The sequence below is a fragment of the Cercospora kikuchii genome, assembly GCF_019650295.1.
Source record: "Cercospora kikuchii DNA, contig_00003, whole genome shotgun sequence".
Classification (NCBI taxonomy): Eukaryota; Fungi; Ascomycota; class Dothideomycetes; order Mycosphaerellales; family Mycosphaerellaceae; genus Cercospora; species Cercospora kikuchii.
The window spans coordinates 4,408,107-4,540,583 of record NW_025408584.1 but is presented as its reverse complement, the minus strand read 5'-3'; the positions used below and the strand labels follow the sequence as shown (position 1 = coordinate 4,540,583).

At 51.5% G+C, this 132,477-nt stretch overlaps 48 protein-coding genes across 53 annotated transcripts; 21 read left to right on the top strand and 27 right to left on the bottom strand.

The window, feature by feature from the left end:
• Window positions 1-95: 95 nt before the first annotated feature.
• CKM354_000614800 (uncharacterized protein) lies at window positions 96-559 on the top strand (the record flags this gene model as incomplete). The annotated part of the gene is made up of 2 exons (XM_044801452.1): window positions 96-342; window positions 474-559. 2 exons carry the CDS (start codon window positions 96-98, stop codon window positions 557-559), a joined length of 333 nt encoding a protein of 110 aa, XP_044657387.1.
• An 806-nt stretch (window positions 560-1,365) lies between these two features.
• On the top strand, window positions 1,366-1,893 carry CKM354_000614700 (uncharacterized protein; the record flags this gene model as incomplete). Its single annotated transcript, XM_044801451.1, has 1 exon — window positions 1,366-1,893. One exon carries the CDS (start codon window positions 1,366-1,368, stop codon window positions 1,891-1,893), a length of 528 nt encoding a protein of 175 aa, XP_044657386.1.
• A 2,706-nt stretch (window positions 1,894-4,599) lies between these two features.
• CKM354_000614600 (uncharacterized protein) lies at window positions 4,600-5,996 on the top strand (the record flags this gene model as incomplete). The annotated part of the gene is made up of 3 exons (XM_044801450.1): window positions 4,600-4,675; window positions 4,925-5,858; window positions 5,924-5,996. 3 exons carry the CDS (start codon window positions 4,600-4,602, stop codon window positions 5,994-5,996), a joined length of 1,083 nt encoding a protein of 360 aa, XP_044657385.1.
• Window positions 5,997-6,961: 965 nt separating this feature from the next.
• Window positions 6,962-7,459, top strand: CKM354_000614500 (uncharacterized protein; the record flags this gene model as incomplete). The annotated part of the gene is made up of 1 exon (XM_044801449.1): window positions 6,962-7,459. The coding sequence occupies one exon, from the start codon at window positions 6,962-6,964 to the stop codon at window positions 7,457-7,459; it is 498 nt and encodes a 165-aa protein (XP_044657384.1).
• Window positions 7,460-8,945: 1,486 nt separating this feature from the next.
• CKM354_000614400 (uncharacterized protein) lies at window positions 8,946-11,543 on the bottom strand (the record flags this gene model as incomplete). The annotated part of the gene is made up of 1 exon (XM_044801448.1): window positions 8,946-11,543. One exon carries the CDS (start codon window positions 11,541-11,543, stop codon window positions 8,946-8,948), a length of 2,598 nt encoding a protein of 865 aa, XP_044657383.1.
• A 362-nt stretch (window positions 11,544-11,905) lies between these two features.
• Window positions 11,906-15,931, top strand: CKM354_000614300 (uncharacterized protein; the record flags this gene model as incomplete). Its single annotated transcript, XM_044801447.1, has 1 exon — window positions 11,906-15,931. The coding sequence occupies one exon, from the start codon at window positions 11,906-11,908 to the stop codon at window positions 15,929-15,931; it is 4,026 nt and encodes a 1,341-aa protein (XP_044657382.1).
• A 168-nt stretch (window positions 15,932-16,099) lies between these two features.
• CKM354_000614200 (uncharacterized protein) lies at window positions 16,100-16,714 on the bottom strand (the record flags this gene model as incomplete). Its single annotated transcript, XM_044801446.1, has 1 exon — window positions 16,100-16,714. The coding sequence occupies one exon, from the start codon at window positions 16,712-16,714 to the stop codon at window positions 16,100-16,102; it is 615 nt and encodes a 204-aa protein (XP_044657381.1).
• A 1,686-nt stretch (window positions 16,715-18,400) lies between these two features.
• On the top strand, window positions 18,401-19,777 carry CKM354_000614100 (uncharacterized protein; the record flags this gene model as incomplete). The annotated part of the gene is made up of 1 exon (XM_044801445.1): window positions 18,401-19,777. The coding sequence occupies one exon, from the start codon at window positions 18,401-18,403 to the stop codon at window positions 19,775-19,777; it is 1,377 nt and encodes a 458-aa protein (XP_044657380.1).
• Window positions 19,778-19,829: 52 nt separating this feature from the next.
• CKM354_000614000 (uncharacterized protein) lies at window positions 19,830-22,709 on the bottom strand (the record flags this gene model as incomplete). Its single annotated transcript, XM_044801444.1, has 1 exon — window positions 19,830-22,709. One exon carries the CDS (start codon window positions 22,707-22,709, stop codon window positions 19,830-19,832), a length of 2,880 nt encoding a protein of 959 aa, XP_044657379.1.
• A 984-nt stretch (window positions 22,710-23,693) lies between these two features.
• Window positions 23,694-25,424, top strand: CKM354_000613900 (uncharacterized protein; the record flags this gene model as incomplete). The annotated part of the gene is made up of 1 exon (XM_044801443.1): window positions 23,694-25,424. The coding sequence occupies one exon, from the start codon at window positions 23,694-23,696 to the stop codon at window positions 25,422-25,424; it is 1,731 nt and encodes a 576-aa protein (XP_044657378.1).
• Window positions 25,425-26,495: 1,071 nt separating this feature from the next.
• CKM354_000613800 (uncharacterized protein) lies at window positions 26,496-28,858 on the bottom strand (the record flags this gene model as incomplete). The annotated part of the gene is made up of 7 exons (XM_044801442.1): window positions 26,496-27,440; window positions 27,629-27,961; window positions 28,017-28,079; window positions 28,134-28,196; window positions 28,369-28,431; window positions 28,485-28,547; window positions 28,601-28,858. 7 exons carry the CDS (start codon window positions 28,856-28,858, stop codon window positions 26,496-26,498), a joined length of 1,788 nt encoding a protein of 595 aa, XP_044657377.1.
• A 1,697-nt stretch (window positions 28,859-30,555) lies between these two features.
• CKM354_000613700 (uncharacterized protein) lies at window positions 30,556-33,942 on the top strand (the record flags this gene model as incomplete). The annotated part of the gene is made up of 2 exons (XM_044801441.1): window positions 30,556-30,924; window positions 30,982-33,942. The coding sequence occupies 2 exons, from the start codon at window positions 30,556-30,558 to the stop codon at window positions 33,940-33,942; spliced, it is 3,330 nt and encodes a 1,109-aa protein (XP_044657376.1).
• Window positions 33,943-35,924: 1,982 nt separating this feature from the next.
• On the bottom strand, window positions 35,925-36,311 carry CKM354_000613600 (uncharacterized protein; the record flags this gene model as incomplete). Its single annotated transcript, XM_044801440.1, has 1 exon — window positions 35,925-36,311. One exon carries the CDS (start codon window positions 36,309-36,311, stop codon window positions 35,925-35,927), a length of 387 nt encoding a protein of 128 aa, XP_044657375.1.
• A 1,811-nt stretch (window positions 36,312-38,122) lies between these two features.
• On the bottom strand, window positions 38,123-39,978 carry CKM354_000613500 (uncharacterized protein; the record flags this gene model as incomplete). The annotated part of the gene is made up of 4 exons (XM_044801439.1): window positions 38,123-38,545; window positions 38,655-39,455; window positions 39,503-39,625; window positions 39,757-39,978. The coding sequence occupies 4 exons, from the start codon at window positions 39,976-39,978 to the stop codon at window positions 38,123-38,125; spliced, it is 1,569 nt and encodes a 522-aa protein (XP_044657374.1).
• Window positions 39,979-41,284: 1,306 nt separating this feature from the next.
• Window positions 41,285-42,862, bottom strand: CKM354_000613400 (uncharacterized protein; the record flags this gene model as incomplete). Its single annotated transcript, XM_044801438.1, has 1 exon — window positions 41,285-42,862. One exon carries the CDS (start codon window positions 42,860-42,862, stop codon window positions 41,285-41,287), a length of 1,578 nt encoding a protein of 525 aa, XP_044657373.1.
• Window positions 42,863-45,214: 2,352 nt separating this feature from the next.
• CKM354_000613300 (uncharacterized protein) lies at window positions 45,215-48,298 on the top strand (the record flags this gene model as incomplete). The annotated part of the gene is made up of 1 exon (XM_044801437.1): window positions 45,215-48,298. The coding sequence occupies one exon, from the start codon at window positions 45,215-45,217 to the stop codon at window positions 48,296-48,298; it is 3,084 nt and encodes a 1,027-aa protein (XP_044657372.1).
• Window positions 48,299-49,610: 1,312 nt separating this feature from the next.
• On the top strand, window positions 49,611-50,696 carry CKM354_000613200 (uncharacterized protein; the record flags this gene model as incomplete). The annotated part of the gene is made up of 1 exon (XM_044801436.1): window positions 49,611-50,696. The coding sequence occupies one exon, from the start codon at window positions 49,611-49,613 to the stop codon at window positions 50,694-50,696; it is 1,086 nt and encodes a 361-aa protein (XP_044657371.1).
• A 2,084-nt stretch (window positions 50,697-52,780) lies between these two features.
• On the top strand, window positions 52,781-55,180 carry CKM354_000613100 (uncharacterized protein; the record flags this gene model as incomplete). Of its 2 annotated transcripts, none has more annotated exons than XM_044801434.1 (5): window positions 52,781-52,920; window positions 52,977-53,199; window positions 53,248-53,463; window positions 53,522-53,651; window positions 53,706-55,180. In XM_044801434.1, 5 exons carry the CDS (start codon window positions 52,781-52,783, stop codon window positions 55,178-55,180), a joined length of 2,184 nt encoding a protein of 727 aa, XP_044657369.1. The 2 variants fall into 2 exon arrangements, with proteins under 2 accessions (XP_044657369.1, XP_044657370.1); XM_044801435.1 differs by having other exon boundaries at window positions 53,516-53,651.
• A 1,044-nt stretch (window positions 55,181-56,224) lies between these two features.
• Window positions 56,225-57,909, bottom strand: CKM354_000613000 (uncharacterized protein; the record flags this gene model as incomplete). Its single annotated transcript, XM_044801433.1, has 3 exons — window positions 56,225-57,313; window positions 57,723-57,824; window positions 57,892-57,909. 3 exons carry the CDS (start codon window positions 57,907-57,909, stop codon window positions 56,225-56,227), a joined length of 1,209 nt encoding a protein of 402 aa, XP_044657368.1.
• A 2,390-nt stretch (window positions 57,910-60,299) lies between these two features.
• CKM354_000612900 (uncharacterized protein) lies at window positions 60,300-61,241 on the top strand (the record flags this gene model as incomplete). Its single annotated transcript, XM_044801432.1, has 1 exon — window positions 60,300-61,241. The coding sequence occupies one exon, from the start codon at window positions 60,300-60,302 to the stop codon at window positions 61,239-61,241; it is 942 nt and encodes a 313-aa protein (XP_044657367.1).
• A 2,074-nt stretch (window positions 61,242-63,315) lies between these two features.
• CKM354_000612800 (uncharacterized protein) lies at window positions 63,316-64,623 on the top strand (the record flags this gene model as incomplete). Its single annotated transcript, XM_044801431.1, has 5 exons — window positions 63,316-63,535; window positions 63,586-63,821; window positions 63,879-63,968; window positions 64,021-64,111; window positions 64,160-64,623. The coding sequence occupies 5 exons, from the start codon at window positions 63,316-63,318 to the stop codon at window positions 64,621-64,623; spliced, it is 1,101 nt and encodes a 366-aa protein (XP_044657366.1).
• A 673-nt stretch (window positions 64,624-65,296) lies between these two features.
• CKM354_000612700 (uncharacterized protein) lies at window positions 65,297-67,168 on the bottom strand (the record flags this gene model as incomplete). The annotated part of the gene is made up of 1 exon (XM_044801430.1): window positions 65,297-67,168. One exon carries the CDS (start codon window positions 67,166-67,168, stop codon window positions 65,297-65,299), a length of 1,872 nt encoding a protein of 623 aa, XP_044657365.1.
• A 296-nt stretch (window positions 67,169-67,464) lies between these two features.
• CKM354_000612600 (uncharacterized protein) lies at window positions 67,465-69,115 on the bottom strand (the record flags this gene model as incomplete). Its single annotated transcript, XM_044801429.1, has 2 exons — window positions 67,465-68,093; window positions 68,143-69,115. 2 exons carry the CDS (start codon window positions 69,113-69,115, stop codon window positions 67,465-67,467), a joined length of 1,602 nt encoding a protein of 533 aa, XP_044657364.1.
• Window positions 69,116-69,712: 597 nt separating this feature from the next.
• Window positions 69,713-70,606, bottom strand: CKM354_000612500 (uncharacterized protein; the record flags this gene model as incomplete). The annotated part of the gene is made up of 1 exon (XM_044801428.1): window positions 69,713-70,606. The coding sequence occupies one exon, from the start codon at window positions 70,604-70,606 to the stop codon at window positions 69,713-69,715; it is 894 nt and encodes a 297-aa protein (XP_044657363.1).
• A 581-nt stretch (window positions 70,607-71,187) lies between these two features.
• CKM354_000612400 (uncharacterized protein) lies at window positions 71,188-72,272 on the bottom strand (the record flags this gene model as incomplete). The annotated part of the gene is made up of 2 exons (XM_044801427.1): window positions 71,188-72,095; window positions 72,152-72,272. The coding sequence occupies 2 exons, from the start codon at window positions 72,270-72,272 to the stop codon at window positions 71,188-71,190; spliced, it is 1,029 nt and encodes a 342-aa protein (XP_044657362.1).
• A 3,347-nt stretch (window positions 72,273-75,619) lies between these two features.
• CKM354_000612300 (uncharacterized protein) lies at window positions 75,620-76,705 on the bottom strand (the record flags this gene model as incomplete). Its single annotated transcript, XM_044801426.1, has 2 exons — window positions 75,620-76,515; window positions 76,576-76,705. The coding sequence occupies 2 exons, from the start codon at window positions 76,703-76,705 to the stop codon at window positions 75,620-75,622; spliced, it is 1,026 nt and encodes a 341-aa protein (XP_044657361.1).
• A 273-nt stretch (window positions 76,706-76,978) lies between these two features.
• Window positions 76,979-79,478, bottom strand: CKM354_000612200 (uncharacterized protein; the record flags this gene model as incomplete). Of its 2 annotated transcripts, XM_044801424.1 has the most annotated exons (6): window positions 76,979-77,153; window positions 77,675-77,975; window positions 78,035-78,236; window positions 78,298-78,727; window positions 78,792-78,922; window positions 78,990-79,478. In XM_044801424.1, the coding sequence occupies 6 exons, from the start codon at window positions 79,476-79,478 to the stop codon at window positions 76,979-76,981; spliced, it is 1,728 nt and encodes a 575-aa protein (XP_044657359.1). The 2 variants fall into 2 exon arrangements, with proteins under 2 accessions (XP_044657359.1, XP_044657360.1); XM_044801425.1 differs by lacking the exon at window positions 76,979-77,153 and having other exon boundaries at window positions 77,665-77,981.
• Window positions 79,479-80,354: 876 nt separating this feature from the next.
• Window positions 80,355-81,364, top strand: CKM354_000612100 (uncharacterized protein; the record flags this gene model as incomplete). Its single annotated transcript, XM_044801423.1, has 3 exons — window positions 80,355-80,522; window positions 80,573-80,957; window positions 81,009-81,364. 3 exons carry the CDS (start codon window positions 80,355-80,357, stop codon window positions 81,362-81,364), a joined length of 909 nt encoding a protein of 302 aa, XP_044657358.1.
• A 59-nt stretch (window positions 81,365-81,423) lies between these two features.
• Window positions 81,424-82,707, bottom strand: CKM354_000612000 (uncharacterized protein; the record flags this gene model as incomplete). The annotated part of the gene is made up of 4 exons (XM_044801422.1): window positions 81,424-81,460; window positions 81,523-81,587; window positions 81,645-82,473; window positions 82,526-82,707. The coding sequence occupies 4 exons, from the start codon at window positions 82,705-82,707 to the stop codon at window positions 81,424-81,426; spliced, it is 1,113 nt and encodes a 370-aa protein (XP_044657357.1).
• A 541-nt stretch (window positions 82,708-83,248) lies between these two features.
• On the top strand, window positions 83,249-85,035 carry CKM354_000611900 (uncharacterized protein; the record flags this gene model as incomplete). Its single annotated transcript, XM_044801421.1, has 3 exons — window positions 83,249-83,338; window positions 83,398-84,335; window positions 84,402-85,035. The coding sequence occupies 3 exons, from the start codon at window positions 83,249-83,251 to the stop codon at window positions 85,033-85,035; spliced, it is 1,662 nt and encodes a 553-aa protein (XP_044657356.1).
• A 578-nt stretch (window positions 85,036-85,613) lies between these two features.
• Window positions 85,614-86,645, bottom strand: CKM354_000611800 (uncharacterized protein; the record flags this gene model as incomplete). The annotated part of the gene is made up of 1 exon (XM_044801420.1): window positions 85,614-86,645. The coding sequence occupies one exon, from the start codon at window positions 86,643-86,645 to the stop codon at window positions 85,614-85,616; it is 1,032 nt and encodes a 343-aa protein (XP_044657355.1).
• Window positions 86,646-86,945: 300 nt separating this feature from the next.
• CKM354_000611700 (uncharacterized protein) lies at window positions 86,946-88,135 on the bottom strand (the record flags this gene model as incomplete). Its single annotated transcript, XM_044801419.1, has 2 exons — window positions 86,946-87,894; window positions 87,948-88,135. 2 exons carry the CDS (start codon window positions 88,133-88,135, stop codon window positions 86,946-86,948), a joined length of 1,137 nt encoding a protein of 378 aa, XP_044657354.1.
• Window positions 88,136-90,597: 2,462 nt separating this feature from the next.
• Window positions 90,598-91,739, bottom strand: CKM354_000611600 (uncharacterized protein; the record flags this gene model as incomplete). The annotated part of the gene is made up of 3 exons (XM_044801418.1): window positions 90,598-91,281; window positions 91,347-91,413; window positions 91,468-91,739. 3 exons carry the CDS (start codon window positions 91,737-91,739, stop codon window positions 90,598-90,600), a joined length of 1,023 nt encoding a protein of 340 aa, XP_044657353.1.
• A 704-nt stretch (window positions 91,740-92,443) lies between these two features.
• Window positions 92,444-93,990, top strand: CKM354_000611500 (uncharacterized protein; the record flags this gene model as incomplete). The annotated part of the gene is made up of 6 exons (XM_044801417.1): window positions 92,444-92,829; window positions 92,888-93,384; window positions 93,448-93,491; window positions 93,547-93,651; window positions 93,716-93,835; window positions 93,886-93,990. The coding sequence occupies 6 exons, from the start codon at window positions 92,444-92,446 to the stop codon at window positions 93,988-93,990; spliced, it is 1,257 nt and encodes a 418-aa protein (XP_044657352.1).
• Window positions 93,991-94,195: 205 nt separating this feature from the next.
• On the bottom strand, window positions 94,196-95,217 carry CKM354_000611400 (uncharacterized protein; the record flags this gene model as incomplete). Its single annotated transcript, XM_044801416.1, has 3 exons — window positions 94,196-94,221; window positions 94,272-94,942; window positions 94,997-95,217. The coding sequence occupies 3 exons, from the start codon at window positions 95,215-95,217 to the stop codon at window positions 94,196-94,198; spliced, it is 918 nt and encodes a 305-aa protein (XP_044657351.1).
• Window positions 95,218-95,431: 214 nt separating this feature from the next.
• CKM354_000611300 (uncharacterized protein) lies at window positions 95,432-96,735 on the bottom strand (the record flags this gene model as incomplete). Of its 2 annotated transcripts, none has more annotated exons than XM_044801414.1 (3): window positions 95,432-95,958; window positions 96,031-96,296; window positions 96,644-96,735. In XM_044801414.1, the coding sequence occupies 3 exons, from the start codon at window positions 96,733-96,735 to the stop codon at window positions 95,432-95,434; spliced, it is 885 nt and encodes a 294-aa protein (XP_044657349.1). The 2 variants fall into 2 exon arrangements, with proteins under 2 accessions (XP_044657349.1, XP_044657350.1); XM_044801415.1 differs by lacking the exon at window positions 96,644-96,735 and adding an exon at window positions 96,380-96,436 and having other exon boundaries at window positions 96,031-96,283.
• Window positions 96,736-96,785: 50 nt separating this feature from the next.
• Window positions 96,786-97,991, bottom strand: CKM354_000611200 (uncharacterized protein; the record flags this gene model as incomplete). Its single annotated transcript, XM_044801413.1, has 3 exons — window positions 96,786-96,893; window positions 96,945-97,814; window positions 97,866-97,991. 3 exons carry the CDS (start codon window positions 97,989-97,991, stop codon window positions 96,786-96,788), a joined length of 1,104 nt encoding a protein of 367 aa, XP_044657348.1.
• Window positions 97,992-98,211: 220 nt separating this feature from the next.
• Window positions 98,212-99,786, top strand: CKM354_000611100 (uncharacterized protein; the record flags this gene model as incomplete). Its single annotated transcript, XM_044801412.1, has 4 exons — window positions 98,212-99,204; window positions 99,259-99,469; window positions 99,568-99,644; window positions 99,712-99,786. 4 exons carry the CDS (start codon window positions 98,212-98,214, stop codon window positions 99,784-99,786), a joined length of 1,356 nt encoding a protein of 451 aa, XP_044657347.1.
• A 79-nt stretch (window positions 99,787-99,865) lies between these two features.
• On the bottom strand, window positions 99,866-100,917 carry CKM354_000611000 (uncharacterized protein; the record flags this gene model as incomplete). Its single annotated transcript, XM_044801411.1, has 5 exons — window positions 99,866-100,062; window positions 100,126-100,201; window positions 100,258-100,373; window positions 100,420-100,584; window positions 100,635-100,917. 5 exons carry the CDS (start codon window positions 100,915-100,917, stop codon window positions 99,866-99,868), a joined length of 837 nt encoding a protein of 278 aa, XP_044657346.1.
• A 633-nt stretch (window positions 100,918-101,550) lies between these two features.
• On the bottom strand, window positions 101,551-102,974 carry CKM354_000610900 (uncharacterized protein; the record flags this gene model as incomplete). Its single annotated transcript, XM_044801410.1, has 3 exons — window positions 101,551-101,591; window positions 101,647-101,663; window positions 101,722-102,974. 3 exons carry the CDS (start codon window positions 102,972-102,974, stop codon window positions 101,551-101,553), a joined length of 1,311 nt encoding a protein of 436 aa, XP_044657345.1.
• A 687-nt stretch (window positions 102,975-103,661) lies between these two features.
• On the top strand, window positions 103,662-104,123 carry CKM354_000610800 (uncharacterized protein; the record flags this gene model as incomplete). The annotated part of the gene is made up of 1 exon (XM_044801409.1): window positions 103,662-104,123. One exon carries the CDS (start codon window positions 103,662-103,664, stop codon window positions 104,121-104,123), a length of 462 nt encoding a protein of 153 aa, XP_044657344.1.
• Window positions 104,124-106,312: 2,189 nt separating this feature from the next.
• Window positions 106,313-107,348, bottom strand: CKM354_000610700 (uncharacterized protein; the record flags this gene model as incomplete). Its single annotated transcript, XM_044801408.1, has 3 exons — window positions 106,313-106,906; window positions 106,972-107,039; window positions 107,099-107,348. The coding sequence occupies 3 exons, from the start codon at window positions 107,346-107,348 to the stop codon at window positions 106,313-106,315; spliced, it is 912 nt and encodes a 303-aa protein (XP_044657343.1).
• A 314-nt stretch (window positions 107,349-107,662) lies between these two features.
• On the bottom strand, window positions 107,663-111,109 carry CKM354_000610600 (uncharacterized protein; the record flags this gene model as incomplete). 3 transcript variants are annotated; one of them, XM_044801405.1, is made up of 9 exons in its annotated part: window positions 107,663-107,759; window positions 107,815-107,901; window positions 107,963-108,311; window positions 108,357-108,620; window positions 108,694-108,806; window positions 108,862-108,995; window positions 109,042-109,132; window positions 109,718-110,904; window positions 110,957-111,109. In XM_044801405.1, 9 exons carry the CDS (start codon window positions 111,107-111,109, stop codon window positions 107,663-107,665), a joined length of 2,475 nt encoding a protein of 824 aa, XP_044657340.1. The 3 variants fall into 3 exon arrangements, with proteins under 3 accessions (XP_044657340.1, XP_044657342.1, XP_044657341.1); XM_044801407.1 differs by lacking the exons at window positions 109,718-110,904; window positions 110,957-111,109 and having other exon boundaries at window positions 109,042-109,218; XM_044801406.1 differs by lacking the exons at window positions 107,663-107,759; window positions 107,815-107,901; window positions 107,963-108,311; ... (2 more) ...; window positions 108,862-108,995; window positions 109,042-109,132 and having other exon boundaries at window positions 109,714-110,904.
• Window positions 111,110-111,789: 680 nt separating this feature from the next.
• Window positions 111,790-113,347, top strand: CKM354_000610500 (uncharacterized protein; the record flags this gene model as incomplete). Its single annotated transcript, XM_044801404.1, has 4 exons — window positions 111,790-112,108; window positions 112,178-112,521; window positions 112,586-112,839; window positions 112,900-113,347. The coding sequence occupies 4 exons, from the start codon at window positions 111,790-111,792 to the stop codon at window positions 113,345-113,347; spliced, it is 1,365 nt and encodes a 454-aa protein (XP_044657339.1).
• A 293-nt stretch (window positions 113,348-113,640) lies between these two features.
• Window positions 113,641-117,697, bottom strand: CKM354_000610400 (uncharacterized protein; the record flags this gene model as incomplete). Its single annotated transcript, XM_044801403.1, has 2 exons — window positions 113,641-115,395; window positions 115,451-117,697. 2 exons carry the CDS (start codon window positions 117,695-117,697, stop codon window positions 113,641-113,643), a joined length of 4,002 nt encoding a protein of 1,333 aa, XP_044657338.1.
• Window positions 117,698-118,738: 1,041 nt separating this feature from the next.
• On the top strand, window positions 118,739-121,092 carry CKM354_000610300 (uncharacterized protein; the record flags this gene model as incomplete). Its single annotated transcript, XM_044801402.1, has 6 exons — window positions 118,739-118,816; window positions 118,865-118,889; window positions 118,947-119,838; window positions 119,895-120,130; window positions 120,198-120,954; window positions 121,014-121,092. The coding sequence occupies 6 exons, from the start codon at window positions 118,739-118,741 to the stop codon at window positions 121,090-121,092; spliced, it is 2,067 nt and encodes a 688-aa protein (XP_044657337.1).
• Window positions 121,093-127,796: 6,704 nt separating this feature from the next.
• Window positions 127,797-129,081, bottom strand: CKM354_000610200 (uncharacterized protein; the record flags this gene model as incomplete). Its single annotated transcript, XM_044801401.1, has 4 exons — window positions 127,797-128,459; window positions 128,506-128,672; window positions 128,734-128,929; window positions 129,061-129,081. 4 exons carry the CDS (start codon window positions 129,079-129,081, stop codon window positions 127,797-127,799), a joined length of 1,047 nt encoding a protein of 348 aa, XP_044657336.1.
• Window positions 129,082-129,426: 345 nt separating this feature from the next.
• CKM354_000610100 (uncharacterized protein) lies at window positions 129,427-131,034 on the top strand (the record flags this gene model as incomplete). Its single annotated transcript, XM_044801400.1, has 1 exon — window positions 129,427-131,034. The coding sequence occupies one exon, from the start codon at window positions 129,427-129,429 to the stop codon at window positions 131,032-131,034; it is 1,608 nt and encodes a 535-aa protein (XP_044657335.1).
• Window positions 131,035-132,477: the final 1,443 nt, after the last annotated feature.

The following is a 132,477-nucleotide window of genomic DNA, read 5'->3' as shown; positions in this document are numbered from 1 at the left end:
TCGACATCAGTTGCTACATCGCTGGCTGTCCACCATCCAATTCACCATTTCCCACTGCGTGATCCATCGCTTTCATTGTCCGCAAATCGATCAAGATGCCTCCATCGGGAGATTCTCCTCCTGCTCCAGCCCTGTCTCAACAGGAGAACCCCACTGGTCAGATCAACATGAGCTACTTCGAGACAGGGAAGACAGACGAGGAGACACTCTGCGGCGATTACAGAGATGTTGTCAACGATGCACCCTTCCAGCTGGCGGCCAAAATGAGCCTCGACGACATTGTCCAAGCCCTTAACGAGCTCCACCTCTCGCATCGCTTTGGCACAGTTATCCAGAGATCAGGTATGGAACTCGTTTCACGAGGTCACTCGTCAATGTATCGAACAAACGAGGAATGACGAAGATTGCGCTGCGTGATGTTCTGATGGCGATCCAGGAGGCCAATGGTCTTAAGCCCTGCTAGGACTGGAAAGCCATCAAGGGCGAGGAACGGAAGATGGGGGCGGCGCAGGCTTTGCTCGAGTTCAGCAGTGGGGTGGTCAAGTTTGAGGATGGCTGAGACTGTGGGCGAGCTTTCGGAACTCTCACGGTCAACGATGGTTGTTGCGTGGAGCGCTACGCTTGCAAGTCAGCATCTCATCAATAATGTTCAATCCAAGCCGGTGGTCCTAGAGCTGGAGCACTCATCGGCCAGACAGGTGATTGGGAAACGGGCCGTCGATGCTGTGGATGGTGAACTACCCAGAGGAGCATTCAGATGCTTGGGCAATTTGCGAGAACAATGCCGATCGAGCTGCCATTGCGGTAAGAGAACCCGCGACAGCTTCTGACGGAGCATCATATGGCACTGCTCCTGGCTGCTGAATTAGCATTTCTTCACATGTAGCAATAGTGGCGATCCTATACCTTGCCATTGACCCTGTTAGGCTGTAAGCTCGTTGATGGCTCTGTCACGGCTTCTGGCTGTGCAGGACCATGCTAGAACCCTTCTTATGCACCATTACAATCCGTGTGCGTACACATTCACCTACCTCTAGGACCCACATTTTCAATTCTGTAGCACCGCAGCGTTCAAGCGCCTGCGTCCCGCGCTGAAAAGGCCTTCATACTTCCCAACACTTTGCTCCATACACAAACTTCAACCAACAAGCACTTGCTCAAACACACAACAGCTTCGACCATCTCTTCGCTCTTCTACTTCGAACACCACCTCGCCCTTCCCCTTCGCTCTTTCACTTCTCAACCTCAACACTGGAAGCAACGGCAACTTGTGCAGCGTCACCAAGCACAACAACGCCCGCCTTTCAATCGAAATAAAGGCTCAATCAGATTCCTATACACAGCAACGATCCCTCTTATGATAAAATGGCAACCACAGTGACACCAAGTGCTTTAGCCCAGCCAGCTGCAGGCAATGTCAACGTGATCGTGGTTTCCAGCACTCAACACACCGTGCCGATCGACGGAACGTTCGAGTCCGGCATGCTCGATGGCGAAATTCTCTGCGGAGACGTCCAGGAGATCGTCCACGGTCGGCTCATGCAGCTCATGGCCAAGTACGACACGAAGGTCATTCTCCAGATGCTAGTAGAGCTTCACAAGGCCGGTGCAAACGACGACTTCGAGGTCCTCGCGACGAAAGGACTCGATGCTCGAGTCACGAAGGCTTTTAAGTGGGCAGCTAAGGAGTACGGCTATGGCGAATCTCAAGAGGAGGTTCACAAATTCCGTGAGCAGGTGTTTAACCCTGCCGCCCTCGCCAATGGTCGCGCCGCATCGCGCAACCACGCTGTAGAGAAGGCACAGGATGTTGAGATCGCCAACGCTGCAGATCTTCTGCTCGGACTGGTGGAGAGTGCTGGTATTGACGAGAACGAGGGCGCTGAGCAGTGAAGAGACTCGAGTCTGTTCCAGGCTGTGCTCCTGGTCCAAATGAGTGTTAGTACATACTCTCATGCATACCTTGCAACACATACTAGCCTGTTATCAGTAAATCATAGCCAATCTAAGACACTGCTCTGGTTCTCATCGCTCATGGAAGGGTTCCAATAGACTCTTTCAAGGTCAGTCGAGCCATACATCTTTTCGAAATGATGGACTGACTTTTGAGCCTTGCAGCGTTTCCTAACCATCGTTCCGTACATACTCTTCCTTTTCCGCCTCGCCTAGGGCGTCAAGCATACAAGACCATTCGCTGAAAGACGTCGATGATTGGCGGAGGCAGTTGAGAAATAGAGTCTCGCTGGGCCGAGGGCGGAGTACGCTTCGTTGTTTCTGTTTTGACATGGCATTAGCAAGGCGTTCGGTGGATATACCCCTCTTGCGCATGGAAGTTATCGGCTTTTCGCAAATGAAAGCTACTTACGTTGCGCTTCACTTCGTTCCACCTCGTTCCCGTCGGGCCATGTGCCCTGTTTCATCTCTACTGACCACGTAGGAATGCGTTGATCGTTCCGCAATGCTATGGAAGCTTGTGGCATGAAGATGGGGAGGCCTTCTAAACGGTGCATGGGCCTTTTGTCAGAGATCCTGGGAGACAGGAGTCGCTTACTAAGGATACTGCCTCCACAAATCAGAGCTCACAGGCAAATATCTGCGGCTTGGAAGGCTTTCGAAAACTGTCTGCATGGCAGAGGCAACATTTGCCCGCTATTTGTGCGCCTGTGAAGCCTTGCTGCCAGGGCCTTCTCGTAGCAGTGCTCTGACTTGCCGATCTGTATTCAGGTGATCCTCTCTGGTGCCGGTCACACGTGCCATTATCTATGTGTACCTCGGAACCTGAGCTCTCCATATTCACTCCACAACTTGGCCGTAGACTTTGAGTCCAAGCTGAGAGCAGCACATGGTAAGCCACATGCAACGACATCGGGTTGTCTGCTTTATTCACCACAAACGTCTTCGTCTTTTGGCCCCGTCTCCTTCTCAGACTGGCATGCGTCGCGTTTGTTGCGTGGCTAGGTAGTGTGTTTGGCAATTTCGCTGTTTGGCGTTCCGGAGGTACGACGCCTTGCCAAGAGAGCAACATCTAAATGGAAGTTGCAGTGGGTACGAATATACCTAATCCGGAAGCGGAAGCAACTTTCTTGAAAGGGCCTGAGAAGGAGGCAGTCTTGACCTGCACCCGCATCTCAAATGCCCTGTGTCAGCTCTCTTCCGCTTTGAAACCCACCTTCTAACTTGCCGGCTCTGCTCTTTCTTTTCTCGCTCTTCACACCCTACCACTATCCATCTTCAACCAATTGACTCCGACTCGATACCCGCTCGAGTGTCCTACAGTACTGAGCCCTAAGTCTGCATCCTTGGCACGTCCACATCTGACACGCGCTTCTCCACGCCTTGTTTAGACTACCACATAATGCAAACACGTCATGTCCTCGCTCTGATCAATCCTAACCGCAAGCTAAGCTATAAACTAGCGTTGGAGGCCAAATGTGTGCTAGTTAGCCCGCGTTCTGCACGGGAATTAATAATTAGCACGTGTCAAGCCGCGGAGGTGCCAAGGATACAGACTTAGGGCAGGTTGCTGTATACGAAGCCACCTAGGGGATATGAGTCTCTGCTCAGCCACCATCTGCACGATCAGCATCCATGATGGAACTCATTTTGACACCGCCCTTTCTTTGTCGAACGATACCTCGATCCGGCGCAATGCAACCCGCAATCGGACGGCATCTTCTTGGCACAACCGTCGATCACGACAGTCTCTTTAGCGTCCTGCTTTGAATCTTGGTGCGGCCGAGGCCTCACTCCACGCCGGCGGCAGCCTCGTGGTTTTGGCAGAAAGCCACATGGCACACGACCCCTGGATGAGCTACAGTATACAAAGTCAAGACGATTTCTTAGCAAACCACTATGATAATGCCAATGCCGCTTGACGGCAGTCGACTGAGCAAGATTAGGTTGAGTTCCGTGCAGAAAACCAAGATCCAAAATTGACGGCTTGCTTTGATCAACACTTAGCTTGCCGACATGTACCAAATCATCATAGATCGCTCAAACCGTACCGAAAATGCGCCGCGTCGATGTGTACTAGGCCCTTCTTGATCAGAGAGCATGCCAGAAAGAGTCTATGACATCTTGCAAGCTACTAATACGGTACTTCTTTCCGTCTTGCTGTCTCTGTTAGATCAACGCTAACAATCGATCGCCCGGGAGAAGGAACGAAGCCGCGATTTCGATCGCAACATGTGCTGAGTGCTGCTTCAGTCCAGGCCCGAAGAGAGCAGCACAACCAGCAACAATACAATACTGAACGTAACCAGTTTAGCCAAGAAGGCGTCTTGTACTTCCACATGGTGGCACTCTCTTCTAAGGCTTTGAAATATTTCTAATGAAGTTCGTGTTTTGACTTTCACATGGCGGCACTCTCTTCCGAGACTTGAGATATAGTTCTAATGGAGTTCCTATTTTGCGCTTTCAGGCTTTGTTAGTCAACACTCTACGAGTCAGATCTTAGTGATACAGTGAGACGGACCGAATGGCGTTGAGGATTTGGAAGGACTGCTACATATATAATAGGCAAGTGTAATCAGCGTTGTTGATCGGACATTCGCTTCATCCAGACAGTACTCATTGAAACACCGACACCATCCAGTCGTCATGAAATTCTCGTTGATCTTGCTCGGTGTCACGGCCGTTGCCAGTGCCGCTGTCCAGGAGTTTCCTCTCGAGGGACGTAACTCCTGCAGCGCACACAGATACCGCAAGTGCTGTGGAACCAACCCATGGAAGCGCACCCTTGAGGCTCGGACTTCTTGCAGGTACTGTAACTGCCTACCACCTCCACAGCCTCAACCATAGCCACAGCCTCACCCACCGGCCACGACCACACCTGTGCATCCTCCAACGACGACTACCAAGGCACCTGAACATCCAAACACTTCCACCACCCCCAAGGTTGCCCCTCCACAGGAGACTGGGCCAGGAAGTTGCAAGGAAACGATCGGAGGATCGAGTGGCCCGTACACGGATGCAGATGGTGTCAAGTACACTGTCAACTGTGGCAAGGACATTCTTGGCGGAGACTTTGCCGCTGAGCCTGTGCCCAGCTTCGTCGACTGTTTCGACCTCTGCAGCAGTGCGTATGATGCAGAATGCGTCGGCTTCTCTTACCTCAATGGTGTTTGCTACTTGAAGTCGTCGCAGAAGGGCCCACTAGTTGACTCTCCGGCCGATGTCGCCCAGAAGGTCAACCCACCAAACCCGAAGCCCACCACAACTACATCTCGCGCCGCTGCTACCACCACCCCAACTGCCATTCCAACTGGTGCCTGCCGGGCTCTTCCCTCTAGCTTTGACGCATACACTGTCGAGTGTGCAGCCGACTACCCAGGTGGTGACCTGTCCAACTCTCCCAGCCCAGACTTCGCCGGCTGCGCAGCTCAATGTGATAAGCTGCCTGGCTGCCTCGGCTTCTCCTTCAACGGCGGGAACGGCCACGGAGTCTGTTTCTTCAAAGACAACAAGACCAGAGCTCAGCCGAACCCACACGTTGACTCGGCATTCCGTCCTTCTCCTAATGTACCAGGTAACCCCAAGACCACCACCACAATAGCACGAACTACCACGCCCGTAACAACAACAGCGAAGGCTACTACCACTGAACATAAATCCAGCACCACCACCAAGGCTGCTGAGCCAACTCCACCTTCCTACGACTTCCAGCTCTACGACGACTACAAGTGCAGGCGCTCCACCGGCACCCTCCGCGTTACCCGCGCTCGCGCAGGTGAATGCATTAGGTTGGACGCCCTGTCTAAGTCGGACTCTTTCCGCTACAGGGCTTCCAGTTTCCTTGAGTCCAACGGTTGCATGTTGGTCGCATATAACACTCGCCACTGCACTGGCAACTCCATGGTGTAAGTTGCATATTATTTTTTCCGTATCCACGATGTATTTGATTGCTGACCAGTCTTTGGTGTAGCTTGAACGCAGCGGACATGTCGCAGACGTGTATTCCAAAGTACGACTCTGTGCGCTTGGAGTGCTTCTGGTGATCGACGCAGCCCGCACGGAGGAAGTGAATGAGGGGCGATGGTCCACGACTAGCCCCTCTGCCGCGCCTATATGGACACTTGGGGATTGAGATTGGAAGATTCTTTACGTCATTCGTTGTATCTGTTCATCGTATTGAAACTATTGCGCATCAATCTGTCTATTTGTGAGGTTGCTCGCAGATGCAATAGATAGTAGGGTCAGACTGGCGAGAGAGGATGTAGGTTGAGCGTGGTCCCAGGTCCCTGGTTGACTTTTACGCTAGCTTGGTAGTTTGCCTTGGCATTGACCGTATCGGTATTCGTTTCTTCCCACCTCCTTCTCTCCTGCTCCAAATTCCACCATTCACTACGACATATAGTGTCTGCATTGTCTTCGAGAAAATAACGGACGGCATCTATGTATACAGGATAGCTATCGCATAATGATTCACAGCTCGCTTCAGCTCGTGGGCAACTCGTCAAGCGCCGGCAGTCGACACTCCGTATCGCGGGCCAAGCCTTCAAGACGAACCTTCCCTCTGATCCTTCTCGATGGCTGTCCCACTGCTCTATTCGAATCAAACAAGGATGGATTCTACAGGATGGACAACCGTGTGCAATTCGAAGCCTAAGCTCTCTATATTCACTCTGATAGTTGGGCGTAAGGTTTGTATTCAAGCAGAGATTAGCACATGGCAAGCCATATGCAATAGAGACTTCTCATTCACCACAACTATCTGATTGTCTGCTTTATTCACTGCAAACATGTTTGTCTGCTGACGTGCACCGGTAGCTCAAATATCCTCTCTGTCAGCCTCTTCGTCAGACCTTCCACTTTCCAACACACCTGCTAACTCACCGACGTCGCTCGCTCTTCAATCGCCCTTGAACCCTACACTACACACCTTCGAGCAATTTGCACCTACCTGGAACCCGCTCGAGCCTCCTATACAACCAAAATCTCACTATACACGCATTTCATCGACATGGCCGCCAACCCAACAAAGATGGCACTGTTCCCACCCACCACCGACGCCGGCAACAACGGCATCATGCAGAACATCGTTTGGCAAGGCCGTAACGTGCCAGCTTACGGTACCATTGATCAAGCCACGGGACAATTCTTGGTCCACCACATCCCAGCAGACACCGACTTCGAGCTGTGCGAGCCAGACGAGGTTATCATCGGCACGGTGGACTCGATCAAGAACGACAGACTGCTCCAATTGCTGTCAAAGGATCCAGACACGCAGTTCGGCATGGTGGCGAAGATCGCCGCCGCACATGGCAATGGAGTGCTATCACAAGCTAGGCTTGCGGCTCGTGTAGGACAAGCATTCACATGGATGAAGGATCAGCTTGGTCTGCCGGATGTGGCGCACGTCAGGGTGATGTTCAACATCGCGTGTAGGAAGGACGGCCGCAACCCCGCGGGTGGATCAGCTACTCGTGTCACATGGGTGAACGAGGGTCTGAATGATTGACAGCGTGCTGGAGACATTCGGTGGAACGGCCAGGAGAGTCAATTCGGCGTGCTCAGGTAAGAGAGTTCTGTATGAAGCAGAATCGTCTCCGACTTATCGCGAGATGCAGTGGTCACTAGCAGCGAATGTGGTCAGCTTCTCGTTCAAAGCTGCGCACAGAGTCATGGGAACGTTGGGAGAGATGCGGAGCGTGAGGAAGCTCAGCGACGAGATCAAGCAGGCTCTCTCTGCGGACATATATTAAAGCGAGGCGCTGTCATATCGTAACCTTGCACAGAGCGAGCATTCGAGCGGCTCGAAATACATACCTTGCAAAAGCAGATTTTGGTCCTCTCTATTTTCTTCCCAAGTGCAAAAGCCTTCATATGTGGATCCCATGTCTGCGGCCGCTCAGATCCAGTGTTCGAGTCATCGCCGCTCAGAAGCGCATCTATCAGCCTGGCACTGATGCTTGCTGACGATACTGTATCCAGCCGTGCCTATGCGATGCCCATTTGATGCGTGTGGAACAGCAGTAGACAGCGTCAAAAGAAGCGCGCATCCTGGTGTCGCTGAATTGTGCAGCAGAAACATATAATCTGCTATGTTAAGGAGTCTTGACTTGTCGCGGTAGACATTGCAGTATGCGAGCGGCGATGTTGAGAGTAGAGGTGAAGTCGGACGTGAAGTCGCGATGCTGGCTGCGAGCTTCCTTCCTTGGCAGCTCCAAGCCGCGCACGAGTCATGTTCAGTCGGACATCATGTCCATGCAATTTTTTCGGCGCAACTCAAACTGCCATAAGAGTATCTGTTCTGTACGATTCTAAACAAATTGCGCAAGTTTTGATGAGAAGTTCACGCGACAGTGGTATAAACATATTCTTCTGTGCTGCTATGAGCGATCTCTCGATTCATTACAATCCAGCACCCTGAACACTCACCATTCCTTCCGGCATCCCTAGCACTGTAGCTGAACAGATTGATATACAGCAAGGAAAGCTGATCAACTTCCACGTATTGAACGCGTTGGTGAATCATTCTTGTGTTACTGTCTCCTCTAACCTTCTCCTTTATCTCCTCACCGCTTACTCGGCTATTATTCACCTACTGCATTCACCCATCAAACAGTTATAATGAAGCGACACTCTTGCCTTCCATCAACAAGCCGCCGTAGTGCAGTGGTCAGCACGTTACATTGTGGTCAGCCCAATTCTGCAAACTGTGAAAACCCATGTTCGAATCAGTAAGTTGGCTTCCATCTAATCAATTATAGGGAAATGCAGAACTAATTCGATTAAAGTGGCGGCGGCATAGACCCGAGTTCAAATGTTTTTTGCTTGCCGATTGACATTTGTTTTGCACTTGCATGGACACTTTGGAGCAATCAAAAATCGTTGGAGGAAGCGTCGAGCCGGCCCTTTTTAACAGAGCCGGACTTTTTTTTTGGACTTGATATTACGTTTCTCGGCTGTACATCTACGCTGTGCAGATCAACAAATGCTACACATCACTCACTACTCACTGAACTGTCTTGCTGAGCTTTGACTTCGGCCGAACGGGCAGCTGCCTGAAGTTCCCGCTGCAATAGCCACGGAATCTCCCACTTTCGTAGAGCAGTGCAGTCGCCCGGTCTCATGGGGACCCTGATCCCGCGCAAGAGGATCTCCTCGAACATCGCTCGCTCAACATCCTTTGCTAGAGCTTTGTCGGGATGGCCAAGGCCTGCTTCTTGCCATCGTACATCCTTCTGCCAAGCTCTTTCGAGGACTACCGTGAGCGGCAACAGCGGCTTGCACTGTCCGGCTTCTTGCAAATCCTTTTTCATCAAGCTCTTCATCTCTCGTCGCCTCTTGAGGGAATCCGCCGTGTTTTTCTCGAGCCGGGGTTGTAAGCTCAAGTCGGCAAGACTCCTTTCATCGTCACTCAGTGGCCGTGTGGGCGAGGTGTCGTACGGCACGTAGGAGCCAGGGACTAAATCTCGTGCAACGCCCACGACGAACTTGCCAGCCCAAGCCTTGAATAACCTGGACCGATTGACATCCTCTGCCTCGGTCGGCGAATAACTTAGCAGGCTCGTAAGAAGTCTGTGACGTAGATCTTGCGACGCTTGTGCCGCTACGCATGCGTATCGCCATATCACTCTCAGCATGTTGTAGTACTTCCTGTGCCAGGCTATCATAAAAAGTGATTGATAGGTGATTTCATTTGGGGCAAGGGCTCCAGGTCTGCCGACGTGAAACATCTTCAACGTAGCTATGGCCGAACCCGCGTCAGTATTGACCAGTGCCGGACTCAGGAAGGTATTGAGGGACGCTGTGTTCGGCGGCTCAGTTCCTCTCTTTCGGAACTGTTCCATCAGCGTGGCCGCTTCATTTGTCTTGCCGAGCGATAGCAGAACGTGAAGCATCCCATTAAGGGCGTCGACTGTTAGCCAGTTGTAGTCAGGGCGTCCAAATTCGCGTGCAACCTTCTCATCGTACATTTCTAGGAAGCCATCTACTGCTCCCATATCACGTAGGTACGCTGTGAGCTCTTTGCGTATCCGGCTTCTGATGATAGTAAGCAGTGCAACATTGTCGTCGAGAAGGCCTCTCTTTCGCATAAGCGAAATGACGGTATCTGCCTCATGAGGTACATGCTCGAAAACCAGAGAGTGAAACCGAGCCCAAACCATGGGACCAGGTATGCGATGGCGGCGCATTGTCCTCAGCACGAGCTCAAAGTTGAACCAATCTCCATTGAGTGAAGCCGCAGAAAGCAGCGCATCAAAACTGCGTTGGCCAAGAATGCGACCTGCCTCGTTCAGTGCCTTTGATATCCGGCGAATTGCATCAAGTCTCTCGTGCTTTGCTAAGTACCGCAAAGCATGACTCGTAGACAGGTCTCCAGAGAGCCGTGAGGTGGCCGGATTGGTGAACAGCGATATGAGTTCCTTGACAACCACAGGGATGTCCAGACGAACTGAACCATCACTGTCCAGGTCGTACAGAACCTTGTGCTCGGTTGAAGTCAGATCGGTAACATAGGCAGTGAAGTCGGGTACCGTCTCCAGATTTGGTCGAGTACGGGGTAAATGTCGTGGTTGAAGGTCCCTCTTCTCGCGGGCCGTAGACCACACTGAACGAATCAGCCCATTATCAGCATGGGTGGCATTGGCTGCACCGTCAGGCTCGTGCTCGTCAGTGCCGGACCGGTAATCACGCCCAAGGTCGCCTGCGTTTCCAGTTTCGATCTGTCGATGGAGTTCGTCCCTCTTCAGCCGAGATCTTTTCTCGGCAGTATCGATAAATGAAACTTCAATGTATCTGGGAAGGAAGTTGAGAGCGGACGAGTTCTGAGACACGTTTCCCTGCAAAACCAGACCAGTGAACGCATCCGATCGACCCTCAACAGCATAGCTCGAGCGCATCTGTAGATGACATCCGGTGCGTTGCATGATCTCCAGAATCGCCATCTCTTTGTTGGGGCGAAAGACAGCGGCCACACCTGCTGGCAAGGTCACAACCTCACTGACGCGCTTGTAGTGACCTTCTCTCGTCGGCGTGGCCTGGTCCAACATATGCAGCATGCGTTTCCAAGCATCAGGACTTTGCTGTTTGTGTCGCGAAACCCGCTTGGCTGCCTTGTCGATGTCCCCATAATGCCTGTACAGCTGTTGCTTGAAATAATTGGCAGAGTAGTCCGCGCCATCTCTCAAACGAGGTTCTATCGTGCCGGTATCCACTACGGGGAATGGCATATACGCGTCGATAGCGGTTGTCGACGCAACGATCGAAGGGTCCTTGTGACGAGATTCAGATGTCCATGCCGTTTGAGATCCTCTCAGAGCATCTTCCACAGCAGCGGCGGCCTCTCCATCCTGCTGCTCTTCTGCTACCGCCGCATAGCTACGCACTGCCGCGCCGACGGCATTTTGAGAGATTTGATTGCGTCCCGAGCGACATGTGCTGCTGACAATGGCTGTTCCCGCAGCCCTACAGCTGGTGTAGCCGTGAGGGAATTGGGTCGGATGTTGGCATGGTCGTTGTGTCGAGTTCTCGGCGCGTCCGATGGACTTGATGATGTCGCGAAGAGGCCTCTTCAGAGTGCCACGATTGCATTGCATCTACCCGCCAAATATCATCGTCTGCGATGTACTTGGTCGGGATGGGAGATGTCGCTGCTTCGGGAGTGCTGCTCGCTGTCTCCGCAAAGAAAGTTCGGCCACGAGCCGAAACCCGCGCGATCCTTGCATCATCCGCGCCAAGCCGCCGATCTCTAAAGCGCGTCGCGTCTCCAATCTCGCGTTTGCTTTCCACCTCAGCACTTTCAACCATTGCACCTTCACCTCACCCGCACTCCACGACGCATTGCTTTGCTATACCTCACGCGACTGGACCATGAATTTATTGTATACATAGCATTCTGGATCAGGTTCTTTGACAGACAAGGATCGCCGACACGAGACATCAGATCCTACGAGCAATCATGTCAGGCTCTCCGAGAGGACTAGAAGACGCGCTGGTAGCGAAGCGGCCAGCTATCTCGAGCAAAATGTTCCAAGACGACGGCTCTCCCACTCCATCTCCAGTCCGAAGCTCAGATTTCGATGTCTTTTCACGAAACGCGTCGAGCCAAGAACACGGCAAGTCGGCGTCAAACAGCCCAGAGACACGCGATCAGCCACAAGTAGCAGACCCAGAAGTAAATGAAGATTCAGACGACGAACCTCGAAGACCAATGGGTAGATCTGCGAGACGTATGCTTGGAGGCGACCAGAGTCCATACCGGAGTCCAGAGCCACGTCGCGTAAAAGCACCTGAGCACAAGCAACCCTCGAATGACCCACAGTCCGATGACGAGCTTTACACTGTCACTCCTCAGCTGGACTCGCGATTCCGCAGCCAAGCGCCATTTGTTCCTGCAAGCGCGGCTCGGTCCACCTTGTTTGTGAGCCCTGCAAGGACGACACAGAATGACAGCGATGATGACCTCCCCTCCCCACCGACCACGATGAAATCGAAATTAGCAGCGCTGGTCGCTGAGAAGCGCGCCGAGAGGCTGGAGAAGGAAGCAGAGGCGGCAAGCAAGCACGCGTCATCTGATCTTCCGGACGAGATTGTGGAGGGCGCAGAAGAACCGGTGAATCCTGAGATTGAACGTATACTATCCGATGCTGCGAAACCAACTCGTAAAGCGAGCAAAAGAGCCTTGCTGGAGATGGAGCGCGAGACCCAGCGCATTGCTCGTCAGCAGGCGCTTGCTCATCAGATGAAGACGAAGAAGAAGTTCACTACCAGCGACCTTTTCGCCAAATTCAACTTCCGACAACCGACTGAGGCACAAGCAAATCAAGCTGGCGACAGTTCTGCGTCTTCAGCACCCAACAGTGACGCTATTGACGCACCATCAAGAGAACCACCGAGCACCCCACCTTCAAGCCCGCCCACACCACTGGATCGCCAGAGAGCGCTTGTGGAACAGGGTGCATTGAGCAAATTGAAACCAGTCAGGGAGGACAGCCTGAAAAGTCTCGCAGATCTCGACGACGATGAGGATCTACCTGATATCGGCACTGTCATGAGCTCCGCGCGTAATTCCAAGCCTGTGGAGTTTGAAGCTACAGTTGTCCAGACGCCGAGCTTCGGGACTGAGCCAAAGAGAGGCCTCAAACTGGCAAGGTTGGGCAAAAAAGCCATGGCGCCGCCTTCAGATGACAGCAGTGATGACGATCTCGAGATTGTGCAGAATATGCCCAAGCATCTGAGCGTCTTTGACCGAGCCAAAGGAACCATGCAGAAGCACAATACAGATTCCAAAGCAATCCATCGACTAAAGCATCTAGCACATCTTGGTGGGGATGACAGCAACACAGGCCGACGCAAGCACGGCAAAGCCCGACCAGGGATGAATCCTGCCGCACTTGAAGCCCAATTGCGTCTTCGTGCTAAAGAACAAGCCAGAGCACAGCAGCAAGAACGGATTGCAGAGTTGAAAGCGAAAGGCATTGAGGTCCAGACGACAGAGGAGCGCGAGCGGGAGCAAGAGGCGTTCGAGAACCTGCTCGAGAAGGCCAGGATTGATGCCGTTGAGCTTCGCAAAGCTGAGAAGGCAGCTGCAAAGGAAGACAACGGTGGAGCCGACATCAGCGCGGATGAGAGCGAAGACGAAGACTATGTTGATGTCTCTGGCAGCGAAGACGAGGCGCCCTCTGCCGAGAAAGATGGCAACGACATGGTGGATGACGCTGCAGAGGAAGACGACGAGGATGAAGAGGAAGAGGATGGTGAGGATGGAGCGTCCGAAGAGGAGCGCATGGATGAAGAGACTGCCGGCAGCGCAATGGCTGGGGCAAAGACTGTCAACGAAGACCTACCCGACCGAGCCAGCGATGAAGACCAGCTGAATCAATCGCGGACGCCCACGAGTGGCAGAAAACCTCGAAAATCCCGAGTCGTACTGGACGACGAGGACATGAGCGATCTTGAGACTTCGAAGCCTCCGCCGACCATCGCACAGACACCAACTCAGACACAGGACAGCGATCCCTTCGCAGCCTTCAATTTCGATGCGGGACATCAAGCGAGTTCGTTAATGAGTCCCACACAGATGTTCAACGCAACCATGCAGACACCAACACAAGACATCCAGCAAGACTCAATGGATGCACTAAATCATCTGGTACCCCCAAGCTCATCAACGAGGCCACCTCCAACATTCGCTGTCCAGCCTCAGTTCACTCAAGGCGACGGTAGCCAACCTGATAGGGTGCCCAGCAGTCAACTACCTGAAAGTCAACAGGTTAACCTCGCGTGGGAAACTCAAGCTCCTCAGACTCCTATTCAATACAGCCGCCAAGCGGGATCTGTAGTCACGAGTGAAACCCCGGGCTGGGTGCCATCACAGGATCCTGGTTTGCCTGCCACCTGGCAGGCTCCTGCTCTTGCACGGGAGGGCACTTTGCAATCACTACCTGACCAGGAGACTCAGTCAACGGTGGAGCTGCGCGTGAGCGAGTCGCCTGCCCCAGCCCCGAACCGAAATCGACTTGTCCGCGGCCAACGTCATGCTGTGCAGGATAGCGAGGATGAAGATGATCGGGTGGAAACATCCGAAAAGGCCACTAAGAAGGACGCCTTCAAGGAAATGGCTCGCAAGCGCAAGGAGGCCTTGAGCGCCGAAGAGCTGGCAGAAGCTGAACGCGAAGCCAAGCAGATGATGGACGAGCAGGCCGAGGAATCTGAGGACGAGTACGCTGGTCTAGGAGGTGATGACTTCGTCGCTCCGGAGACCGAGGAAGATCGTGAGATGATCGATTCGAGCTTGATAGATGTCGATGAGCGCCAGCTCGCTGCACACTTTGCCGAAAAGCAACGACTCGCGGATGAAGCAGAGCATCAACGATTGTACAAAGACCTGATGACTGGAGCACTACGCAGGAAGCAAGCCAACATGTTCGATCTCGACGAGGACGAGGACGATCTTGCGACAAGACGGCGACAAATGAAGCAACGCGAGGAAGCCAGGAAGCGCAAATTGCTTTTGCAAGATGAGAGCATCGCAAGTCTAGCGGAGGGTAAACACAGCGCAGGCAAGGACGCTTTCTTGAAGGCCATTGCCGATGACGACGAACGTGACGATGATGTCCTGGACCTGTCTGATGTCGAGGATGATTCTCAGGTACCCGCCTCTTTATCGGACAGTCAAGCTTCTCAACAGCCAGACGCCTCGCAAGCGCCTCTGCAAGAGGTCAGCGGCAACAAGCGTCGCATGGAAGATGCGCCTTCAGAACGACCTCCTGCTAAGCAGCGTCGCACTCAGGCTTCTGCATTCAGAGCGCCGGCGTCGCTTGTAGAGATCCAAGATTCTGTTAGCTTTCTGCTCGAAGAGCCCAATGTGCCCCTTGCAGGGCCAACAGCTGTCGACTTGAGCTCTGATTCTGAGCAAGAGATGGAAGGTGCAGACAATGCTGCCGGGTCTGAGGAGGACGAGGGCGCTGATGATGTGCAAGAAGAGCTGGCTCGCCAGAACGATGGCGGATACGCTCCAGATCGCGTTGCCATGCCACCTCCTCGTCTTCCAGCTTCGCAGCGTCGAACAGCGGCGAAGCCTTCTGTCGTGAACCGTCTGAGCCTCAAACGTGCTAGCAGCACGTCGGAGAACTCTGCGGCAGGTTCGCGTACAGCTTGGGGTTCCGGCTCGCAAGGAGGTGGCTTTAGGGCTCCTTCTCTACTGCGCAGAGCTACTACGAATGGTGCTGCTCAAGGAGCGAACGATCGCGGAGTGAGCACGAGCATTGGTCTTTCCCGTCAAGATAGCGGAGGTAGTGCAACTGGAGTCAAGATGGGAGGCTCGAAGAAGAGCTCGCTGGCGTATCAGGCGAGGAATGCTGAGAGGAAGGCCATTGTCGAGCAAAGCGCTAGACGAAGAGCAGAGAACACTGCTAAGATTGCCCAATTGCGGAGGAACGCTAGCAGCGGCTTCGGAAAGGGACTTGGTGGCAAGTTTGAGTGAAGTGCGCCATCAGACAACGGATGTACACATGTCATTCTTGTGGGCTGCAAGTTTTCCATAGCAGATTTGTAATGGCAACGGTCTAGCTCTCATGGTCAAAGCTGAGGATTTCTATCGCAACGCACAACATCCCTCCAACTGGTGATCCACCCAAGAGTACTGCATTGCTCACGCCGTCAACTGATCCCACTTCATCGCCAAATAAACTTGCGCCTCCACATCCTGCCCATCAACCACAGCCTTCTTATCCTCCAACTTCTTCACCCGTCCCCTCTCAAACCCAGCATAGTACAACGCATCCTCCAAATTATTAATCCTCCCTTTAGACTGATACTTCATCTTATCATCCAAACTAACCTGAAACTCACCTTCTCCCTCACCAGCAGAAACCTGCTTCGTCTCCTGCTTCAGCGCGATAATCACCGCATACCCTTTCGGCTGCAAAGCATAAATCGTATGCTTGATGCCTCCGAAAATATACTTTGGATCTTCGCCACTGACGCCAAAGACGGCGTGGGTATAGTGGTCCATGGCTAATTTATCGGCTGCGAGGACTGTGGCGTTGGGGATATGGGAGACTTGAGATTGGTCGGGTTGTTCTTGAGAGGCGACTGTGAGAGTTGGACCGAAGGGTGTTCGGACGGGTTCGGTGAGTTCATAGAGGGCTTGGGCTATGCTGGAGTCGGAGACGAGGACTTTGGAACCGCCGTGGATGTTGAGCCGAGAGCCGAATTCGTCTATGACTTGTTGGAGGATTGCGAGGATTTGTTTTGAGGTTGACATTGTTGCTGATTCTTTCTTGTTTGAGGATTTTTATTGGTCTTAGGTCTTGGGAGCTCGGTTTGGGCGGATATTGAATGACTTGTGTTGTTGTTGATGATGTGGAGTGCAAGTAGAATGCGAGCTGATGTCAGTACGCAGCTCGGTCCGCTCGACCGACACCGTGGATTTGCCAGCTGAGCTTCCTTTCTCGGACACCTGGCCGAGGAGCTGTTGCGAACAGCAAAGCTCCATGGACTGGGTCATTATGGAGCTATCGGACCTTCCAAAGCTGCAGTGGTAGTCATCAAAGCTATGCGAGACGCTTTGGAGTCGTGAAATCTTACATGTTGTCGGATTCATGAGATCTCATACAAATCGTACAACTTCAACCGACACTTCTGTTCACTGCATCGCCTTCATCAATACCATTGACCGCCACCCATTCCAAAACCAGCATTTATATTCACGATACTCGTCCTACGCAGTGTAAGCTTAAGCTAGCAATTATGCCGTTGGCATTGATTTTCCCGTACATCACGCTTGATGATCCAGTGTCTACTCTTGCCTGATTGGCTTCAGTGTCACGAATATGCTTCGTATGTCTCCGGAGCTGCAAGTATGCGATGACGACTGCAAGGAGGGCGAGAAAGATTCCGATGACTCCGAAAGTGATTGCTAGCATTGTTTGCTGGCGATTGTCGTTATCTTGTATGGCTTTCAAGATTTGAGTTTCGATTGGCGGCCCAATCGACGACTTTAATGGCATCGAGACATTTTGAGTGAGTGTCTGGTTGAGGCCCAATGAGCATAGCATGGTGTTGACGAACGGAAGACGACTCTTGTGAAGGTTGCATTCTCCGGTGAAGGGTAGTGTAGATATATGATGGCTCGAGGGCGACCTTGGCCATCTTGGAAAGGGGTTGTATATGGAGGTGTTCAAGCATCTTCATTGTGTTCCTATGTGGAGGTGCTGCGCTCGCGGCCAGATGAGTCTGGGGGCGAAGGGCCTCTACTTCAATCCTTCCGACACGAAAGTGGAAACCATATGGAGGTGTCGAAGAGCGGCTAACTCATCAGGCAGGAAAAGGTGCTCGCCTAGTTCTGTGCCAGTGTGAAGGCAAGGCGACGCATTTCGAGCACCTCCAACTGATTTCCTCATGCAGCGTGATTGTTAAGGACCGGAAGGCATCTTCCTCTTGCATGGATCTGCAGATGACGAAAACGTGGCTGATCCTGCAGACTTGATGCAGCAGGAAATTGGGAGTGCACCTCCTCCGCTAGCTAGTGTGGCGTGAGCTCGATCCAGCAGGAAGTTGGAGGTGCAGCTGTTCCAGTTTCGTTATCTTCCATTTCGTTGTCAGTCCTGCTTCAAGTCTGCATGTAACAAAATATCGCCTGTCGAAGCATTCTGTGGTCTGCCGATCTAACATCACTGCATTCACAATGGGAAGAACGACTTGCGTAGTATGTGGTGCCACTTTCAGCCGTGCAATGAGTTTGCGACGACACGCCTTACTACACGCTACGCCAAAGGAGCGGATCAAGCACCAATGCCATGCCTGTGGAAGAACATTTGCTAGAGCAGATGGACTTGCACGACATATCAACATACACACTGGAAATGATCTGGAGCATTGCGAGGACTGTGGTCGTGGCTTTGGTCGAGGATATCTTAACGCCCACAGTCGAGCTTGCCGGGGGCGCTTCATGCGCCGTCAAGACGGGCGGGAAGGCATACGACGGCCAGCACAAAACGCCAACAGTGTTCAGCTTCTAGACTGGCGCATCGAGCGTAGGCGAGGGGAAGAGTTGCTTCCTCAGACAAAGACACCTGGTCTGATGAAGCCTGTACAATTTGTCCATGAGACTGCTGGAAGCCTCAAGGCTGTGTGCAGCAAAGCGGAGCGCATTGTCCGTAAGAATGATTTGAAAGCTCTAGAAGAGCTCTTGGGCTGCCTGGTGCTTCGATATGCTACAGTCGAAACTTTCCAGCAGCTGTACGACTTCGAAATTGCGAAACGGACGGATCATCAAGGACCAATCTCCCTGCTGGACATCGCGGCAGAGTCTGGAGCGCTGGAAGTGCTTCGATACTTATCATCGCCTTGGCAGAAGCTCGAGGACATACCGTATGGGCAAGCACTACTGCATCGAGCTGTGAGATCGGGCCATCACGAAGTTATGACCTTTCTGGCGCGAGTCAAGAGTGCCGACTTGAACTGTCGTATATGGGAATTCGAGAACCAAAGTCCGTTGGCCGTGGCGGTCGACTCGGGCAATATCGACACAGTCAAGCATCTAATTGATCTTGGCTGCGACTTGCAGGCACCATGTACGACATCGTGCGACCCGATTATCTGTATTGCACTAGAGCATCGATATAATGAAATTGCTAGATTGCTCATCGACCAAGGGGCACCGGTGAAAGTCGCCAGCCGCTTCGGCGTCACCCCGCTTCACCATGCTGCAAGATCTGGTGAATTAGAGATCATCGACAATTTGATACGATTAGGTGCAGTGATAGATGCTGGGACCACTGGCATGAAGAATTATGGTGGGACGCCTCTCTGTTGGGCGACTGAAGCCGGACAAGTAGACGCTATGCGTCTGCTGCTGATTTCGGGTGCGAAGGTTGAAGGCTTGTCAGGTCGCAACAAGGACACACCATTGTTGTGCGCATGCTTTGCATCATTAGAATTCGGGCTATCAGCACTGCAAGTTCTCATCGCATGGACCGTCGATCTGAATCGCCTGCACCAAGATGGTCGTCGAGCCTGTACAGCATTAAGCATCTGCTGCCGCAGGTCGTGGGCCTCACTGGAAGTGGTGCGCCGTCTAGTCGAAGCTGGAGCGGACCTTAATCACGGAGATCGGGCGCCCTTACTCGATGCCTGGCAGTGTGCAAGCGTGGAGATATTTGAGTTTCTTCTGATATCTGGAGCTAATTACACAAAGCTTGATCTCCACGAAGTGAAGCCGCTGCGGGAGGAAGGCCTTGAGAAATGGCCGGCCGAATTGGCAGACGAGATTCCCTTCCGTGACCAGAAAATGGCCATACTTGATGCTTGGAAGCCAGAAAGATGATCTCGTGTCCGCGGCTGAACTTTTGATTGATATCTTGCGTCAAAGACAATGCTCAAAACCACTCTCCTCCAGACATCCCAAACCCAGCATTCATATTCGCATTATTCGTCCCATTCGTCGCATCAAAGCTCATGCCGTTCCAGTCCATTCCTGCACCATCAATACCACTGACGCCCGAATCAACGTCCATTCCCACCTGTCGTACAAGCTGATCCCAATTCTCCCAGTCCAGATTCCCAGAAGTGTCCATGATCGAGAAATCGTTACCAATTGAATCGATTGAATCCATGCGCTGAGAGGCATCGTTCAGCAGTGGGTCCTGTTGCTGCTGCTGCAAGTTCATCGTGGTCGTGGCTGGAGAAGTAGACTGGAAGCCTTGCGCAAGCTCGCCAAAGGTTGCACCGGAGACTGGAGTGAAGTATGCTTCCGCGAGAGCTGCTTGTCGAGCAAGTTCCTGCTGGGGTACAGGTGCTACCAAAGGTGCTGCTTTTGACGCTGGCAGATTGCCAATAATATTTGTGTTCAAATCTGGTTGCCACGTCTGATCGAGCATGTCTGTAGTGACGTTCGCTGTGTTTTGCAATTCGTCTGGTCCAGCTTCGCCGATTTTGGGCGAGCGTAACAGTTCGTGCTTATCAAGTGGTGTCTGGCCGAACGAAGGACCTTGATGAAAGCGTTGCAATTGAGCTGCACTGAGTGGTGCTCTGGTCACCGTTGAGCGGTTTGGATTACCGAACATGGGGTTCGCGTTCGGGCTGTAATGTCTCGCCGGCGCTCCGTCTCGGTGCTTGAGGAGAAGCTCTTCTCGAAGGCCTTTAGCGCGAGCTTCCTTTGCTTTCTTGTACAGCTTTTTCAGTGGCCGCCATAGGTGGTTAGTATTGGTCTCCTCCAAACCCCACCGGCCGGTAATAGTTTCGTCGATGGCTTTCCACGCTCTCTCCACCATGTCGCCAGTTGTCCTGTGGCAAAGTTCTGAGAGCGCAAATGCTAGTGCGTGCCATTGAATGTAAGTTCGGAACAGCCACCCCCATTTCTTAGTCCTTTCCTCAACTTCGAGCAAGTAGCTGTACTCGATGTTCTCCAAACTGGTTATGAAAAGCTTCTCCTTGATCTCTGGTGGAAGTGAAGCGCCTCCACTTTGCCGTTGGAAAGGGTGATAGACTATGAGCCACATCTTACTCATCATCAGCCTGGCTACAGTCGCTGTGACCCAGAACAGTGGCACGCTCATATCGCAATGCTTTAGATATCGTTCTTCAAGGCGCTGGTGGCATTCTGTGATCCAACGTTCTTTGTCTTGCAGCGTGACTGATTGGTAGAACTCGTTACAGGCTTTAGGTGGGCCTGGAGGCACGTAGTTCAGTCGTCGGAATGTGTTGGCGACCTCAAATCGTAGCAAACAGAAAGACATGATTGTACAGCCCTTTCTCTCGGGCGGAAAGTCTTCCATATCCGGTGTCATGTCCTCGTCGTTGATGTTGAGGGGCATTTTTGTATCAAATGACTGCTCAACGATAGTTGGGTCACAGCCATGATCCTCGCTGGCCCTCGTATCAAGAATACATACTTGCCACCAAAGGCGTCGACGCATCTCGATTTCGAAAGGTGACAGTCCGAAATGTGAGCCGTCGCGATGTATGCCGATTGTCTGAGCTATTCTGACCACGAGCCCAGTAAGAGTCCAGATGACGCGCGCATCGCTGTTTCGTCGCAAACAAATAAGGAAAATAACGAAGGCTTGGAGCACGACGATCTCCTCGGTCGTCAAGAAGTTCGCCCTTGCAAGAGCGTGCTGGAGACCAAACCGATACCGGGCCAGTAACACTGCCTTCTCCTCTCCAAGCATCTTTACACAATCCTCCGCTACAAGGCTCGTGGTTGCGCCATAGTAGATAGCGAAGAGCAAGCACTCGAAACCCCTCGACAGATTGGAAAGGTGTGCAGCGGAGCTGAGTATTGTCCCTTCGAGAGTCGGAACGTGACAAATCTTGCACAATGGATCGACACGGTCTTTGAAGATGTCCCAGTAGTCTCTGATCTGGCCTGGAAGGGGATGTAATGAGAGCATATCCACATTCTGCGAAGTGAAGCCAAACACGAATGCCTGAGAATTGCTTGGTGGCAGTTGAATCGAACCTGATCCGGGCGAGACTGTCAAATTGTCCTCATCATCATCGCTGGACTGATTCAGAATGCCCTTCAAGTCTTCAACTTCATTGCTCAGATTTGCCCAAAAGGAGTTGTTGATATATCTCGATTTCCCCTCGTTCACGACCAAGCGTCCGAATCTAGTCTCGAAGCGGCCTTTTTGCTGGTCCTCCACCCATCTGGTCTTGTTGCGGAACTCCTCTTCCGAGTCTTTCAAGGCCGTGGCAGCCGTACCTCCATTCAAGCTATGTTCAGGTCCTTCGCGCCCGGCCGGACGCTCTGTCTGCTTCTCCTCATCTTTGCTTTTTGCTTCATCTCCTGGCACCTCCGCGCCTAGTCCCTTTACCACGTTCTCTAGCTGGCGCAATCGCTCCAGCAGCTCTTTGTCTCTCCCTTCACCTAGCTTTCGCGGCTTCCGAGGCGCTCTGCCAGGCGCTGGGAACACGCATTCGATATGCGCTCGACTGCAGTGGTTGCACGGCCAGACCTTGTTGCACTTGACCTTTCGCTTCCGACATGTCACGCACGACCTGGGATTCAGCGCCCTGCCATGCGCGTCGACAGTAGGCTTCGTGCTCGGTGCCGGAGTTCCGCCCTGCTCGTTCGCCCCCGGCGGCGCATGTGTATTCGATGTCGACCCTGGGGTGTCCGACGATTGTCCTACGGCGGGCGAAGATCCGGCACGGGCAAAGGACGCTGCGCGATTCGACGATGACTGATCATCGTTCGCGACTCCCTCTGCATCGTGAGGAGAGGCTTCTGAGAAGGGCGATTGCTCTGCCATGTCTGGTGTGTCGAGGTCATGGCCTGTTGGTCGATGCGATCCGAGCACGGACTCGCCGTTAAACTGACATTCAAACTTGATTGGAAATTCGATTAAGTCCTCGGGGATACATCGTGCAAACACCAACTTGTGCTGCAGCCACGGCACGACCTTGTCGACCACCTAGCCTCATCTCCATCTTACACGCAGTGGCTCGTTTTGGAAGGTGATGGTCTTGACGCTACGTAGGACCGAGTCTTGGCGCGCCTGACGCAGCAGCTGGACACAACACAGCGTGTATCGCACCCACGCCCGCGTCCTAACGGAAAAATCGTCGGCAAGACAGACTCCAACCAGTCAATCGTCCACCTTCTGCTTGCGCAGACTGCGTACAATGGCATCGTGGCACAGCTATTGAAACATTCCCAACGGTTGCACGCAATCACACTTACCAATACAAGCCATCCCCAGATTATCACAACGAAGTGTAGTCATGGCTCACCGATCACAAATCAAGGTCTATCTTGAGCAGCTACGCCGCCCGTTCAAGGCAGAATCTTTCTGACTGCCAAGGAATAATTTCGGATCATAGTACGTATCGAGCACTTACTACTTAGTGCTCAAGATCTCTCACCTATACTGCTACCAGCTCAGAGTAGTGGCATACGCGCCTTGCAGCAGTAAGCGCTACAAGACGACGAATACGCCGGCTACGATGGGAGAATCGTTTATCACATCGACGTACAATGGAAGAATCGGATATCTCATTGACGTCCATTGGGAGAATCGGTTATGCCGCGACATATAAAATAGAACCTACGTCAAGATGTGGCGGCGCGGCCAAAATCGTGCAACTTGACGTGAACCATGGCGACCCTCCGGTCCACTCTCATGTTGCTACTATTCTGTCACACTTGGCATGCATTTTGTTTGCGGCTTAATGTCAACCCCGTTGAGATTCAAGAGACGTTCCCAAAATTGTCAGTGAAGGCTTTCAATCTCTACATGACCGATGCGGCTGGGGCAGAAACGGCACTTTCGACTACCGCAACCGAGGAAACGCAATTCGACAGTACTACGATATACAAGTGTCAGGACGACAAGTATGCAGTGGTCTATCAAGTCGCTACACCTGGTCAGAACCGCAGTGTCACACTGGTCGAATCAAGCCCGGCAGATCAGATTCAACCCAGGCTGATTGAGTTCGAATACGAAAAGCCAGGAGACAACATCACTATCAAACGCCCTCGGCTTTATGATCTCGTTGCAAAGAAACAGATCGATATCGGCAATGACTTCATCTTGGATACTAACGCAATGATTGAGGATGCACAATGGGGATTTCGAAATCAAACATACCGTTACATGATCGCCGAGAGGGGCTACAAATCCCTAAGGATGGTGGAACTCGACACAAATGGCAACACTCGAGTATTGGTAGAAGAGCACATCGAGAAGGGCATCGATTTCTTGCACAAGATTCGATGGGACTATATGAACGAGACCGACCAGATGTGGTGGCTAAGTGACAGGAATGGATGGAACTCATTATACTTGGTCAACACTACTCGCAACGAAGGAAGAATTGCCCCACGTCAAGACTCGATCAGACAAGTGACCAAAGACGGATTCGACGTAGCTGATGTAATCTATGTCGATGAGAAGGCGCAGGTCTTGTACTTCCAGGCTTACGGCATGGTGGATGAGCAAAGTCCTTACCATGTGCACTTGGCCCGCATCAACTACGACGGTACAGGATTCAAGGTTCTGACAGCGGATGGCGACGGTGTTCATCACAACACAGTGCATGATGATGGTACGATCGAAGACATGTGGTCCCGTGTCGACCTGCCTATGCAAGGTATTCTCCGAGATTTGGAAGGCAACCGCATTGCACCATTGACCGTGGACACTCAACTCTGGGACAACGTCACCCTAGCAGAGCGGTTCTCCACTCCAGGCCGTGATGGTAAAATTGAGATCTATGGAATCATAGTGCGACCCAGGACATTCGATCCTAGCAAACGCTATCGTGTGCTTGAACACGTTTACGCCTCACCACAATATGCCGACACGCCGAAAGAACTAGACAATGAGACGCAAAAGTATCTGGCGTCACGCTTCCAGAAGGTCGCCGATGATAACGACGTCGTCGTCGTTCAAGCCGATGGAATGGGCTCCGCCTGGCGAGGCAGAGCCTTCCGAGACGTCGCTTGGAAGAATCTCCAAGACGCCGGCTTCCCAGACCGCATCGCCTGGATCAAAGCCGCTGCCAAATCTCGACCCTGGATGGACCTCACCGGCGGCGTCGGAATCTTCGGAGCCTCCGCCGGAGGCCAAAACGCTATGAGCGCTCTCATCTGGCACAGCGATTTCTACACCGCTGCCATAGCCGACGCAGGCTGCCACGACAATCGAATCGACAAATTATGGTGGAATGAGCTAAACATGGGCTCGCCGGTGGATGATGCATTGTATGATTCTGCATCCAACGTTGTGCATGCGGATAAATTGAATGGGACTTTGTTGTTGCTTGTGGGGGAGTTGGATCAGAATGTGGATCCTTCGAGTACCTTGCAGGTGGTTAATGCTTTGAATAAGGCGGGGAAGGATTTTGATTTTATGATTGTGCCCGGGGCGGGACATGGGGTTGCGTTTAAGGAGGAGTATCCGCAGGTGCAGAATAAGATTAGGAGATTTTGGAAGAATTGGAGGGATGGGAGGGGGCTAGGATAGTTTCAGCTTCGTAGATTGATGTTCTACAGCGACATGACTTTCAGACCAGGCGCTACCTTCGACAACTTTCGTGGCCTTTGTCATTATAATTTCTCCCTTTATGCCTTTCTATGGCATCTCTCGAACATTGCTGAACGCCATGCGCCGCCTTGCTCGCCTACGAGTGACGGCGAAGATCACAGATCCATAGCGTACTGTGCATAATCTGGATGAGCGAGCCACGTCAGGTCTGGACTTATTTTGCCCTTGTGCCAATGGGCATCAAGTCAGCTTTCCCGCAGATTAATTCTGTCAATTGTAGCAAGAACCTACCAGAGTACCATTGAGGCACGCTTCAAATTTTGGCGTTTCATATTTGAGCTCGTTTACATGGCAATACTCTTCAGAAGCTAGTTGTCTTTCGCAGCATTCCAAATCTTTCGGGCAAGAGGCGCTCTACCACCGCTGGCCAGCAGCTCAACTTGCAAAATCTCGGCTTTACAAGTAGTCATCAACTTACAAGCATTCGAGCCATGCAGTCTTGAAACTCTGGAAAGCCATATTCATAGCCATTCCTTCTTTTTCACAGAATTCTCTTGCATCCTCGTGTCGTCGTGTGCCGCCGATTCCTTCGGGCAAAATCCCACCTAGGTACGCATAGTTCTTTTAGGCCGGTAACATCACGTCGACTGTCTGGATCCAGTCACTCACCAGCTGCTCAGTGAGACAGTTCGAGAACTTCAGACTGCCGACTGCACTGCCCTTTCCAATGCAGTGGACCCTAATATCTGGAAAGTGGCCTACGCGACGACTTCCCTCCGCGCAGATGCCATCCTTGCAAATTCATGAGCTGCTTGATAGATGCAAAGGGGCGCTATAGGCCAAGTCTGCTTACAAAACACTTCACAACACAGCCTTGAATTTACGATCGCCCAAGGTGCGATTCGCGCCGACGCAGTATAATGCGGCGTCGTTGTACTTTCACATTCGGTTTCTAGAACAGATGGAGGAGGTTGGAGTTAGCCTCGCGATGCCAAACAAACAAAATGATTGCATTTCCCAAGTATCCGCGCTGCAGCAGGCTACATCTTGCTACAAGACTTGCAGAGAAAGATTGTCAAAAGACACCGCAACGTTCGCAGTGCCAGCTGGACGACCACAAATCAAAACAGCAAGGAACTGATAAGTCGCCGTCGCAGATATCGTTCCCTTCAGATTCACAACCTGAGTCTTGCTTCCCGTGAATTGGTTATCGAACCAGTACACACCTGCTTGCGGCGCTCTCAATTCGAAACTGCAATCCTTCTGGACATAATTTCCAGTCACCGTGATGGCAACGTTGGCAGTAAGAGTGAAGCTCTGTCCTCGAGTGAACGCGATGTCTTGTCCCAAGCCTCCACTTCGCACAGTACCAGAGCCTCCGACATTGTTGATTTGGACGAAGCCAGCTTCGTTTTGAGCGCCGAGTGCATTTGCCTGGTCCGCTGCGATCTTTGTCCAGTAATCGAGGCTGTTGCCGTTGAAATTGCCGTTGCGAATGAGTTGTGTGGGACAAGCTCTGACTGAATTGGTGACGGTCGTTGTTTCATAGACGGTGGCGCGTGGCGTCACGGTACTTGTGAATGTAAAGACTGTAGTGCGGACAGTAGTCGTGGTAAGTGGTGTAGATGTGGTGGTCTGCGTTGTGGTCATGGTTGGAGTCACGACCTCAATCGGCGTGTTTGTTGTATACGGCGTTGAGTAGACAGTAGGTGAAAATGTCTCCGTAGGTGTTGTGGTTTCCGTGAACGTCTCCTGGACAATGGGGAAGATAGTGAACAGTGGTGTCACAAACTCGCTTACAGTCTCAAGACTCGTGGGCGTATATGTGAAGAGCGGCGTGACTGTCGTACTTGGAACCTCTGTCACGGTCGGGGTATAGTGTTCCACTGGAGTTGTCGTCGTTGATGGCTGCACGTCGGTAGTGGGTGTCGTGGTCATGAGTGGCGTAAATGTGCTTGTTGGTGTGGTGGTCGTTTGAGCGAACGTATTCACCGTCTAGAGCAGATCAGTCAATATGTGTCGAGCACTACTGGCGTGGTATGCTTACCGAAGAAATAGTGGAGGTGACCTGTGCCGACGAAAGGAGTCAGCATGCACTATGAAATTCATGCCCACGAGCCTCTGCGGCCAAGCGAACCACAAGTGCAAGGGAGGGCAAGAGTTGAGCAAATTAATCTACTTACCGTTCTCGTGGTTGTCAAAGTCCTTGTTGGAGTTGTCACCCCGCTCTGGCTGCTGCAGGCGCTGGATAGAGCTGGTCCAGCAAGGCTGGTCAAGGGACCGAGAACGCCATTGAGGAGACCACCAAGAAGCTGCGGCGCTGGTGATGCGTCGCGCTTTTGTGGAGCGTCACAGTATGTTGATGTCACAACAGGTCTCTGAGTGATGGTTGTGGTCGAAGTAGAGGACAACGTAGTGGTTGTTCGGGCACTAATGGTCTGTGTGGTCGTCAATGTTGAAGTTGGCGCTGTTTGAGTGAGTCTTGGAGCAGAAACGGTGACTGTATCTGCAGTGCTCTTGGGAGAGTTTGTCAGCGGGGATCTATTCAACACTCAAATGCAGCTCGCATACCGTCACTGTTTCTGCAATAACTTCCACTGTAGGGAGCGTGCTTGTCACCGTTTCTGCTGTGACCTACAATAGCTGATCAGCCTGGCTCGGAAATGGGAAGGAAGCAAATCAACGAACCGTCTCGGTCGCAGCTGTAAGTGTTGTTGTCTCTACAATCACGGTGACAGGCTCAGCGGTTGCCTGTTTCGACAAGTCAGCAGGCGAGTGTCACTTTCAATGGAGTGGATAGCATGCCGTCAGCGTTTCGGCGTAGATTGTCGCTGTTGCTACGATGGAAGTGACTGGATCGAGGGTTATCTGTGCCGAGCGTGAATATAGAGTACCAACTGCAGCACAATACATTGTACCTTACTGTGAGAGTCTCCGCGCTTATGGTCTGGACATCTGCAGTGAAGGTAACAGGACGATCCGTAACCTGATCTCATCCGTAAGCACGCGCTGATGTCTATGTGCGCCCATTCGACTTACAGTAGCTGTCGCCGCCGTGTATGTGGTCGTCTCGAGAGTATGAGTTGAAGTTGGCGCGGTGACCTGTCAATGTGATCAGATGTGCAACGCAAGTCTCGAACCCAAATTCGGCGTACCGTGGAGGTTGGAGCGGTGGAAGTCAGAACCGCTGCAGTTGCCGTGCTCGTTGCCGTCGTGCTGGTAGCATAGGCAGTTGTCGACCGTGAAACAGTTGAGGTGGAAGTGACAGTCTTGGTAGTGATGCTCAGAAACGAAGAGCAAAATGCAGTTGGGTTAGCTATGCCAGGAATTTGCGGTACAGGAAGTGCAACAGGCGAAGCAGAAGATAGAGTGATGCCGAGAGCAAGCAGCAGAGCACGCGAGTAGGACTGCATGTTGTTGGCCTTGCGTGTCAAGTCCGTCAGAACTCAGATGTGCGGGAACTTTTTATTATATCGACGCATCTCTTCACGACTTCGTCCTCACTGTCCGCCATGTCACGCCCCGCCATGAGCACGGCTCAGTAGCTCGTTGTGGCTTATGAGGCTTCACTGCGCAAAGCGTCGCAGGCGAATAGCAAGAGACACTGATGCCGCCACGAAGGCAGAAACGTGACCTGTTATGCTCTAGAAGCGTGGTGGAAGCAAGCGTGGCCTGACTGCCAAGTAGAATGAGCTTGACTAATCCACGTGGCCGAGTAGAAGTATGTTGAGCTTGCTTGGGCTTGTTCTTCTTGGGCAAGTGCATCTTTACAAGACGGATCTCAACGAATCATGAACGGACCTGTTCTTGAGGGCGCCGCCTTTAGGGCTGATAGCTTTGCTCCGACGCAGCCACATGCATGATGAACATCGGGGCAACACGGAGTGGCCGGCGGAGCTTTCTTGCGACGTGGCTGAAGCTTGAGATGTAGAAAGGCCTTCGGGCGGTCTATAGAGCAGACGAAAGCGCATACTTCTATGAGGGAGTCCGCTTGACGGCGGCAAGCTACTGCCAACGCCTTGGGTCCGTGGAGAAATCAGAGTGTGGTTGTAGCGCAGACTTCGCGCTCTCGAAGGGCGACTAAGGCTGGCGCGATCAGGGTCAGAGAGCTCAGATCATGATGGGTTAGCTTTTCAAGCAACTTTGACTTCTTGGGGCTGAGGACAACGGAGGATATTGGACGTGGCTTGCAGCACGTCGGACGCGAATGTGAAGTTAGAGCGGCAGCGGCAGCGTTCTGACAGTGATTCCTGAGGCATCAGGAAACGGCCCGACTTCTACGCTGGTGACACGAACAGAACGCTGTTTCCACATCACTTCTACCTACCAGACTGACCTTCGTGTTCATTCTATTCCACTTTGGTATCGTCGACGGCTCCTTGAGATCGCATGCTAGTGGCAGTCATTGTGAGCTGCATCGACGCCTCAAGAAGAGAGCCATCAAGGACTGCGATGTCGCAGTCGACCTTGTGCAAATCAATGTGAAATGGCCTGAGAACAAGATGCACCTCTCAATGATACGCGATAACAGCATGTGAGCATGCTGCTAGTTTGAGAATCCTCTATTGACGCTCAGTGTAGGTAGGAATAAATGCCATGTCGACCGAGACAGCAGGTTTTTCTTCTCATCCGGAACTGCTATAACTGCTGCAAGCCGACTGATATCAGCTGCAATGCTGTGTCACAGCACGATACTCGAGCTTTTATCGAGATGCAATGGAGGGAGCACTTCATGCCACGATACTGTGTCGACACGCCAAGGGATCGTCGCAATGATTCAGTCTGATCATCATGGAGGATTCTTGGCACGTCTAAACAACAGCTCGCATTCGCGCCAATGTGGACGCTGGCTTGACCGTGGCTGTGCCAAGCCAGCCCCTCTTCATGGCAGCACGATCCTTCGAAAGCACGAATGATTGAGGCTTAGCACGAAGTGTTCGGTCTGCTGCGCCTGCTTTCATTATTCTCACATTCTGTAGCTGTTCCGCGCACTCTTTGCGCTGGTGAACGAAGCGCCGCACGCAGCTCTTGTGGGGGCAGCATAGACGACAGAATCTGAGGGGAAGAAGTCTCTTCTGGGCACGAAAAAACCTTGCTGAATGATCTAACAATGGCAATCAGCTTTTCACCAAGTGTTGCAGGAGCCTGGAGGGCATGTGTGAATGTTTTCGACATCGTTGGCCATTCAAAAAGGAACGGACCTGAATTTGAGCTTTGTCGACCGAAGCTTGAAATTGAAAGACTTCGCCTTCTGGCTTGGGGAGATGCTGTTGGCTTCAGAGAATTCGAAGCCGGATTAGGGCAATGGGATCCTCGTCTGCAAGAGGAGCAGATCAAAAAGGTCGTCCTTCAGGCGCTGGGTGGTATTCAGCAGACCTTCAATGATACCAAAAAGCTGCGAAGCCGCTATGGGTTGGTCCAGGTATCCCCGAATGGTGATCCAGCTCCATCTTCCGGCATGAAAGGCTGGCTTAGCAAAGTAAGGAGATATGCACTTGTGTTGGAAAGGCTTCTGCAGTCACTAACGAGGATCTAGGCTGGCGCCAAAGTAGGAAGAGATCGCCAGCAGGCCGCGACTCCTGGCAATATGACAGTCTGGGCTGTCAATGACAAGACCAAATTCCAACACATGGTGCAGGAGATCCGTCAATTTAACGATGTTCTGGTACGCCTGTTTCCAAACTTGAATTTCAAAGATGCTACCAAGAAAGAAATTGGGCGGGAATCGAACGTTCAGTTGCTGTCCCTGCTTGCTCGAGCATCTGCAGAGGGCGATCCCGATATTTCCGACATTATATATGAACGTCTCGTCGGATTAGGCGTAACGCAAGCCCCAGAACCGAGCCCATCTCAAAGTGGCGGCGAAGCATTAACGGTGGTTGCAGGACCAACAAGCAAACGCAATAGTGGTTTGTCAGGCATTTTCGGGCATCGCAAAACGGAGAGCAGCATTCGACTTCCAGGGAAGAAACCGGCTCTTCCAATGACCATCGAAGCCGCTGCCGCCTCCAAAGATCCGGATGCAGCGCTTGACGCTCTTGAAAAACGTCTTGACGTGATCAAAGTGTTCGAGGATGACCTTGGTACAGGAGCACTCGTGGTCTCGCTCATCGGTCCAGCGGCGTGGAGTGCCAAAACGACCGCTCACGTGAGTTGGCAAGGCAATGAGCAAGCGAGGGGCTCGTCGTTTGAAAGTCGGCAGAAAGGCTTCACAAAGTCTCAGCACGCTGCTCTCGATGCGTACCACAAAAAGAAATTTATCAAGAAGCTGAAGAAGAGCGAATACGACAACGATGGAGAAGAAGATGGCGTTTTCTTTGATCCGGAAACGAGCCCGAAGTACGAGAACGTCAACACAGGTACAGTGACGCTAGAAGGCTTTGCGCTGGAGGTGTGGGACTACGAGGAGGTCTACGGCATCAAGCGCGAAAACACCTTTCTCGTGTCCACGGCCACGATGGCAATCCCCGCAGAACGACTGCTCCGCCGCTTGGAAGAGTTACGCACTGAGACTCATCGCTTGGGACAGAATGTTCAAGAGGACTATTATGACCTTCACGACTTCCTCAAGAGCACCACGACATGGCTTGATCCTGCTCGACAATTCGATCCTGCAAACGAGCTTAGCGAGTTGTACGCAAGTCTCAACCGGGACGACATCTTCAGCAATTTCGTCCATCAATCTGCCGTATTCATAGCTTGTGTGGATCAACAGGAGGTCTGGAATTTTCTTCTGCAGATGATACTCGGTGTCGAATTGGCCAGAAGGATGCAGCAGTACCCCAACTCCTGGGTATCTGGTCTCACCGCACGTGTTCTGGCGACGCTCATTGTTAGTGACCAATGGATCAAGAACGTGCGGGTTGTGCTCAAGCCTGCCCCGGTGCCCGAAGAATTCAAAAAGATACCCAATTCCGCCGAGGACGCAGCCAAGGCCGACGCGTACAACCGCGAAGGTGAAACAATCATGCAACAAGGAAAAGATCAAGAAGCCGTGGACTTGTTTACAAAAGCGATCGAGATTGGAGGTAGCAATCTAGTCTACATTCTCAACCGTTCCGGCGCTTATCTCAAATTATCAAAGCACGCAGAGGCATTGTACGATGCGTTCATTGCGAAGGAAATGGACCCAAAGAGTGCAAAAGCATGGGGCTGCATGGGAGCTGCGCTACTTTTGTTGAATCATCTGGATCCAGCACTTGAGGCCTACACGACAGCTGTACAGCTTGCCGATCAAGAATATGAGGCTGTGATGAAATCAAACCTGGAATATGTGAAGCTGAGAATACAGGACTGGAATGCTGATTTCGACAACACCAGAGAACAGAAGCTCAAACACGAGATGGCCGTTAAGATGAGAGACCACAAATGGAATGTATTGGGACAGACTATGAAGTTCTACTCCCAAGTTCATGAGAGCCAAGTGGATGGTCTTCTCCACTTTGCCGAAAGGATGCGCTGGCCTTACACCAACGAAGCACGTGTGAATGCGGAGGAGGCTTACAGCAAGATGCACAATGGCGGCCATGTGAACGGATACGTTGCGGACTGGCTATACGGACTTACGCTACCTGGGAAGCACTTTGCATTCAAAATCATGGCTACATTGATTCAGTGTTCACCCTCGGTGGCAAAAACGCTGGGTGTTGCAAAGTATCTCGACAGCAACGTCGTGCTGGAGAAGCAGAGCTACTGGCGAGCACGAAGTGCTGTCGGTCGAGTCCTCGGCGCAATGCCTGGTGTCAAATCACTAGGTGGCTGGATAGGTCCTCTGCCTGCAGTGGAAATCAGCCCATCTAGGAGTGAACCATTCAAGCCGTTGCTCGTAAGACTAAAGGCACGACAGATACCTCCCAAAAAACCTGTCCAAGCCGGCGACAACACCATCTACATCGGTGGCCGTCATGATCGCTACAAATATACCAAACCAGACGTGAAAGAAGACATTGATGCGTATATCGCAGACATGACCTCGAATGAAGCATACACTGCTCCACAGCCACCACACAAGTCACAGAGCAACGTCAACGCAACCGGTATTACGTTGAAACGTTTGACAGCAGAGTCCGGGGAGACCACTACCACAGAAAACACCGAAGTCGAAGCGGAATACCGAGCAAGCGTCACATTCTCAATCGACCAGCAACAAGATCCAGTTATCTACACGCTTTACACAAACCCAATCTTCGTAACTTTGCCAATCTGCTACAATGGACCACACAAGGTCCACCGACGCGAGTTGAAGCAGTTTCAGCTCGTGTCATGGGACGCTGAGAAGTTGAGCGATCACATATCAGAAGATGACGACGATGAAGGAGAAGATGCAAAATGTATGATGATCAATGCGACTGGCAAAGGTGCAGAAGTGCTTGCTCGGGCTTGGTGCAGTGAACGAAGCAAGCATGCTATTGTGGTGCGGGAGGGCGGACCGTGTCTTGTCTGTGCTATCAGAACTGCGCAGTCGCTGGAGATTAAGGTGATAATATGGGTGGGTTGAGAGGAAGTAGTGAGTCGCAAGATCGCCCCGCTTGTCTAAAGTACATTTCGAAGAGTCGTCAAATATAGGGTTGTCAGCCCCCTTTGGTCGTAATTTCTCACTCTCCCTAGGGCTCGCGAAACGGGCTGGCAACCTTGAGACCAACGCCAATCAGTATGGGTCCGCACAGACGTAAGTATACGCTGGCTCCTAGGGCTATTTAGTCTGATTGACAATCGCGAGCACCAAGGCAAATTTCGGCTCCGAAGTCGAGCCCTCGAGGACTGAGGCTACATCCGCGCTGATACCCAAAAAGCAGGCATGAACCACTCGAAATTGTCTTGTCTAGGGTACTCCGCTGATGAGTAGTTGATGGTTGCTGAGCAGCGGGTGCCAGCGCGAGTCTTCACGTGGAATGAGCGTGAAATCGTCCATCGGTCCGTCAAAGACTTGCGTTGTGAGGCCATGCGGAGTGAGACAATTTGGTTCCGAAGAGGACGAGGACTTCCAGTAGACATGTAGGACCGTGCTGCTAGACATAAGGGTAACAAGCCAAGCAACATGTTGAGCGCTTTTGTAGCATATACACTCACTCTTCTCTGCAAAATTTTAAAAACTTGCTTCTGACACACACACGCGACACTGAATTATCCCGTCTACGAGATCAACTGTCTTACAGACCACGAGCAAGCTTCTGTCCAACATGAAGACTACCATCACGATTGTTCTGATGCTCCTCTCGAGCCTGTCCGCCATCGCAACACCTACAACCCTCGACGAAAAGGCAAAGCGCCTATACAGCTTGTTCCACGACAATTTCGGTGCTACTGCATAGGCGGCTACAGAGAATGCGGCGCGAGCTGCGACCGTCCACCAAATTGTGCATAGGCAGAAACCCCGTCCTCAAGGACTACGTAAGTTGGCAGACGGCCTTGCACTAGCTCTCACACTAATCCAGGACAGAGAAGTCATTGCAATCTTGCTATCATTGTGTCCGTCGTGCTCTTTGGGGACTACACTCGCACGGTAGGGCAGGACTGTATAACTTCAACTGGATTCACGAGAGTTGGCGGTCGTTCTTCTGTCAATTTTGCGCAAGTATGAGCCGGAGTTGTAAATGGCAGAACGAAGTGTCGGACATTCCTGCGCTTGAGAGTCTCCCTGATAACAAGAATAGACTCCATCGCCCCCTCAAAAGTATTTGAGATTCTGCTTCTGACACTTGCGACTACATGGAAAAGATCGCAAGAGTATACCTGCGCATTTGCGTTCAGAATTCGTGTAGAGAAAAGGCAACGACCATGCGCCACCAACGACCCCACCGCTTCAAACATATATTCGTCAAGTAAATTCTTCGAGGGCCTCTCATCACAGCGAGGCAACGATCTCAGCACCTTTCTCGTTTCTCGCAGCCGCAGACTTGAAGAGCCAATACTGTCCTCGCTGTGACTCAGCTAGTTCCACTGCTTTTGACACATGCCGTCTCGACCAGGGCCTGAGATCCATCTTTCGAATCAATCTGCCAGAATTTTCATATCCCTCTTCGATCCAATCAAGTTCAATGCAATGCAATGGGATCGCGAATCACCTGAGTGAGCCCAATGATCATCATCCGAGTCCAAATCACTCTAAGGGTCGGCAGGTGTGCCCAGGACTCTGTGATAGTAGTCGGCGTCCGAAGAGTCCTCGGGGTCCTCGCATTTTTTTGGAATCCTCGGCCACTAACTGCTTCAGGATGTCACGACCCTCAGCACGCTGCTCAGCAACGTCGATTTTCAAGCCATGTAAGACCAAAAACTTCCACTCAGTCTTGTAATGCCTCTTTATCCAAGCCTTTTCTTTTGGAGTGAGATCAGGCAGGCTGGAGTTTTCGGCGCGAGCCACTTCGCACATTCTTCCTCGCTCCTCGGCATCTTCAATGGGCACAGCCTCTTCTTCAAACTGGTCTCTGTGGCGGTCATTCCAAACCAGTCGGAGACGTGGTTGTATTGCATGATGCAATATCATAGCCTTAGTGCCAGTTCCCTTATCGCAAAGCCAAGATTTTCTTGCTTCGAGGTGCCTTTCTCTCTGTTCTGGCTTTTGGAAATTGGCTCTCCGAGGACATTGTAAATCGTATTCGGTATATACAGGACATTCCGAAGGATGACTTTCTTTTGTGCCTCAGGCCCCATACGGTTCTCCTGGACTACGACATCTAGCTCGACATCCCCAACACCGCGAACCTCGTATGTGAACGGTTTGTCCCCAGAACAGAGGTAGCCGGTGTTATCGATGCGCGACTCAATCTTCGTAAGTGTTGTGAACCCTTTCCGGTGGTTCGCGATGTGCACGTTCGAGCCGCGACACCAAACCCAGTCAGTATAAGATTCTGAACCAGGTGGAGCCATAGTTCTTTCCCTCGTGGCGAGGACTTGATGGGATGTTCCGAGACTTTACTTTGTCTTGATGGTGCTGGTAGCGTTGAACAGGAGGTTGGCAGATGAAGGAAAACTGGGGAAAAGCACTCAAGATGTCATATGTGGGCTCATACCATAAATGGGAGGTCCGCTACTATGACGACCCTGAATGACGAGCCGAACGAGAATGGCTTGGCATAATAAATGTTTCCGACAGATCCTGGCATCGCAGTGCACGCTCAGCCAATCGTGAGGCTTCTCGTCGAACTAGTCTGAGAACTAGCATGGCAAGAACGAACAATGAATCCTCGATCAAGTCCCATGAACCCGAAATCACTTTCACGTGCCTTTGATGAGCGCTCCTCTCAGCGGCGTCTCTGCTCCCCCTATGGATCGATAATGGAAGCCTAATAAAATTCCCATAAGCTCGTTCGGGCCTGGTCATGCAGAGACATCCAATGCAGAGTCATCATTATCCAGTACTCTTGAGACTCGACGCAAAAAGACTGTTGACGAACGAAGTAGCAAAAGATGGCCCTTTCTCAACCTTCTTCCAAATCTTCGGCAAAGGTCCATCGTGCCCATAGATCGGATCTGTTCGAAACGCATCAGCACAACACCTACTGCAATCCCCACGGCGAGTGACAATATACCATAATCCGGCACAGCTATCCTCTTCGCAGCCTCTTTCTTCATCTGCGTTTCTTCTTTGTCCGCCTTACAGAAATTGTTGTCCCAGCGCGGAGCGCCCTGTACCGTCGATCGTCAGTGAACAAAATTTCATAACCGAGCAGAAATTTTGAACAATACCTCGGGATAAAACCCAGCATACTCATAATCCTGACTACTCTCCACATTCCGATGCGCAACACCCGCAGCATGAACAGCAACATCTCCAGCTTCCATATCAAACGTGATACCTTTGCTTTCATCATCGAAGGGTCCAATGCCGTAGACACTACAATGAAGCAAAAGCAAAATTGTCAGTATGAAACTTCCGCGACCTGCATCCCAAAGAACGGGGAATATAATCACTATCGTCCAGCGTCAGCCGAATCGCCAGTCAATCACCATCTTCAGAGCGCAAACGACTCACCCATCTCGTCCACCCCCTCACCGCAGCATAAGCCTCATGCGTATTCGAATGAAAATGCGCAGTAGGATAATGCTTAAACACTCCTCCTTTCTTCCAATGATTCTTTTCCAAAGCATTTTCTACAGCTTCAATACTCAGATCATCAGGTAAGACATTCCGATAAACTAGAACAGGAAACTTCGAGTTCGGACAATGCGGTGTGGGATGTGTCCAGTAGAGTTCTGGTTCGGGGAAAGCAGGCATTTCCGTGGGAGGCGATGATGAGGTATTCGGGGCTCAGGGTCGATGATAGGAATCGTGGAGGGGATGCTATGGTATGATAGAGATAGAGATGTTCTGTATGCGCAAGACATGACGTTGGTCATCATGTGGCGGAGCTCGTCTATTGCAGCTTCCCCGCCTGGAGAGGGTAGTTCATGCTCGGCACGTGCCGAGAGGTACTTTCTGCTCTCGTGTATTGAAGGAAGAGGCTGTGAAAGAGCCGTTAAAGGCCTGGCTGTGATAATGCGTTGGTCGCTTATATAGCCGAGACGTCTTATCGGACCCGAATGTCTGCGCAAGGTCAGCGACGTGTCATGAGCTTGTTACCATGTTCCTTTGCTAGCATTTGTGACTAGAAATGGTAGCAAGGACAACGTGGGACATGTTCCGTAGCTCATATCATACCATCTATGCCTCACAATACATCTAATCAGTCAGCTCATCATCAATGCCACCCTTTCTTCTCATCACCACCACCCAGTAGCGGATCCTCAACTTGCGCTGGAGGTGCATACGTCGGCCTAGGCGCCGTCACAGGTCCAGCGCCCTGCGCAATAGCATCCTCATAGCTCGGCGGAGGCGCATCGTCATAATTAGGCGCAGCACTGCTACTCCCAGCATTCGGTTGCGCCGGCCAAGGTGCAGAGCCATAATGTTCAATCGGCGTCGGAGGGATCTGATTCGAGCCGAAATCGGAATCCATTCGTCCTTCATTCTGCATTTTCTGATGCGGTCCATTAGCAGTCGATGTCCTTCGAGGCGGAAGACCAGCTTTCGCGTCTTCCATTCGCGCGATGACCTCAGCCGGCGGTGCTATGCCGGAGAATATCTGGCAGTCCATGCGAAGTGGGAGGATGATCTGTTGTGGCTATAGAAAGATAAAGTGTTAGCAAAATCACGAAAACAACGAAGTAGTGATAGAAAGGGAAGATCTCTTCACGCAGTCTCACCACTCTTCGCCATTGGCCAATGCGTACCTTGGCGTCTCGATCGCCATAGCTGAGACCTATCCGGATGTCGAGTTGATATGTGCGTTCGATGTTGCAGGTCTCAAAGTTGGGTGCAACGGTATTGGGTAATACGTGCGAAGGCCCCCTCCATAATCGGTCATCCACGACCGTTTCTGTGTCGACTGGATCAGAAGGTCGGCCGAGCAGCACATTCATATTGCTCGTAGAGCAAATGATCCAGCTGTTGGTTTCTGTCCGGAAGACATCTTGTGCACGGATTTTCGTATGCCCAATCAGCGATATTTGTAATGAGTTCATGAAGACTTCATCGCCAAATTCGCTCAACTTCTTGAAAATCAGCCGGAGTGGTAAATCCTGATTACAAGTAATAATCGGAGGTTCCGGTAATCGTGCGTCGATGCTAACGAAAGGCGAGCCACTTCCGACGACTGGTGAGCTCGGCGTGCTACCAGACTTCTTCCCAAACATTCCCTTCATCTTGTCTCCAACTGATGGACTTGAAGGTGCCTCGAACCCATCGAAGCGGTGCTTTTGCCGTGCGAAGCATTCAGCTCCGGTGATGGGAGGCCGAGGATTCTCGATTGGAAAGAAGTTAAAAGGTGCTTGAGTTCTAGCGTTCTCCTTGAGGAAGCCATGTCGACCAACTGTGCATTTGACATAGTATCTGATTTCCGCCTCGCCAGGGAATCCACTTAGTGTCGGCGGTAATGTCTTCTTGACGTGTCGAGGTGCAGGTCTTGCAAACTCCATGCCGACTATGACTGCTTGTTGCGGCCCGTTCGCTAGGCAATCATTATTGAAAGGCAGCTGTTCTGATCAGTGCAAGTCACACACTCCTCATCGTTCCTTCATACCTTGAAAGAGAAGGGATAAACATGCTCTCCCGGCGGAAGCGCATATGCCGTCTTCCCACTCGAAGTAACTCGTCCTTGCATGATCTTCGTGTCGGGAAATACCATCTGCACCTTATACAATAGCTGCACGCACCTCAAATCAGTAATAGTCACCAGAAGCCAACCTCTCTCCTCCATTCCCGTTCATCTCACTCGTCCTTTCCCCCTCCACCTCCCCTTCACCTGCCCCAAACCCTCGCCCACGAAAAACTCACCTTATGATACTCCAACACAGCCTTCGGCCTCTCCCCATTCGCCCCAAAAGGCGTCATCAACCTCGTCCGACTCTCCCCCTCCAACTTAACCACAATAGAATTAACCTGTTCAGCCCTCAGATTCCTCACAATCACACTCCCGGAAATCTGGTCCAAGTTCGTATACGTCACATTTCCGCTCGCGGAAGCTTGTTGTTGGTCCAAGACGATTCTAACGTGCATGCTGGAGCTCGAGTGATTGATGCCGCCAAGACCGGTGCTTTCGGCCCAGGATTTGGCGAAGCCGCCCGGTGGGAGGGGGTCTTTGTGGTTGTAGAAGGACATGAGGGTGGTGGGGTGGGGATGGGTAGGTGTGGGGGCTGGGGACTGGGGTGAGGTGAGGGGTTAGTGGAGATGGTTCTTGATGTGATGTTTTGCGCTTGACGTGTTATGTTTTGGTGTCTGAAGTTCGGTCGGGAACTTTCGAGATGGGCGATGGGGCTTGTTGCGTTGGCAGGGTTGGCTGGCTGGCTGGCTGGCTGGCAGGCAGCTTGGCTCTTGCCCAGCTTTTCTTTGCTTCGCCGAAAGAGTGCGTAGACAGTTCGTTCCTTCCTCGAATCCTGATGTTTCTGCGCCTCCACACGAATGCGACAGACTGTCGCGAACAGCAAGAGTGAGCGTCGCTGAAGTCAAGGTTTGCGCGAATAATACTGATGCCTATAGACAAATTGTCGTCAGCTTGCATTGACACATCCTCGGTATCGGATCATTAGAGGCTGACTAAGATGAGAATGAGGCTGTGCAGTCGCTCGTTCGGAAGCGCGCGGACAACCAAACACCTCCATCTTCACTATCGCTTTGGGTCCAAAACTAGGGCTCTCTATGCATGAGTGCTGCGGGTACCTGGAACTAAGACGCTGATCCAGTGTTTCGAGAACGACTGCACCTCCTTCCTGCGTTCTGCTCAGACTTTGGCTTTCTTCACGACGGCGTGCTCTTCCGTGATAGAACCTATCGTGGCTCCAGCTGGCCACGCTGCAAGAGGTGCACTAAGTCTGAAGTGCTTGGAGTATTGTGGTCGAATCAAAGTGGAAGTTACGTTGTGGCGTGACTGTGAGAATGGAAGTAGTTGTCTCCAGTTGGGCCCAAGAAGCAAGCACAGCAGGCAGTGTCTCGGTCTCCTCCTCCTCGTGCAACATCACGACCACAACCAGTTTGCTCATTGCCGGAAGAGAAACTTGGAAGCAGGACAGTATGGGAGCGAAAGAGAGATCGAAAGACGAAAGTTCTTCTTGCCGCTCAAAATTATGTATTACACCGTTCTCTATTGAACTTTTTGTTATCACGAATCTCTCGCAGCAATGTCGCTAAACTCCTCGCTATGTAAAATGTCAGATCTATAGGGTATCTTGCCAAGCAGCCTTTTCCCAATCTCTCTTCCCGAAACTCGTTTCTCGCAGGTACAAAAAAAAAAACAATGATGCCGAAAGCGCTAATCGAATAAAGCAAAATCATATAGTCGTAAATCCGAGAAAGGCTCAATGTTGGCCTAATAAGCAGGAACAGTCTGCCCACCGGTCGCAGGCGCAAAGAAAGAATAACTCGGCGGCAATTCATGTCGTGGCGTGACAGGCGGGCTCGATCGTCGGATATCACTGTGTCCAACAAATGCTTCGTCTGGAATTTGCATCGTTCGAGAATCGAAGAAGCCATCGACGAGTTCCTCCTCACTGCAGGGTTCCATGCCTTCGACTACGGAACCTCGTCGAGGACTCCAGTCGCCATCGCCTTCAGTGCAGGAGATTTGGATGGGGAGCTTGAGGTCCATGGTTCCCACGAGGCCCTTGTTTTGCAGGTGAAGTTCCAGTTTGAGTTGGTACATTCGGCTGATGAGGCAGGAGTGGAAGCTAGGGACGAAAGCTTTATTTGTTGGGAGAGAGATGGGGACGTCGAGGTGAGTGACGAAGAAGCGGGCGCCTTTGTAGTCTTTGCTTGGGGCTGGGATGGAAGAGCCGGTGGAGAAGCCAGAATCGCGGTGAGAGTCCTTTTCTGACTCGTAGGTGGTCCATTTATCGGAAGTCATGCTTGCCATGCATCGTGATGAAAGGCTGATTTGTTCGCTGTGCATGCCTTGTGATGGGTCTTGGAGGGCCTTCTTCTTGTCTGGGAAGCCGGAGCGGGCGGTGCTGGCAAAGAAGGTGCAGACTTTCAGTTTGGCGCCCATGTCGCCGAGGAGAGGTGGGAGAGCGTGCTTGTCGGCTGGGTCGAAGCGGAGGCTAACTCTGGCGCTCGACATTGCTGGTGTGCTGGAGTTGCTTCGGGCGCGCATAAGGATTGCTGGAGGCTGAATGGCTTCCATGACGAGTGTGCCGGCCTTGGCTTGCAGGACACCCTTCCTGATGACTCTCTCCCTGCGGATGCAGTACTCTTTGTCGTCGATGTCAATGGCAAGTGGAGGCTGCTCCTCAGTTGCTGGAATGACGCGCACCCGCCTTGCCTTGTTGGCAATGTTGCTGCGAATTACCTCGTCATCTTCTCCTTTCTTGACTCTGCAGATCCTCACGTGGACTCCGTAGCGAGTGCTGGCCATCTCTGGCACGAAGTCGTCAAGAGCCTTCTCGTCCATGCCAGCCTCGCGATCGTGATCGCCAAAAGTCGGAGGAAGCTGAAGATGAGCCTCGCGAACGCACATGGACTTGCATTTGTGCCCGCAGACCTTTGGAAGGAGATGTTCAGGAATGACGAAGAGGAAAGGGAAGGTGTACAGGACGCCAGCCTTCAAGGTCTGCCCTGCTGGGTATGCATCTTGCACCGACCTGTCCTGCAGCTTAAGAAATTGGTGGAATGCCTCTGAACGACCAGACACTGCGGCTGCGGCTGTCATGCGCTCGACGAAGGTCTTCGAGGTGCCGATAAACTCGATATCAATCTCATCGAAGTTGACGTCCGTTGGTGCGAGAATCGAGACGGTACCCTCTATGCGGTCCAAAGTAGTATATGTCGCTCGTGGGTTGTTGATCTTGATATCAATGTTGACCTTTTGGCCAAAGCCCGAAAGCTTTCGCAATGTCTCCATGTTTGCTGCATCGTCGTTGACGGTGTGGCGAATGGTAGACATATCTACCATTCTAGAGGTTGCCGGTCCGGTGTCGCCTGACCAATGACTCCCAAGCTCAATGTTACAAAGCACGCGGTGGCCGCGGTGACTATCACTCGTATCGACCAATGAGCGTCTCGGCTTCGTGGAAAAGTGCGGGGCCTGGTGTTGTTTTTGGTGGTGCGAAGGGCGTAAGGCGTGAGATGATCGCCTGTCTCGCTGCAAAGTCGTCTTGGACTGCTTCTTTGGTGGGAATGATCTTCTCTTGTGATCTGGTAGCGACGGTGACGTGCTGGACGCTGAGATGAGATGCTGATAAATGATGAACGCCTGAGGGAATGCAATGCGAGGACTGGATGAAACGGTACACAGAATGAGATGGGAATACTCTTATACTTACGCAGGGCATTGACCGTAAGTTGGTGAGAAAATTTTGAGGCAAGAACGTGTCATGTCTGTTCGTCGCCATTCTCTGCGCAAGGACTCAACATAAGATGGACTTTGATACCGAATTTGGTCTGGGGAGGGTGAAGAGAGGCCCCACAAGTTCCTCTTGCGATCGTGGCGTGATTGGATGGCTGGCGCCTCGCACGCCAACGCCGACGCCACAGCAAAACGACCAAGATCCTGGGGATACCACCTTTGCAGCTGCTGTGTCAGCAGCTTTCTTATCACAGGCTACGCATGATCAACACGCTAGGTTCTCTGCTCAGCTGAGCTTGTATCAAGCTCGCATGAAGTTTTGCGGCGCTCGAGCTGCCATCCTGGGCCTGCTTTGGTGAGCTTTTCTGCACTCTCTGCTCGCTGTCAGCAGGCCCTTCACAAGCCCTTTTCCACACGGGCACTGGAATGGCTCTGCCAGGCTGGCAGCGTGCGAACGGTCTTGCGTGTTCGCACGTCAGGCGCGAAACCGGATGCGGCAATGCAGTCCATGGAGGACGGCAGTTTTGTCACGGAATCCACACGCAACGCTGAAGTCAGAGATCCAGAGCGGCCTGGGTCGGCGTGCCAAGACAGGGGAGCCAGCGGTGATGGGCAGAAATTTCCAGCACGTGGACCTGCAAATAGCCCGCGCAGGGCCACACTCCGGTACCTTTCATGTGCTAACGATGATGCGAGATTTCGCCCGTCGAACGTGTCTCTTCAGCCTCATTCCCGCCGTATCCTGCTGCCTCTTTGAGACACTGCACAGCGAACGTGTTCCCTCGGGAGGCCGAAAAGGGACTTGCATTAAGGTTGACGACCACGCCGAGGCCGGCCATCACGCAAGCCGTCTCGCCATCGGGGAGCTGCGTGGTCGGAATGCGACGCCGTGGTGAGGCCATGATGAGTCTTCGACGCTCCGCTACCACGACGGATGCAGTATAATCGTCCTGCCGCGCGTGCTCGGATCGCGATGTTGTCGTCGGCATTTCCACCGGGTAAGGGAACATCAGAAGCAGGAGCAGTCGTGCAGGTGGTTGACTCCTGCAGCGAAGGACACGAAAAGATACAGCGACATGCAGACAGCACAGCGCAGGTCCGAGATACATATATTGGAGGTGTATCTCTGTTATCTCTCACCCATCACACTGGTCTCGACATGGTTCCCTTATCGTGTATGCGCCATGTGGACCGCGATAGCTGACCGCAGCGACTCAATTGCTCCGAAGGTGATTGCTCCATGCACCGCTCTCAACATCACGCTTGCCCTACACATCTCCTCAATGTCTCCCACTCGCGTCTGGAGGCAATATGCGGTGATACTCACGTTATTCCGTGCACAGCAGAACCACAAGGCGATCGAGACTCGTGAGACGGGAGTCGACGGGTCTTGCTGCTCACCGACCCAGAATAGGCTACTCCAGCTCCAGCTCGAACTGATCAATGAACCAAAACATCCACGAACGAACAGCCTTCAGCATTGTATCGTGCGAAATATGGGCGAGGGAGGGAGGCATGCAGGATCACAGTGGATTGGAGCCTCAGGCACCCGTCCTGCCTGCTCCAGGCACTCATCCGCTTCTGAGTCACGCTACACGACAATGCAGGTCGCCGTCACAGCTTGAGAAACCAGCAATCAAGAAAGACCTCCTTGCATACCAATTCGGATGCCGGCGCACCTGAAAGGGAGTCACCGCACGTGGAGGTAGGTCAAGCGTGCCACCATTGGGCGCTGCTGAGGGGGCGGCGGCGCCACGATGCACAAGGCAGCTGCCGAGCATGCAGGCAACTACTGCTCCAGCAAACATAAATGCTTTCTTTGTTCTCTCTCTCATTTTCGTAAAGAGACCCGATTGACACCACAGCGCACCATCAGCTGATCCAGAACACCTCGGGGTTCCATCGACACGCGCAAATCTGGCACGCACAAAGCAGTCCGCAAGGAGGCCGCGCCTGAACATGTCAGGATTTCGAGTTGGCGACCACATTTGTGGTTTCTATTTCGTTACGAATTACCGTCGAACATACCTGTCACCTAACAGTCTAGAATCCCATACCATCGTCAGCCCGGTCTCATTCTCGACACAACTCCGACAGACGTACAAAACGACAGAAGCAGTTCCACAGCTACGATACACATTCCCACTCTACGACGGAGTCACGGTCTCTGGATACACAATCACTTACGCCGACAAGGTCTTGACCGGCATTGTCAAGCAGAAGGACGATGCCAAGAAGACCTATCAGGACGCAGTTGATCGCGGCGAGACTGCCGGCCTACTCGAGTCACTACCCGCAGGCGTCTTTGGAGTCACACTGGGAAACGTTCCAGCGCAAACCGAGCTTCTGGTCGACATCACATATTGTGGAGAGCTGAAGCATGACGCGGCTATCGATGGACTACGATATACACTACCAACCTCGATAGCGCCAAGATATGGCAACTATCCAGGAACAGTGCTTTCTTCAAACGTCACCGCCACGAGCATGAAAATCATTGTAGACATTGACATGGGTGAAAAGTCTGCTATCCGCAAAGTGCAATCGCCTGGCCATCCCATTTCTGTGACCATGGGCGAGACTTCGCTCACCAACAGCGAGGGCGGCACAAAACCATACTCACCAGCGCAGGCGTCGGCAACGCTGACCCAGGAATCGACCGAGCTCGGCGCCGATTTCATACTCCAGATCGTCATTGATGACTTGAGTCGGCCTCAGGCAATCTTGGAGACGCATCCCTCAATCCCCAACCAAAGGGCCATCATGGCAACAATGGTACCCAAGTTCGTTCTCGATCCATCGTACCCCGAAATCGTCTTCATCGCAGACCAGTCCGGAAGTATGAGCGGGTCGAAGAATGCCTCTTTGGTCAAGGCGCTGAAGGTGTTTCTGAAGTCTCTACCGATCGGCGTGCGCTTCAACATTTGTGCGTTTGGAAACAGATTCCAGTTCCTGTGGGAGACGTCGCAGGCGTACAACGAAGACAATGTCAATCGCGCCATGGACTTTGTTACTGGCTTCGGTGCTCAATATGGAGGCACTGAATTGCTGGAGCCGATCAAAGCTGCCTTCAAGAGGCGCCTGAAAGACATGCCTTTCGAGATGCTTGTGCTCACGGACGGGCAGATCTGGGGCGAGGAGCAAGTCTTTGAGTACATCAACCAAGAGATTGAGAGTGGAGCCGACGCTCGCATCTTCACTCTTGGCATTGGCGAAGATGTTTCGCATACTCTGGTCGAGGGGCTAGCTCGTGCAGGAAATGGCTTTGCGCAGTTCGTTACTCAAAATGAGGATACCGATCAGAAAGTCATGCGCATGTTGAAAGGCGCACTCTACGCTCACACAAAGGACTACAAGCTGGAGGTCAACTATGAGCAAGAAGATGATGACGACTTTGAGATCATCGAAAAGGTACAAGACTGCCTGAAGATCACAGTTACAGAGCCAAAAGCGACCGAGCCACCGAAAGCCAAGTCCTTCTTCGATACATCTGTGGATGTGGATGAGGACCCAGCGCCAAAGGGTCGCTATGCCCACCTCCCTTCCGTCGACACACCGAAGTTGTTGCAGACTCCATCGAAAATCCCACCGCTGTTCCTCTTCAATCGCAGCACTGCTTACATCCTTCTGGACGACAAATCGGCACACAAAGATGTCAAGTCTGTCACTCTACGTGCGACTTCACCTAGCGGACCACTCGAGCTCGAAATACCAATCTCCGGGAAGACGCAAGGTGTCAGCATCCACCAAATGGCGGCTCGCAAAGCTATTCAAGAATTAGAGGAAGGACGAGGCTGGCTACATGCCGCTAAGCTCAAAGACGTTGAGCGGAGCTTAGTGAAAGAGCAATACGCCAGCCGGTTTGACGAAATCGTGGAACGAGAAGCCGTCCGTCTCGGTGAGACATTCCAAGTTGCGAGCAATTGGACATCTTTCGTGGCAGTCCAGACAGATACTTCTGAGGAACAGAACAATGACGGACCAGAACGCCATCCACCATCGCTCAAGCCAATGCGGAAACAATTGGCGTCCATGACTGCGAGGAGATCTGCTCCTTCGCCAGCGCCATCTGGCTCCTGGGGCGGCGGCAGCGCACTCCTGCAACAGCAAGGCATGCAGATGCAAATGTCTCAGCAGCAATCCGCTCCTGCGACTCGCAGCCGCACGCAAGCTTCAACGGGAGGATTCTTTGCTTCTGCATTTGGAGGTGGTGGTGGTAGCAGCAGAGGAGGACTGTTCGGCAACGCGCGTGCCTCTCAAGCTCCTCGAGGAGGACTGTTCGGTAGCACGAGCGCCTCTCGAGCTTCTTCAGGAGGACCGTTCGGCACGAATGCATCTCAGGCGCCCTCGGGAGGACTGTTCGGAAGGAGCGCATCGCAAGCTCCCCCAGGAGGACTCTTTGGCAATGCACCACTTCCGCCCCCGCCACCGATGGCTCCTGCTCCGGCATACACTGCTTCTGGCTCTTCCGCACCTGCAGCAGCTTTCTCTGCCGATGCGGGAGGAGACGAAGAAGAAGCAGAAGAATCCGAAGGAGATATGGGTTTCGCCTTGATGGACGAAGACGATAAAGTCCAAGCCTACAAGTCTGTTCCTCCTGCAAGCGACGAATCCGTTACTACTTCGAAGAAGAAGAAGTATTCTCTGAAACCTCGTGAACGTAAATCAGTTTTGGGCAACATCGCGGATAAGGTACTGAAGCGGGACCAAAAGCGTGCAAAGACCAGCGGAAGTGGGTCTGTGTTGCACGATCTCATTGATGAACAAACCTTCTCCGGGTCGTGGAAAAACAGCGATGAGTTGCTCGATCTCATTGGTATTGAAAATGGAGATAAAGCCTTGCAGGCTTTCGGTACAGTCGATCGAGATGTGGCAATGACGGCGCTGGTCGTGGCGTACTTTGAGACTGTGTTGAAGGATAAGAAGGATGTCTGGGAGATGATTGTGCAGAAAGCGAGGGCTTGGTTGGCGGGCAGTCTTGCCGGGAAGGAGAGCGCGGACGAGTTGGTCGAGAAGGCGAAAGCGTATTTGCCGACGCAGTAATGGCATCGAGGCTTGAGAGTGGGTTTGGAGATGGGTGGACATTCGAGCAGAGCTCAATCGGAGCTGCTCTGGAGCTGTAATAACATCAGAAATCGGAGTGATGGCCAGGGCTTCGAATCTGGAGCAAGCAATGAAGTTCAAGATTATCGAACGAACTTCCAGCCACAGGTCGTTTTTTGCGAGCAGCAGAATCGCAGTCTCAAAACACAACATCATACCAGCATCGTTCCATTAATGTCACCTGTGCAACAAATCGAATAGCACAATGTGCTGGCTCGAAACTTCCTACCAGATTTTCCCAGCTTCCTCCTTTCCAGTACCTCTATACCTACCATCGTCACTCATTTTCCCCTCCTAAATTCCTCACTCCTCGCCATCTGCCACATCAACGAAAATGGCACTTTCGCACACAGCGTTCAGTAAACACATGCGACGCAGCAGCAACGAATTTGTCCACTTCACGTCCTTCTCACCGAGACTGCTCGTTTCTGGAGCTTCTCGTTCTTTGCCGAAACTAAGGGCAATCTTCACAACCTGTCAGTATCTCCAAAACTCCAAATAGCCTCCTGAAGCGCAAGTATTACTAAACATTTCCGTTTTTCATGATCAGTAAACAAACATCATCAACATAGACGTATATATACCCCCAACTCTCCGTCCCACCACCCCGGCGAATTCATTCTCCGCAATTTCTTCTTGGCAAAGATCTCATGCCCGCTATAGGCTCTCGAACTTGCATACAATGTCGCAGTATACTACCACAAGACAAGAGGTGATTTCTTGGCTTCGCTTGCTTCACTGCTTCGGCGTTTGTGAGAGATAAGCGATGCAGGAAATATTCTTGGCAGGCTCGTCAGACTCACTTCGATGTATCATTTTCACGCATTCATGAGCAAGCACTTTGGATGAGAGCAGGTAAGCAGATGAGCAGTGAGTCGAATGAGGTTCATTAGGATACAATATATCGAGAGAAGCATCGTTTCCATACCGTTGCTGCTCTCGCTCATGAATCACTGATCTGGGTCTCGGCGTGGTTGATCAATGCCCGGAGACTTGGCATTGACTTGCGTGCTTGACGTTGGTACGAAGGACCGACCGAGACAGCACGGATGGGGCATAATGCTGTTTTCCGAAGCCGAGTAGGACGCATGGTTATGATCCGAGTTGTCAGCGCGAAAGGTGCATATGTGCATATAAGCCCAACATGTTCCCCGGCCTGTTCTCCAACAATCAATCCACTTGACTTCTTCTTTTTCTCATCAATAGCTGCTGGCAGCGCAACACAACTCAAGCATACACCAGTCGATCCAGCATGAAGTACATCGCAGAAACAGCAGCCCTGGTGGCCGCACTCTCTGCCACAGGTGCCCAGGCAGCGCCATCACAAAATAACAAGCTGTTCAACAACCCAAGCTTCGGCATCTTGCCTTATACTGGCAATCCAGCATATTACGCAGACCCCAAAGATTTCGTAGGCAGGACTGGGCCTGCGAAGAGAGATGCATCGCCAGCATTCTGGGCTGAACCCCAAGTCGGGACAGCCGCAGATCGAGCCTGGTTCCGTGAGCAGTATCACCCGAAGTCCAGCGGCAACTCGAAGCGTGAAGCATTCATCGACAACATGCCAAAAGTCATCCCCGATACGCGCCCCATCGACGTTCGGTTGAGGGAATACAACAAGCTGTACCCCAATCTCTACCCCAGTGAGAAGAAGCGAGAAGCCTTCGTCGACAACATGCCAAAAGTCGTCCCACATCCCGGCGGAATCGAAGCTGCGATAGCCGAAGCCCGCAGACTCTATCCTGAGATCTACCAACGAGACGCTCAAGACTTCGGTCTCGAAGACTTCTTAGGCCTTCCAGACACCTCCGTGAACCCCAACTTTGGCAACACAGGAACCTTCGGAAAGAGATCAGCGGAAGCATTCTGGGACAACCAGCCAAAGGTCGTTTACGACAAGAACTTCGAGGACGTTGTATACAACAACCGATCACCATTCCAGCTCCAGCAGAGAGAAGCGGTGTGGCGGAATGGGCTCCCCCCAGTCACCATCCCCGAAGGCTTTCAATTTCAACACCCACCAGCAGACGCTCCCATATATTCTGGCGGCTACCGTGGGGGACAGGAAAGATGGCAGCGGGATTTGAACAACGTCCTCAGCTTGGCTAAGAAGCGTGATGCAGCAGCAGACCCATTCTTCGCAGACATCGCGAAGCTTGGTGGTATGATCATTGACAAGGCTACCAAGCGCGATGCTGTGGCAGACCCTTTCTTTGCAGATATCGTCAAGTTGATTGGAATGGGCATCGACAAGGCTACGAAGCGCGATGCCGCAGCCGATCCTTTCCTGGGAGACATCATGAAGCTCGTCGGCATGGTCATTGACAAGACCACTTAGACGCATACTGGTCGAGCGAGCGATTGCGCCGTGTACTTGTTGGATCTGCTGCGCTGCAATTTATGGAAGTTTGGTTGGGATATGTCTGATAGCTTTCGATGCTCAGACACAGCTGGGCTGTGTTAACGATTGTCAATGGAGTTTCTTGATGACCTGCCGCTCGAGCGGATCGAGGTCTGGTATGATTAGGTAGAAGTGTTGGCGAATGTACAATGGGATCATTTTCACTTCTCAACTGTTTTCGCTTTCGGTGTATTCTCAGTGTTCGAAGACCTTGCTGTGCTGCGCAAGCCGATCCTCTTGATTGATCTTCGAGTCGGCATGCTGCGATTGTCCATCGCGATGAACCGGAAGAGAAGCAGTTGCATGCCGTCAAGCCACGCACTCACCTGGAAATCCCGTGAACAGAACACCGCCAGCTGCGTGACTCGCATAGGCGCCCGGGACCTTTCCGGCACGCGGTCGAAGGAAGAAGGATTGCATGTCTGAACAGGGCTCTCACCGGTCGTATATGCCAGCCCGCGGCGTTTTTGCTTTGTTGTCCTGCGGTCGCTTGGTCTGAGCCCACGCGCGCAGCGATATGGCATAGTTCAGTGGGGTTTTGTGGTGTCTGGTTGGTGTCCGATTGTTGTCCACGTCATCTGATAGAGCACCCTTGTCGAGAGATGTCGTTCAGCGAGACTTCGCCTTTTTACCAAGCGGCTGTTAGCGCGTTACCCGATCCACCCACTTGGAGAGCACTTGTGCACTTCGCCATTGTAGGTGCCGTACCCGATTGCAGGTAAGCGAATGCGGCACGAACGGCGGAGGCACAGCTAAACGAAGATCGAATCTCCGTGTAACATTAGCAAGTATTGATGCATTTGAGTGATGTTCTGTGACGAGATGTTCTCAGTTCCCACACGAATGGCGAATGGCATATGGTCAGCGTCCACCTCAGCCTTGTCCTGAGCTGAGTGTGGTAAAGGATCTTTGCCACAACATCTGGTAGCCAGTAGATGAACAGAGATGCTGGGTCATGCGATTCCACGGAATTTCTGGCGTTGTCGATCGCCATGTTTCCACGTGTGAGCACGTTCCTACCGTTCTCCCCTCGCGCTCGGCATTGCAGTGAGCCTCCGCTATTGGTCAGCATGGTGCTGATGGCAGCAGGTTGTGGTGTCCGGCATTGTCTGCCTTCGGGACGTTTTCCGAGCTCATCTCAGTAGCTCTCCAAGCAATCAGACGGCACTGTCAGCCCTCACACGAACGGCGGAGGGTTCCTGTCCGAAGGCGAGAGGCTCCAGCAAGAGAGAAGATGAGAAGACGCAAGTGATGTCAAAAACAATCACACGCTTGCACAACTTAGCGATCGTTGTCGCGATGTGATTGGACCCAGGTCGGCATGGGCCGCAGACCTAAAAACGCCTTCGGCGGCTATTTTGTTGCTCTCTACACCCAAGCTAGAAAGGCCTGCTGCGGCGTGCCTGTGTTGGAAAACAGCAGCTGGTTCGTGGTTGGCCGGCGCGCACACATTGGCAGCATAGAGGGCTCCACCGTCTTGGAGGAGGCAGCAGGGCGACGCCTCCCGATGCTGACCCACGCTCGTGCGGGCGGCGAGCAAGCTGACCGCGTCTGTTTCGGTTGCATGCAGATGCAACTTCGTCCTCTTGCGGGCCATAGCTTCGTGGATCCTTCTGTTGGTTATTGTAACTCTTACGGCGCAGGACGTCTTGCAAGATAGGCGATCTGGGGCGCGCTGGCTGTGCCGCACGACCCCCTTCTCTGGAAGTATACCACTGTCCTGCCGGCGCAGCAGCCTGCTCTCAATCTTATTCTTCGGCGAGCCCGGGTTGCGCGCGTCGACATTCTTGTTGCAGCTGTGGTGGGACCACAAAACCGGTCATTGCCTGGGCAGCGCGCGAGGCTGGGAGCGGCGGCCTCTGAACACTCTCGCCTGGTGTGTTCCGCGCCGTAATCTTGACGATTGCCCGCAGCATAATAATGCAGCTTCCGTGAGCTGCAGGCGGACCTTGTGCTGGATCACGGAAGTGTTATAGCTCGACTGGCTTCGGAGCGATTGACCATCTTGCGACTGTTTTGTTATGGCTTTGAAGAACCCGATAATGCCGATGGCTTCTCCTACTGGCGGCGGACTGGTGTCTGCCTTCAGTCCCTACTCGGACTCTCCCAATTCTCCCGCGCGCTTCAGCGCATTTTCTGGCGGCAACACGCATAGCAATCGGTTCGTCCAGCATTGGGTTTCGACCTGTACGATTCAATCGCTGACTTCCATTGTAGCTCTTCCGCTCCCACCGACTCCCTCGCACCACCACCCAGTCCATATCCACAGCAGATCGAACCGTCTCCAGTAGATTCGAATGGCACAGAGGGGACAGAGATCGATGAAGACGCGCAAGAGGATGAAGACATAGATATACGATCGCCAGAGTCGGCGGCCAATGGCGATGCGTTTGAAGTACACTCTCCCGATATCGATATCAACAGTCCTGCGAGTCCAAAAGTACGGTCTCCGTAATGGGCGATTGCGTTCGGGCACTAATTGTGGCAGGACCCTCCGCCGAAGATTGTGACTTCCCTTCCAGCCCGACTGCGATCAGACTCGGCCGACAACGATCCGCAATCTGTCATTCATATTCCCACCGGGTTCAAAGATTTCGAGGGAGGACGGCAACAATATGCGTCGCCGACTGATGTGTCCGGACCGACTGCCCGTGTCGCCTCGCCGAGCACACCGGAAGCCGCTACCATGATTCCGACACAGAAGGTAAGCTAGGCCTGAGCGCATTGCATTGACAATATAAGCCAACGTCTTCCAGAAACAGCCCTCACCCGTCGCTCCTGTCAACACTGATGTCCCACGATCCAACGAAAAGCCCACCCCGCGCGCACAGACGCGGCAGGAATTGGACGACGAGTGGAAGCGCAAAAGCCGGCGAACATCGAGTCTCGAAGGTCTGCTTGATGGCTTCGACCTATACTTCCAGCGATATCTGACAGTGCCTGCAGATATTCCCGAAGGACTTGCCGATGAACACGTCGCTGCAGAGGCCGATGATGAGAAGCGTCCTAGCACTGCCGGACTCGTTGGAGATGGGAGCATGCAAGAAGCCATGCAGCAACTCGACCAGGCCAACGAGGAGATCGAGGCTTTGCGCACCGCCTTGAGCGAGTGCTGGACGCTTTGCAATACACTCGCGAATTTATCCTCCAGCCACCGTCAGCGCACATTCAAGTTCCGAGGTCAGCAAGAAGTGCAACAGCATGCATGGCAGAGCTGTTGGAGGCTGTGCCAACAACTTTACGACAACAAGGACGAGGATCATACGGCACAAGTCATACCTACACTGGAACTGTGTCGAGACTTCTGCCAATCCCTCTTTGATGCAAGAGCAAGAGTCGACGAAGCCACGGATTCTGTGCTACGAGTCAGTTTCGAGCTGAACAATCATCTTTACAATATCAATCACCATGAACTCCCAGATGCTTTCGTGGAGCGCACACTGGACTTCTACATCACGCTTTGCCATAGACTCATGAAGATGCCAACATCACTACCACGAGAGACTGATTCACTTCTACGAGCGTGCTGGTCCTTGGCAGAAATGCTATTCAACCTCCGCCAAAGCAGTCGCGAAGGCAAGCAAGCCGATGAAGAACTGTTGGGCTCTGCTGTCCAAGCATGCTGGGATCTTTGCGACTTGTTCCGCGAAGGCTGGACACAGATCCGACCGGACAGAGGCACTCCACGACCACACCAGACCTCCTTCGGCGCGCAGTCACAAACATCACTCAAATCCACTTCCACGCGCGGTTCCGCAGGCCGGTCCACTTCAAGCACAGTCAGCAACCGCAAATATCACGAAGCTCCAACCTTCCCACCCGAAACTCCGGTTACAGTCTTCGACGACACTTCTACAGCCCACTCCTCTCCGGATTCCGCCAATGTTCCCAACATCCTCGTCCTCGGCCCTTCTAGCTCAAGCGGCTCTCGCGGCGGCGGCAATGCTCCACACCATGACCGCTGGACCTCCAACGCCTCTGTGCTAAGCGATTATTCCGAATCTGCGGCTTCAGCAACCTCCTCTCAACGAACAAGCTCTACCGCCACAGCCGGAGGCGAAGAAACTCATCTCGCCCGTCTCCGCTGTCTGCTCCTGAAAGCCGGACTCAACACAGGCTACTCTCGCACTTCATCGCAACCTCTTCCAGCGTACGTCCAAGCACTTCCCGACACAGCGTTCGGGATATTACCATGGCAAATGAAAGTCTTGAGCTTTTACAAGAAACTCGTAGTCAACGATCAGAGTTTGAAAAATGCGCATGCAATGTCCTCGAAACGCGTAACTGCAGTTGAAGTCGCCAAGAGTGTAAGGTGGCTGGGCAACAGTGAGCAGTGGGCTTGGATGAGAGACCTCTTCCGAATCGTGTTTGGTTTCGGAATGGATGAGGCGGATCTTAGAGGTGGATGGTTCGTGACTTGAGGAAAGGGAAAAAAAAATTGGGCTATTCAAAGCGCTGCGGAGGACTCATGGAGCCACTACATTCTTGCTCCCGGACCCGCACAGGCGGCAAACCAATTTCATTGCGACGGCGCATCGCATCACAACGCTGTGATTGCGGCCTTCAGAACTTGTGTGTGGGTGACAACATCGACAGAACTATGCGGCAGCATATATGCGGGTTGAGACTCGCGGTGCCCGGGATCAGCAATGCTCAACAGCTTGCGAGAGGAGCACAGCGTACAGATCGCGAAACAGTTTCCGCACGACGAGGCTGAAGCTCGGAACTCCAAGCGGCGCTGGTTGTTCAGGCAATTAGCAACGGCGTGCCAGCGACGAATCGTCAGCCTCGCCAGCTATCGAACAGCGGCATATTTTGTTCGGGCAATTCAAAGACAACGTAGGAGTGATTGGGACTACGAAGGACAGAGAGCGAGAGGCAGATTAGCCGCGGAAGAGATAGATCTAGTCAGAGAACAAGCAGAAGATGCAGACGACGCAGCAGATGCAGACGGTGGAGGACATGCAACGCGCTATGACATATTCGACACGAGCATGTTCAATTCGAAAATTTCGAAAGCTGGGGCATATCTAATTCATCATTGTGTCATTCTCATTCTCATTTTCCGTGCCTTGTCTTGATTCTATTTGTACATCAAACGAAGCTTCCTCGCGTTGGTGCCGAGAGTCCCGCGCGAGCTGACCCCGTTCCTCTTCCGCGCGCGTAGTATGAGGGTTCGCAAGCAAGCAAAACAAGCAGATAGTAGTAGTGGTAGTGGCTGTGGTGCTCAATCTATGCCAACCCATGATGAAAAAATTAACGCAGTGTCGCGTCACGTAGAAATTTCTTTCCGCCCGTCCCTCCCTCCCTCCCTGGCCCTGGGGTCTGTTGGTGGAGTATCATTGTTCGAAGCAATTTTGACCGATAAGCTGTTGTAGTCTCACGGATGGCTCGTGGCGGTAATCAGATTCGCCTGGTGCTCAACCATTGTGTGCTCAGATGTTCGGGTAGTCGGTATGGCTCAATTACCATTCGAACTCTCCCATGCCCTTGTGGAAGACCCATTCTTTCCCAGATACACTCATGACGCCATCCTTGAGAGTGCACTTCCACTTGTTCTTCACGCGTTGAACCTTATCGTAAGTGCAGAGAATGCTGTCGCCGAGATCATCGTCTTCGTCGCCCATAGCGCCTTGACCATCATCGTCGTCGTCATCGAGGTCGGAGTTGATGGCATCGGGATCGTCTTCATCCTTGACGCCTTTGTCCTCGTCGTCATCTTCGTCTCCATCGAGTTGTGGAATCGAGGGTCCAGCGGCAGAAGTGGTCGTGGATCGCTTCTTGTTCTTGATGCGCGACGAAGGCTGCTCGCCAAGAGGCACCATCAAGCCGCTCGACAGGTCAGCTGTAAGGCTCAGAACTTGGTCTCGCATCATGCGATCGGCTTGATGTGCGTGCTGTGCGTGAGCAGCTCGTCTCTCCGCAAGCATGGCGCGCCATTGCGCAAGATCATCCTCTTCATTAGCTCCATCGGTCTGGGGGTAGTTTGGATGCTGGAACTGGCCCTGCTGAAGCTGTGGACTATCATTTTCGACCTTGATACGAGGCTGAGCTTGTTGCTGGTGCAATCGCTGCTGCTGTTGCGCCATTGCAGCTTGTTGCGCTTGTTGGAACTGTTGCTGTGCTGGACTACCTTGTGGCAGCTGCATCGGTTGTGGCTTGGGTTGCTGTTGTTGCTGGCCTGGCAGTGCTAGACCGCCACGCTGCATCGCAGCCAATGATGGTGCTGCTGCATTTCCGAACTGCTGCTGGACCAACTGCTGTGCTCGAGCAGCGCCTCCTTGCACTGGGATCGGCTGGCCGTTGTTTTGACCGTAGTTGCCGTTTGGAAGGCCATGGTATTGGTGCTCCATACCGGGTTCAGTCTTGACTCGCTGACCGTTTGAGGCAGCCTGAGAGGCGTCATAGCTGGCATAAGGATTGGCAGGCATGCCATTCACATTGCCGCCGGGATTAGTTGGTGCGATTTGTTGCTGCGGAGGTTGCGGAGGCTGCGGTTTCGGGTCCCATGGCATCTGAGCGACACCACGCTGTGATAGCTTGTTCTGCCATTCCTTTGTGCATGTCAGCGAGTGTCTTGCATCCCATCTGCTGGTAAAGAAGTGCAATCGACTGGGGTGTTGAGAGGTATATTGCACGTGATGTCAGCCAAAAGGGTTAGTGTCATGGCGCAGAGTGGGGCTTAGCGGAAAGGAGAGCGTATAAAGCTGGAACAGCAAAAGAGAGGGCGGGCCCAGCAAATCTGCGATCCTCAAAGCCAGCCCCGCCCCTCGCCCGCCGAAAGCGCTCGCCGCCCTGCGCTCCTCCGCCGCGGCCAAACCAGCATTTCCGCTGTCGTCGACGATGTCGCCGTGTCGCTGCGAATGTCGACGTCTCTTTCTTGATGCGATCGTCGCGCGACGCGACGCAGTGCAGTGGTGACGGCCATCGTTGTCCAGGAGAGGGAGGAGAAAGCACACATACCTGCTGCAACTCGCCCAATGTCTGCGAACCCACGCCGCTCTCCTCGAAGTCGGCTTGCGACGCTGCTACGACCTCCTCAATGATCTTGAGGTAGACGTCGCCCTGTTCTCGGGGTTAGCGTTGCTGCGCTGCTGCCAGAACTCCGCTTCGGCCGCGTTCCACCACTCACCACCAGCGTATTGGTCATGTTGGCGGTCGGCGTGTGGAAGCAGACAGGAGGATTGAGGGCTCAATGGCGGAAGGATGTCGTAGACTGCTGGATATCTCGTCGCTGGTCAATCCGCTGGCGCAACAAAGGCCTGGCGTTACCGCCTGGAGCTGCGGCGTTCGGAGGAGCGCGAGCGCTTCGTGTGCGGCGCAAAGGTCGTGGCGGTAAGAAATATGTGGTCTATTATTCAATGCTATCGTCCCCTGCCACCTTCCAGTGTGTCGGAGGTATCGTCGCCGGCCTGTTCGCTGTTTCGCCCTGCACAGCACGTTGGTGTCTTTGGCTGTGTTGCAACAGCCCGCTTTAAGTAGTTCGGCTGCTCGGCTATACCCGCGCGCTAGTCGTCCTCCCTCACTCCAGCAGTCACGATCGTGGACACATTGTCATATGCAGATGGCCTTCACTGCATATGGTCCTCGCATGAGGCCTTGCAATTGACGTTTTGTAATGATTGCGGTCCCGCTGACAGGTACAGCAGTCACGGACCGCAGAGCTTGACAGCACTCGAAAATCGTTCACAACGAGAGACATCATTCAGGCGAGTCTCCCTTGTACAGAGTGTACAGAACGATGTAATAAGGGAGCTCTAATCACTTGCAGTCCGTTCTCGTCGGATGCCGCAATACGTTCAAGTACAAGTCGGCATCCTAAGGATGATAGACAATCTCGGTCGTGGCTTGTCCTGCCTGTCATCCGTGGACAGGGCAGACGCTGATATGCCAAATTCTTCTCAGAGTGTCAAACTTGCTGTTGCCACATGCTGGAAATGCGCCGGACGTACTACTGCAATAATGGCGACGATGGATGTCATTAAGTTTCCACCAGCCAAGTGGGTAGAAGAGTTGTTCACGACAAATTTCACCTCGGACGACTGCACATGAATTGCTCTCCTAGGCGCGGGGTCGGCCGATCGACATGGCTTGCCGAAGCTCACAAATATAATTTGCAACAGGTTGCTTTTCCTGCTCCCCAGTGTCGACATGCAAAGTGCCGAACTGCGCACATTAACACGATATTTAGAGCCTCGAAATTGCCACGCTGACTAGTGCATTGCAGTGACTACTCGCTTTATTGAGTACCCCATCTGCTGGAAGTACGTGCAACCAAATTTTCAAAACCGCCTCTGCAGATTCTCATGCGCGCAGAACGCAACATCACAACCACTGGCCATCACTCAAATTCAACTCGATCGCGGCAAAGAGGCCTTGATCAAATTCTCCAACTCGAGTTCGCCGGCACCGGAGGTCAATCCATTTCGCTGGTTGATTGCCACAGAGCGTATCTTGCTTATTTTCTGTGCTCAGAGGACCATCATCATGGGCGACTTCCCTGCAATCGTGGAGGTCATCAAGAGTCGTTTCGGCGCCGAGCCTATATATGCTCAGATCCGCGAGCGGGTCAGGGGACTCAAGCAGATTGCTAGGATGAGGTATGGAGAGGCGACGAAGGTGGTCAAGTTGAAGTTGAGAAAGACGGGAACGGGGACGGGCGAGCAGTAGGTATGTCGGCTCGTATTACTGCACTGGTCCAGGCCGGACCACGATAAGCAGTGACCGAATTGCGCAAGCTTGTCTGAGCTACTCGCTGTTCGCTTTTCCGAAAACCGAGACCGGAGAGCTGGACAGATATCATGTTGATCGAACTCAATGGGAATCTCTTGTTCTACACGGTTTGGATATCGACCTTCCTCAGCAGCATACTCAAGGTCGTGAGATTGCGAAGCAGTTGTTTGCGGAAGATTAACAGCAAACGGCAACTCGATGACGATTCCGCCGATGCGGAAGAGATGTTCATTTCGGATCTCTGCGTCCCGGTGTATCGAAGGATACAAGTTTCTTAGATCTGCGAGCCAGCCATCCGGGTCGCTCAGTTGTGTGCGAGCATATGAACACGTTGCAAAGCAATTCCAGCATAATCATGGGCTCGTTTACTGGTTCCCCGCTGGCTCTTTCAGAGCATCCTCTGCATCAGATCCGCGCAATTCGCCGTTCGATCATAAGGAAAGTGCGCACTATCATTCGCCGCGTCTGAACAGTCGATTTGAACGAGTTCCAACAGTATGAGCTAGCATTGGCAGACTGCAGACATGCCGAATTCAACGTCATTGAATGTTTGCTGTGTAACGCTTGGCGTTTGTGAGACGTTCTTTTCAGTTCACCATGATTGTGACTCTTTCGAAACCGCTCGGACTTCCTAGGACTCGATACCGAAGGGAAGTCGCAAACAACAATCCAGCTTGCACCTCTTTTTGCTCTCGCTTCATCCCATAGCACGGCTCGACCACTCACTCGCACGTCCATTACTCTGGTTGTCCAGGAGTATTCTTCAACAGTCAGCAGTTATCAAGCGCGCCTTCGTTCCTCCGCAAGATGGCACCCACCGGCTCTGACTATCAAGTCGACTGGCTCTGGATCAGCAAAGCTGATGCTCACGTTGCCAACCACCGCGACTGGTTCACCACTTTCAAACCCATCAAATCATACATCGGAGACACCTACCGTGGCGAGAACGAGGTCATTGGTATCGGCGATGTCGAATTGAGCGTCAAAGTCCGCGAGAACCGCACTGGACCAAAGTCCAAGCGCACCCTTCTGCTGAAGGACGTCTTGTACGTGCCCAAGATGATCTGCAACATCCTTGGGCGCCTTATCCAGGACGAGTACGATGTCGACATGGATTCTGACAAGAAGAGTGGCGACATTCGCCACAAGGCTACTGGAGCGGCAGCGGGTATCCTCGACTGTCCTGGCCTCAGCATGGACCTCCAGCGCTTGCGTCTCGTCGGACTGAGTGCGACACAGACGAGCTTGGATCCGAATCCGTACACGCTCTACCTGATCAGTGTAGACTGGAACGATGAGGAGCGAGCCAAGTGGCTGATGCAGACGAATTCAGAAGGATCGAAGAGATCGGAGGAACCAGAGAAGCCTCGATCGGGTGTGACTGAAGAACTCAAGGCGTGGTTCGAGGTGTGGTACGGCAATACATTCAACATATCGTGGGGCTTCAAGTTGGGGAATGACAAGCAACGTGCTGAGGAACGCGAGACATCGAAGGCAGATAGGGAAATGGGGGAAGAAGAAAAGGACAGTGGCGAAGAGGAGAACGAAACTGGCGAGGGGCAAAACGACTTCTTGCCTGATCTTGAGGCTGGATCAGCTTCTCATGTGGCTCCCTACCAGTTTACCAAGGCGCAACTCGACTGGCTCAATAAGAACAACGGCAACACTCGTGATTCTATGTATACTATGGGTTGGAACTTTGCGATGATGAGGACTGTCAGGAAGCAGTGCAGACTGCGAGGTCGATGAGGAGATGGTGCTCCAGGATGATGTCAGACAGCCTCGTTCACATTCGCGAGTACGCCGTCGTTTTAGATGGCGGTTGAAGATGCTGCGTTCCTCACATCGAAGGTCGTCGTGCCTCTGAAAAGTCTTGAGATTTGTTGGGGTTCATGACGGCCCAGCTGGCAAATGCGCTGATGCTGCTCACACATGACAGAATAAGCTTTGCTCGCGCTATAGCATGCATTTACTGAGAGACGTATACGGAAATCTGAACGTCGTCAAAGCACGCTCGACACTCTCTATACTCCCACATCTATCACCGTTTCGCCCTCTCACCCTGCCTTCATCCAAAGCCCTACCTCTTCGGCCTTATCGACCGTACGGCATACTGATCCTTCCTTCTCTAACCTCTCGAATCCTCCTTTCCTCCCCCTTCGTAATTCTCTTACTCCTCAACCCTTCGCAACATTTTTGCTTCGCGAGGACACTACCGAACCTAAGGGACCAAATTAATGGAGACTCGAAAACTCCCAACCTCTACTCGAAACGGAACGAGCGAAGCCACGCGCCTGATTTGGAAGGTAGCGGCACGCGCGAAAAGTCGATTTGCGACGAGGTCTATATTGGCTAGAATCGGCTGGCTGCAGACCTGCCGAACTCAACCTTCTCGAATATTTGCTGTATAACACTTGATGTTTGATATGTGTTCTTTCCGTTTACCATAATCGCGACTCCTTCGCGACTGCTCGGACACATTGAGAATCGAAGCGGGCTCGGCCTGTACAAAAAGCCATGTAGCGACGGCTTGCTACATGACTCCAGTGGGCAGCCTTTTCATTGATACTGAGAGAACATACTATTAGCTTTCCATTTATCGTAAAGAGGCCTATTATCTCGACACATCGGGACGTCTTCCGCGCCATCGATAATCACGATATCAGTCTCTTCTTCAATTAACGGGTGTTCGATCGTGCTGTCAGCGTTGCACAAAATTGCCTGTTCTCGTATCAGCACTTGGCGCAGTCCAACGGGAACCGCAGTACCAACAGATTTTAAGAAATCAAGACAATGTGGCCAATGCTGTAGACCGTCTTTCGAGCTTCTGCCAATATCCTTCCCGTTGGCAGCATCCTGCAAAGCCTTGCGAACACCGGAGAGACAATGCAATTGGTGAAACCTGAAGTCGATCATCAGCTTCCGGCGTGCGCGACTATCGTTGCAGACGAGTACGAACATGCTAATAGCCTCAATGCTACCATTCTCCGTCTTCGTAACCCCAGTCAATGGTGACATCCACTCCTCCCAGAGATGGTCTGTATCAGATTCTATGGACATGTATCGAGTGTCACGAAAGAATCGTGTTTCTGTTAGGCGATCGGTGGAAGCACATTCGCAGTCTTTAGCGGCCCAGATCAGTGCGTTAGCCAGTGTGAAATAAAGTATCAGCAGACACAAGGAGCTTGAAACTGAGATTGCGATCGCAAATTTGGTCCAGCTGCACTGACGATATTTTCGCTGTTGGTTGCCTTGTATGCATACATCGGACCGGCTGCTATCGTGTTCATTCTTTTCAAGTAGAGATTCTGTCGTTCCATCTGACTGTCTGATTGTTCTCTCAGAAGAGATTTTGTGCTTGGGGATATCGGGCATGGTCGATGCTGTCAAGCAGGTAGCGCATGAGAGAGCAGAATTGCGCTGAACACGGAAGTAGGTAAAAATGTCGCCTTGAGCAGGAATCCGTCGTAAGTCGTTTGTTGCCGAGCAGAGGGATACGGGTTGTGACTATCCGGACACGAGCTGACCTTCTTCACGGCTATATAGGCATCCTGATTCCCGTCTGCATACTACTCGACAAGGGTTCCCATACAACCTGTTGCTGCAATATGGACAGGGAACACTGGGTCGCTCGTACTGACCACGTCAGGACGAATATAGCTACTGTTCAGCATGGACACACGTTTGAGAGACGGACGAACATGTTCCGATGACTGCTTGATCCAACGTCAACGCCCGTCGAAGTCAGGTCTTGCAATTCTACAGGCAATTCAGCTCTCATCAAACATAGTTTCATCGACTGCCACTGCAAAGATAACAAACGATGCCTTTCAAGGACGAGGCACCGGCGTATTCACCATTGCACGAGTCGGAAGAAGGCTTGTCTCTGTCTCCTCCAAAGCGACATGGTCTCAACTGGACATTGATATGGAGACTGGCAGTTTTGCTCCTTCTTGCAACGGGCAATCTTGCAGTGTTCTCACACATATACACGGGGCAAAGTCATGACTACAGCGGTCCCACTACTTCGCCCGAAGAATATGGTACGCTATGGTTCATCCAACGTAGCTGGACGTAACTGATCCCCTCTCAGCGCTGGTAGATGAACTCCCAACAATTTACAAGCGCTTCCACTGGTGGACAGAATATTCTGACAACAATGACACTGCGACCGACCAGCGCTGGGAGGACATCAATCCAGCACATGGCTTCATTGCCATGAACCGCGAATGGGCGTTGGACAATCATTGGCCGGACTCGATGCACTTGCCATCCGACGACAGAAAGAACGTCTACCTGCTAGAAGCATATCATATGATTCATTGTCTGGTATGCGAACTCCCAACCTCAGGCCCAGCATTCCTTGCTGACCAGTGAATCTTATAGTATGTTATACGCAAAACTTTCTGGGAAGCCGTGAACCGCGAAGAATACACCTGGAATCCACCAGGCCACTGCTTCGATGCACTTCGTCAAGTAAGCTTTTCCATTCTGTCAATCTTCCAAAATCATCTAACGTATCCAACAGTTCATAGTCTGCAAAGCCGACAACACACCCTTCTATAAAGTGGATAGTGCTGCTGCAGTCGATCTGTCCAAGCCGCTTCAAGGCTACAAGGGTGAGCGCACTCCTTACAGATTTCCAGCTCGGTGCTGACCTGAAACAGTTCGCCGTGCCTATGATAGCATGGCATCGAGCCCAGAGCAGGTCGATTCGGCTACTGACGTCGACTTGACGAAGCCACTCCAAGGTTACAAGAGAGAGGCGGCATATGACAGCATGGCTGCTAGCCCAGAGCAGGCTGATTCTGCTGACGCTGTCGACCTCTCCAAGCCGCTCCAGGGCTACAAGAGGAGTCCAGCCTATGACAGCATGGCGGCTAGCCCAGAGCAGGTCGTTGACAATGACGAAGTCGATCTGACGAAGCCATTGCAAGGCTACAAGCGCAGCCCAGCATACAACTCTATGGCATCTAGCCCAGAACAAGTGGCAGACAATGGCAAAGTCGACCTCACCAAACCGCTCCAGGGCTACAAGAGGAGCCCAGCCTATAACAGCATGGCAGCTAGTCCAGAACAGGTCGCAGACAATGGGGCGGTCGACTTGACTAAGCCACTCCAGGGCTACTAGATGCTGAACATCTCTGATAGGCTTAGGCATCACATATGGCAAGATTGCAGAGAATAGGGAGGGAGAACTGGAAAGTGTAGTATTCATTCCTTTATGGTCGGGAGTTATGGATTGGGAAGTATAGTATCCATTCCTTTGCAGTCAGGAGTTGTTATTTGATTTTAGAGAACTCTCTACATTAGCTATTGTTGGGCGGCCAACGCATGAGCTTCAAGACCTGTGTGAAACGGGCTTCCGTACTTGACATCTATCACCGATACGCAGAGATAGCCACCTCCAATTGACATTTCATTGGGCTGCGAGTATAGATCTTCCTTCCTTTCGGTGCACGACAAGAGCATAGAGGTCCATGATATCACTCACACACATTGATCAAGTAACTTGTGTTGCTGAGAGAGCGTAAGACTGAGCGATCGACACGGATGCCAGCAAATCTATCAGGACGCTTGTCATTCCGAACCAGCATGAACACAGCCTCAACAACCGCCAAAATCACACACCTAACCAACGTACGGATGGGCTTCGTCTTCCTCGAACGAGAGCGCAAGACCCCGCTAATGCTCGATGCACTACCATAATACATAGTAACCAAGCACAAGGATCACCTTTCTTTTACGATAATGAATACCATGTTTAACAAACTCTGCTTCTTCCACCGTCCTTGATTGAAACCCTACTTCTCCGGCCTTACCAATCCTACAGCATACTTATCCTTCCTTCTCCACCCTCTCAAATCTCCCTCTCCACCCTTCGCAACCTTCTTACTCCTCAACCCCTTCGCAAAATCTTTCCCCTTCCCATTGCGTACTCCACCACTCCTCCTCAAAATCTTCCCCTTCAACTTCACTGCCGTGATCCTCTCATCAGGCTTATACTTCACACAACTCTTCGCCGAATTCTGCAATTCCTTCGAATATTTCTCTTCAGTCTCCGGCTTGAACCATTCGTGATCTTTCCAACCTTCCGGGTCATCATAAAGCGGGTCTGTGGAGAGATATTCTTGCACGGCACCCTTTTTGATTTCGTCCTCGGATAAAGTCTCGGGTGCAGGCGCGTTCATGAGAGACATGATCACGCGGCCGATTTGATAGATGTTTGTCCAGCTTTGTTGGCGTGCGATGAAGACTGCTTCGTAGGTCGTTTTATCTTCGTAGGCGTGTTGTTCCGGGGCGAAGTAGCCGGCGGTGCCTGTGCTGTCGGCGTAGGCGGTTGGGTTTAGGATGTCGTCTTTGGATGTCATGATGCAGCCGCCGAAGTCTGCGAGGACGGGTTGAGGGTAGGAGGGGAAGGATTTTGGGTTCCGTGCGGCGAGGAAGACATTGTCGGGTTTGATGTCTCGGTGGACGATTTCTTTCCAGCCATCTGGTGCTTTGTCGGCTTCGCGTATGCTGGCGCGTTCCATGACGAGACAGGCGTCTGCTAACGCTTCGAAGGCGCACCAGATGAAGGGTTCTGGGACATGATAGTCATCATCTGCTTTGTCGATGATTGTGATGAAGTCTCCCCGCGCGTAGAAGGGCATGATGATTCGATAAGCCATTCTGTTGAAGTCGACGCTGTGGTCGCGGATACCGGCAATCCGATGGCTGCCTGGCTTTTCTTGACAAGCTTGCATAGCTTCGACTTCGACGGGTAGCCGATCCTCAGGAGCCATGTCACGAGGATCTCCATCCCAGAATTTGATGCTTCCCCAGTGGAATGGCCCATCAGTCCAACAATCTTTGACAGCGATGCGGTCTTGGATGACGCCCTTCCCATCAACGTGGACCCAGAGATGTGCAGATCCATTTCCGCCAGAGCCAAGGTGTTTCTGGTATACCCAGTCAACATCATCGAGATCAGAAGCCTTCCCCTTGCCATATCGCTTACGGGCTACTTGTCTCTCTCCCCTCATCTTGCCTTCCGAATCATCGTATGCACGAAACATGTCCTTACGTGGTCCACCCATTGCAGTGTCGCCGTCTTCCGCAGAACCCTCGTAGTCATCATCCGCTTCCTCATCCGCTGCGTCAGGAAGATCTCCCAGATCGGCCGCTCCAGCATCATCGCTCTCCTCATCATCATCAATCTCGTCATCTCCCTCCGCATCCGTGGGCACATCCTTCAGTTCGATACCCGCCCTATCAGCATCTCTCAATCTCTGCACCGCTTCATCTTTCTCCTCCTGAGACCAGTTATTCCATATCTTCTTGCTGTCAGCACTAGTCTTCTGTGAAATGTATCCGGGCTTTGCCCTCGCGCGCAATCTCCGATGCTCTTTGAAAATTTCATAATCGCTGCGGTGATCCATCTTGTATTGTTCTAGCGTGTTACTAAGGCGTTGAGGTATCTCGTGCCCAGGAACACGAATGTGTCTGCGGAGCGGGCGTAAGCTGCGAGTAGTCGGATCGCAAGTAGTTGCACCATGGGCGATCATGGCACCCGCAATGGGCCAGATACATGTCTGCATGCCTTCGACGTCCACTTTCTTTGTTCCTCTCCGCTTCTTCATGGTGGACATGAATGGTTCTTCCGGATTAGGAAATTCGTTTCTTTCATTCATCATCGCTATCTGAGCGCACCTATCACAGATCGCTGTCTTGTGGATGTGCTCGTTGTGACAATTGGCAAAGGATCCCTCGCCGTCGACTGTCAACCAAGCACTGACCTCTCCTGGTACAATGCTTTGTGTCCAATAGACCAAATATTGCCTTTGTGGTGACAGCCGTAGACCGAGATTCCTCGCCTCTCCACATCTATAGCGGCAGTCTGTTGAGCAGCCACTGGTGTGCAGCTTGATCAGCGCAGCTGTGATTGCTACAGCTTGTTCGTCAGGGTTGTCGCGATTCGTCCACTGCTTTCTTATCGCATAAACCTGCTTCTCCGAATATCCTCCAGAATCTTCAATACTTCCGTCGCGCAAGCTTGCTGCGCATGCTTCTTGCCAAAGACATGGCTCGTCTGACCAACATGCCCAGCAAGTCGTGGTTCTTTCCGCACGTCTCCAGGCAGAAATTCAGCATGCGTATTGTAAAACGATTCGCTCGTTGGCACCGGCACATGTCTGTATGCTGGCTGACAGAAGCCAAGGTCCAAAGCCAGCTGATGAACTTGCTCAGATGGTTTGGCAAGATTTGCATTGACGTCTGCGGATCGTAGTGTCTGCGTGAGCCCAGTGTGACCAGGAGTTTCCGACTGGGAAGATGGGTTTGCCGGGACAGGAGATTCCAAGACGGATACCGAGGACTTTCGTCGCTTCTCTGGCGCTGCCGCCACTTTGGTCTGTGAGCGCAACCATTGAACTGCCTCCATCGCAGCTGCCTTCTTGGCGTTCATCTTATTCGCATACCGCTTATCATCGCCACCAAATGGAGTATGCGGCGAGCCTTTGATCCGCAAGGTACAGGTCCACGGCCCGACATTCTCATTCTGCTCATTCTGGCTTTTGAGTTCGAAGTCGGGAAATGGCAGCTGATTCTTTTGAAGGTACTCTGTGCTGCATCAGTATGAGATAAATGATTCCATGCACAAGACACTTACGATAGATCAGGTTGATCCACGGCTCATCTTCGAGCCCTGCTGGTACTGGTGTGAATGCTACGTCGCTGACTTTTCGTTTCTTCTGGTTGGGCATTGCCTCGACTGTCGGAAGATGCTTCTTGCACATCTCCTCTTTGCCATCTTTGTGAGACGCATACGGGCCAATGCGGTCAAGGAATTTGCCATTCAACTTCAGCTCCACCTCAAAGCACTGTTGCGCCACTTCGAAGTAAGCGAAGTCGCGGACGATGCCGCGGGCATCACAGGCCAGATTGAATGCATTCGCAAATTCACCATGCTTAGTGGTGGCTCGCAGCGGATTGGCAGTCCGTCTCGGAGGTGGAGGCGCGTACGGGTTTGCTTTCTCAAACTCGTCCATGGACATTAGGTCCAAGTCGTCGGCCCCACCAAACGCGCGGAAGTCGTGGCCGGGCGGCACGTTCTCCATGTCTATGTCGGCCACCATATCCGAGGCGAGTGCGTGTATCGTGGATGAGACAGGATTCTCGTTTTTCCACAGCTTGAGATTCGCTCTCAGCCTTTGAATGGGTGTCGCGAGTGGGCCGATCTGATTGAAGCGACGAGATTGAGGTTGAGTGCCGGGGTTTTGCCGAAATGGGTCAGGCGGCGGCGTGGAAGTCGCGACGCGACCAGTCTGCCCAAGCTCGACTGCCACCTTTCTTGGAGCAGTATTTTTCGCAAAGACACCGGTCAATGTGTTGTTTTCCTGGGCTTGACCTGCGCCGCTTGCGATCGAGGATGCGATGCCGACCGCTCTTGCAAGAATGCGGGATGTCACGTCGACGTGACGCGTAGCCGCACTTGCCGCAGTGTTGTTGCTGGAGGCGAGATCTTGTGAACGAAGTCGAGGATCAGATCTGAAAATTGATGCCGTCCAATTCTGTTGCTGTCGCTGGATCTGGTTAGCCGGGTCTCGACTTGGCTGCTTGTGGTTTGCATGTGAAGACGCCATGTTTGATGGCACGCGCTGGCGGCGCGTGGCAACAATCAATCAGGTGAAGGGGGACGGCAATGAAAGTGGCTCTCTGAAGGAACAGAGAGTTGGAAGAGAAGAAGAAAAGGCGCCGCGATGAATGAAAACGTGGATGCATGGTTGATTTGCATTAGGCAGCACGGCAGGTGCGAACGTTGCAAGCTAAAGCAAGAGCAAACAATGCTGGAAGGAGCGCTCGGTTCGTTCGGCAGGTTCTCAAGCTGTGGAAGTGAAGTCAAGACAGGTCTCACGGTGTACCAAACTCATTCTGTGATGCTCAATTCCTCCGGATACATCGTGCGGGAGGCAAAAAGAACGCCGCAGGGCTTTAGAACATATTACGTCTCGAGTATCGACAGGTCGAACAAGTTGGTCGCCATGAATTGGGAACTCAGTCGACTTCGCGTATAATTCACACTGGATCATCTATTGCACAAGAAATCGGAAGAGATGAACTGGTTTTGTCGCGGGCAATCTGCATTTCTTATCTATGTTCTACAAGACAACTCCCAACGCCATGAAATCAGACCACAATAATACACAAGCCGACCAAAGATTCGACGTTCAGCAGACACCTTACTCCTCCATCTCCTCCGACTCCTTCACCCCCTCCAGCAACCTAATCATGCGATCAGCGCCCGCTCTCACTCCAAGTTCCCCACGCATCATCGAAGCCTCCTGGTTGTCAATGACATAAAATTCCTCTCTCATAGGCTCATGATCTGGGCTTGTCCAGACAGACTTAGATTTGACCAGCAATCTGTGATCCTGCAGCCCAGGACCAATCGACACGTACCAGTACTTACCACCAAGACCCTGAAGCTGCATCTTGTCGAGAATATGGGTGAACAGAAGTTGCCAATCGTCTGCGGAGAATTTCTGACAGCTTATGTTCATCCAGCGGAGAGTTGGGGCGAAGGTATCCAAGACTTGGATCATCTGCTGCGCGGGCTTGTACGTTGGAGCGTGGATGACGAGTTGGGTGAGTTGGAGTTGAGGTTGGATTGCGAGGACATCGAGGAAGAGGGCTTGCGCTGGTGACCAGAGCATTTGCAAGTTTACTTGGCGGAGATTTGGTAGTTGGGCGAAGAAATCTGCTAGGATCTCTGCAGGCTCTCCGTCAAACTGGTCGAGTTTGGGAAGTTTCTGGTGATTCTCCTCGGTCTTGAAGGTCAGTTCCTCGATGTAGTGTTTTGGGCCTGTGGACATTACCAGAGCGTGTCGGAGGTCGAAGCGGTCGAGTCGGTTCATGTCTGCGATTCTCGCGCCGTGGGGATCGGCCATGGAGACTTTGAGGGTGATGTGAGGATGTCTGAAGTGTTCTCTCGCAGACCCGCGGCCGGAAGAAGGAGGATGCTCGCTGTCTGTGGTGGGAGTCACAGAGAGGAGGAAATCGCTTCTCCCTAGAGCTTCGCCAGGAAGCTGTGGTGCAGTGTTCTGCGTGGGATTGGCTCTCTTGCGGAACCTCATGTTGATGGAGTGTTGCTTGTAGTAGGGTAGTTGAATGGAAAGCTGTTTGTAAAAAGGTTGCGGGCGGTCTAGAAATTTTTTCTGAATGTAGGTAGATGAACAGAAGAGAGTGGCGATAGGCGAACTTATGTGCGTAGGCCAACGACCGCGAAAGTGACAGTGTTCGTACCGTCCCATGTTCACTGCGGGTTAGAACCATGTCACTATTCTTCACCCGTTCGTTACATACACAATGGCAAAGACCAGTGACCAGTGACCCTCCCGAATAGTAACTCATTTGAGCAATGTGAGACACTCTCTTTGTCCGTAAGACGTGACCAGATGGACAACGGGGCGGTATCGCTTGATCCTTTGTTCTGCAAATCCTGTACTCAAGCACTATGGCTATGGTAGACTCGCGCCATTACTTTCCCCTGTCCCAGTTGACAAGTCTATTATGCATCGTGATCCCCAAATCGTCGTCAAGTAACGACCGAAGTCTCCAGGTTTGGATGCTGACATGCATCGCGAGGAGTGGAAGTTGCGAAGCGCAGCAGACATGCTTTCGCGCCATGTCCGTGTGCACTTCGAGTCGCACCCTATCAGAATTCCCCAACCTCCTCTGGTGTCCACACTCTCTCCACCTTCATCTCTTCTCTACCAAGCTCTACATCTAAATCCTCCTCAGTCAGATAGCGCCAGAAAGGCGACCTACTGTAGTAGGGATCCTGCATTTCTCGCCCGACCACAAACTTCTCGAACACAACGGTGTTCTGCCCTGGGTTCTCAGGTTTTCGACCGAGTGATTCCATGATGACACTTCTCTCCCGATTGTTCTTCGTTCCGAGAATTTTGACACGTGCAGGCCAACGCCATCCTCCGTCAATGAACATGTCCATCACTGTGTACATGATCCGGCAACATCCCGCTGGACAATAACAATTGGTAAAGTCCAGCTCAAGCGCCTTCAGGTCTTTGCAGTCCTCTAAAAGGTTGGCCAAAAGGTCTTGTACCTCGTCATACGTCCTGCGATACGCATGCTTATGTGCTTTCGACTTATGTGCCCGTACGGACAGACTTGACCATGGAGCTCTCCTTGTGCTCGCGTCCGCGCGCATACAAGGCACACTCTCAAGAGCATCGCCGCGAGCAGGAGCACGAACGTCAAATGTCATGCTGGCAGATCGCAAGTACTTTCGTGCGAAGGTGTGGAGTTGAATGCAATTTGCATCGCAGGTTTCGTAGTCGACAAGTCTTAAGCACCTCGAAATTGAGTACGACCAGATAATTTGGTTCTGCTCAAACAGAACCTTGGCGGCTTCCTGTCCAACAGTCCGGCTGACGGCAAGGAGCGGCCAGTGTGGCTTTTCGTATTCGTAGAGATCGTCGAACCGCGCATCGTATGCGACTCGACTCTTGCTGAGGAAGACTTTGCCAGGGGCGACACAGTAGCCCCAGATCTGGTCGCGTAGTTCTTGCGGTAGAGTGTCGAGACGATTTGGTAATGTGCCTACGAGAAGCAGTAAGCATCATCACGCGTTCGGAGACCCTAGCGACAATACTTACGAATCCGAAGCTGCTCGAGTAGCGCTATGGCGGCTCGCTCTTCAGCGGCTTCCAGCTCGAGGCGCTGCAAATTTGCGCGTCGAGCAGCCAGCTCGGCCTCCGCGCGCTTGAGTGTGTCCATTGCGTCGCCGGTGCCGAGAAGGAGCGCTGCAGGTGGGAGATGGCGACTTGTGTGATCGAGTATCAGGAAGTATGTGCTTCCCGCTGAGGAATGTCGTGGAAAGTTCAGCAGATAAAGTCGGCAACCTTAGCGCGCAAACTTAATGCAGGCAGTCAGGGTGGTCAATGGACGGGTCATTTTTCGTGGCCATGCCGTCCGGACGGTGTCCGGCCGGATGGACAGCTAATGGGGTATCTGCCGGCCGGCATTATTAATGCTAGCGTCCGTCCGGACATGTAAGTGAATCACCGGTGTCCATGGCATGTGAATTGACCTTGTTGATGAGAATGTCGTTCCTAGGGGTGTTGTTAGGGTCTGGGTCAATTGATGAATAAGAGCGTGTTTGATTGGTCAGATGCCAGCCTGCAGAGACGCCGGCCCGTGCGCCGACCTCCCACGCGCGACTTCTCAGAACGCGACTGGGGACGCGTTTCCTTCACATGCCAAAGTCCCTCGATCGCCCACCTGATCATTGGCATTTACGCACACACCACGATGGCAGGCGGTACCTCCAGCATAAGCGCCACCCACAGCATCGACCTGACACAAATCCACGCCGAATCGCAGCTCGGAACCGTCCTCCGGACGCGTTATACGCGGACCGGCTTCCTCGTCGATGGAAAAGCTCTTCGCGACTTTTACCCGACACCGCCAGGCAAGGCAGAGCACAGAGCGTGGGTCTGGCAGCATGGTGAGGCTGTTACGCATCTTCAGAGCTTCACCAACTACTGGCTGTGTCGTCTGTGCTTCGACAGCAGCCATAAGGATCACAGGAAGGTGAAGGTCATTCGGACTGGTGGAGGAACGAACTCGATACGCAGACACCTAGGCAAGCATGGCTACGAGCTCGATGGCACGTACAAGCAGTGTAAGAGGCGTCCGGTAGACGACGGCAACATCGCTAGTATGATCAAGCGTCAAAGGACGACCGAGAAGACTCCTGTTGATCGTACCGAGTGGAGGTCGCTATTCCTCGAGTATGCCGTAACAGATGAGCACTCACTTCGCGCTCTAGCATCTGAACGACTGAAGCGGCTAGCTACGTATCGTCAACCTGTTCTCGAGATGCTATTCCCTACTTCTCACAACACCCCGCGAGCTTGGATCGTCGACTTGTGTAAGAAGACACTGCCTCGAGTAAAGAGCGATATGGCTACGGCGATAAGCGGCATCGCTTTGTCGTTTGACGCGTGGCTAGCAGACATCGATGGCGGCACCGACTTCTTAGGTGTTCATGCTCACTACTTCGATAAGGACTATCAGCTGAAGACAGTACTTATTGGACTCGTACCAACCTATGGCAATCACACTGGTGAAGAGCAGGCAAACATCCTTCTCAAGCTGATCAGACAGTATGATATCGCGTCCAAACTGACCTACTTTATGGCCGACAACGCGTCTAACAACGACACGACGATCGAAGCTATTAGGCGCGAAATACCAAGTCTCCGACACCCTCACAAGTGCCGCCTTCGCTGCGCTGGCCACTTCATCAACTTAGTCGTTAAGGCTATGCTCTACGGCGTCGACATCGAGTGTATTGACCAGGCTTGCAACGACATGAATAAGGAAGACGAGGAGCTCGAAGACAGCGAGATCGTATACGAGTTTCAACGCGCTCTATCTCTACGTAATGCCGTCGATCGTCAGACAGCATGGCGAAAGAAGGGCTGTGTTGGCAAGCTCCATAATATCGTGATCCATGCTCACTATAGCGAGGCACGACGACACGTCTTTCGATCAAAACAACGCGAGGCAGACACACGACTTGTCGAGCTAGTGTTGAACGGCGGGATTAAGTGGCAATCTGACCACGACATGATCGAGCGTGGCCTCGAGCTCAAAGATCCAATAGAGCTGTATTGCTTACAGTTCATTGACGACCTTCGTGAAGACATACTCACCGCGGATGACTGGGCCGAGTTGAAGGAGATATTGAAGCTTCTCAAGCCGCTGAAGATGGCGTCGCTGAAGGTCCAAGCAGATGGCCAACACTTCGGTGGATTGTGGCAGTCGTTGACAGCTTTGGAGTCACTGCTAACTACACTTGAGAAGGCGAAGTCAGACCATGAACACGCGGCCAACTCACACCTTAAGGCGATAGTCAATCTTGGTTGGAAGAAGCTCGACAAGTACTATCGACTCAGCGATCGCACGCCTGCCTACCGTGCCGCCGTGGCGTTACATCCATCGCTCAAGATGAGCTGGTTCGAGCAGCACTGGGGTGGTATGAAAGACGACAATACGCAGCGCAAGAATAAGGCGAAAGCGAAGTGCAAGCAACGGCAGTCGCAGCAGCAGAATCAAGACGATATCGAGGCGTCCACGCTATGGACAGTGAAGGCACGACACGCGATTGAAGAGCTCTATAATGAGTATAAGATGCGGTGTCCAGCACCAACAACTAGGCCGGCGACACGTGAACGCGAGGTCGACGATTACACGGCATCGTTAATGCTCACGGACACTGTGTTGCAAGACGATCTGCAGCGTTATCTTGCCGAGCCTCTGACACCTTATATGGTTGGCAACAAGCCTATTAATGTCGTCCAATGGTGGCGTGACAATCGCCAGCGATATCCATTGTTGTCCAAGCTAGCATTCGACCTACTGGCCACGCCGGCGAGCTCGAGCGCGTGTGAGCGTGAGTTTAGCTTAGCTGGCCACGTTCTCGACAATGAGAGGTGGCAGACGAAGACAGACTACGCACAATCACACCAACTACTGCGAAATTGGTTCAAGAACGACTTTGTGTTGAAGAGACACACAAAGGAGGTGGTAAGAGCGCAAGACGATCACTTTAGCGGCGACGTGGACAGTGAGATGTCAAGCTCATATGAAGGCAACAGCCAGCAGACAGACGTGCGAATAGAGGGCTAACAACACCTTCCTCTGGCTTCATTTTTCAACATCCTTCCTAATTAGGCAAGGCGAACAGCGGACAGGGCTCCGGTGGACGGCATGGCCAATGAGAGGCTCTCGTCCGGACGGACGGACACGGCCGCTGAATCGGCCGGCAGGGCCGGCAGCAGTGCTGTGGCCGGCCGACCTGTCCATTGACCACCCTGCAGGCAGTCATGTGAAAAGTGGGTCTCTGGTTCACTGGCTCACCACGAAGCATTCAACTCGATCTGGGACGGATAGCAGGAAGTGAAAGTTTAGCATGGCAGCGGCTTCCTTCACTGTATCTTCGTATTCACGCTACAGCATTTCTCCTTTTTGATTTTAGCGGCACAAGGGTTGTCACCTCGCCAAAGTCTGACACACTTGAACCAAGCCCTGTCTTGCTTTGCCCTGTATGCACATTTTCACTCGCAGACCGCACCGTTGAGAATTTCGAATTGCTCCTGCTCCAATCCTCTATCCAGTCCCTCTTCGTCGAGACAGTTGCAGTCGAGAAAACTTTTTTTCGGAACCACATACTTCTCGAAAATCACCTTGATTTTATTGTCTTGACTGACAACGCACAACGCGTCGATGAAATGGTCCCTCTCTTCCTGATTCTTCAAGCCCAGGACCCTCAAACGCTCTGGCCACCAGTGCTCCCAGCTAACTAATGTATCTGTCAAGTAGGATACTACCCGACAACATCCAATTGGGCAATAGGAGTTGGTAAAGTCCACTTCCAGAGTCGTCAACGAGTCGCACTGATACAGGAGGGTATCCAGCTCTTCCAACATATTTGTATATGTCTGTCTGGTCGCAAGGTCATGTGCGCGAGTCATCTTTTGCTGCTCAGTGAGAGTCGACCATAGTATCGAATTTCGCATACTAGGGTCACGCAGATAGCCCGACTCACTGATGAGATTATCATCTCTTGGAGCCCGAAGGTCGAATGCGATGCTAGCAGACCGCATGTGAGTTCGCGCGAGCCGACCCAGAGGATCTCTACGGGCTCCGGGATCTTCTTCATAGTGGTCATCCGTATAGAAATCCTTATGAAGAATCCATCGGCCCCGCGGTGAGACATCTGTGAAAATAAATTGGTTGTGTTTGAAGAGCATCTCCGCGGCCTCGGGACGAATAGACTTGCTGACAGCGAGGAGTTTCAAATGTGGTTTTTCGTAGTGGCCGTAGTCGTCGAAGCGCGTGTCATAGTCGATTGCATGCTCGCTGAGGAAAACCTTGCCAGGAGCAACACAGTAACCCCAGATCTTGTCACGCATCTCTCGCGGAAGTGTTTCGAAGAGGCCGAGCGGCGTGCCTGCGAGGATGTGTAAGTCAGAGGTGCGATATTGTTCTCTTCAATGCCACAAAGACGTACATGGTTTCTTTAACCGCTTGATGGCGTCAATGGCCGCTCGTTCTTCAGCAGCATCCGACTCGAGACGCTTGAGTCTAGCCTCTGAAGCTGCGAGTTTAACCTCGAGCTCTTTTAGCGTGAGGGAATCCATCGCGCTGAAGCGCGACAGAGGTGACGCCGAATGTGGTACGAAGTGACTGTAATGTTCAGGAAGAAGAGAGGGAAGCGGAGTCGCGTCGGATCTGTTGTTATGGTCACCTCAGGCAACCAAACAAACGTCGCTCGCTCGCGTCTCCTCTGCGCGTCTTGATTCCAAGGATTTCCACATCTTTCGACGAGCTAGCTTGAGCCTCAGGCTAGCAGCATACGCATAAGTGCGGTTGCCTGCGGACTTGCTTGACATTTTACGATGTGCAAGGCCATATCATTTTGTGCAACGGCTGTCACCTTCCTTTGATAGCATCAGCTGCGAGGCATCTCGAACGACAGGGAACGTGCCGCAAAGATCGATTTGCACAAGTGATATCTGTGACTTCATGATGGAGAGCACTTGCTCGATCTGCAACGGATTGATAACACCGAAGAATCTTTTCTTGTCCCTGAAGCGCACTTGTCAGGCGCAAATGTAGAGAGCGCTGGGCATTGCTATAATGAACATCACACGATGCGGCTCATTCAGTGTCTAGCAGTGCATGTGCCTTGATCGGCGACTTCCCAACAAAATGGCGGGACGAGCGACAGAGAGTGGAAGGCTCGACAGGCGAAAAGTGCCTCTCCTGTAGCTTAGGTAGCCACGACCCATCATCACTCCTTGCTCCTTTGTTTACTGATCTTCCGTCTTTCATGCAATCTTTGCACACCTCTCTGTCGACCGTGCAATCCTTGCACTCCCCCTTCTCGACATCCACATCCCAGTGGTCCTCAATCAAATATTCCCAAAACTTGTGACCTGCCACGGGCGGGTCGACCATCGGTTTGGGAGACTGCCCAAAATGGGCTCGAGACAAGTCGAACGGGCGATTTGAATAGATGCCAAGCTTCGATGAAGCTATGAAGAGGGGCATGGTAGGCAATGATATTATTGTTAAAGTGGCAGACGTGAAGGCCGTGTCATACATACGACGACAGTCGCAGGTGCCTAGTGTCTACTCGGAACAATATCCCGCCTGCTATTGCAAAGAGCGCGGCTGCAACTGCAAACGGGAGTCCATACCAAAGCTCACCCATGCGTAGACCAACCCGAAGAGCAAAGGACATGCCCAAGGCAGCTATGAGTTTGCCCACTCCCTCCATGACCGAGATGATGGCATAGAGGCCACCGATTTTGCTCGTCCCCACATTGCTATTCGCCTCCACCAGCGCAGTGACGAGACTTCGGGCTGCGGGCTCGAATCCGCTGCCTAGTGAGAAAATGACCAGACCTATTGCTGTTAGAATATAACGCGAGCAAGATGTGGCACCGAGTAGGAGAGGTCCTTACCAGAGATCATAAGCGCAGATGTCGCTGAGATAGAGAGTACAATGGCTCCCAACAGCAAGAGTACGATGCTGCCTTTGGCGAGCAGGAGATCTTTTAATGCTGGCTTCGAAATGTAACGTGACATGTAAGCTGTCAGTCCAGGCAGGACAGCTGTGAACAACACAATTGTTATGGCTGAGCGCAGGGTGGGCAGCAAAGCGGCCTGTTTCACAACAGAAGTAAGTAGGATGACAGTGCATAAAGATGGCAACTGCTAGACTTACTTGTGCCAACGTCCATCCGTAACGTTTTGAAGCATATTGGAAAAGGACTTGCTTCGATTGCAGACCGACCTCAAAGAGCAAGAACGTCCATATGATCGCGGCAATGGCGTTGTCGCGAAGGATGAAACTGAGCGAGCTTCGTGCACGACGAAGCCACAGTTTGTATCGCTTGCCAACGAACGAGGCCACACCATCTGACGGAGCATCCATATCGATCGGAGACCACTCGTCAGCTTGCTCAGACTCTTTCGTCATGTTCGCTGGCGCTGATTCCGGTATTGCAAGAACCATGACAACACTGCTGGCTTGAAACAAGGCGCCGCTGAGAAGTGGAATCCAGATGTTCTTGGACATGAGTAGTGATGCTATTGGGGGAATTGCCAGATTCGCGACAAAGTCTGTGCAAAAGCGATAGAAGAATACAGTACTTCTGTCGTTTCAAGCACTCATCAGTCACATTCACATGTCACTTCTAGCCGCAGTGGCGATCTTACCTCGATTCTGGCGGAACGACATCCGCGACAATTGTTGTCAGTAGATTGGATGCTACTATGGGACCTCCTCCGAGAAGATAAAAGGCCGGAGATAGCCAAACCCATTGCGTAGGCCAATCTGTGGCGCCGATCTACAGATTCGTGAAAATGATTAGGCGCCGAGTTCATACTTGTGTTGGGAAGGCGTATGATACTCACGATGAACAGAGTCCAGAGATAAGACATTGCGAAACCTGCCAACGCACACGCCAAAATCCATCGTCTTCCCAGCTGATCGGCCAGATGACCAAAGGGAACAGGCAGCAATATAGCCGGCACGCCTTCAAAGAACAGTTGCCATCCAAGTAACCCGGCAAGTGAGTCCTGAATTGGGTCTAATTTGCAGAGATGTTCTGGAATGTCATGCTTTCCAGGTCCAAATGCATCAGGATCGTACTCGGCGTGATAACGAGCGCAAATTGCTGATTCGAATAACCGGACTTTTGGGACAGAGAACAATGCTTCTCCGATGTCTGACACGACGGCGACGGCAATAACTAAGGCGACTACCAGGAGCCAGGGCCACTCTTGAGCCTTTTTCGGAGGAGGATGCTGGTGCTCTAGGGCATGCTCGCTGGAGGATATCGGATCAAGGAACGGAGCCAGCTCCTCTCTGCGTGCATGCCTTCCTGCGGCCACGTCTGCCATACGAGAGAGGCGGTGCCAGCGATAGGGCCTTGGATGGCGAATTGGGCCGCCAGGGAGGACTCTACAGCCGATCCAGACGATGCGGGTGTCCTTCGAGCGACGAGATGCGTGCGAGATGGAGTTCAAAACAACCAGGCCAAGCACGGGATTGAGGCGTCATCACGAGCCGCTGTCCCCTGTGCCTGGTCGGGCATCTGACAGTGACTCGTGCAGCGGCCATCTGCAAAGGATGCCTTGTGATACATCGTAGTCTACCGAGGTACTGTAACAACCGATACGGGTTAGTCAGATCCTTTCTACTCTCGTTATCTGCTCTCATCATGCGGTGCAGCGTAATCTCACTCAAATGCACGCGCCGGGGGGCCACTGTCTGGGCCGGAAACAATAACACTAGAACCTCGGCTGCGTCTGTCGAAGGATTCGCCAATCATGCAAGCCTCCCGTGCAGACGGTAAAACTGTTGTGGCTGCCATGTGGGCCGTCGCGGGGTCAGCCGTATCGATGGGCAGAACAACCAACAGAGCCTTCTGCATTTGCCAATTTTGGGAGTGGCGCGAGACGACACCGCATCCTTCAGGGCGAGCTCCCCGCATCCAAACAATAGCTGCTGAGTACAGCTTCACGGCTCCACTACATATGCACGTGTACAAATCCTGAGTTTCTGTTCGGCCAAAGCTCGCCCGTCATCGACACCACGCGCTGCAGCAGAAATGCGGTAATACGCGGAACCGCCGGAACAGATGTTCAGATCCCCGGCTCCACAATGTAGGACACAGTGGACGCGGAACGATCGCAGAGATGTGAGGGCAGAAGAGAGACACAGTCGGTCGACTGCAAACGCCTCACCGACGCGACGGTCCCCGAAGATTGAGCACAATGGCATGTGCACGGACTTACAACGCTCTCAGCCTTGCTCAGCCGACAGATTTCCGGTCTATGCTGAAGTCTGGGAAGCTGCTCCTGGGTACACAATGTCGAATACCTCACGAAGAGGCTGCTCGCGTGGTGGCTGCAACGCCGTTTCAGTTTTGTCTGATTGATGCTGTATGTGGTACTCAAGGAGGATGGCGATTGTTGCTGATGGTTTCGTTAAGGAGCATACTCCTCTCAACGCCACTCTATTGACCAGCCTGATCAGAACCATACAGTACTATTCAAATGGCTCAATGGTGCCTTTCGTTCGGATACCAGGCTCAACTCCAGACTTGGTCAATCATGCGCTCAACGCAGGCGCGGGTGGTGTTGTAATGCCTCACATTCAAAACGCCGAGCAGGCATCTCGATTAGCAGAGCTTGCAAGATTCCCTCCCCGAGGCCATCGTAGCTTTCCACCCGCCGCTCTCATTGGAGAGAAGCAATTCCAAACGCCAGACGGGATGACGGTTTTCGATGTCTGGAACGATCATGTCGCCATCTTTTGTCAAATTGAAGACGTCGAAGGCGTCAAAAACATTGAGGAAATTTGCAACGTTTCTGGCAGTAAGCAACATCAATCCTATATGCAACACACATCTGACAATGTTGCCTTAGTTGATGGAATTCTCGTCGGTACAGGTGACTTGAGGATGTCACTCGGACTGCCGTCTGGGAGTCTGGATGGGGATGAAGAGATCTTCGTTGATGCACTCGAACGAATCCGGAAGGCGACCTCAGTGCGTGGGACTCCAGTTATGGGCTTCGGTTCAAACGCTCGGTTGATAGAGAGGAGACTGAAGATTGGCTGGCAGGCGCTGATTGTACACGCGGACTTCTCCAGTATATACAGCTCTGCTGTCGCGACTATTTCAACGTGCGAAGATATTGCAGCCCGCGTGCAGCACTCTGCGGATGGAACTGGAAGCGCGGAGATCAATGGGCACAATTGCGTATCGAATGGTATTCATTGAGTCAGATATTACAAGCATGCCACGCACTTAATCATGGCTACCTTCTAATCGTCCAAGTTTTAGTCGTCATACGGACGCTCGGCCGCTGGCGTTATTCTATGAGAGAGATGTTAGCAGTTACATCGCTGATTATCAAGCAAAGACCACGCAACACATACCTGCCAATGTGCCTTCGCCTGCCGTCGGTCCAGTCGGTGATGGCAGAGTGAATGGTGTTGCGATTCTACAAGGACGAAAGTCAATTCGTATCCCAGGCGAGCTTCAAGAAGGGAGTACATACGTCGAAGACAACCACGTCTCCCGTCCTCCACTTGACCCGACATTGGAGATCGTGACTGGATGTCATATGATCGTACAAGAATTTGAGAATTATATCACTCTCCTCCTTCTTGAAGTCCACGATTTGTCGTGTGAACTGAGGGTTGACGAAAAGAGATTTCTTGCCAGTTGCCGGGTGGGTTCGTACGACGGGGTGTAAGGTATCTATGGGCTCTCTGCGAACATAACCATCGTTGGCTTGGGCCCTCGCCGCCTGATCTCTGGCAGTATGCATCGCCTGTAGGCCCCGGAGTCTCTCTTGGAATGCTGGGCTCAAGCGCTCGTAAGCCTTCTCGGTGTCTGTGAAAATGGTGTCGCCACCATCATCAGGCACTTCCAGGGCGTACAGAAATGTGATACCAGGCGGTTGGACTTCATATGTATTGTCACTGTGCCAAGCCATAGAATGTGTATGGGACTGGAAGTAATCTGCAGCGATAGTGTTTCCCGCCCGGCGATGTACGATGTGGATCTCCGGATGACCTTTGGGAGCGCCTGAGTGTGGATGCAAGAAGAGGCGTCCAAAATATCGACAGAAGTCCACGCTCTGCCCAATAGGCAATGACGCGAAGTCTTGATCGCGGAATACCAGTAACTTCTTCTGCGCTGTGAGTAGAGCAAGTTGATCTTTACCTTTGTCGCTCAATTGACTCAATTGCACTCTAGATACTTCAGCACCCATTGCGGCTGTTATGTTGTGCACTTCGGCTCCAGCATGCAGCAGGTCGGGGAAGCTTCCATCTGCTCCAAGAGCTCGCTCGATGTAGTCGAATGGTTCCAGCGGCGGGTAACTATAGAACATCAGATCATACTCTTCGGAGGAGCCAGGGAGTCAGATCTTACTTCGCTTGTGGCGATTCCCACACTGGAAGATAGTTGGGGAACAGAGCTGGAGGGTACCCATTCTCGCCTTTGATCTCCCCTTCGTCAGGTGATGTGCGTGGTCTGTGTTGTGATGGCACACCCAAACTGATTGTGGCCGCTTTGACCGCCTTAGTTGTGGTGATTGTCTCAGTAGTCGACATTGATGCAAGCGTGGTATGTCACAATGGAGAAGTTCGATGTTCAGTACGACAAATACGATATTGGCGTGGAAGATTAGAGATTTGACAGATCAAATCGACCCGGAATGCGTTAAGCATGGTGCCGAAAAATTCTTGGAAAGCGTGGAGCTAGGTGCATGCTTCCGTGGGACCCACTTTCTGGGCATGCTCATGCAAAGCAGAAAGCTTTCTACAAGACTAATGGAGCGGTGGCCAGTGTCATGCAGAGGACCTGGAGCTCAACGGACTAGTGAAGCAAGCTTGACTCTCGGTACGAGCGATCTGTCACCTTGACTGTGTAATTGTCCGTTACACAAATTGTCCCGTGGCTGAGCGATGCTCCATAGTGTATTGTGTGCTTTCTGGTGTGCGAGGATCAATCATACCAGCAGTGCAATATAAGCCCGTGAGCTTGAACCGACAGCCATCTCGAAATATGGCAGACCCAGTGTCTGCTGAACTTGGATCTCCAGTTCCGTCCAGGAAGCACGCTGTATCTGTACAACTCCCAACATGGCAGAATATGGTGGCATTAGGAAGGGGCGACCCGGAAGTGATCAACGCACTGAGAAACGGTTACCCAAGGTCAATTCTTCACCAGGACGTACAGACTGTAAGTTCGAGTGTCCAGTCCGTTCTACCTCATGCTGATGACTTTGTCCTCACATATAGCTCGCTCGCAAGTGCAAAGAGAGGTTGCCTCCCTTGTATCAAGGAACAATTGGGCTGTCTCTGTTTCCCGATGCCGATAGTACTGGGGCATGCGAGGCATACCTCACATCAACCAGTATCAACGGAATTGATGCGTCGAAGGCTTCGCTGGTCCGTAAATTCAAGTTTACTTCTGATGCGGAATCGAAAAACAACGAAGCTTGCAATGATCGAGGAATCGATGCCTTGTGGGCAGTCGTCTATCCAGAGAGTGCCTCCTCGTCAGCTGCATCTTTCTGGCGTTTGACTGGAGTAGGAATTTCGTCCCGGAGAGCTGAAGCATACCTGTTGCAAGTGGAGCGCATGGTGGCCGTGGAGGCCTCCAATATGGATCCACAATCTCCTAGGAATCTCGAAACCCGTGTTCATGAGTTCGTCCGCCAGCGGATCGCGGCTGTAATGAACTCGCCGGCACCTTACTCAAAAAATTTGGAGCGTCCAAGCAGCTCAGATGTTTTCTTGTTTCCATCTGGAATGTCAGCAATATTTAATGTGCACCGCATGCTTCTCCAATGGAGACAAGGCGAGAGTGTGATTTTGGGGTTCCCATATGAACTCACTCTGAAGATGGTGCAAACCTACGGGCCGTCGTACAAATTCTTGAGCAGCGGCTCAAGCGCGGACATCGATGCACTTGAGCAATACCTAGTCCGAAGACGTCACGCCGGCTCTACGGACTTCAAGGTGCAGGCGATTTGGTGCGAGTGTCCATCGAATCCATTGCTATGGACGCCTGACTTGCAGCGTGTTCGCAGACTGGCGGATGAGCACGATTTAATAGTCGTAGTAGACGACACGATCGGTACCTTCGCCAATGTGGACGTCTTAGACGTGGCAGACGTCGTGATATCGTCCCTCACCAAGTCATTCAACGGCTTTGCCGATGTGCTGGCGGGCAGGTACGTGGTATATCTTTGGCGAGACGAGCTCATTACACGGTTTCACATATCTAACAATCAAGGCAGCGCTGTGTTCAATCCCAACTCTCGCCATCACCGAGACTTGAAGGCTCGGCTCAATGCATCTTACGTCAATAATCTCTACGTCGATGATGCAATTCGGCTCGAACTCAATAGTCGAACGTTCCTGGGGCGTGTGGCTTGCATGAACGAAACAGCTGAATACTTGGTCGACAATCTTCGATCGCTGCTCGGTCGAGATGCAAAAAAATCTAGCCTGACACAATCTCGCGGTCGATCTTGGGATCACATTATACAAGCAATTCATTTTCCCAAGGGAAGTCCTTCGATGCGTAACTACACCCAGCAGATGCGGCCCGCGACGGCCGAATTCGCGCCCGGATATGGATGTCTGTTCACCATTGAGTTCAAAACGGTTGACATGGCGGCCACGTTCTTTGATGCCCTTGAGTTCCATAAAGGTCCTTCCTTGGGGGCTGATGTCACATTGGCTCAGCCGTACGTCCAGATGGTTTTGCAACGAGAGAAGGATTGGGCAGCAAGCCATGGCGTTCGTGAAACAATCATCCGCATATCTGTTGGATTAGAGGACAAAGAATTCCTCTTGCGCCGTTTACAACGCGCGCTTGATGTAGCCTGCATGCCAGAATCAGACTTTGCGGTGTCGGCGGTGTTGTGAGAGTCATTAGAGCCTATAGGTCAAAAAGCTCGCTCATGTCCCCGCTGTCGTGGCTCCTGTATACAACACACCTTCAAGGCAGAAGTAGGGTGGGCTTACAACCTTCCAGCATCTTGTTACATCAGTGACGCTGTTGTAATGACTAGATTTGAGAAAGAGGTTCTGCTAGTAGGCTCTCTGTTTTGAACTTCTTCGCTGGTTCAGCGCCATCTGCATGTCTGTTCGTAGAGACAGTGACTGAACGCAGAGACACAAAACTTAGTTACATGAATTCTGTACTTATAGGTTGGCCGGTATCCGATTGCATTTCCACTTCTCGCAGTGCCGTTGGTTCCACAAAAACAGGGAACTAGCGCCAGCCTTGGCAGCATCTCTTTCGTTTTAATCATTTTTCACCTCAAACTGAAACTGCATCTATCACCAAAACACTTTGAGTTTGGGCAGAGCCACATCACGCGGAAGCCTCGATTCATCGGCGAGAATGTATCTCCTCCCTACCCTCCGAACCATGCTGCCTCTCCGCGCACTTCTTCGCCTTCACTGTCTGTTGCAGTCTCTTATGTTTCAATCAATCGTTCTCAATGTGATTTAGGAGGCATTTGGATTCGCCTTGCAAATAAGTACTCGTAATCAGGCAATGCGTCCATGACGAATCTGTGCAGTTGTGCAGCCACGTCGGAGCCGAACTCGTTCTTCCAGTTCTCTAGCTCTGTCTCAATCGACATGCCTCGAAATGTCTTACCTCCCACGATCCCAGAGGAAGCATAAAGAGTAGACCTCGAGTGTAAACGGATTTTCGGGACGTTGTCCAGCTGATCTCTAGTAGCTGGTGCCCACTGGAACTGAACTTTCGAAGGATCGAGCCCGACCACCTCACAGTAGTGCAACAAGAGATTTGGAGTCTCTATAAGGTCGTCGGCATCCAGCACAATGGGATCCAGTTTCTGGCAGTCCTCCCCTAAATCTCGCACTTTTAGAAACCAGTCGTAGAGATCTCTCGTCCATTTCAGCGTGAATACTTCTGTCAGTGCGGGTGTCACTGTGTTCAAGTCTCCGGCCAGTATACTTTTCGTCATCCGATAGTAAGAAGGAAACGCCAACGCAGGATGGCGTATGAGGAAAGACGCGGCACAGTAGCCGAGGAAATCAGAGACTAGCACGGTATCGTTCGGTGGTAGAGAGTCGTGCGTCTTCCTCGTGAATCTCGATGGCCAGCCTTTCAAGCGTAATTTGAGCTTGTGATCTGGAATTTCCGACTTTTGGAGATAAGCGGACTGAACATACGGGCAGATGCCGAAGGGCGAATGCTCTTTGAAGATCACGCGTTTTCCAGTTTCCATAGACTTTTCGAGAAGGCTTTCCAAGTCCTTGGCACACGTGGAATAGATTTCGTGCAAGGATTCAATTTCTGTGGCAGTCCAGTCCGATGACGGCCGATTCAATAGGCCCATTTCTCTCAACTTCCAAATTGCTGGCATGAAAAAGTAACCTCCCGATTCCACTGAGACCACGTTACCCTGCTCTGGCAAGGATAGCATCCGTAGGAGAAGGTTGGAGGCGCTCCGAGGGTAGGTGAAGATCACTAGAGGCGGCTTCAACTCCGAGTCCATGGTGAGGTGTCTGGGAAGTTGGGAATGCTCAGAGAGCGGTCTCCTTCCACTGGAGCAGAATGATGTGGTTGCAGTCGCCAGCCTCTTTCACGAAGAGCAGGTAAAAGGCGCGAGTTTTCCAGTCAATCACGTTATAGCGAGAATGCTCTAAGCATGCATGTTTGGGTGATGCGGAGGTGGGCTTGCTTTTCCGTTGACATACTTCACAGAGACATGGACTTGATTACGTACTGAATGAATTTGCACGGGACCCTGGTGAAAGTCCCGCAGTCAAATTCTTGATAGGTTATGACTCGCTCGTCAATTTCCCGAAAGGAACACGACTGCCAGCAATACATCATACGCCAATTTCACTAACCCAGCGAGCACAAAAGAAAAGCCCAAATCCTCCCTCTGTGCCAGGATTCCTGTAAGGCTGGGCCCTATGCTTTGTGCCAGCGTACGAACAACGTTGATAATGCCTAGCGCTGCTGTCCTGTTGGACGGTGGTATCGACTGTGCGATGAAGGATTGCCTTGTGGCTTGGTCGAAGTCCAGGAAGACGGCTCGTGCAACGAGAAAGCCCACTGCTGACTTGAAATTCCACGCCAATGGCAAGCCCATGAGGAAAAGTGATGCTAGTACATGACCGAAGATCATGGTTGGCAGGATGCCGATTTGCGAGACGACTGGAATAGCCAAGATGTTCGAGAATGAGACAATAATTGCACACAGAGAGAACACTGACCCCAATATGCCGTTCGATACTGATGGAAAGGTCCGGCTGACAAAGTATGTCAGCCAAGAGTCCATCGACAATCCTGTGCCAACATTGTCCAGGATTAATATAGGACAAAATCGCATCAAGAATTGCTGAGTCTGTGCCGCAGTAGACAAAGGTGGCGCTATCTTTTGCTTGGTGGACTCGAGCAATGGTTCTGTCTCTGTGCTTGATAGTGTTGTGTCACCAGTAGTTGATCCTTGACTGCGTTCAGAGACCTCGCAACCTTTGCTAAGAAAGGCAGTGAGGAGGGTTTTGAAAGCTCCTAGGGCGGTGTAGATCCAGAATATCGTCCTGTAGGCATCAACAACAAGCATGCCTCTGTCTTGGAGGATCTGCAAAAGCCATCCAGTTCCTGAAAGCCCTGCAGATGCTCCGAAAGTTCCCAAAGTGTAGTACCACGCGAGCGTAGCATTTAAATTATCGAACGGTATCAGATGCGATATGGTGGATTCTTCTATACATTTGAAAGGTCCTACATCGCCTCCACTGCCAAAGAAATTAGTATGTCTCTGAGTCAGTTGCATCATGCATGGACTGACCTAGGACTGATGACACCGAGTATACTTGCGATCAAGAGGATCCAGAAAGTGTTGCACGTCGCAAAAGCTGCACCACTCAATGCCATGAGCAGTGAGCCCATAGCAAGCATCCATCGACGACCAATTTTGTCCGCGGCCAGTGCAGTACCGATACTGATGATCATATCTCCAAACAGCGTTGCTGTCATGAAGATGCCGATTCTGGCATCTGAGTATCCCAATTCAGACAGAAATAGAGACAGGATGAGGGTTGAGCTCCCAAAAGCCAGGAGGCGTACCACTCTAAGGAGGAACAGAATCGAAACATCGCCGGAAAGCATCTCCAAGGCAGTTCCTGGCTGACAAGACTACGTCCGAGCGAAAAGACGGCTTGCTTAGGTTTGCAATGTGTGGCGGGTCGGAATTTGCTGGGGGGCAGAAATGTGATCAATGTGGAGAGATGAGCTGTTCAATTTTCGTTGTCGTCACTTGCCAGTGCAGTTGAGCCGAAGAGAGTTGCGTAGAAAAACGACCGAGCACAGCTCTGCACGGATGGGCCTTTTGATTCGCTGCGGAATCTGTTCCCCTCTCCCCCAAATGATGCTTCCCACTTCGGTCCTCGCAGCTTCCCTCCAGACATCAAAGCTTGATCAACTTCTGGAATCCCCAATATTCGTACTAGTAATACTACCTTTGTTCTACAATTGGGCACCAGGTTGCAGGACTGGTCCGACATTGAGACTCCATTTCATCAATTGCTGCATTTAGCGACGCAGGCATGACCGGCTCCCTGCCCGATCATGCTCCATTGGAGACACCTTCGCAGAATTTACCTGTACAGCAATTGGCCATATTAGGTGAGCAGTCTCATATCTTTCACCCAAGAAAAAACCTTGGGCATGATGTGAAGACTGATCGATGCTATTCGTCTAGCGATATGCCGCATGGCAGAACCCAGTAAGCACATATTTGTAGCTACTGTGTATTTCTGACCAGTGACCACTGACGCAGTGATTAGTCGTGTTAACTTCATTGCTGCCGTACCTAGTGGGTATCCCATCACCTCAGCTGTACTTTTCCGAACAACATTCGCTAATTGCACCTCTTTGCATCAGCCTGATATGCTCCATTACCTTGGCGTCCCCAATAAAAGTCTAGGTCAGTGGAGCGGTCTCGCCACAGCAGCGACAGCATGTGGCCAAGGATTTACTGCTTTCCTGTGGGGAATGCTCGCGGACTCGTGGGGTCGAAAGCCGGTCATCATAATCGGTCTGATCAGTACAATGGTCTCCACTATCATCTTTGGTCTTTCGCAATCACTTGTTCAACTAGTCGTCATTCGGGCTATTCTAGGCTTGATGAATGGAAATGTGGGTGTGCTTAGGACTATGGTGGCTGAGCTGGTGACAGAACCAGCATTACAGCCTCGCGCGTACAGCATACTCCCCATGGTCTTTACAGTTGGTTGCATATTCGGCCCATTGCTAGGCGGCGTACTAGCGCGACCCGCGGAGCGGTTTCCGACAGTCTTCGACGATCGTTGGGGCATATGGAGGACATGGCCGTTTCTCTTTCCCAATTTGGTGTCCGCGTGTTTTTTGCTGTCCGCTGCAGTGACAGCTGCGATATGCCTGGAGGTATGTATCGTGAAAGCTGTACACAAGTCAGCACACGGCATCAAAAGTTGACTTTAGGCAGGAGACTCTCATATGCAATAGCAAGGGCGACAATTACCTCCGCAAGATTGGAAAGTATCTTGGTCACATCTGTGGCGGTAGGCACATGCTCAAACATCAATTTCTTGAGCAAGAAGAGGACAGCGAGAGACGGCCTTTGTTGCAAACCACAAGTGCCAACTCTGAAGAGAGGAAATGGAAGCAAGTGTTCACGCGGAGATCTAATCTGGTTTTGGCTGTATACGGGCTCCTTGGGTTTCATGCTATGGCATTTGATGTTCTACTGCCAGTCACACTGCACATGCCTGTGCAGAATACAGGCCGCGATTTCGATGTCCAGCTTCCTTGGAAGTTTGCCGGTGGGCTTGGTATGGGTAAGCGTCGAGTTTTGATAATGATGGACGCTATAAGAGGAAAGCTGACAACAGTACCCGAATCTGGGCGAGTACAGACTCACAAAAGATTGGCTTGCTATCCGCCTGCGTTGGTGCATCTGGCCTTCCTCTACAAATTTGGATCTTCCCACGAGTCGCGAAACGCTTTGGGTCTCTTTCTTGTCTTCGGGCTGCGTCCATGCTTTATCCGGCGTTGTACTTGGTGGTACCATACTCTGTCCTTCTTCCTGTTTCGTTACAATTTGTTGGAGTCTGTGTACTGATGTGCATCAAGCTGGCGGCTACATCGTTCGCATTTCCGTGTTGCACCATAGAGTTGACCAAATCTGCCTCCCACTTGCGCGTGCTAGGCACCTTGAATGGACTCGCGACCAGCGTCACTGCTATTGGAAGGGCCATCGGACCGGCCATTGTTGGAAGTCTGTTTTCAATAGGAGTGGAACGGGGATACATGATCGTTCCTTGGTGGACCTTGGCTGTGTTCAGCTTACTACCTCTGATGTATCTTCGAGGTATGAAGAACTAAAACACATCTGGACGCTCTAGCAAAGGGGTTGCGGGGATATCACGGGAATCAAATCCCTTGTTTTGTTCAGAGCTTCATTCACAGCTGCGACGAGATTGTACGGTGACTGCCGAGTCCGCTTTCCCATCACCACGACTTCTGAGCGCCTTGAATTTGGTCATCACCCATTCCTCACATGTGACTGCTTCTTCAAGGCCTGGAAATCCTTGGATTGAACGCATGATAGCAGTTCTCTCCGGCCGGAGCAGAAAAGCAAGACTGTATCTCTCAACCATTCCACGACCCGGTAACGATGCGACTCGGTGCAATACGCTGTGGAACCTCTGCCCACTCAAAAGGCTCAAGGCCTCGCCCACGTTCACCATTGCCATACCAGCTCGAGGGAGGACGTATTGCCAACTTTCTGCACCTTGAGGACGGATCTGAAGCCCTGGCGTGCTGGCAAAGAGGAAAGTGAGCGAGCCCATGTCTGTGTGGGGAGCTTGAGGCACATGAGTTGTAACTTCCGCATCCGGGGCATACCTCAACAATCGAACAATGTTCATAGAGAGATCTTTCTCAGCAGAAGGGCACAGTCCATGCATTTCCTTCAACGTGGTTTGTGCGGGCAAAGGCCAGTCTTCGGCCAAGGCATCAAAAATGATACTCGCCAATGACAGACACCGTCTGACAACTCTCCGCAATGAGTGCACACGCAAGTCGATCTCGGGATGTCGGAGCACGGTACTCTGGTCTCTGAGAAGATCCTTTTGGGCCACCTGACAATTCCAACATCAGCTCTCATGTCCGATTGTTTTTGCCATTCATCTTCCGTTTCACTCACGGCATAACTTTCGAATCCATCACATCTGCCACTAATGCCACCGAGGTTTCTTCCTATGGGCTTGTATCTGAGGCTTCAGTTAGCCCATGGGCTTTGCATGTGGCGAGCGGCTGTAGCCTACCCGTTAAGTTTGAGAGGGTCGAATCGGTCAATGTCAAATCTTTCCTTTTCTGCAAGATTCAAGCCGAATAGGTTTCGCATGAGCTCTTCGATGTCTGAAAGGCACTCTCGCAAATCCGTGTCATTGGAGAAGTCCAGATAGAAGATTCCATCCTTTAGAGCAGCCTCAACGACATCTACCTTAGCTTCAGCGGACTGATCCTCCAAATCGCATGCGTTGATCGTCCTGAGTGTGCAATACTTGATGTGTAGTGGCTCACACCCAAGGTCCATCTTTTTTGTGCCAGTGACCACCCGCTCACTTTGTAACTATCGAAAGCATCACGGAGAATGCGAGACTCATGCGATTGAGGGTAGATTGCAAGCAGCTTGGCGACTTCCCCACTCTACGTATGATGAATGCACGATTACACTTTGAGTGCACCGACACGTAAAAGACACACTTTCACCGAGTCTACGCATTATTCGATATATCGAAAACAAAATTGTCACATAGGTAGTGCGACAGACGTTCCGCGGAAATGTGCCGGCGACATGCGGGTGACGTGTCCACGGACTACTCGCAATGAGCGCATCTGAGTTTACGAAGCGTGTATTGGCTACATTGGGCAAGCTCTCTACGGCTGATACGGAGGAGGTAGCTCCAGAACTGAGCGCTGAGAAAAGACATGGGTCTTTAACGAGAGGTGCACGCTACTGCAAGATCATGCAAAGTCTCTGCTGACCAGCTACGTAGCGTATGATAGTCTGAATCCATCCCACTTTGCTGCAGCTCGAACGTCTGAATCAACAGCCGTGCATTTCGTTGACGATTACGATCTGCGCCAGCAGACTAGTCGTGGGACGCTACACTCGGCCCAAGACCACGAGCTCGATGTTTCAAAGCTCCACAGATCGATTTCAATCATGTGATATCATGTTCTGATACTGTCTTCTGATATTGATTGAGACTCGCGGTGCTCGAAGTAATCTCAAATATGGCGATCGACAGCTTTTGGACACCGCTCGAGACTGCTTATCAGAAGCATCTCCGTTTAGTAGCGCAATCCAGCGAGCCTACAGTAGCATTCCCACTGGTTGTCAAAACAGCAAGACAATGCACCAAAGAAGACGTGATCCAAGAAGTCCGCGCCTTAGCAAGTAAGCCGCACGACAAGACTGCAGTTTCACCGCTGAGGGACTTGCTGGATGCTCATGGAGGAGCAATACAATTTCGGGAGCTGCCATTGCTTTCTCCTCAAGACTTCTCTGAGTTTCTCGAAGCTTTAGCCGGTAAAGGAGACTTCTCCTGGCAACCACACACTCACAGGGGATCAGAAGTCCTCAGGAAACCATTGGCAAAACATGTAATGACAGCAAATGAGTGAGTTAGGTGCATTTGGATCAGATCGTGCAAGATAAGCTTACGTTGAAAATGACAGGGGCCCTCCAAGTCATTACATCGGCTGGCATAATGAATATTCAATGTCGCCGGCCCATCCTGCGTACGTTGTGCTGTACTGTCAAGAGGCTCCCGCCTCCGGTGGCGAGACTTCTCTTGTAAACGGAGTCGCACTGTATGACCGCATGCAAGCCACTGAACCTGGCTTTGTGCAGAAGTCGATCGACAATGGCATTGCTTACAAGGTTCCACATACGGCTGTTCAACGCGACGGAACACTGGGCGGTGCCGGCGTTTACAAGCCGTGTGCTTTCGGGCCGCCAGATGACTCTCAGAACGAAAGCTCAAAGTGTGATATCGAAGACACTCCGGAGAACCGACAAGGGGTTGAAAGTCGCATCCGTCAGCTTGCTATGGAAGGAGGATGGCATCGGAACGGCTCCCGGGCGGGTAGTGATCTTCCGGCGTGGCAACAGAAAGGCTTTGACTGGACATGGAACAAAGATGGTGGTCTCGAGGTGTTGCACCGCATGCCAGGTAAGTGTATCTGAGACTCTCGAGTTCACTCTGAAGCCATACGTGCTAATCTGGCCGATGCAGGTGTTCGTGTTCATCCTACGCAAAATGTGCCTGCGTTGTTCAATGTAAGTAAAATGTTTCCGCCCCCCTGCTTGCGCTCGCCGCTGACAAGATTGCCAGTCACTATCAACGCGCTATCAAAACACCAAGAAGTACAATACCTTCGAACCTCCACACACGTATCGCGACGAGTATGGAGCGGAGAAGGTGTTCTGGCCGCCACATGTACGAACACCCGTCTTCTGCTCCCCTCATTCACACGTTGTATCATTCTGACAATGCCATCTAGTTTGCCGGAATTGAGAAGGATGAGCCGATTCCGAGAGATTGGCTGGCCCAGCTGGACAAGTACCAGAAAGAGTTAGCCAGCGACGTTCAATGGCATCCTGGTGATGTTTTGATCATCGATGTAAGTAATTGCCTGATGCATCGACAGAAAGGCCGCTGACAGTTGCACAGAACTTCGCTGTACAACATGCCCGATGGTCTTGGACTGGCAGTAGAAAGGTCCTCGCCAGCTTCTGGGATCAGCCTGGACTCAAGGCATGGCCGCTGGTCCAATAATTGGAACAATCACTCCGTAGCTGAATGAAATCTTAGGAGTTTACGAGAAAATTATCATCAACAAAATGAATTAACATAGATATAAATTGAAGTATGCCAATTGCTCAAGGCTCAGTGCATCGACCTTCGGTGCCATCTGAGTGCGAAGTCCTAGTGCTCTTTGTAATGCTGGCCGACCTCCTAAGTATCACTCGAGGAAAGAGCATTAGCGACTTCGCAAGAGGTAATCGTCTGCGTATGTCAGTCGTCATGTTCCAATCATATAGGATAGAATCACCTACAGATGGCGGATGACGCGATGTTCCAAGTCGCTAACTGAACGAGTCCAGCTTTCTCGAATTGCGTTTGCATCGTCTCTGGAGGATACTTATAGTGCCCGTGCAGGTTGATGTGATCACCAGCGTTGAATGATATTCCCACAACTGGACAATGGACGTCTTTTAGTGCTTGAAACTTTGTCTGATGTGTGCATGGCTCCAGCACCCCGGTCATTTCCCAGTCCTGCTCGCGATACCATTCTTGTCCAATGACAGCATTGGATACTTCCAGTCCATTGCGGATGTAACGCTCATAGCATCCGCCAGCGTCATGATACGACTTCCAAATTATGTCTGGATCTGTAGTAGAGTCCATGCAAAGCAGCATTCGATCCTTCGGGCCCATGAGGGATGACCATCTTGCCAGACCTTTCCAGGCTTCGTCTATTGGGCCGTTTCCTAGGATTGAGCCAAGTGAGAGGAACCATTTCGGGCCAGGAGGAAGACTTGATGCCCAGGAAAAGCCGTGATCAAAGGAGCCCCATAGTCCAATGCACTGCACAAATTCGTATTGTTGGGCAAATTGGCCTACTCCGCGCTTCAAGGCAGCCTCTGAGAGGTCCAGAGCGTAGTAATGAACTCGCTTCTGCGATGCTTCAAGGAGATCCAACAAGGGCTTTACTTTTCGGAGATCACTAATTTTACATGTTATGAGTGTGCAAAATATTGACAGTGACCTGACTACGCACCCACTGCCTAGATCAATGAGAGAGCAGTCCTCGGGGATCTGTGACACTATCTCATCTCCATGCGCGAGGAACAAATCGACTTCATCCCGGGTCTGATAGTATTCTGGTGCATGAGTGACCTCACTCCATAACTCCAACCCTCGATCATCAGATATCAGCGCGCTTGGTAAGCTCGGTGTCTGTCTGTTGCGCAGGGGAAGAAGGAATTGACTCTTGAACATGGCGAGGAGATGGTCGGTGTTCCCGCCACCTATGTCGAGCACATGGGAGGACATCGCTACAACGAGCACTACGGCGAGGAACTTGATCAATGACCAGAGATGTGATCTTCCCAGAACACTCCAAGTAAAGCTGCACTTGAGCATAACTCTTCATTACATTGTGTCCAAGCTGTTGTAGCGAGCTTCGTAATGCACGCATTATCTGCATCGCTGATTACTGGCTACTTGCTGGAGAGGCTTCGTCTCGAGCGGGCTTAACTGCGCTCCTCAACATTTTGGCATTGGCCGAAGCTGCTCGCGCGAACAGTCCAAAGTCCAGAGCTCCAACAATGAACCTAGCTCCAAGCTCTGTCGTTGCATATCGCCACAGGTCTGGTCTGCCAAACAACCCGGAGATACCCCACTGCTTGCCATGGCGAGATGCGGCTGCCGAGACATCCCGCAGCGCTTTCTGATACAAAGGGTGCTCCCAATTGGCCAATATGCCAAGCTCAATGGTCAGATCCATGGAACCGATCATAAGGACATCAACCCCGGGTACTGCAGCAATGGAGTCCACATTGCGTAAGGCGTCTTCAGTCTCGATTTGGATAAAGCACACCGCATCTTGCGAGGCGAGCATTCGTGCCGCCTCGTCAGCGGGGAGGGCGGTACCGTCATCCGCCTCGAGGAGAGACGGATTGATGGAGCGTATGCCCAGAGGTGGATACTTCGTCATCTTCACCGCCGCTGTTGCATCGTCTGACCTTCGGATTAGCGAACAGCTCAACGTGAGGTGAAGTCAAGCGGGTCGCGCCGGATGGTGGGGCCTACCTGCAGTGTGGCTGTGAGGAAAAATGACGCCTCGGGCATCGCCGTCCAGGACCCGCTGTATGTAGCCGTTGCCGGTCTCGCCAGGAACACGGGCAAAAGGCGATATGCCCGCCATGTTGGCGACACGGCATAATTGCCAAGCTGTGTCTAGCGTGAAGGCCGAGTGTTCGAGATCAAGGAACAAGCTGTCGTATCCCGCGTCCTTGGCTACTTGCACGACACTGATCTGGCCAAACATCTTCACTCCTAGAGCCTGTAGCCAGGATCTTCATGCGTTAGCGTGTTCCTTTGTTGCATAGCGGTGTCGATCAAATATGCATCTGCAATGACATGCAACAACCAGACCCACCGTGCAGACTTTGTCCTGCACCACACAGGAGCTAAGTGTGTTATTGGGCGGCAGCATGGCTTCAGAGCTTCTTCGTATCGTCTTTGTTTGATCTTGTCGACGTCGTGGGCGAGCGGGGTATGTTGCAGACTGTGATGATGATGAATTGGCCCTATATACGCAAGCTCTGCTCCCAAACAGGACGTCACACTGCCATTGGGCCATCGGGGAGCTTGCAAAAGTGGACCAGTCTGTAGAGTTATTGCATCAACTGTCGCCACGTACAGCTCACTGCTGAAACGTGGCTGCTGGCTCGGTAGAGCATCGCAGTAGCTGTCCCTCAACCAAGATTCGTTGTTTGCTCTCCACTTCAACATTGTCTGCGTGAAGAGCCCCCAGCACTCGATGATCCTGATCGCAACGAGCTTCAGAAAGGTGTCTCGAATGGTCGTTCTGCTTGCGGCGTGAGACGAGCGAGGTGTCGTCTTTCACATGTCGTCCAGTCGAATATCGCCGTATGTGCAGTTACTCGATTCTGTCACAGTTATTAGCCAGGTCAACAGTGAGGCTGGTCGGGTGCACTTGCATCCCATAGAATGACCATGCCAGGCTCCCATTTCACCCGACACTGTAGATCAGGAGTGTTTGCCATGTGCGCGTAAAGGAAATTCAGAATGCAGTCGCTCTCCTCCCGTTTCATACCAATGATCCCGCGAGTGAATTGCCGATTCACAAATATTGCCTTCTCTTTCGTGACGGGATGTGTTCTTACAATTGGGTGCACCGTCTCAATAGGTTCCCTCCGGACAATACTGTTCTTCCGTCGTGCTACCTCCGCTTGCTGTACTCCTGAATGCAGCGTAGTCAGACCGTGCAGACGCTCCTGAAATATTGGTGAAAGACGAGTGTACGCTTCTGCCGTATCGACGAACAATGTATCTCCGCCAGTCTCTGGAGTTTCGAGGATGTACATAATCGTTAGGCCTGGTGGCTGTTCCTCATATGTGACATCGGAATGCCATGCTGCAGAACTGATATGGCTCCCGAAGAAATCTTCGTAGCTGGGGTCACCAGCACCTCGATGCGCCAGCTGTATCTCAGGATATCCGAGAGGCGTCCCTGAAGTAGCGTTGATATGGTGCCTTCCGAAGTGACCTCCCCATTGGATCGCCTCGTCGATAGGAAGATCTGCAAAATCTTGTTTCTCAAATACGACAAGTTTGCGCTGTGCTGTTAAGAGTGCGAGCTCATCCTTGGCCGCAGAGCTTAAATGGCTCAATTGCACTGGTCCAGTCACTTTGGTCCCAATTGTAGGCGTCAATTTCGTGAACGATAATCCGGGCGCCTGCAGGTTGGGAAACGCTGGATCAGCGAATTTGCCACGATCAATGAAATCGTATGGCTTCAGTGGAGGAAACTTCTGGTTCGGATCCCACGTCGGCAAGTAGGCGGGATACTGCAAATCTCAATCAATATTTCGAGAGACCTCATGGCTGATCGAACAGACCTTTGCTGGGGGCCACTCGGCATTTCCATTCAACTCAATCTCGCGATTGAAAGAAGCGGCGCCTGGGACAAGATTACCACCCTTGGCGAGTTTCGGAGAGGCGTCTCTCTTTGAGTCAGTATTCATGTCTCGATGTCTGTATTGAGCCTTGCGGAGTGAGATGCCAGATTGTTCTTTGTGTGTGGTAAGAGCAACCGCAATGTAACAGTCGCCCCCATGGAGCTTCCCTGCCAAGCTTTGCCCCGCGGCATCACCCGCCAGCATCTATGAGCAAGACCTGTATTCCGCTCACCCCTACTCACCAACTACTCCATCCTGTAATATTCAGGTTCGAAACGCAGCAAACATGGTTGATACGGAAGACGATCATGATATGGACTCTACGGAAGAGCGTACAAGCTTGCTGCATGAACAGCCAGTCACAGGAGCAAAGATTAGCTGGACATCGGCCTACGTACTGATAATCTCGAGAATGATCGGTTCTGGAATATTTGCCGCTCCAGGAGTGGTTGCTCAGTCCTCTGGGAGCATTGGCGAGGCTCTACTCATCTGGTTTCTTGGAGTGCTGTTGGCGGCTTGTGCTGCTGCGGTTTCGATGGAGTACGGATGCATGCTCCCACAGAGTGGCGGCCAGAATCTCTACTTGGAGTACACATACCGAAAACCGAAATACTTGGCTATGAGTGTGATCTCTGTACAAGTCTTTTTACAAACTTTCACAGCCAACAACTGCATTATCTTTGGGCAGTACCTTGCCAAAGCGATGCCATTCGCCGTCGGCGCAGCATGGTCCAAAGTTTCCGCTTTGACCCTGCTGTTCTTCAGTGCCATTATGCACGGAGTGTTCCTTCGACAGGGAATCAAGGTGCAAAACATGCTTGGGTTTCTCAAAATAGGCATGATTGTGCTCATCATGTGTACCGCACTCTTCGTGGTTGTTCGAGGGCAGCCGGGGCCGAGGGAGCCCCATGGACCGCAGAAATCTCAAGATGGTGTTGAACCGGAGACTTTGAGAAGCATCTCTCGTGGACTGCTGAGGGTTTTTTATGCCTATGCTGGAATAGACAATGCCAACATGGTGCTGAGCGAGGTGCGAGACCCAGTTGCGATGCTCAGCCGTATTATTCCTTTGGCTCTCGCGACGGCGTTCGGAATATATCTACTAGTCAACATGGCATTTTTTGTCGTTGTACCTTGGGATGTGATCCAGTCCAGTGGCGAACTTGTCGCTACGGAATTCTTCGCCCGAGTTCTTGGGCCAGGATGGGGATCCGTAATCTGTTCACTGCTGATCGCTTGCTGCATTGCAGGCAATGTAATGGTTGGCGTATTCAGTCTTGTGAGCCACTCACGCCTTCTTACAAGTAATGAGCTCTCACTAATCCGAATGCAGGCCAGACAAAACCAGGAGATCGCGCGTCGGAGCTACTATCCTCTGCTGTTTGCTTCTTCACAGCCTTTCAATGCACCACTCGGGGGTGCAATTGTGAACTTCATTCCCACAGCTACCATCATTCTCGCTGTCCCGTCTTCTAATATCTATTCGTTCTTATTAGATGTTGAAGGCTACTCTGCGCAGATATTTGCTTCATTCGTTGCAGGGGGTTTGCTGTGGCTACGCTACACACGGCCATGCATATTCCGGCCTTTCAAAGCACCACTTCTTGTTGTGGTGGTATACTTGGCCGTATGCATGTCACAGGTAATATCTCCTTTTGCAAGACCATTGTCGGAATCTTCGAAGTGGGAGGGCCAGTATCCACTGGTTGGATTGGCGATGTACGCATAATCTATCTGCTCAGCATAAGTTGCTGTTGCCAGGTCTTTCACTGACTTTGATTAACAGCTTGACGTCCGCAATTATCTACTGGGTCATATGGGCAAAAACACTGCCGTATTTCCTCCAACAAGACCTGGTTGAGGAAGCAGGAGAACTTGCTGATGGAACTACATATACCGCCATCCGTAGAATTTCCCGTGGGTCGAGTTGAGAAAGACCCTCAGTGATGAACCTTATCATCACTTTCTGGTGGCTGTCTCGCTCGAGTCCAATCAACAAGAGCTGAGAGGTCCCTGCAAGTGTGCTCATTTTCGAAGTCAGGACTCCACCGATCTCGAGCAGCAGAGTATACCACATGTGCTGGCGTCATGTCACCTGCACACATAATGGATTGTCGGATGTAATCGAGGCAATGATCTGTGAAGACAAGGGAATCGAAATTAGAATGAGGCCATTTGAAGTCGAGTTAGAGAAGCTCACCTGTGTGCAATGCCGATATTTCGGACCCATCAGGGTCATGGTAGTAGGCTGGATAGAGTGCTTTCCTTACTTTATTCTATAGAGTAATGTCAGAGACCTTGTTCCAACTCAGTATCCAATAGTGATACGCACCAAGCAGTGGAGCTGATGAAAGACGTCCAGACCCGTGATGTATTCCCCAGTTTGTAGCTGCTTCGTTCGACCACGCACCATGTCCGCCTCGTGGCCTACAAGCGCTACGCCAGCAACTGGGAATCGTTAGAGCGACCTCAGAATAAGGAGAAATTTTCTCACTGCGTCCCAGATCATCCCATAGCTTGTCAGTAGCTGGATTAGGCGGGCCAACCCACTCTGGCCCTCCGCCTGGCAGAGAGTTACGCACCACTGTGCCATTATCGTCGTAGTGGAGACCTCCTGTGAATCGCACCTTTTTGATATGAATGACAGGAAAAGCAGAGTCTTGGTATCGTGGTTAGTTGGCGGACTTTACTGCAAGAGACTTATCTCACCAAGTTCGGTATCGAATCCGGTCTCGTACGTTCTTCGATGATAAGACCGCACGCCGTCCATGACAACAAGGCATATCGAAATCACCGCGAATACAATCGTGGATACAATCCAAGGCCAGTGGTTCGGAATTCTTTGCCTCGTTCTCCGACGTCCATCTCGAGAACTCCAGCTTCCTTCCAGTAAGGGAGCGTCTCCGATTGCATCAAAGGCGTCGCTGAGAGTGCTTTCTGCCTCGAGAGAGTCTCGCTCCTGTTCCGTCTCGTCCTCGTAGTGCTTTGGCATGTTGGGAGAATGCGGTTCCTGATAACAGACTAGTCCAACGTCTCGGACTTCTCTGACAACAGCTGCTCAGTCTGCGTTGCATCAAACGGGGAACCCTTGACGTGGGGGGAGAATCGGTGACGTGGGGTCGGACGCAATAAACATGTGTGGGTGAAGGCGTGCACCTTACAACCAAGGCACGTCGTGGAGAGATGCATACTACCGCATACCCAACAAGGTTCCCCACTTGAGCTCAGTAGCTTTCACAGCACTTCATTCGACAGCCATGTGCTCGCATATGACCCACTACAGCAAAGCGGAATCACTTCGATTGTGTCCGATGGAGTGCATTGTCCACAAAGAGTATTGTGCTGAACTAGCACGAGCAAGGAAATCATGTTTGTTACAACGGAAATCAGCAATTAACATGCTTTGAGACACACCTGTTGTATATGAGCTATCTGCAGGATCCCAAAAGCCATTCTTCAGGTGGTACTGCCTGAAGCCTTTTGATCGTAGGTCTGAGGTAGAGCAGAAAGATGCAGCCTCCGAGAAATAAGCAAATGCCGTCAGTGATAAAGTATCCATCAGAGAAAATTTTGCATGCGCCTCCCATCTGTGAACAAGTCTCTCTTTGCTGGAGCGTATTGCAAGTCATTGACTCTGGAAAACGAGTTTCGCCCATTGGTTGGCATCTAGATATTGTGACGACGTCAATCAACTTCATGATAGGCAATCGTGGAATAATACCTCCGATGTTTTGCGCGCTATTTCAAAGTCAGTCAGGATACATGCTCAACCTTTGCCAGTGGAAAGTGGACTTACGTCGCCAGAATGGTCATATAAGTTCCAGAAGCAATTGGATCCGCGATGCGAAGGTGGAATTGTAGGAACGTAGTGAACATGATCGTTCCACTCACAACGGAAGAGACACGTTGGAGGTATATGGCAGCAAGAGAAAGTGCGGATGGAGGTCCGTAAGGCACTACCGCTACCACGATAGCAGCCACACCAGCCGAGAGGAGTCTCAACATATATGCCACCTGCCAAATTGTCAAAGGCTCATAGACCCGACTCAGGAGTCCAGCGGCATATGCGGAAGCCAAGTCAAATGGCATGACCATGAGCACGAGCAATGCCATTGTACTGTTGGGAGTTCCTTGGTCCAGCAGCTTCAGGTCGGTCGCACCGTCATTTACTTCAAAAGCCAGTCGAGCTACCAGGTGGATGAAAATGGTATGCTGCACTGGTCGGATTTGACAAATAGATACGACAGTTGTGTAGGCCTCTCCAAACGCCCGCTTCGTATTTTGCCTGGACTTCTCTTCTCTTTTCAGGAGTGGCAACAAAGCGGCAACACCCAAGAAAAAAATGCCCCAGTGAGAGATGAATTTCGCCAACACATCCGCAGCTTCCTCTGCGTATTTCAGGCGATCCTTGAAAGTGAACATGAAGAGTGTGTACGCGACAAAAGTTCCAGATATGCTTCCTAGCGTATGCACGCTCCCGACCCAGTGTACCTTTTCCTTGCGCAAAAGCTCAACACTCCATCCGTCGATAACACAACTTTGAATGGCTCCCAATAGGCAGACCAACAGCCATGCAGAGATGTAGAGTGTTTCGTGACGGATCTCGCTGCCATCTTGAACTTTGGCAAAAGAACTTCTAGTCCAAATTCCGGCGACGACGAGCATTACACCCGAGAGAATCTGGGTCGGTAGAACCCAGGTCATTCTGCGTCCGATTTGGAAATTCCAGCAGAAATCGATGATCGGTGCCCAGAGTAGTTTGAAGCAATACGGTATCGCCGTGAGACTGAACAGCGCAACTGTACCGTACGGAAGAAACGCCTTGAAAGTGGCGGGAATGGTGGCTCCTGCTAGACCAGTGGGAATTCCTTGACAGAAACAGAGAGCGTAGAGAATGGCCAAGTTACCGTAATCGCTCCATGTCAGTCTGTGGTGCTCTTCTGTAGTGCTGGCACCAGTGATAGTAGAAGACGGTACGTGCTCGCCGATGGCATGGCTTTCTCGCGGCTTCAATATATTCTCCTGCTGGTCAATGGTAGTTCCCTCCATGGCTGCGTATATGCTCAATGTAAAGCTCAGTGCAAACTGCTTCGAGCTTGGAAGCATACAGAGCACAGGGTTCAATTTCAGTCGATAACCATATCATTTATCGCATGCTGCAAATCAAGTCGTTCGCCAAAAAAAGTCTTGGCTTGCACTTGCGCCTCCCGACGGATGTTGCATTGTGGAAAGTCCACCAATTCTTGAAGCTCCAGAGCAATGCCGAGTTTGTTCCCCACTGGAGCTCGTAGCCTCCTGACTGGCGTATGATGATGATGGTCACGATGGGCCAGCTTGCATTAGCGAGGTGGAATTGAATAGTTACATCTCCCCGACGATTGCTCGAGGCAGAGAGCGGGGCTTTCGTTGTTCAGAGCTACAGCTATCATGCTATGCATCAAGATTTCGTGATACTGGAGCTCGAGTTGGGGTGGGTCAGAGGTCGTCAGAGCCCACTAAGTGCAGATCCAGGCGTATCATGATGAAGTAGCGATGCAGGTCAGTCAGCAGGGGCAAGAGGGGTAACGATCGCAGCAGTGATCATTCTTTGATCGAGAGCATAGCTGCGAATCGTTCAGAATACATGTACATCATCCTCCTCCGTCAGTCGTCGTCTGTACGATTGAAACAAAGACTAATACCTTTCCATCTTCAAGCCGTAACAATTCATCTACCTTAACAAGAACCTTAGCCAATATGCGTTCCAGCATTGCAGTAATCGTGGCCATCGCACTCGGCGCCAGTGCTGCCCCAGTCTGTAAGCATATTGTTGATACGTCGATAGAAGATGAAAATCTGATCTTCCCAGCCGCGCCTGACACTCTTGGACACGGTGCATATGCCAGAGACAACGCACTTGGCCACGGACAGTATGCCAGAGACAACGCACTTGGCCATGGCGAGTATGCCAGAGACAACGAACTTGGCCACGGTCAATACGCCAGGGATACCGAGCTAGGACACGGTCAATATGTCAGAGACAACGCACTTGGACATGGACAGTATGCCAGAGACAACGAACTTGGCCACGGTCAATACGCCAGGGATACCGAGCTAGGACACGGTCAATATGCCAGAGACAACGAACTTGGCCACGGACAGTATGCCAGAGACAACGCACTTGGCCATGGCGAGTATGCTCGCAGCCCACAGAACTAGGGTCTGGGGGCACTCCCAGCTATTACCAGGAACCTCGCTGCCCACAGAAGTTTGTCTGAGGAGCATGGAGGTGAAGCATTCCGGTGGAAGCAGGTGATTGACACTTGACAAGGGGCTGGTACATGAGATCATTCCAGGCGGTATGGAAGCTTCAGGCTAGATACATGACGCTCACTATTCTGTGCTAGAGGAGTATAGAACTTCATGATTATGTTGATAATGATGAGCCTTTGATACGAATTTTTTGGGCGCAATTTGCTTGTTGTGATTCAGGATACCGGCTTCTGGTTGTCCATGACATCCGAGGCGTGGGGCCTCTGCAATTTCGTCGTGTAATGTACCTGTGCGCGGTGTTGACGGCGTTCATCTTGATTGCGTGCATGCCAGTTCATGCGTACCACAAAGTCAGGACCTGTCGTCTGTCTGGCGTTTCCAGGTGTCGTCCTCTTATTGGCTGTCCGGGGAATCTAAAACTCAGCCGGGTTGATACGCGCTAGGAAACAAGGTGTCGATTGAACGCATTAGTTCTGCATCTTACTGCACGTCTGGCACAATCCATCTGCAGGTGACCAATTCCCCGAGGCATGTGGATCTAGCCCCACGAGCATCACTACTTGCACTAACGCCAAACCCATCGTGCAATCTGCAATGGCTGCATGCAGTAACGCCTCATCCACTTCTCCCGCTTCGAGGCACCAGGGCTCCAGATGGTTCCGGTGCCCCTCCTTGAACCCATGTTCAACTTCAGCTGGAGCTTGAGGTCACTGGCCTTGCATGACCGTTTCGAGGCAGAGTGTGAGGGCTCATCATAGGCGGTTGTCCACAATCGCCCACAGCAACCACTTCGTGTTCAGCGGAGCTCAGGACAGACTCTCCTGCGGTGGCTAACTAGTCGTGCTGCCGTACCAACATCCTTAGTACAACAAATATGTTGACTAAGACAAATGGGCACTGTGAAGAGCATTTGCTCATAGTGCCCTTTGTACAGCTTTCTGCAACGACCATCAAGCAGCTGGAAGAACGCTTCGGCCAAGTAACGGTTACTGTCCACTATATTGAAGATGACAGCCCGGTGCCTGATGGTGTGAAGCAGACTCCTGCCCTTGGTTTCATCAGTGTTCATGCTTATGTTGCTTCCAGATGTCTTGCAACGCGCAACGATCTTGGTGACAATGTTCTATCTCCCTGATCCGTTCAGAGCTCCCAAGTATGTAAGCCTCTTGCTCGGAACTGGTATAATACTAATGCGCCCAAAGTGTGAGGCTGGTCCACGTCCTCTCTGCCGGAGTCGATCATGTTCTGTCGCACCCCTTGGTACAACGAGTAGGAGTGTCTTTGACGAGTAGTTCCGGCATCCATGGCCCACCAATTGCGGAGTGGGCGGTGATGAGTTGGCTTGTCGCATCAAGACGATACCAGATTTTACAAAGAGCGCAGAAGTCACACACCTGGGACTCTATCAATGAATATCTGAATAGTGTCGAGACGCAACACGGAAAACATGTCGGAATTCTTGGATATGGAAGCATAGGGCGAGCGGTTGCGAAAGTAGCAGCTGCGCTTGGAATGAAGGTCCACGCATACACCGCGACTGCCCGAACGAACCCCCAAGCAAGACGTCACACAGGGTATCTTATTCCAGCGACTGGTGACCCAGAAGGCCAGCTGCCGATATCATGGCATCACGGAACATGTCGAGAAGCACTTCACGAATTTCTGTCGCTCGGACTTGATCATATCGTCGTAGCAGTGCCGTTGACAGCCCAAACGACTGCTCTACTGGGAGCTCACGAATTCGGGATCTTGTCGAAGAACTGTAAGAGTGCAACGAAGCCATTCATCACCAACATTGCAAGGGGTAGAGTGCTCGATCATGACGCTCTAGCCGCAGCGCTGGAGTCTGGGACCCTCAGTGGAGCTGCTCTTGATATGACAGATCCACATCCGCTACCAGAGTCGCATCCACTTTGGGACGTACGAAATCTTCAAATCACTCCTCACATCAGTGCAATGACGCGAGACTACTTTCCTAGCTCTTTGGATATTGTATACGAGAATTTGGAAAGACTACGGCTGGGAGAGCCTCTGGTAAATGAAGTTCATCCAGATAAGGGATATTAAGAGGTTTCATACTACCATTAATTGCGACCTCATCTCACTCGTGATCCACCAATTATGCAACTCGATTCTCACGCAGTCTCTTCGTTTTTGAATCCCGCGATCTTTCTCTCGGTCCTAATATTGTGCCATTCTGCAGCGGTCATGATATTCCCTTCACTATCTTGATACTCAGCATCGTCCGCAGGTCGCAAGAAGAACGCGAACGAGTATTTGTCCTCCCGAGTTCCATCATTAATGCGGTCCACGCGGTGCAAAGCTGACAGGTACTTCCCTCGCGAAATGAAGCTTAGCGAGTCGCCTACGTTGACTATCGCTCCGGTTCGCGGAGGCGGGACGTATTTCCAAACCGAGTCAACCGGATCTTGGATCTGTAGGCCCCATTGTTCTGTAAGAAGAAGGGTCAAAGTGCCCATGTCTTTGTGTTCGTTGTGTCCAGATGATTCAAAAGGTGCATCGTGCGGGTATCGTAGAATTACACAATTGGTTCGGGAGGCCCTATCAGCAGAATGTATACTCGCGACATTTGGGTCTGATAGGCAAGTGAGGACTTGCACCAGGGCGTTGTACGAGTCTTGTTGAAATTCCCGCACGACAGGCATCCCGCCGTCGATGATATCGCCTGTCAGATGGTTTTCTGGCCCGTCTGTGGGTTGGAAAGCGAACTGACAGTCGAAAGATTAAAACTTGGAGAGTCGTGGTAGTGTTTCTGAGCTCGACAAATGCTCACCTTCAGAGACTCATATCCATTTGAAAACCCGGCGGCTAGTCCTTCAGAGGTTCCCACTGGCTCGTATCCTTGTATCGTGAGCCTGTGGTGGCTTTTCTGTTTTCTCAAAATCAATCATCTGACTTACCATATACCTCAGTTTTGCGGTCGCTCAGCTTGATTTCCAGGTCTTGTGCAAAGTATTCTCGCGCAAAGTGGAGCAGCTTCTCTCGGAGCCACAGAAAATTTGAGTCGCAGTCAAGCTCGAGGTGGAAAATACCAGTCTGCGAACAAATGTACTTCAATCTCTGACGTTCTTGAGCATCTCGATCAGAGAGCTTGCGCAGACTGATACTGGGTAGCTGCGTGCGGGGTTGGAATGATTCTGCGTGTGGCATCGTTGTATTCGGCTGTGAGATGATATCAGCTCAACTTCCAAGGAGTTTTGCTTATTAGTGATGTTGTAGGTTAAGATGTGGAAGGAAAAGGACTGCGTTGTGAGGGGTTCTGGGTGCTGGCGCTATCGATACCACCCCCCGTTTTGAGTCTCTCTAGAAGAAGCATATGACACCAAGCATGCGAAGTTATTATGAGCCGTCGAGAAGCTGAAGGATGGATACTAAAGCATGAAAATCAAGTTGATTCACCAAATTCTACAGCCTAACTAAAACGTATTTGGACGTTCGGCCACCGCCCTATACAATTTTGGACCTCAATGACGACCATTCCCATTTGCGACTTGACTAGAAGCTCTGATGACACTGTCAATACTCTTCGCGACATGCTCAATATTCGCATTGGTGATACCACTGCCAAGCACTTTAGTAGTCATTCAATACAAGTATTGCCTGCGGGCCAACTTACGAGATGGAAAGTCGGCCATTGTCCTGCAGATAAACATGATGCACCTTTCTTAGCATTTTCAGCTCATGATGAGTGAGTCTCATCAGACTACAAAGAATCTGAAGTCAGCAAGACTTCGACTGGCAGATATTTGAAGCAGCAAACTTACCAGAACATTCCCTTTTGATTCGTTATAGACTCCCAGTTTCCTGGCGTTTGGAGTTCCTCTAGCAGCGCTCGTAGTCTCTTTCTTCGGACCTGCAACTGAGAGGCCATGGTCTTCACGTCCGCTTCCCATTGTGCTCGAAGGTCCGGGCTAGTCAGTATGAGCTCAACGATATTCGCACCGAAAGCTGGATAACCGCCTGTCTCATATCTCGTCATTAACCGCAGCTGCATCTCGAGTCGATGACAGATCTCTGAATCTGGCGCCGTGACACACAGAACACCAACGCGTTCACTGTATAATCCGAGCGCTTTACTGAACGTTGCGGCCAGGATCACTGGTACATTCGCTTCTGCACATATTCGTATGCATTCAGTATCTTGCTTGACACACCCACTAGCCATTCCATAGTATGCTGCATCAAATATTATTAGGTGGCCTCGCGTGGCACATGTTCCGGCGAGCTGAGACCACTGCTCGTTGGTGAGATCACAGCCAGTAGGATTTTGACCTGCTGTTTGTAATACGAGGACAGACTCCGGAGGAATTCGATTGGCGGCCGAAAGGAGTGAATCATAATCGACATCTCCGTTTCTCGCATCGAAGTAAGGGAGCTCATGAACTTGATGTCCCGCATGCTCGAAGATGTTCGCGTGATTTGCTATCATTGCCAGGCACTTGGTCAGCAAGGAGTCTTCCTTACTAGACGACTGCCGACCAGTCTAAAGACTTACACCATGTTTCATGCGGCATAAATACAGTCGGGCTTGCCACATGGTGCTTCTTCAGTAGGCATGCCGCCATGTAGCATGCACCACTTGCACCGAGGCACTGGGTAGCCGCCACTCTGTAGCTACAGCGTCAGAGACATGCAGAGCTACATATGTCTGCCGACAACTTACCTTCTCTGCTCTACTAATATGCTGTCTTCCCCAAAAAAGAGGCTGGTGCAGGCATGAAGAAAAGTCGTTGACCCAATCTGGGAGGGTCGGTAGCCATGATGCCAATTGGGATCCGCGAACAGCGCTCGTCTGGCCTGAATATCGGTCAGTCCGGTTTCGATTTTAGGCATAGTCACCTACCTCGATCACTGCTGGTAGGGTGTATATGTTCCCCTCGTCATCTTGGTAAACTCCCACCATCAAGTCAGTTCTCTCGGGAGCGACATCTTTCCTGTACTCCGCGATCAACTGATAAACAGTCTCGTTGTACTCAGCAGCGGGTATGTCACAGAAAGGATGTCGTTGCTTCTGTGCCATTTCCGAGTATTATCATGTCTCACGTTCTACCCTGTCGTCAGTCTCAACACTTGTCATGCTTGGCGCAATTTTAAGTGTCCAAAATCATTCATATTCACGGCACCTGGTTGAGCGTCAATACACATGTTTCGGAATATCATTGATATAGAGCAAGAAGAAACAGAGCTTCAGATAATGACCTCGCGTGGAGATGCAGCATCTGCATCCGGGACCCGTTGTGAAAGAGCGGGACATTCTCCGTCGATCCCCTCGCTTGGCGATGCGTAGAGCTACGGCAGGTTGCAGCTATCAACTCACATGTCAACCAGGCCAGATTAGGGCAATACAGCAATAAATTTCCTTGATGACGTATCTGCAGACGTACGCACTCTATGCAGTAGACTGCAGTAGTGGTTCTCAAATGAGAGCTGACTCCACCACGAGATGCATGCAGCTGCCATTGCATGTCAAGAAATGCATTGAGCTGGTCATTGCGGGTACTGAAAATCCGCCAACTCACCGCAAGTCTAACTTAGCAGTGAGTCCAGGCGCAGCTCCGATGTTTGGGAAAGGCTCAGAGACACCAAGAAGCTCCCCCTTGGAATCCCGTGCCGCAACCTTGAAATAACGCGCACCCGGTGCATTTGGCTGGTGGAGCGTGGTCTCGAAGCCAGTCCTCCTCGTCATTCCGAACGATCCAGCTGGTTCTTCGTTGGGGTCATTGCTGAGCTCTTCGTGTGATTGCAGCTCCCAGCTTACAACCTCGGTTGCGCCGTTCCAACTGACGTGGACAAGGCCTTTGTCATCTGTGACAACAGATGGACCATGCCGCGGCTTTCCAACCCATTGTCGGCGGAGAACCCGATACGAAAAAGCTTCTTGCGTGTTGAATCCCACTTCTGGCGCATAGTGGACATCACAACGCAACCTTCCATCTGGGGCAAACTCCGCCCAGGATGGCACGATGCCGTAGCCGATCAAGCGGTTACCATTTGGCAGTATTTGCATCGATCCTCGGGATTCCGTACTGAGTGGCTGATCCTGATTCTGACATGGCTCGTGAAGAAGCTCCGCAGTCATTCGTTTGACATTCAAACGTACAATCTTGCCAGTGGTGCGATGAGACTCTTCTTGGGCTCCGAATCCGTTGTCGAATATCGTCATGACAATCGTTTCGTCGTTACTTTCATTGTCAATTATACGAGCATGATGCTGGCCGTTGAAGAACGTGGCATTACGCTTCATGCCGGGAGAAAGATCAGTGAATTCATTTTTCTTGCCGCCCAGCTTCCAAAGTAATTCACCAGTCTTCCCGTCGACGTACGCAATACTAGACAAATGTCTTGATGAGACCAAGTAATTGCCCTTCGCGTCCGCCTGTGCGCTATTGAGAACGAAGGGCTCGAATGGATGCTCGGGATCTTCAGCCCAGCCGGGCGTGAATGCGTGGTAGCTTTCTTCCAGATCATAGTGCTTCGATATTTCCCAATGGAAAAGAAGCTCCCCAGTTGTCACGTCGATCTCCTGGATACCATTGTCGCGTAGCCACCCATGACGCGGCCCGCCGACTGGACTCAGATCGAACGGAATACCCTTGTTGACAACGAGGATCGCGGTTTCATCAGGTGTTAGGTCAAAGTCGTGATCGTCGGACACCCAACCAGGCGATGGCTTGATCTCTTGAACTTCATCATATGTCGAGTTCAGCTATTTTAGTCAGCCAGTATTTGACGCACATTAATCAAAATTTAATACCCACCATGTACCAATGTCCCACTTCACTGTCCGGGTCCTTGCTGGCCCAGAACACCAGATGGGGCTCGTTCTTGAAATGCATCACGTCCAACGCCCAAGACTTGCCATATTTTGTAGGCTCATTCCACAGAAGGCTACCATAAGTATCAAGAATCATTGGTCCTGGGTGCGATACTTCCGATCCCCACAAGCCCATCAGAATCAAATGATCTTCATTTTCGTGACACGCTGGATGGTCTCTCTGCACGTTGAGAAGAGGCCCAATTGCTGGAGACGATCGGTAGGTCTGATGTGGCCACCTGCCGAATTTACCTTCGGAGTAATCGGTCGAGCGATGGAGTGGAGGAGTATCGGCAATGGCTTGCTGTAGTACAAGGTATGGAAGCATGAGCCTGATCAGCTCGCTCTTGTGGACGAGGCCCATTTCGAAAAAGTTCCTGTCAGCCTTTGTTCGGACGAGTTTTCAAAGATAGGCAACTGACAGAAAGATGAGCGTTGAACTGAAGAAGTAGAGACGTCTTATTGAACTTCAAACTGTCATTTTGTGGTCTGGTTGTGGCGCCTGCACGGTGTGGTACCCGGACGAGTCATCACGAAAGCCGCCCGCATATTCTGGAGCAGATTGGCCTATCGGGCATAGCTCGTTTTGTGAGCTTTCGGGTGCGTCTCAGACTTTCTCACGACGACTGAGATAATTGTATTTCACTGCTGCCTCCCCAGTCATTGCACAACACACCGTCCTTCTAGCGATAGTCAAAGTCGTTACGCCGTTGTCGTCTTCTACTTCGAACGTTAGTTGTCATACCACTGCAACAGCAGCTCGTCACTCCATTCGCCATGGGGAGCATCAGCAATGGTCCCGGTACCTACATGCTTCGTCCAGATACCAATGCGCCTCTGCTACGTGTCGTCAAGAGTCAAGGCTGTTTCTTGGAAGTTGAGGGCGGACGAAGAATTCTCGATGCCTGTGCCGGTGCCGTGGTCGCCTGTCTAGGGCATGGAGACATTCGCATACGTGAAGCTATCATCAAGCAACTCGATACCGTCCCGTATGCCCATGGGCAGATCTATACAAATGATGCACAGGAAGAGCTGGCAAAACTCCTCATTGACTCGACCAACGGTCTCATGAGCCATGCCTTCTTCATGAGCTCTGGTTAGTAATAAAGCTAATTTGAGGGGCAGAAAGCAACGAATTGGAAGCTGACACATATCCATACTACAGGTTCGGAAGCACTTGAAGCGGCCGTGAAGCTTGCTAGGCAATATCATTTGGAGAAGCAGAGTCCCGAACCACAGCGCGATATGTTCATCTCACGACAAGGCTGTTATCATGGAGCAACACTGGCAACACTGTCTCTCTCAGGCCATGTCGGTAGAAAAGCACCTTACACGACGATGCAGATTCCCAATGTCAGGCATACTCTACAGTGCAATGGCTATCGTAAAAGCGATGGGGAAAACGATGAAGCATATGTGAAGAGGCTCGTAGATGCTCTTGAGGGCGACATCCTGGCTTGTGGTACTGATCGTGTCTGTGCCTTTGTTGCAGAAACAGTTGGTGGTGCTGTGAGTGTTGCCTCTCCTGCAGAATATTTGGAATATCACACCGACAAGGTTAACTTTTCGCCAGACATCTGGTGCAATGCCTTCAGTTCCGGGCTACTTCAAGGCCGTTCGCGAGCTTTGCGACAAGTACGGCATCTTAATTATCTTGGACGAGATCATGTGTGGTAGTGGGCGGACCGGCACCATGCACGCATGGCAGCAAGAAGGCATGGTTCCTGATATCCAGGCCATGGGCAAAGGATTGAACGCCGGGTTCGTCCCTCTGTCCGCCATCTTATTCAATCACAAAATTTACAATGCTCTCCACACCAACAGCGGGTAAGCTCCGTCGCATTATCTAGCTATTCGAACGTGCTGGTCACTGACGGAAATTGCAAGGGCCTTCTGCCACGGACAGACTTTCCAGGCACACATATTAGCTTGCGCTGCAGCACTTCGCACGCAGCAAATCTTGATAGAAGACGGCCTCATCCAGCAGTGTCGAGAAAAAGGCGATTATCTAATGAGCCGACTGAACAAAATTGTGAGGCAATTGCCCAATATCGGCGACGTACGAGGTCGTGGCTTGTTTGTCGGGATCGAATTCGTCAAAGACAAGCAGACCAAAGAGCCTTTTGACCCTCGGGACGGGATCGCGTATCGTGTACGCAAAGCTATATTCGATCGAAATGTGGCTATCTATCCTGGGACAGGAAGTGTGGACGGGCGAAGAGGGGATCATCTGATCGTCTCGCCTCCGTATACGGTGTCCCATGAGGAAATTGACCAGATCGTTGGTGTGCTCGCTGACGCGTTCCGAGATGTTTTCCGCGCGCAGCCACATTGAAATCGGTGTATTGGGCTCGTCCTCACCCATCCAGACTAGTTGGATCACGCGAAGCGTTATACAGCAGAGAACGCCGCAGACTGGACATTACGTCCTCACAAATTCAACTGACGTTCTACTGAACATCTAGATCCTCGCTCGAAACTGTGATGCCTCTCAAGAACTTCTAGCTTTGACCCTTTCCTTTCTGTAAATAGAAATATACTATTGCATGAAGAACACAAGCGCTGCAATGATACACAAGAAAAAAGGCGCCGAGATGGTACTACACACTGCCATACAAAACAATGGCCTCAATCTCTTGCAAGCATCGCTTTGAGACTCTCGCTCTCGGGATCCTGGTCAATCATCGATTTGAAAGCGCCATTTTCGATACCCAGGAGGTCCATCGGATGCCCAAACTCTACCATACGTCCCGCATCAAGCACGAGTATTCGATCAAAATCCGCCACAGTGCTGAGACGATGCGCAATCACCAGCAATGTAGAGACACTTTCGAAACTTGATCTCAATGATCCTTGTATCAGACGGTCCGCATCTCTGTCAACAGCAGAGGTGGCTTCATCCATGACCAGGATTTTTGGTCGCAAAGCAGCCGCTCGCGCCAAGCAGAGAAGCTGACGTTGACCTTGAGAGAAGTTTGATCCCAATTCCATCACCGGCTGATCCAGAGCTGAGAGATCAAGTTCAGTTTCGTAGAATCCACCAACGCGCCCAGCTCCAGAATCTGGCAGGACTGGTCTGGACCACCCAACCTGACTCAGCGCATAAAGCATTTCCTCGTCGCTGAGCTCACCACTGGGATCCAGATTCGATCTAACAGTCCCCGTAAAGAGTATAGGGTCCTGTGGGATCATCGCGATTCGACGACGAAGACAATTAAGCTTGATTTTGCAGATATCAATGCCGTCGATTAGTATTTGTCCTTTTCGCGGTTCAAGAAGACGGAATAGAGAAAGAGCCAGCGATGACTTTCCTGCTCCAGTCCGGCCGACCACGGCGATCCTCTGGTGGCTTTCTATACTGATGCTCAGGTTGTGAATCACGGGGGCAAGATGTGGTGCATAGCTCAGTTCCAAGTCATTAACCTCAATTCGTCCTTCGGATGGCCAAGCTGCTGGGGGTTCTATCCCACCCTGTGGTTCGGCCTCAATGTCGGTGTATTCCAGGATTCTTTCGACTCCATTCATATCAAGTTCAAAGCAGGCATATGTTAAGATCGATCTTGACATCGAAGATGTGAGCTGCATCGTGAATGTCAGAACAAAGCCGACCAGTCCAGCTTCAGGCTGACCCAACAGAACGACCGCGGCTGCTGTAATAACACAAAATCCGCTGCCGATGATATTCATTCGAAAACCAAGCCACCGGCTCAATAGCCAAAGTTGCCAAGCGGAGCGAGCATGCAAGTCAATTGTGCCTTGCATTGCTTCAACGTAGTGCTGTGTTCTCCCAAAAGCTCGAATCGTCCACAATCCAGTGAGAGAACGATTGAGCAAGTCAAATATGGGGCTTCGTGCCACACTTTCCAATCGTTTCATCTCTCGGGCCATCAAGAGGTAAAGACGACAGTAATAGATGCAGAGCGTAAGGAGGGACAAAACTACAAGCGCCAAGGCGGGACTGGCGACCATGCTTGGGACAAAAACTGTTGCACAGTCCATGATGCTGATGAAAAAGGCCGATAGATCTACTCCCATATAGGAATCGAGCAGATCAATATCTGAAGTGAAGCGATTCATGATCCGGCCGCTTGGAGTAGTCTCGATCCATCTCATTGGAGCTCGCAGGATTGCTCCCAGAAGTCGTCGAAACATGACGCGTGACGCCTTGAGAGAGGCCATGAGCAGAACGTAACTGCGTAGAGATCCTACGATCCAGGCTGTAAAGGACAGTAAGAGGTAAAGTTCTATGAACGTCTTCGTATGATGGTCGATTCCAATAGTGCGAATGGTCTGCTGAGTGAAGGCGTAAGAATTACGGAGGTCCTGCTCAGAATGACATGCTTGCCCACGTGATGGAGAGCTCCATACTTCGACGGCCCATGTCTGCAGCGCCATAAAGAGTCAGTATGATCTTAGCCTTCAGTGAGTGTCTACTTACCCTCCCAAGAATGATGCCGCTGTACATCAGATAGCAGCAAGCCACCAAAATTATATGATACCACCGGCCACAGTCTCGAAAGTAGCGCTGCAGCTCGAACCACTGGATCGAGCCGTGTTGGCGAGCTTCAGGCTGGACAAGCATATCAGGTCCTTCGTGCTCTCGTGCTTTATGAGCGTCGTCTGAAGCCTCTTGGATGGCCAGCAACCTGTCATTCAGGTCAGATGCCTTAGTAGGCTGCATTGCAGAGTTCAACTCCTGACGGCTGCTTTTGCGGCTCGCCGAGAAGTTGCTGCCGGAAGAAATTGAACCAGCAAAGTCTCCGGCTTCGCCAGTATATCGTAATACACCTTGTCGAATTTGGATAACGTAGTCGGGAGCGCACAAGTTGAGATTGTGAGTGGCAAGCACACGGGTCCGATCAACGCCTAGAGGTCCCATCAATGCGTGATCATGAATATGGCGAGCAGTATGCACGTCGACCGCGCTAAAGATATCGTCCAGGATCAGTGTCTCAGCGCGGGAGTAAAGCACTCGAGCAAGTGAAATGCGCCATTTCTGCCCTCCGCTGAGGTTAACTCCGTTCCCCCCAACCTCTGTCAGATCTCCGGCTGGGAGAGCTTTGAGATCCTGAAGGAGTGCGCAAGCGAACAGTACCTGTTGATATCGAGGGCCTCTCAGTGGCAGGCCGAACAAGATGTTTTCTCTGATTGTTGTTGGCTCGATCCATGGTTGTTGCGAGGCATATGCTACTGAGCAAGACTGGATCCAATGTTCGTCCGTGTCATGTATCCGGTCTGTCGTTATCGTTGGTGACATTGCTGGGGACCTCACAATGCCCCCAACTATCTCGCTCTCGCCCAGCATCGTTGCCAACAACAAGCTCTTGCCACTGCCAGTTGGACCAATGACAGCGGTAATTCCATGTTCTGGAATGGAGAATGACATGCGCTGCAACGCAAAGACTCTCTTCGACTCCTCGTTATGCGCGGGCATTCCTCTTTTCCACGTTGCGGTCACGTTGTCGAAAGAAATTGCATTGGATTCTTCATGTCGCTCCATCTCGCGGACTCCGCGGAAGAAGGCATCTACTCTCTTCAAGCTGACCTTTGCACCCAGTATCTCTGTAATGAGCTCTGGTAGCTGGAACAGAACTTTGTCAATTGAACCAATTACTGCCAAAGCAGTGAACGCGGTCGATGACTGGAGCGTTCCGTGAAAGAAGGCATGCACAGCAAGTGAAATTGCAGAGAGTGACAACGAGCCCAGCTGTTGAACCGTAACACCCGCAGTGGCCAGTGTGAATGCCCTCTTCTGCCATCGAAGCTCGGTCGTCCGCATTGCGTCGAGCTGGGTTTCCCAAAGTTCACCCAGAGCGGAAAGTTTTATTTGTCGAATGCCTCGGAGCACTTCTCCAACAGCGGCGACTCTGCGGTCGCGTTGTGACATGAGAGCGGTCTCATTGCCCGTGTATCGCCAGAAGCACCATAACTTCAATGGTGCCATAAGAAGCAGCACCGTCACGATGGCCAGAAGGCTTTCGTTCCCCAACAGGTATCTGAGAACCACGCAAGCGATGATGAGCCGCAATGGCAATGTGATCGCGCGTCCGAGAAGAGCCGTACTTTTTCCCACACGATGAGTATCCACTGCCACTAGGTTGGACACGTTCTCAATGTCCTCCGAGCTCTCTTTGTCGTCTTCCAAATCAAGCTGTTGTACAGACTGCGCTCCGTTTTTTCCATGCAGCACTTTATGATATATCGCGATGACCATCTGTTCTTGGATTCGAATTGCAACTTTGTTCTGGCTGATCCATTGTATCCAGTTCTCCAGAAAAGAGTAGCCACCTGTGAGCATTCCGAACGCAAGAATCCAAAAGCACAAGCTCGCACGGCTTGGAGGTGCGATGTTGGGCTCTAGAAGCTGGAGAAGTCTCATGAGGGCGAAATGAGGCGCAAACATGACAAAGTTGAGGAAGATGGTCAGCACCAGCTGCATTCCCATATATCGACCATTTGCGATGACCAAGACCCTCCAGAGTGGCGGATGAGCCTTTTGGCTCGTAAATCTGTTTTGGGAGGTTGTAAACCTTTCAAGCAAATATCTCGCACGAGACTCATAGCCCAGGACTGGAAGGTCCTCCACGACTACTTCGCGGTCTCGACTCACCAGGCCGAGAAGGTAGCTGGGCCAAGAAAATGTCCACTGCTGCACTAGTGAACACGTCTTCTCCCTATCGACCATCTTCGTATCGGAAAAAACATCGGGGCGCCGTGGAAGGCAGATTCCGAGCACGGTCATGATTCCCAGCAGCGATATATGAGTTGCCGAGATGACCGCGTAGAAATCTCCTAGCAACGCAATGCGTAGTTCGGGAGGGTGCCGAGAAAGGGCCAGCAGCAGTGCGAAGAAACAACTGACGCTGCTGTTCCTAGCCATAACATATCGCTTCCAGATTTGTGTTTCCATCGATAGCGAGAGACTTTGGACAAGCATAGCGAGCTGTGGTCTACGATCAGCGTATGCGACTAGACTGCATTGTGGCTTTCAATTTCACCCAAATGCCAGTCCATATCCAGTTGCGAGCCTGTGCTCGCTCGCCATCGGTCGTGCATATTTCGAGCACTGCAGCGGCACTTCCTACTGCTGAGCACAACGCGTGCGCGAAGTTCCATGCCAGCCGCCATGAACGCTGCGAACTGTCGTGTCGCGGCAAGGCTTCTCCATCTGCATCTTCGTACGTGCAAGTTCCGGTCTGGTCAGCCGAGTATTTCGTGTGTGAGTGCACAAAACCGCTCTGTACTGTTCCTGTCAACGCAATGGCCAATGTCAGGATTTCCCCCGAGAGCAGATACTGTCTCTGATCAGCAAAGACATTGTGCATGATCTTTCGATGACGAAAAACCGATGCTCGAGAGTGCCGGACAGAGCTGCAGCGCGCGTGGATCTATCTTCGATATTTATTGATCCCCTATACCGATCAAGTCCGCATCGTGCCCCAAAGCTCGGGCCCAGATCAGCGCCTACCGTATGGCAGCACGACGCCACGGAGCGCTAGCCGGCGTTGGCGGATGCGGTAAATAATCCTGCTGGATAAAGCACAACGGAAGTAACCAAGAAGATCCGCGGGGCAGACTCATGCTCGCATGGACTCCACAACTGGACCCGCTCCTGCAGCCATAGATCGATATAAGAAAGGCAAATGGCTGAAAAGTGAAAATGAAGCGTTGCGTAAGCTCGTCGCATAAATGATCAGAAACAATTGTGCCTTTGCCATTTGAAGACATGTGGTTCCCAGCGTTTCTGCTTTCCGCCATTCCTCTCGTGCACGGCAGCTCCGCCCGACTGCCGTCATTTCCATTGGTACGAAATCCTCCCCACAGCGGCCATGACTCGCACTGATGTTCGTAGGCGGTCAAGACACCATACCTATCGGGTACTTCTTGTGCTCCTGACCATGATTCCAGCTACGGTTAAGAGCTGACAAATCCAGCATGGCTTCCTCGCAATCAGGCTCATCATGTTCCTAATGCGCAACCTGAGTTCTGGAAAGGCCAACCTCTAACATGGAAAATACTGGCAAGAGTGAACAATGCAACGGTAGCATTGTTTGGCTGTCCAGACGATGATATCGCGAAAGCTAATCAAAGCGCCATTTCCTACACGGCAACGCATACCCTGATCACTTTGCAAGCACCTGAATCCGCGATCCAATTCCACCTGGACTTCTTCTCGCCAGTGTCGACCACGGACTTTGCCAGACAATCGATTCCTTACAGCTACCTGACAGTATCCGTCGAGGGCGCAACTGACAAAGACGAGATTCACGTGCTAACCGCAATCGATGAGACATGGAGCGCTCAGCCAGGCCGAATGGTGATGGAATGGCTCGAGGGTCATCACTCACAGTCTTTCATCATCAAGAATTATCATCAAAGCCATGCCAGTGAAGATGACGACGACATGGCAACCTGGGGCCGCATGGTTTTGTCTTCAAATATGAGCGCGCACACTTCCTACCAGAGCGCTCCGCCAAACGAAATTCTGACTCAATTTTCAGCTCATGGTCGACTCAGCTTTCAGACAGATGGCTATGCCGAAGGCCATCTGATCGCCTTCGCTCATCACTTCGTGGATTCCGCGAGCTCTTCTGTGACATTCGCAATCGGGCTGCAGCAAGACTTGAATGGGTTCTTCGGAGAAGAATACGAGACACTCTATTTTGAGCCAATGTGGCCCGAGACTGAGGATGTCGTCGATCACTTCTTCGCAGATGAAGCCGATGCAAGAAGAGAGTCCGCGGAATTGGATCGCCGAGTGCGAGAAATTGGAGAGCGATGCTCGCCAGAATACGCAGATCTTCTGGAATCGACAATTCGACAGATGTAAGTCATCTCCACTGATATTCGCATGCCTGCTCAGCCGACTGATGACCACTTAGATGGGGCACCATCCACATATCGATCCCGTGGGGGAAGAAAGAAACATCGTATCATATCGGATTCATGAAAGCCTTGTCAGCAGGCGGACATGTCAGCACAGTACCAGATCTTCTCATCAGCACACTCCCCGCGCTGTACGTCCTCGCACCGGACTACATACCGTTGCTGCTCGCACCCGTTTTGAACATGACGATGCAATGGCAAGAAGATTATGCGGTGCGCGACATTGGCAAACGTAAGCTGAGATTCACAGATGTGGCTCATTTTCCTCCAAATTGGTCCCTCAGCTAATTGGTCTCCAGACTTCCCCAATGCCACTGGTCCAACTGTTCATGACAAAGATGCTTCGCCAGTGCAACAGACGAGTGCTCTTTTGACCATGGTCTACGCAACAAAAAAACTTTCCGAAAAAGCAAACTGGACGAAAGTCTTCCTTCCAACACTCCAGAAGTGTGCCGACTATCTAGTCCAGCACGGGCAGTATCCACTCGCAGAACCATCGGTTTTCGACAACTCCGAGTCACGAGCAAATCAGACTCTCCTATCCATATCTGCTGTCATCGGGCTCAAATCTTTTGCCGCTTTAAGCGGCTTGAGTAATTACAGTGACATCGCAGACGTCTATGCCTCCACTGCACTCCAAGTAGGCACAGATTCGGACCAAACACACTTCATTTCTCACTTCGGAGGAGACAGCTCCTCATGGGTCAGCGCCTGGCCTCTCGCGTACGACAGACTTCTGGACTTGCAAGCCTTTCCAGAGTCTGTATACAGCATGCAATCGAGATGGTACGAGACTGTGATACAGCCACATGGCTTGCAATATTCCGACGCCACAAATTATACTGTAGCACAATTGGCAATGATGGTGGCTGCCGTGTCATCGGAGAAAGTGCGAGGTTCCATTGTCAAGAGTCTGCATCACACCTTGATGTCCAATATTGCGTCCGTTCCCGGCCCCAATTCCTGGCCTATTTCTGGTCCTGATGCTGGGAAGAAGAGCTTGACGCAGGCTCAGGCAGCTGTTGGAGGGTACTGGATGTTGGCAGCTGTGAATATGTGAGTATTGAACTTTCTTTTTTTCCAACCGATCGCAGCAGCGCTGATCGAATTGCTAGGTCTACGGAAAAGGACATGTTTATCAACATTCATCGGCAAGCATTTCTTGGTGGCGGAGTTGTTCAAGTCCCAATGTAGGGTACGGTCAATCCGCGAAGGAGGGTTCTCGCTAGAGAAAGGGCTTTGAGGCAAGTGTTGTACTCTCAGCACAGTTGTGTCCAGGACATAGGTCCAGCTACGCTTGGAATGCTAGTTGGGCTGCTTGAAGAACTAGAACGCTTCTCTAAATGCTAGTCATACTTGGAATACTGCGTGATTAAAGGTTACTAGACATTAGCTTATATCGGATATTACTTAGCGAACGAGCCGGCCGGCTGCCTTAGGGCCTGAACTTAATATAGATAATTATAGAAAAAGTAAGTCTTGTCGAGTTATGTGGTCGGCAGGTCGGATCGTAAGGCGTATAGCGCAGTAGAAGTAGAGGCGATAGGTAGGAACCAACCGAGTTGATTGTGTTAGTTAGTTACAGGTTGCATCTCACTCCTGAGATAGGGCATCAGCTTAGTCATGTGACCTAACGTCACATGACCTATGTCACCTGATATGCTGTCCCAAAGTGTCTCTCAGAATGTCCAACTGGACTGCACTTTCCAACACTCCCACTCAGGCCAGATGGTCTTCTGCCTGCTTTCTTGCACTCAAGTCCATCCCCAAGTTATGATGAGTCATCAGGTGCTGTGGTCACATGGTTGGAGCTGTGTACCCAATCCATCTTGGTTCAATTCCATGGCCTGGTATCGTGGTATGGGCGAGCCCAGAAGGTTATCCTCTCTGGGGGTTTTCCCTTACCATTTTGCTTTTCTTCCAGTCCTTTCTTCTGAGCCATATATGGATCACCAGACTCTGATTACTCATCAAGTGTGGCAAGCCACTTCTTCCATGGTGCAACTCCTGGGCTTGGTATTCCGGTCCATGTGGTTGAACACTCAACCTACATGGATTGGACTTTTGCTTCTCCAAGGTCCAGAGTTCAATCCACAGTTGGGGCATGAATCTTTTGCCTTTTATCAAGCAAGTTGGAGTTGTCTTACAAACTCCTGGAACTGTGGCCCATTCTTTGGTTTGGTTAGGCCATCAGCAACCATCTCTTTTGTTGGAACATATTCCACTGCAACCTTTCTTTGCCACCAGAGATGTCTGACATGGTTGTATGCAACATCAATGTGTTTGGATCTCTCATGGGTGTGTGCATCTTTGACAAGGGTCAAAGCTGCCTGGTTGTCTCCCATAATTTGTACTGGCCTCAACTCTTTAACTGTGTCAGGATGGGCCTTTATAGTTGGTTGGAATGGGCATTCTCCCACCAACCCTGCACAGTCCATCTCCCTCAAGAGTGCTGCTAAGAATTGAGACTGCTTTGCACATGCATTCATAGCCATGTACTCAGCTTCCATTGTTGATGTTGCAACAGACTTTTGCTTCTTGCTCATCCAAGAAACTGGGGCTCCACAAAGAAAGAAGATGCTTCCAAGGATTGAGACTCTGTCTGCTTTGTCCATTGCATAGTCAGAGTCAGAATACCCAATCAGCTTTCCTCCATTTCTCCTGAACATCAATCCCAGGTCTTGGGATGATCTTAGGTACCTTGCCAGTTTCTTCAGAGCATGCATATGCCTCTTGGCTGGGTCTGAACTGTATGAGCTCAGTCTGCCAAGGGAGAAAGCAATGTCTGGTCTTGTCATAACCATGGGCCACATCCAGGTACCAGTTTGACTTTGGTACTCTGATCTGCTCCCTCTCTCATCATACAAGTCTGTTGGTTTCAGACTTTCATAACTGTCCATTGGTGAGAGAGTTGGGTTGGCCATTTCTCTGATCATTCCCAGCTTTGCAAGGTTCTCTTGGATGAAGTGTTCCTGATCAAGCTTTAATGTTCCAGCTTGTCTGTCCCTTGTCAACCTCATCCCAAGGATTTTCTCTGGTTCTCCAAGATCCTTGATCTTGAAGACCTTGCCAAGCTGTTCCTTAAACCAAAGCACATCCTTCAGCTTTGGTGCTGCAATTGGAATATCATCCACATGGGTCAGGATGAGAATGTTTCTCTCCTGGTGGATGAGGAGGCATGGGTCCACCTCTGATTGTGTGAACCCAATCTGTTTCAACTTTGAGACACAGAGTTTGTTCCAGTCTCTTGCTGCTTGCTTCAGTCCATACAGGCTTCTCAGGATTTGCAGGACCATGTTGGGTGGAATCTCAACCCCTGGAGGTGGAATCATGAAGATTTCTTCCTGAAGAGTACTCTCAGTGAATGCATTGTTCACATCCACTTGGTGAAGTTCCAAGTCCTTCTCACAAACCACAGCCATGAACACTCTTAGAGTGTCATGCCTGACTGTTGGTGCAAAGGTCTCTTGGAAGTCAACTCCAAACTTCTGAGAGAATCCTCTTGCAACCAGCCTTGCCTTGAATTTCTCAATGGCTCCACTGATTGATCTCTTCACATCAAACACCCACTTGGATGTAACAAGGTTTGCTCCTTTTGGGGGAACAACCTCTGTCCAGGTGTTGTTGCTTCCTAATGCAGTCAGTTCCTTTTGGACTGCATCTTCCCACATGTGTCCCCATTTGGGGTCCTGAATTGCCTCTTTGTAGGACTTTGGAATAGGCACCTCTTGTCTCTGTCCAGAGACTTGAGGAGCAATTGCTGCATAAGCAGATTCTTGAACCTCTGACAGGGCTTCCCAAATCCACCCCCAATCTTGGCCTTGGACTTGGCTGAGGAATGCTCTGTGGTGCTTGGCACTTGGCTCTTCCTCCTGTCCATGTTCTCTCTGTCTCTTCTGCAGAACTTGTCTTGTGACCATGCTGTGTGCCTTTGGCTCTGGGCCTGGTCCTTCATCTGAGACAGATCTCCTTCTCTTTTGGCCATGGGTCTGGTCTTGGTTCCCCTCCTGATCCCTGTGTCCTTGTGGGTCCTGCTGTGCAACAGTTGATCCTTTTGCTTTGGAATGCAGTCTCCCACTAGTGCCAGGGTTGGCTTGTCCATTGACTTCCTGGCTGGACTCAGGTGGTTCAGTGGTTCCACTTTTCTCCTGCTGGGGAAGTGGTTCCCCAGAGTTTTCTTCTTCTGGATCCTCCATCCTCTGGTACTCCTCCTTGTCCTTTGGTGGAGGTGGCAACTGTACAAAGAGTGTTTGGCTGGGACCTGCAGCTTTCTTGGCACTTGGTGCCTGAGGCTGAATCAACTCACCAGTTGATTCAGGATCTGGTCTTGGCACTGCAGGTGCAGCAGCTGCAGGTGGTGCAACTGCTGTTGGCTTCTTTGGAGGTCTGCCCACTGGGTTCCTGACAGGTGCACTGCTTGACTGATTGAGCTTGGGAACATTCAGCTCCATCTCTCCTCCTTTCTCATGCTCAAACCAAGTTGCAGTGCTGTGAGCTTTGATAGCTCTCATGTCAGGCTCCCAAAAGAGCCACATTTTGGCAGTATCTGGAACATACCCAATGAACACAGCATCTTTGCCTCTGTTCATCAGTTTGTCTGATCTCATCCCAGCTGGCTGGGACCTTGGATCCATGTAGACTACTGCTTTGCAACCCCAAACTCTGAAGTGTGACACAGAGGGTTGAATGCCTGAAAAGGCCTCCTCTGGTGACACTTTGAATCCATCAATTTCTGGGCCATTTGGAAGAGAATTTCTGACAACCATGCAGGCTGCCAAGGCTTCTGGCCAGAATTCAATGGGCATGTGGGCATCTTCTAACATTGCTCTCACATGATCTTCAGAGGTTTGGATTGACCTCTCAACTACTCCATTTTGGATGGAGTTGTATGCCTCAGTAGTGTGGAAGGAAATGCTATGTTCCTTCTCCCACTGCTTTAGCACAGCAAGAAGCTCTCTTGCTCCATCACTCTTTACAATCTGGAGGGGATTTCCCGATTGCAGCTCAGCTTTCACCTTCCAATCTCTTAGGATACTTGGTGCATCTTCTCTGGATTTCATTGGGAAAGCCCATTTCTTCCTTGAGAAGTTGTCAACAATCTCAAGCCACCATTTGTATCCTAGTCTTGAGACAGGCAAAGGGCCACAGACATCAACAGAAACAAGAGATAGCCTCTGGGGTTTTCTCTCAGTTTCTTTTCCTCTGTGCTTTTTCATCTTTGCCAAGGAACATACTCTGCATGGTTGATGTTCCTTTGGAATGGGAATCTGAGCCCTCAAGTCAGACACCTTGTGCAGGTTTCTGAGAAGACCCTCTCCAAAATGTGCAAGTCTCCTATGCCAAAGCTCCCACTGATCTTGGGATTTCTCCTGGGCTTCAAAGGCATAGGCTTCATTCTCTTGATTCTGATTAATACACGACATTGCAAGCTCCTGCAATGTGTTATCAATCTCCTCAATGAATGGTACTCCTCCTATCAATTTTGTCTGGACAACTGGTTTCCCAGACAATGAAACAAGAGTGAAACTTGGTGGTTGAACACCATACTGCTGGCTGAACTGGCTCCAAGAAACAAGATTTACTCCCAACCCAGGCACAAAGAGAACATTCTTGAGTACAATCAGTTTTCCTTTTGGACCACCCACCACTGCATTTCCCACATGTGTAGCTATCAGATAACCACCCCCAACCTTAATCCACTTTTTCCTCTGAAGAGGTTTCAGTTCTCTGAAAAGTGATTCTTGGTCAGTCATGTGGGAAGAAGCACAGGAGTCAAGAAGCCATTCAGATGGTTTTGACTTGCCTTTTGCTTCCGCTGTGAGGTGTGCAACTTCATCAACATCATCATCCTCTGATGGGGATTGAGATGCATCAGTTGTTGCAGAAGGTTCTGCATCTTCTTGGGCAGCATATGCCTTCTTGGAAAACTTCCTTGATCTTTGGCTTTTCTCAAGGGATTGTACTTTCAGGTTGAGTTTCTTCACCATTTCTTTCAGTGCATCCTTGTCTGGTGATGATCTCCTCCTGAAGTTGCTCTCTCTGGGTGGTGATCTTCTCTTCTCCACCCTGCTTGTTTGTCTTGGGTTGACAAATCTCTTGGCTTTGTCAAGGTGTGGACACTTGGCAACACCTCCAAAATGCTCCTCTCCACAGAGGTGGCATTTCAGTCTTGTGTGCTGTATGCCTCTGCCCTTGGCAAACATTGCCGTTTCTTGGGACTGGCTCCTATGCTGCATTGACTCCTCTGCCTCAAGGAGTTGGAGGATTTCCTCAGGTTCCAAGTCCCTTTGGGCTTGGATGGCTTGCCTTGTGCTCTTATATTCTGCTGGAAGTGCAAAGAGCAGGTGCTTGATTCTTGTCTCAGGTGTCTTGTAGTGAGACTCCCTCTGATCAATCTCTGCAATTCTTCTTCCAAGGTTGCCAAGGTGAACCCATGATTTCCTGATTGTATCTCCTGGTTCCATCTTGAATGTCACAAACTCTTGGACAATAGCCATTGCATGTGCTTGCTGGACTTTGCTGTATTTCTTGTGCAGCCTTGTCCAAATGTCATATGCTCTGGTTTCATCCATAACCTCATCTTGGTCATCTTGCCCAAGGCTCTCAATCAAGATGTGCACTGCCCTTGCATTGTCTTTCTTCCAGTTTGCACTGAACTCTGAGAATGCAGTGCCTTTTCCCTTGCTTGATGATGCCTCAGACAACTCAGAGGATGATAGTGTCCCCTTGAGGTCTGAGATTGTCCAGAAGATTCCCTTTCCTCCAAGTATGTTTTCCTGCAGCTTGAACCATAGTCTCCAGTTTTCTCTTGTCAAGATTGGTGTTCTCCTCTTGTCAGACTCATTTGTTGAATCCATTTCTGCAAAATCAAACAAACAAATCCAAACTCCAGAAACACAAGCTCTTTTAATCTGATGGGCAGTTTCTGGATTTCTGCCTTCCCTGTGTGCTGAGACTCTTCTCTCTCAGCTGAGGCTTCCAAGGACTCTTCTCTCTTGGGGGAGTTGGCTAGGTTCTTAGGTGGAGAACCTCCAAAAGATCCACCTTCTCAGAAGGGCACTACTGGCCAGTTCTGAGGTATTGGCAGTACTTAGTGCTTGGGCCCAGTCTTATCCACTTGGGTGCTGCAATCCAAGGCTTATCCTTTCCTCTTTACACTCCTTTGATGTGCTTCTCTTTCAAAGCAGAGTGTGCCTCACTAGGCTTTTCTCTGTCTTACCTGCCCTTTGGGAACTTCTGGTTTGCAACCAGGATCTTCCAAAGCTTCTAGGCAGTGCAGATGGGATCTGCCTCCAGTCTCCCTTATGCTCTTTTCCTACTTCTCTGTCTTGTCGATACTGCAGGTCCTACAAGAGGTAACAGGTGTTACTTTGAGGATGAGAAGGCTAACTCTTTCTACCTAGGGCCTCTCTGCAAACCCGGGCTCATAACCTGTCGAGTTATGTGGTCGGCAGGTCGGATCGTAAGGCGTATAGCGCAGTAGAAGTAGAGGCGATAGGTAGGAACCAACCGAGTTGATTGTGTTAGTTAGTTACAGGTTGCATCTCACTCCTGAGATAGGGCATCAGCTTAGTCATGTGACCTAACGTCACATGACCTATGTCACCTGATATGCTGTCCCAAAGTGTCTCTCAGAATGTCCAACTGGACTGCACTTTCCAACAAGTCTTAGAATTACTAGTTTACTACGTACTTAACTAAAGTCTCTATCGTTCCTTCTATTCTATATTACTAGTTCCTTAATATAGTTTCGCGATAGAAAACGCCTTAAGCTTAGCTCTATAGTAAAGACAGGGAAGGCAAGGCTCGACGGGTAGGAAGTACCTCTCTTATAGTCTAGGTAGTTACAGCCTACTATTACTACTTGTCCCTCTGTTTACTAATTTCACATCTTACACTTACTCCTTGAACACCTCCCTCTCGAGCTCCACGTCCAAGTCGTCCTTAATCAAATATCCCCCATACTTGTGACCTGCACGAGGCGGGTCGACCATCTCCTCCCCGGCTTCGAATTTCTCAAAGACGATCTCGTTGTTGCCCTCAGACACATACCTACAGCCAACTGTTTCGTAGACATAATCTCTCTCCTTTCGATTATTCGTTCCTAAGACTCTCACATGATCCGGCCACCGATAACGCCCTGTTTCGAAGATCATATTGATCGCATTGGTCACCGCACGACAGCACCCCGATTGACAATAGCAATTCGCCAAGTTTAACTCGATGGATTGCAAACCTTCAGAACGCCAAATCAAGGCTTCCATCAGCCCTTGAGCATGCTCGTAAGCTCGCTGGACGCCCGGATAGTGAGCCGTAGATGCACGTTCTTCCTCGGTGAGACTTGACCATGGTGGGTCTGGTGGATGAGCCGCATGGACCCGACGTAAGTCGGCAGCGTCCGTCAGCGCATCCTGGATCGTGGGAGAGCGAAAGTCAAAGGTGAAGCTAGCGGATCTCAGGTATCTCTGTCCGAAGCTATTCAGACGAATATCGTCTTCGTCATCGGAACCGCCAAGAGGATGTCGAAACCCGTAGTAGTGTGGGCGAAGATCATTTGATTTCTTCGAAGAGCACTTTAGCGGCCTGCTTGCGAATCGACTGGCTTACAGCCAACAGGGGATAATGTGGTTTGTCGTAGTCGTCAAAGTCCTTGAAGCGAGTGTCGTGCTGAATCTTGGTCTTGCTAAAGAAGATCTTCCCGGGAGCGACGCAATACCGCCAAATTTGGTCGCGAAGGTCTTGTGGAAGCCGCTCGAAGAGTCCAGAAGGCGCGCCTGAAGACCATGGTGAGCTACTGCGGGACTCATTTCCAGCGACTGGGAATTGAACACTTACGAGTTTGGTTGATCTCCTCAAGGCGCTCGATCTCAGCGAGTTCATCAGCCGCCTCGAGTTCAGCGCGCTCGAGCTTAGCGCGTCGAGCTTCGCGTCGAGCCTCTAACTTCTTCTTGACCTCCTGGTACGTGCGTGCGTCTATGTCGTCGGTGGCGATTTGGGATGGTACAGTGGATGAAAGATGCGTACAAAAGTTCTAGATCGGGTGGGTAGAAAGATTGGTGCCTACTCGTGTGTGCGTGCGCTGGGACGGCTTTGCGCAATCAAGCAAGCAGTATTTGAAGGGAAAACGCAGGTGCCAAGTGGGTCGCCATTCACCGTTCATACGAAGAATGTCTGTTGACTCATTCCAGGGACTTGGCAATGGTGGACATCGGTGCGACTAATTGTTCGCAGCAAGTGTGCGCAGAGAATGGCCGAGATATCTTCTTGGCCCCAATGACCGCCACTACGAACATTGGACAGTTCTGGTCTCTTCTTCTGTGATGGTCACTTCGAGTGCCAGCGCTTAGGTTCGGCGTGATTCGTGACCGGTAGTGAATATATGCAGTGCAAAATCGGCGATTCACCTTCTTGTATAGCAGTAGAACCTAACTTTCCCTACCTGCGCCTTCTCCCGCACAAAGCAGACTTCCTTCTTGAACTCCTGTACAGATACAATACCAAGACTAATTGACAGGGCTCGACACCAAGATGGCGGACAGCAACGACGAACTCGAGCCAATACTAGCCAAAGTACTGCCACTCGGGCTCGAAGAGACTTCAAGAAAGAGGAAGGGAAACGCAGAGCAAGATCAGCATGTACCAGGACACGTTGAAATCGCAAACAGAAAGAGACTTGCCCCGAGGACGAGGAAAACGTTGCAGAGGTGGCAAGATGGAAAAAGCATCGAACAGCAAGAGACCAGCAAGTCCAACGAGGATCAGATCGAGCAGCATCAAAAAGACGCCAAAGCGAGCAAAGAGAAGAGGAACGATGAAGCTACAGCCAAAGTGGATGAAAATGACAAGAATCAGAGACTCGAGGCCCAGCCTGACGAGGATGAGAAGGTTGAGGATAACGGCGGTCCAATCCACAAAGAAGAGGATCACAGCGACGAAACAGACAACGACCACGATGCGAAGAATCCAAATCGAAAGGTCGAGATACTGGACGATAAGGGTCAGAAATCTACGACTCGAACCAAGGAAATACAGATCAAGAACCCAGTGAGCAGCCATGGCTTGCTTGCACGTGCAGTTTCTACGGTTACCAAGTTGCAGAGTTGGTGGAAGGGAGGCAAAGCAGTGACCGAACATACGGGATACGCGACAAAAGACTCGAAAAACGATGATGAAACCCTGGACGATGAAGATCAAGAAGACGAGAATGAAGTCGACAAGAATCATGACGACGTTGATAAGAACGACGAGGACCAAGAGCAACCATTCCAGACCAGTCAGCTTCCAGACGAAGAGTCTCAGCAGAAAGAAGACTTAACTCCGGTACCTCTTCCGGACACGCCGCCGTCAAGTCCGGTGGCCTACCAACCGACGCCTGCAGCATTCTTCCCTTCATATTCGGCCTTTCACCATTCGATGCCTGCAGCTTTCTTCGCTCCGGCACAAAGCTCCGCCAGTAGTGATGGTGATGACGATGACGACGACGACTTCTTGAGCAAAGTCTTCCAAGTCGGCCAGGAATCGAAGGAAGAAGATTTGGAGGAACAGACCAACAATACGGCCCAGGACGAAGAGAAGCAGGGCGATGATATTGAGAATGAAGGAAAGCAGGTTAAAGTGAATCGAAAGGATAAAATCCAGGAGGGGCATAACAGCAGCGCGAGCCAATCCTCCTCACTCAACGCTACTCCCACAACGACCACCACAACGCCTCCAGCTCCGCTCGCCCTCCATATCAAGCGAAAGCACTCCCCTGTTCCTACTCCCGGAGTCGCGACCATCGTGAGACGAGCAGCTCCAATCGCCTTCCATTTTGGAGCAAAGCTATCCCCTGCTCTTACCAGCCACGGAATCGAAGGTCCCGTCCTTGGCACTCCATTCGGTAATTCTTCGAAATATACTCCGTCCTTCGGTCCAGTCTCGGTGGGAAAGACACAATCTCCGTATTCCAAAGCCGGCGTGTTTAACCAAGGCAAAGGACAAAACCCGAAAACCCCAGCATCCTCCGAGGGAAAGAAGGAAGAAGAGGAACAAGAGCCAGAGTCAGATCCGGATGATCGGTCTCCGCTGACGGAAGAGCAGATGTGGGAGGAGATGGGTAAGGCACTGCGGAGGATCGAGAAGAAGAAGAAGACATAGAGAGGCAGAGCGTGATGGTGAGAGTTGTTCGGACAGCGGGGTGTTGAAGCATGATTGAGTTGCATCTTGTAGGACAGATGGTGTTGAGGCAGTTCTGTTCGCAAATGTTGCGCGGATTGGTTTCGAGGAGTCGCGCCATGACAGAGTAGGTTTTCGAATGGCTCTAAGTCTGCTTCAGTTCAATTTCGCGTTAAAGACTTCGATGCCTGTAGAGTGTGCCGTGTGCAAGGTCACTACTCGAAGGGATTGAGTCCTGCTTGATTTGTGAGATCTGTTCTGTGCCTGCATTCCCATTGAGTTGACAGCGTTGCCGCCTCTCAGTAATGTGCCTCAATGCTGCGCAGCGGCACCACGCGAGCAGTAGTTATGGGTTTTGTAGTCCAGACCCCTACTTTTTTGAGCGCAGCTTTGCTTTTGGTTTACTGGTATCGTTCGAAACCCCGAATCCTCGATTGAACGTTCCCCTCGCCCGCTGTCACTCCATGATTTGAGGCTCATGTCCTGTTCGTCGCTCCAGAACTAGCAGCTTGCGGGGAAGTTGCGCGTACAAGTGGGGCCTAGGACGTCTGCAATATATTGAATGGCGGGATTTGCAGCCTCACATTTGGGAGATGGACTGGCAAATTGATTAACTTGTCTGCGGATGCCGAAGTCACTGCCTCGTCAAGATAGCAAGGCGGACGACGCTGCGTATGCTTGGTTTTGAGCATGCGACGCGGCCGCTCGCTTGCAGCGGTATGCATGAGGAAGTATTAGTCCTGAGATCGGCCATTGTCGTAGGCCTTTCTGTCCAGAGGAAGTGATGCAGCGAAATGCGACTCTGGATCGAGTAGCACTGCATGAGTGATAGGTGGTGAAGTTGAATGCGGTTCGAGAGGTTCCACTCCACTCTCGTCAGACAACGCTGTGACAGTTGCCAAGCAATCTGACAAGCAGCGAGCTTGGATTCTTGCGCAAGCGAGAAAGCGACAGCGTCTTCCAGAAACCTCGAGATAAGGTTCTGTAGACGCTCAACGTCCGTCGGTTGGCATGGTGCGACACCTGCAGGTCAGCCCGCGCTCGCACTGCTCGCCTAAGCAACATGCTGTCTGCGCAATCTGCATCGTCTCGATCGCCTGTCGAGACGCGTCTTGTGTCTTACGTGTCAACTGTGTATACTGCAAACAGTGCTGCTCGCTTGTGAGATTTCTCATCAGTGCAGAGTTTGCCGCCTATAAGCGCAAGCTCCAGCACAGAGGAGGTAGCTCCGACGCGTGTTGCACAATGGCGTGTTGTTAGCGTGTATGCAGGTAGTCATGCCGGACTCTTTATATCTGCGATTGCGCTCTTCAGGGCGATCTTCAGAGAAGATGGCTGGAAGTGATGGCAAGTGGAGGAATGGTCCCCCGCATGCTTCTTGGCATAAGTATTGAGAAGGAGATTCTCAAGCGAGCGAGGAACAGT